At 38.8% G+C, this 143,508-nt stretch overlaps 8 protein-coding genes across 8 annotated transcripts; 6 read left to right on the top strand and 2 right to left on the bottom strand.

The window, feature by feature from the left end:
• The first annotated feature begins 22,862 nt into the window (after positions 1–22,862).
• On the top strand, positions 22,863–23,882 carry TAAR1 (trace amine associated receptor 1). Its single transcript, XM_062187726.1, has one exon. It carries the CDS (start codon positions 22,863–22,865, stop codon positions 23,880–23,882), a length of 1,020 nt encoding a protein of 339 aa, XP_062043710.1.
• A 34,147-nt stretch (positions 23,883–58,029) lies between these two features.
• Positions 58,030–59,016, top strand: LOC133757116 (trace amine-associated receptor 2). The gene has a single exon (XM_062187725.1). The coding sequence runs from the start codon at positions 58,096–58,098 to the stop codon at positions 59,014–59,016; it is 921 nt and encodes a 306-aa protein (XP_062043709.1). The 5' UTR covers positions 58,030–58,095.
• Positions 59,017–69,171: 10,155 nt separating this feature from the next.
• Positions 69,172–70,206, top strand: LOC133756663 (trace amine-associated receptor 3). The gene has a single exon (XM_062187270.1). The coding sequence runs from the start codon at positions 69,172–69,174 to the stop codon at positions 70,204–70,206; it is 1,035 nt and encodes a 344-aa protein (XP_062043254.1).
• Positions 70,207–79,960: 9,754 nt separating this feature from the next.
• LOC133757114 (trace amine-associated receptor 4) lies at positions 79,961–82,037 on the top strand. The gene is made up of 2 exons (XM_062187724.1): positions 79,961–80,010; positions 80,929–82,037. Exon 2 carries the CDS (start codon positions 80,991–80,993, stop codon positions 82,035–82,037), a length of 1,047 nt encoding a protein of 348 aa, XP_062043708.1. The 5' UTR covers positions 79,961–80,010; positions 80,929–80,990.
• A 5,155-nt stretch (positions 82,038–87,192) lies between these two features.
• On the top strand, positions 87,193–88,643 carry LOC133757113 (eukaryotic translation initiation factor 3 subunit E-like). The gene has a single exon (XM_062187723.1). It carries the CDS (start codon positions 87,197–87,199, stop codon positions 88,532–88,534), a length of 1,338 nt encoding a protein of 445 aa, XP_062043707.1. The 5' UTR covers positions 87,193–87,196; the 3' UTR covers positions 88,535–88,643.
• A 10,690-nt stretch (positions 88,644–99,333) lies between these two features.
• TAAR5 (trace amine associated receptor 5) lies at positions 99,334–100,347 on the top strand. Its single transcript, XM_062187722.1, has one exon. It carries the CDS (start codon positions 99,334–99,336, stop codon positions 100,345–100,347), a length of 1,014 nt encoding a protein of 337 aa, XP_062043706.1.
• Positions 100,348–112,409: 12,062 nt separating this feature from the next.
• On the bottom strand, positions 112,410–113,447 carry LOC133757111 (trace amine-associated receptor 6). The gene has a single exon (XM_062187721.1). The coding sequence runs from the start codon at positions 113,445–113,447 to the stop codon at positions 112,410–112,412; it is 1,038 nt and encodes a 345-aa protein (XP_062043705.1).
• An 18,903-nt stretch (positions 113,448–132,350) lies between these two features.
• LOC133756662 (trace amine-associated receptor 6-like) lies at positions 132,351–133,379 on the bottom strand. Its single transcript, XM_062187268.1, has one exon. The coding sequence runs from the start codon at positions 133,377–133,379 to the stop codon at positions 132,351–132,353; it is 1,029 nt and encodes a 342-aa protein (XP_062043252.1).
• Positions 133,380–143,508: the final 10,129 nt, after the last annotated feature.

Here is a 143,508-nt window from a genome sequence, read left to right as displayed (position 1 = left end):
TTCTCTCTGTTTCTCTCTCCTGTGGATGTTCTGGGCATGTTCCAGTGAATCACTTTAATTTTTGTTTTTGGAAAGACAGGAAATTCTTAGTCAAGAATTCTACAACTAGTTAGAGATCATTCTATAGATTTAAGTACAGAAAGTGCAAAGCCCAAATCCATGTTCAAATAATATTCTTACCTATCTGGGATTGGTATAATAAAATGAAATCTAGTAGATAAAAATACTAAATAAATATGGGACCTTGTAAATATAAATAATATGTGAAATATGGACATAATTATCACCAAAAGTAAAATTGGGATTAGGTTAAATTAATAGTGTTTCAGTGAGGTGTTGTTATTGTGTGTAACATATTTGTCACAGTAATTTATAGGTTAGATATAAACAAAAAATTGTACTCTTGAAAACTGAGAGCTACTATTTTACTTAGTGAATCCAAGGAAATGGGCATGGAAAAGTAAATAAGGTCTAACATGACTCAGGGCCCAAAGGGAAACAGTGAAGAGACTGGAGGTAGGAAAATCCGTGAGAATTCTCCATAATCCAATAGAAACATGGCACTTAAAAAAATAAAACTGAAAGGCAAAGTTTCTTAAAATGGCAATACAGAAGAACACAGCCGATTCAGACACAATTAAATAAAACTTAAAAGAAAGGTTTGTTTAAAAGTGGTGCTTTCAGACAGGAAACAAATCATGGATCCCTTCAAAATCCAGCCCTCCAAAATACCATTCTACAAGGAGATACACCTGGCTTATGGGCAGAGGGCTGAATTCTGCTATGTGAATAAAGCCCAGATGGCAACTTCCTTTTCCTCCAGCCTTCTGGCATCTTGTTCTTTTTACTAATAGCTCAGTATCTTTCAAATTGCAGTGGACTTTGGGAGCTTTCCTAATCTCTGATTGTGATTTCAGTACCACCTTAGAGATCATGGATTTGTTAGGGTCAAACACTTCCTGAGCATGGATGTCAGCAAGAACAAAATATCTGATTCCTGTCTCACAGGGACCTGAATGGTGTTGGGGTAAATGGACCCCATGTCTGGTGGTTTGCTGACAATAGCTGACCTAGTCTGCTAGGGCTCTACTTGCACTTCTGATAGGAAGCTGGGGTGAGTAGAAACTGAATGCGAGGACCAGGATGGAGGGAACAGCTGAGCCTCAGCCTTCAGCTTAGGAATGTGGAGACTGGGCTCATAATGACACAGTTCACACATTTACTGCCATAGGGAACAATGACTGAAGGATCATGGGACTCTGATGCTCTTCATCCATATTTTTGTCCTTTTCTTTATAATTTACTAAGTGCATCTTTGTGATGATGGAAGAACATCAAGAGTTTTCCAATAGAGACATAAGAAGCCAGTGGAGTTGAGAAGATGGATAAATGTGGGTTTCAGATAGGGACATTTCCTTCATCTCAATTCAGTCCATTTTTTCCTTAGCAAATCCCCAAGTTCACCAAATGTTGCTTTGGTCTTTTCCTCCTTTGTTTGCTGAAAGTATTCATTTTCAAGTTGGTGGAGAAAATATGGGAGGGGAAAAGTTTCTCATATTTCTGTAGATACATCCATATAAGAATTTTTTGAAAAATAAAAACTACAGAAATTCCAAGTGTTTTTTTTTTTTTTTGGACAGGTAGAGTTAGAGAGAGAGAGAGAGAGAGAGAGAGAGAAAGGTCTTCCTTTCATTGGTTCACTCCCCAAATGGCCGCTACGGCCGGTGCTGTGCCGATCCGAAGCCAGGAGCTAGGTGCTTCTTTCTGGTCTCCCATGTGGGTGCAGGGGCCCAAGCACTTGGGCCATCCTCCACTACCTTCCCTGGCAACAGCAGAGAGCTGGACTGGAAGAGGAGCAATCGGGACTAGAACCCAGCTTCCATATAGGATGCTGGCACAGCAGGCAGAGGATTACCCAAGTGAGCCACGGCACCGGCCCCATTTCAGGTTCTTGAGGAGAAATCCAAATGCCTACATCTGTTGGCTGTATCATAGGATGCTACTTCCCTCAAACCAATGGTCTTGCAAAACATTGCAAAAAATAAAGGAAAATATGCATTTATAAAATACAAAAATGCTTCTGCAGGTTTCCAAGGGTCTTCACCCTAATATCTGGGCTCCAGGACAATTCCAGCTCTCAAGGCCCCAAAGGATGGTTGCTATTTTCCTGTGCTTTGTAACCCCTGGGCACCTTGCTCAGTGTGTTCTGCCAAACACACACAGTGTCCTCTATAAGAGTAATTGTGTGCATTTTTAAGATATCTGAAGCACATTTTGATATTGGTAGAGTATAATAATAATAGCACTTTAAGTATATGCTAAAATCAATCACTTTTTTTTTTACATAAAGCAAGTTCAATTAAGTAAACACATTCAATTCATTTTAAAAGAGTAACATTGAGGATTAGAGAGGCTAAGTCATATCTATGACAGGTCAACCAATAGCAAGTGGTTGAACTGCGATGAAATTCCCAACTCCTTTCTCCTCAAGTGACTTACATACTGTTTCTCTGTGTCACACTTTCTCTTTTAACTATTAGCATGGGGTAGATTATGATGCAGTCACAAATAATAAAAATCTTACAGCTCAAAACAATAAAAGTTTCTTGTTTATGCAGAGTACATCCCAGGGCAGCTAGTTTTCATAGCCCTGGACCATGGGCCAGCTTCATCTCCTTACCAACCTGTGCTTCCATAATTTCTGGATAATTAGAAGAGTATGGAGGAATTGTACACAGTCCCTCAGAGGCATGCATCTTGCATTCTTCAACTTTAGCATACATAATATACATATATATATATATATATATATATACACATAGTATATTTTTGCACTGGAGAGAAAAGTGTCATTTTCAAATCTTCTAACTTACGTGAATCAAATCCTCAATCCAGAATCTTTTAACTTCATGTCCAACACTTTCCCTACTATCCTAGGTTGCTAGTATTTTCTTACATAGCCATGCTAGAGTGTGACTCTCTGAGTGATTCAATATTAACCGTATGTGATTAAAGTGTTTGACATTGATTCATTATTCAGCAATGCTTAAAGCCAGATTTTGTATCCTTACCTTCATAAGAGAGATAAGTCATATTTATCATAGTTTTCTACCTTTAGTAGCTGAAAGCTATGAAAGAATGAACAGTGAAGGCACAGATGAAGGTACACAATTGCTATTAAAATACGTATATATCCTGGAGCAAACAATGAAGTTAGTTGATCATATCTGTTGACATGCATGGGAAATAAAATTTTTTCTTGAAACAGTGGGAGAAAACTGTAAACATAAAAATTTTACTTTTTCAGACTTGGGAGGTAAGCTTAGAAGGATCAATGAAAATACATAAAATACATTAAAAGCAGAATGAACCCTTATAATCTTTCTATTTTGATATCTGTTCCCTATGGCAGTCCAGCCATAGAAATACAGTACAAGATCTTATCAGCATCAACAACTTTTTAAGCATTGATACTTTCCAGAAACCTTGAACTCCTGCTAAATAGAGTCCATCTGTCAGCTACAGTATGGTGGAAGATTATCTGATAAATTGTTTATATTCAGGCAACATGTATATATTTACAGTATAAACTTTGAACTGAGTTATGAAAACACTACTATCACAAAATGCTGTTTCACTTATTATGATCTCGATTTAATGAAATTGGTTGTGAGCCAGATAGCTTTTTTCCTTCCTATCTATGGCAAAATTTCATCTTATTCCATCAAGTGGAATTAACCAAGGGCTTATTTGTTGTACAATATGAGCAAAAATTAATTGAAAGGTTGCCATCATGTGTTTCTAATACTAGGCAACTAGTTGTTATAGAGCTCAATTATAAAACTGTTACAGCAAGAAAATAAAATGTGATAGCCTGAAATAGCTCCCTAAGTATACATATATAACTTAATAAATATGTGAAGATTATCCTCAGATACTTCATATGGAAATATAATATTTTCAGTGGTTAACACAATAACAAATACTATATTGGAAATGTTTTGAAATTACTATTAGTATCTATCTCATCTGACTAGCATATAATTAATAGGATTCCTCTGTCCATTCATCAACAGGTAGATGTTAGGCAAAATTCTCCTTAATGTAGTAATGTCAGTGTGTTAGTCCATTTTCCATTGATTGCTACAGCAAACTACTTCAGGTTGGGTAACTTTATAGAGGAGAGGTGTATTCGGTTCATGATTCTGGAGGTCATAGGCATGGCACTGGCATAAATTCAGTTCTGGTAAGGACCTTATTGTGGAAGGCATCACAACAGTAGGAGGATGAATCAGAGGGAGAAATCACATGGGGTCAGGCTCAGGATTTTATAACAATCCTTTCATGAAAACTGACTCGAGGTCCCAAGAATATTACCTTAATATCTTCCAAAGTCAATGCCTCCAGTGACTCAACCAACTCCCACGTGGGCCCTACCTCTTGAAGGTCTTATGTTAATACACAGGGACCAAGCTCCTAATATAGGAGCTATTAGGGGACAAACTGCACCCAAACCCAGAACTGAGTTTCCCCACCTAACTACTTGCAGAGTATCTTGGAGAAATCAACTACAGAGAAAGGTAAACTCTTCATTCATTTTGTGTTTTTCAAATTCTTGGTAGTAGTTAGGAGCTATAACTGGAGTTAGACAAATCTGAAATCATATTTCACTTCTGACCCTCAGGAGTGATTTAGCTAATTTTCACTTTCTTCCTTTGCAAAGCAAAGAGTAAAAGTTGTATGTATTATTTTGAGTTGTTCTGAGAATAAACTTAGGATATTTTATCATGCCTTGGTCCATTGACTGGTATGGGGGTCAATGAGAGTTCTTCATTCTCCCTTGCCCCCTTTTCTTTCTCCTTTACCTTCTTTTTCTCCTCTTATTTTTCCTCTCCTTTATCCCTTCCTCTTTTTGCTTGCTATTTCTCTTTATTATCATTGAGAGTAGCTAAGCTCAAGCTATACTCTCATAGGCAATGTATTCAGTTTCTGCTTTCAAAAGTTCTCACAATGTTAAAAGAAAGGGCTGAATGACATACTGTGGAAGCCACTGTTACAAAATGTTGCCCCATTTTTCCCAACCCCACAGGTTTTGGTGGGTGGGTGGGGAGAGGTGAGAGGTCTAACTTCATTCCTACTGGGTCACTCCATTATGGGGTCTGGCAAAAGAGAAAAACCAGTGTAAAATACCAGTATAAAAATCAACGTCCCACATAGATTGGTAGAAAGCTGCCCTCTACAGGTCTGTAAATATAATATCTAGGTCGGTCGGCGCTGCAGCTCACTAGGCTAATCCTCCCGCCTGCGGCACCGGTACTCCAGGTTCTAGTCCTGGTTGGGGCGCTGCTCCTCTTCCAGTCCAGCTCTCTGCTGTGGCCCGGGAAGGCAGTTTAGGATGGCCCAAGTGCTTGGGCCCTGCACCCGCATGGGAGACCAGGAGAAGCACCTGGCTCCTGGCTTCGGATTGGTGCAGTGCGCCGGCCGTGGCAGCCATTTGGGGGGTGAACCAACGAAAGGAGGACCTTTCTCTCTGTCTCTCTCTCTAACTCTGCCTGTCAAAAAATATATAATATCTAGGTCAGAGATTGAAGTTCAATGAGATTATTATTAAAGCTATAGTTCCCTGGGCTTTCTTCAGAAGAAGGATATACGCCACCTGAAATGTGTAATCTGAGTGGCACATTAACATGCCATTCTTCTATTTGTGGTAGCCACAGAATAGGTATACAGACAGTCCTCAAAAGCTCCACCTTGCAATGTTCATGGAGAAAGCTGACATCAGGATGACCTTATTTAAATAAGTCAACCTGTTTTCTAAAAGTAGTTTTAGGAGATTCATGAGACCTGTTGGCATTTGCTCTATTCTCAGAGTTCCCAGCTAAATAGAATTTTAAAAAATACCAATTTGCTTTTTAGTCTCCATATTATTTTTAGTTTTTTAAACTATTTACTGAGTTTTTACCAAGTCCCAGAGACTAGACTAGTCCACCCTTAACATATAAATCTTATAATTATACTAAGATATTTAGATACAAATACTCTTGTTATAATGCTTTGTTCTAACTTAGGGATTTATATGAAATTTTCTATGTAGTGAACTGACTCAGTAGCTGTGGATTCCAGGCCTGTGGATGGTTAACCATAGGGCTAATTACCATAGGGTAACCATGATGGTTATTTGTTGTGAACTGTATTATAGCTTAATGTTTTAGGAAATAGATAGTTTACTATTCTTTGTAGTCAAGAAGTTGATTGATTTTTTTTTATTTAGTAAATATAAATTTCCAAAGTACAGTTTATGGATTACAATGGCTTCCCCCCCATAATTTCCCTCCCACTTGTGTCCCTCCCATCTCCTGTTCCCTCTCCCATTCCATTCACATCAAGATTCATTTTCAATTATTTTTATATACAGAAGATCAATTTAGTATATATTAAGTAAAGATTGCATCAGTTTGCACCCACACAGAAACACAAAGTGTAAAATACTGTTTCAGTACTAATTATAGCATTACTTCACATTGGACAACACATTAAGGACAGAGATCCCACATGAGAAATAAGTACACAGTGACTCCTGTTGTTGACTTAACAATTTGACACTCTTGTTTATGGCGTCAGTAATCTCCCTAGGCTCTAGTCATGAGTTGCCAAGGCTATGGAAGCCTTTTGAGTTTGCCAACTTCGATCTTATTCCAACAGGGTCATGGTAAAAGTGGAAGTTCTCTCCTCCCTTCAGAGAAAGGTACCTCCTTCTTTGATGGCCCCATTCTTTTACTGGGATCTCACTCACAGAGATCTTTCATTTAGGTCCTCTTTATTTTTTTTCCAGAGTGTCTTGGCTTTCCATTCCTAAAATACTCTCATGGGTGCTTCAGCCATATCCAAATGCCTTAAGGGCTGATTCTGAGGCCAGAGTGCTGTTTAGGACATCTGCCATTCTATGAGTCTGCTGTGTATCCTGCTTCCCATGATGGATCGTTCTCTCCCTTTTTGATTCTATCAGTTAGTATTAGCAGACACTAGTGTTGTTTTTGTGTGATCCCTTTGACTCTTAGACCTATCAGTGTGATCAATTGTGAACTGAAAGTGATCACTTGGACTAGTGAGATGGCATTGGTACATGCCACCTTGATGGGATTGTATTGGAATCCCCTGGCACGTTTCTAACTCCACCATTTGGGGCAAGTCCGATTGAGCATGTCCCAAATTGTACCTCTCCTCCCTCTCTTATTCCCACTCTTATATTTCACAGGGATCACTTTTCAGTTAAAATTTAAACACCTAAGAATAATTGATTGGGCAGAGCGGCAAGTTGGCAGAATAGGAAGGGAGCACACTGATAGTTTGGCAAGACACAGGTTAATAAAAGTGGAGATACTGCAGGGTCAAGGAAGAGTTGGGGAAGAAACAGCAGAGGAAACTCTTCCAGAACTAGTGATTCACAGTGAACCTGCGTGGAGAGCATGGGAGCCCAAGTTCGGGACACCAGCAGCAGACTCAACGCACCAGCGCTGGAATGCGAGGTGAGCCGAACCTCAATAGCCCGAGACACCAGCGGGCAAGCGGAAAGAGGAGATTAGAGGGAACGAGGCTTGAAACTCTGTGGGGAAAAGTTCACCAGGCTAACTAGAAGAGAGAGAGGAAAAAAAAAGTGACTGATACGGACACGAGTTTCTCTCTCTCCGCTCACCCCTCAAAGGCTAGCAAGACAAAGAGCAGGTGCCATTTTGGACATACATCATAAGCAGGGCGACCTCAGGTCTGCACCGGCCCTGAGCCTAGCAGAAAAACCTGACTCTGGGGGGAGGGGTGAAATAACAGGAGATTAGGATCTAACTTGGCAACCCAGTGGGAGACTGCAGGAGAATTGGAGCCCACACTGAGGGCAGCACAGATTCCCTGTGTGGTCCTTGGGAAAGAGCTTCTGATCTCTGGCTCCTGTGAGTATATCATTCACCTGCTAACTACCTCCAATTACGTTCAGCTGTGCGGAATTACTTCCCTTTTGAATCAAAAGAAAAAGAAAGAAAGAAAGAAAGAGAGATTTACCACGCCTAACCTGGGAGTGTCATCTTTGACACACCCTCAACCCTGAGGAACCAAACACAGTTCTCAGGCCACACTCATCTCAAGCCTCTAAGGCTCCACCGAAAGCAGACAGTCCACTTAATATAGAGCCATAGTGTAACAAGAAAAAACACCACAGTGATTTTAAAAAGTAACTTTACATAGGGCATCTAGTCTCTTTCTGGTTGTTCATATTCCAAGTTCAGAAACCCATTTCTCTCAGTTCCATCAGACGTGATAAGACTCTTGAAATTGAGCTACTTTTATATTAAAAATACTTATTTATTTATTTGAAAGGTAGAGTTAACAGAGAGAGAGAGAGAGATTCACTCCCCTAATGGTTGCAATGATCAGAAGTGAGATGATCCAAAGCCAAGATCCAGGAGATTCTTCAGGGTTTACTACTTGGGTGCAGGGGCCCAAACACCTGGGCCATCCTGCTCTGTTTTCCCAGGCCATAGCAGAGAGCTGGATTGGAAATGGAGCAGCCAGGACTCGAACCAGTACCCATATTGATGCTGGAATTGCAGGCAGCAGCTTTACCTGCTATGCCACAGCACTGGCCTCCGAGCATTTTAAATATACTTACATTGGTACCTTAATCCTCTTACTGGAGTCAGCCTCATTATTGATAACATATTAAACTCAAAATTCATCCTGAACTCTTATGCTCATCTTAATACTCTTTTACCTAGAAGCTTTGTTCCCCTGAACTAATTTTTGCTTGAAACGTCTGGTAATGTTAGTATTATCCTCAAAGAATTTCTGCTTTGTGCATTAGTTTACATTGAAAGAACTGTGGGAAATGAAAAATATATAGTTCCAATCAATTATTAAAATAAAGTTCAACGAGGGGTACAATATGTGTAAGAAAGACTAAAACAAAAACAAAAAACGTCCTAGGTTGAGTGCTTACACAGTGGATTAAATCCCATTTGGGATGCCCATATCTCATATTTGAACGCCAGACTCTGTTATGGACTACTTGACTTCCAATCTGTCTTCTAATTAATATGCATTCCGAGAGGCAGCAAGTGATATATTTTTTATTATTTACATATTTGTTTATTTGAGGGTAGAGTTACAGAGAGATGGAGAGACAGGGAGAAAGATCTTCCATCCACCAGTTCACTCCCTGGATGGCTGCAATGGCCAGAGCTGAGCAGATCCAAAGCCAGGAGCCAGGAGCTTCTTCCAGTTCTCCCACGTGGGTGCAGGGACCCAAGCACTCAGGCCATAAGCAGAGAGCTGGATCAGAAGAGGAGCAGCAAAGACATAAACCAGCACCCATATGGGATGCCCGTGCCTGAGGTGGAGATAGCCTATGCCTACTACACCACAGCACAGCCTCACAAGTGATGTCTTTTTTTAAAAATTTCTTTTATTTGACAGATGAGTTAGAAAGTGAGGGAGAGACAGAGAGAAAGATCTTCTTTCCATTGGTTCACTCCCCAGATGGCCACTACGGCTGGCACTGTGCTGATCCGAAGCCAGGGGCCAGGTGCTTCCTCCAGGTCTTCCATGCTGGTGCAGGGCCCAAGGACTTGGGCCATCCTCCACTGCCTTCCCGGACCACAGCAGAGAGCTGGACTGGAAGAGGCACAACCAGGACTAGAATCCGGTGCCCATATGGGTTGCTGGCGCGCAGGCAGAGGATTAACCAAGTGAGCCATGGCGCCGGCCCCCACAAGTGATGTCTTAACTACTTTGATCCCTACCAGGGAAACGCTGGTTGCTCCTTTTCCAGTCCAGCTCTTTGCTGTGGTCTGGGAAGCAGTGGAGGATGGCCCAGGTGCTTGGGCCCCTGCACCCGCATGGGAGACCCGGAGGAAACTCCTGGCTCCTGGCTTCGGATCGGCGCAGCTCTGGCCATTGCAGCCACTTGGGGAGTGCACCAATGGATGGAAGACCTTTCTCTCTGTCTCTCTTTCTCACTGTCTGTAACTCTACCTGTAAAATAAATAAATAGAATCTTAAAAAAAAAGAAAAAACAAACTAACTTAAATCTGATGGCAGTTCATGGTTATAATGTAAACCCTTTGACCCAGACAAGTGATACTTGGTTATGCTCACCTGTGCTGGTGTCCTTGTGAGAAGAGGAAATTCAGATATACAGAGTCACAACGGATGTGAAGGATATGCAAGCCGTGGAGAGAGGATCAGGAAAACCCAAGCTTTCTAGCACCATCTTGGACTTCTAGTCTCTACAAGTGTAAAAAATAAATTTCTGTTATTTAACTCATTCAGTCTGGTTTTTTTGTTATGTCAGCCCTAGAAAGTCATACAGTTGGGAAGAGGATAAAGAACAAAAAGGGTATTTATCCCCCTCCCCCTTTTAAAACTTATTTACTTGAAAGGAAGAGAGAGAGAGAGAGACAGAGAGAGAGAGAGAATGAATCTTCCATCTGCTGGTCCACTCGCTAAATAGCTACAACAGCCAAGTCTGTGCCAGGCCAAAACCAGGAGCCAGGAATGCCATCCTGATCTCCCACATGGGTCAGAGGAACCCAAGTACTTGAGCCATCAGCTACTCTCATCTCAAAATTATTATAGGAAATTGGATAAGAAGTGGAGTAGCCTGTTATCCAAAAGGCAGCCTGAAGCGATATGCTGGCAATGTAAGCAGCTTAAGACATTGTGCCACAATACTAGCCACATGCTGTCTGTCTTCAAGTCTGTATCCTGTCCTATGTATCTTTCATCCTCCTTGGACAAATGGGTGGCAGAGGCATGTTCTCTTCATAATAATGGCATAGAAAGCACTCACTACCACGTGAGTTCTCTTAAGGGTTAGATTTGGAGTTGGCACAGTCTTTTGTCTAGTCAGAATTCTTTCGTCCACAATTTCCCTGATGAACATAGACACAAAATATCCAACAAAATTCCAGCCAATTGAATCTAACAATACATCAGAAAGATCATTCACCCAGACCAAGTGGGATTTATCCTTGGTATGAAAGGATAGTTCAACATTTGCAAATCAATCAATGTGATACATTACATTAACAAACTTAAGAACAAAAATCATATGATATCTCAATTGATGCAGATAAAACATTTGTTAAAGTACAATATCCTTTCATGATGAAATTCTAAACAAATAGGGTAGAAGGAACATCTCTCAACATAATCAAGGCAGTCTATTAGAAACTCACAGCCAACATCTTACTGAATGGGGAAAAGTTGAAAGATTTGCCACTAAGATCTGGAACTAGACAAGGATGCCCACTCTCACCATTGCTATTCAATATAGTCCTGGAAATTTTAGCCAGAGCTATCAGGCCAGAAAAAGAAAGGGATACAAATAGGGAGGGAAGAAGTCAAACTATCCCTCTTTGCAGATGACATGATTCTATATATAGAGGATCTGAAAGATTCCACTAAGAGTCTATTAGAATTCAAAGAAGAGTTTGGTAAAGTAGCAGGATATAACATCAACACACAAAAGACAATAGTCTTTGTATACACAAGCAGTGCCAAGGCTGAGAATGAACTTTTAAGATCAATCCCATTCACAATAGCTACAAAAAATCAAATACCTTGAAATAATTTAACCAAAGATGTCAAAGATGTCTACAATGAGAATTACAAAACATTAAAGAAAGAAATAGAAGATGCAAAAAAATGAAAAAATCTTCCATGATCATGGATTGGAACAATCAACATCATCAATATGTCCATTCTTCCAAAAGCAATTTGCAGATTCAATGCGATACCAATAAAAATACCAATGACACTCTTCTCAGATATAGAAAAAATGATGCTGAAGTTCATATAAAAACACAGGAGACCTTGAATAGCTAAAACAATCTTATACAACAAAAACAAAGCTGGAGGAATCACAATACCAGGTTTCAAGACATACCACAAGGCAGTTATAATCAAAACAGTCTGGTACCAGTACAAAAATAGATGGATAGACCAATGGAGCAGAATAGAAATGCCAGAAATCAATCCAAACATCTACACCCAACTTAAATTCGACCAAGGAGGTAAAACCAATCCCTGGAGCAAGGACAGTCTATTCAACAAATGGTGCTGGGAAAACTGGATTTCCACATACAGAAGTATGAAGCAAGACTCCTACCTTACACCTTACACAAAAGTCCACTCAACATAGATTAAAAATCTAAATCTGTGATCCAACACAATCACCATCAAATTATTGGTGAACATTGGGGAAACCCTGCAAGACACTGGCACAGAAATAGAGTTTTTGGAAAAGACCCCAAAAGCACTGGCAATCAAAGCCAAAATTAACAAATGGAATTACATCAAATTGAGAAATTTCTGTGCTTCAAAAGAAACACTCAGGAAAGTGAAGAGGTAGCTGACAGATTGGGAGAAATTATTTGCAGACTATGCAACTGATAAAGGATTAATAACTAGAATATACAAAGAGATCAAGAAACTCCACAACAATAAAACAAACAATGCAGTTAAGAAATACGCAAAGGACTTAAACAGACATTTTTCAAAAGAGGAAATCCAAATGGCCAACAAATACATGAAAAAATGTTTAGGATCACTAGCCTTCAGGGAAACGCAAATCAAAACCACAATGAGATTTCACCTCACCCCAGTTAGAATGGCTCACATACAGAAATCAATAAACAACAAAGGCTTGAGAGGATGTGGGGAAAAAGTCACCCTAATTTACTGTTGGTGGGACCGTAAACTGGTGAATCCACTATGGAAGACAGTGTGGAGATAATTCAGAATTCTGAGACCTACCGTATGACCCAGCCATCCCACTCTTGGGAATTTACCCAAGAGAAATGAAATCAGCAAATAAAAAGCTATCTGCACCTCCATGTTTATTGCAGTTCAATTCACAAGAGCTAAGACATGGAATCGACTTAAATGCCTGTCAACCGAAGACTGAATAAAGAAATTAGGGGACATATTCACTATGGAATACTACACAGTGGTAAAAAATAAATGAAATCCGGTCATTTGCAACAAAATGGATGAATCTGGAGAACATCCTACTTAGTGAAATAAGCCAGTTGCAAAGAGACAAATACTATATATTTTTCATGATGACTTGACTGTCATGAAACAATTCTTTTTGCTTTTTTTCCTTTTCTCTTCATATTTATTTAACTCTTTACTTAACATAGAGTTAATCATGTGTATAAAGTCAATTGAAGATGAATCTCATTAAAAAAGAAGAATGGGAATAAGAGGAGGAAGAAGTTTGTAACTGTAAAGCTGTATAGTTTTGAACACATTACTACAGACTTACTTCTAAGTATACAGTTTAAAAGCTTGCCATAGACTCTACATCCCATTAAGCTGGGTGGTAAAAATGCCATCTTAAGTGTTAAAGTGATCATTTTAAGTGTTAAAGTGAACATATAGATAAGATTAAGTGTTAAAGTGATCATATAAACAGGATCAAGTGTCTGGTGATAATAATAGAATTAAAAAGGAGAAAATGTTCCAACATGGGAAGCCGTCCAAACTGCAAACTCATACAATGACCATTGCTTTAAGTAGCACTTTGACCTCAGAATCAGCTGTTAAAACATTCTGATCTGGCTGCAAAACCCATGAGAGCATTTCAGGCATGGAAAGCCAAGACACTGTGGCAAAAAAAAAAATGTTCCATGTGAAAGATCTCTGTGAGTGAGACCCCAGTGGAAAGAAGTGGCCATCGAAGAAGGATGTACTTTTCTCTGAAGGGAGGAGAGAACTTCCACTTTGCTTATGGTCTTGTCTAAGTATTGATTCAAAAGGCTTCTATAGCCTAGGCAGCTCATGTCAAGAGCCTTGGGTGATCTCTAACGTCATACATAAGAGTGTTAATTGTTAAATTAACAACAGGAGTCACTGTGCACTAACTTCCCATGCAGGACCTCTGTCCTCCAAGAGTTGCATTATGAGAGTTAACTGTAAAACTTGTTCTCAGGCAGTATTGTGTGTGTGTGTGTGTGTGCAAGTTGTTGAAATCTTTACTTAGCATAGAGTTGGTCTTCTGTGTACAAAGTTAATCAAAAATGAATCTTAGTGGAGAATGGGACTGGGAATGGGAGAGGGAGGAGGAGGTGGTATGGGAGTGTGGGTGGATGGGTGGGTATGGAGGGAAGAATAACTATATTGCTAAAGTTGTACTTATGAAATTTTTATTCATTGATTAAAAGGTTTCTTTTGGAAAATAAATAAAAATATAAGCCGGGTCAAAAAAATGAATTCTTGTCTCCAAAACAAGTCAGATGGCAAATCTCAAGTTCAAAGAACAAGAACGTGTCTTCTAACTTCAATGAAACAAAGACAAGGGTATATATTGGGACTGATAATCTAGCATGAAGATCTTCTTATTTCCTCTTGCAGAAAGACAGAAGAAATAGATGAGAAATGACTTGCTTAGTTATTTATTATTCAATATTGAAGACTCTGGCTCCATGCGGAAGAAGATCATTTTACAAATTTTACGTATAAGAACTAAAAAATTAACATGATAAAAATGTTTGACTGTAAAACTTCAAATGAAATGCTTTTCTAATTACAATTAATAATACTACTGGATCATTCTCTCCCTTTTTGATTCTATCAGTTAGTATTAGCAGACACTTGTCTTGTTTGTGTGATCCCTTTGACTCTTAGACCTATCAGTGTGATCAATTGTGAACTGAAAGTGATCACCTGAACTAGTGAGATGGCATTGGTACATGCCACCTTGATGGGATTGTATTGGAATCCCCTGGCACGTTTCTAACTCCACCATTTGGGGCAAGTCCGATTGAGCATGTCCCAAATTGTACCTCTCCTCCCTCTCTTATCCCCACTCTTATATTTAACAGGGATCACTTTTCAGTTAAAATTTAAACACCTAAGAATAATTGTGTGTTAATTACAGAGTTCAACCACTAGTACTAGAACAACAACAACAACAAATACTAAAAAGGATAAAGTATTACATTGTACATCTAGAGTCAGGACAAGAGCTGATCAGGTCATTGTTTCTTACAGTGTCCATTTCACTTCAACAGGTTTCCCCTTTGCTGCTCAGTCAGTTGTCACCGATCAGGGAAAACAAATGATATTTGTCTTTTGGGACTGGCTTAATTCACAGGCTTCCATAGCCTTGGCAACTCATGACTAGAGCCTAGGGAGATTACTGATGCCATAAACAAGAGTGTCAAATTGTTAAGTCCACAACAGGAGTCACTGTGTACTTACATCTCATGTGGGATCTGTCCTTAATGTGTTGTCTAATGTGAAGTGATACTATAACTAGTACTGAAACAGTATTTTTACACTTTGTGTTTCTGTGTGGGTGCAAATCTTTACTTAGTATATACTGAATCGATCTTCTGTATATAAAGATAATTGGAAATAAAAAAAAGAAAAACCTGGTGTTAAATTGGAAATTGCATAGAAAATTAGTTTTTAAAAAATATCATATAGGATCTCTGTCTTTAATGCACTGTACACTGTTATTTAATGCTATAACTAGTACTCCAACAGTATTTTTTCACTTTGTGTTGTTATGTGGGGGCAAACTGTTGAAATCTTTACTTAATATATACTAAACTGATCTTCTGTATATAAAGAGAATTGAAAATGAATCTTGATGTGAATGGAAGGGGAGAGGGAGCGGGAAAGGGGAGGGTTGCGGGTGGGAGGGAAGTTATGGGGGTGGGGGGAGCCATTGTAACCCATAAGCTGTACTTTGGAAATTTATATTCATTAAATAAAAGTTAAAAAATAAAAAAATACTACTGGTTTGTAAATATCATTCATTTAAAAATAGAGTAAAATAGAAAATGGAATGAATTTTAAAAAGTAAGGATATTTAGGATATTTTCAATGAAAAATTCGCTTTTCTTATGAATATACCTGTATGTGTATTGAGTCAGGATATTAAGAGTATTTTGGAGTCCACTTTGTGGTGTAGTGGATTAAGCAGTTGCTTGATGTTTGCATCCCATATCAGAGTATCAGTTGGACTCCTGCCTGCTCTGTGTCTGATCCAGCTTCCTGCTAATGAGCCTGGGAAAGCGCAGAAGATGGCCCAAGTAGTTGGGTTCCTGCCACACATGTGTGAGACCAGGATGGAGTTCTAGGCTCCTGGTCTCAGCCTGGACCAGCTCTGGTCATTGAGGTCATCTGGGGAGTGAACCCGCAGATGGAAGGCTGTCTCTCTCTCTCCCTTCCTACCCTCCCTAAATAAATAAATCTTTGAAAACTATATTGTCTCCTATAGGTTGTAATATTTAAAAAGTTTGCAAACTAATGTGATTCAGTATTTTCTGTTTTTTTCAAAATTAAATTCAACTGACACAATAATTGTACATGTATGTGATAAAGTATTTTTCAACTATAGTATCTTATTAAGTTTAAATAATTCTAACTTTTAAAAATATTAATTTGGTGGATGAGTAATCCATTTTGAAAGTGAATTTTTAAAAATGTTTTTTATTTCCCTTTGTACAGAGGTCTAATGGAGGAATACTTTACTTTCAATCCATCAACACTTAAGGCAGTTTTAATGAACATGTGGTTTCATTTGTACACTGCTAACACTCATGATTATGGTTACAGGTGGCCTATTCTGGGAATTATTTTTACAGTCATCATAATATTTACCTTCTCTATTTAGCTGGCTCACTGCTAGCTTCCTGATGATGATTTAGAGTGAAAGCAATATTTCTCAATAACATGCTAGTGACTTGTTTCAGAAAGATTTATTATCAGCTTATCTTTCTCAGATTTTAATATTTGCGTCATTCTGTCTATGTTAACTGTGACTTGTAATAGCATAGCAACAAACTCCAGCTGGCTGCAGGTATACAGGAGAAAGGTGCAGAGTGTTCGATCCCAAATGTGTTTCTGCTGCTGGCTCATTTACTGGCTATGGTCACTGCTTACTCTTACCTAACAAGGTAGGTTTGAATACACTGAACAACCACATGAAATCCTACAGATTTACCTGGAGGCCTGGCATAGTATTCAAGGAGAATACTGATGGTAATGAGACTTATTAATGGTTTGATACTTATTCATATATTAACCCTTAGGATTACTTAGTGTGAATGTTAAGGTTCCTATAATTTGGTTACTTACCACTTTAGTAGGGGATGCTTAAAAAAAGTTAAATAGCTTTATGGCTGCTTTTTAAAAATATTTCTTATTAAGAATTCATCTATAGAATACTAGAAAATTTAGAATGCTGAAATTTTCCTTAATCTCTTCCTTTGTAAATTAAGGAGACTTCATGTCATATATACTGGCTGGTTGTAATGTAAAATAAAAGGGCTTCATAGAGGTTTTAAATAAAAATGTATCTTATTGTTACTATATACTAAAGGACTAAAATGGTATTTGCACAAGTATTATTTAGTGAAAAAAAAATGCTGGCACATTCCTAAAATGAGTTCACACTTCTGATCAGGTCACAGGGCTGCCAGATCATGGTATTGATACTGGGAATATTTTTTCTGCCACTGACCTTTTATATATGAGAAGTCTTCAAAAAATTCATGGAAAATCCTTATTATGAATGTAATATGCAAGAATTACAATTTTCTTCCTGTACCAAAATAAATTTTATCTTTTAAAAACTGTATGAGGGGCCGGTACTGTGGCATAGTAGGCTTAGCCTCCGCCTGCTGCACAAGCATCCCATATGGGCACTGATTCATGTCACAGCTGCTCCTCTTCCGAGCCACCTCTCTGCTAATGGCCTGAGAAAGCAGTGGAAGATGCTCAAATGCTTGCAAGGGGTTGGAAGTGAGGAAGGAGGGAGGAACAATGATCTGCAATGGCAAAGGGTTCAAGAGGACACTTACCCTTCCTCCAGGTAATACAGTATGAAAGAGTGTATGGGAAGTATAGAAGACAGCAGCCACCAGAGCTGAAACTGCAGGGGAAGAGGTATCTTAGGGGAGAGAGTTTCAGTGAGAACCAAGAGGGGAAAGCATTTAAAGATAAGAATTCTAGGAGGCAGAATGATGCCCATGGGTTCCAGGGTGCACACTTGGAAGAATTTTGTAATAGTAGAGTGGGAAATAAGTTCAATTAAGAGCAGGATGGGTTTGAAAGTCTAATCAGTTAGAGATGGGTCATGAAACCAGTGGCAAAAGGGATGATGGGTTTAGTGTTGATGACCTTCTGTTGGGAAGTTGGATCACTTTACCAATGAGCTCCTGTCCTACTACACAGATTTATCTCAAATAACTTATACCAACATACTTTTAATTCCTATGCAATTTTAAACATTAGATGATTAGATTGTTTTCACAGACCTGTTGGCTTTGCTAGGTAATGAAGCAGAAATTTGTTAACTTTCTATATTACTATTTCTCTTCAACTCAGTGATTTGTATATAAGGCTAATAATTATGTCTATTTAGTTCAAATCCTTAAAATGAGGAGGAAAAAACCCAAAAACACCACAGACTATTTTGCCAGGCCCTTAAATAAGAATTCAACTCTTAATAGCATCATAAAGCGCTTATTTAAACAACTAAAACTATTTAAAAACAAATGATAGCACTAAAATGCATATGCACACAGTAATGTTCAATATTCCTTAATCTGAGCAAATTATTCTAGCAAAATAGCATTAATATAGTCAATATTTTTACTTTTCTTAAAAAGATTTAATTATATATTTGAAAATCAGAGTTTCGGAGATAGTTTCGGAGAGAGAGAGAGAGAGAGAGAGAGAGAGAGAGATCTTCTATCCACTGGTTCACTACCTATATGGCAGCAATGGCTAAGGCTGGGCCAAGTTGAAGCCAAGGAGCCTGGAGCTTCATCCAGATCTCCCACATGGCTTCAAGGGCCCAAGCACTTTGCTCATCTTTTCCTGTTTTCTCAGGCTATTTACAGAGAACTGGACCAGAAGTCAAGCAGCCAGGACACAAACTGGCACCCATGTGGGATGCTGGTGTTGTACTCAGAGCTTTACCCACTATGCTGCATTGCTGGCCTCTCAGCATATTTTTGATAAGTGACTTATTTGAGAAAATAAGAGAGAGAGAGAGAGAAAAAGACAGAAAGAGCCCCCACCCACTGACTCACTCCCCAAATGCTCATAATAGTTGGCCTGGGCCAGAATTGAAGCAAGGAGCCAGGAATTCAATCCAGACCCTCCATCCCTGTCCTTCACGCATACCCAAGGGTGGCAGAGATACAATTACTTGACCTGTCACATGGTCAGTCACTGCTGCTGCCTGCGGTCTGCACTGGCAGGAAGCTGGAGTCAGGCACCAGAGTGGAGAATCACAAGAATGTGCTCTGATGTGGTATGCAGGCTTCTTAACTGCTAGGCTAAATGCCCACTCCCATATCAACAATTTTAATACACTGTGATTAAGGCTCCATTTCTCTGAAACCAATATGCGTAAATATGAGTTTATAGAAGGCTTTGAGTCATTTTGGTTCTTATTTTGAAATTGATTGAACATTTTACATCCACAAAAGAATAAGGCATATGAAGTTGTGAAATGACTTTCATCTGTGAATTTCTTCTCCTAACATTAGGTGATTTATTTTGTTTTATTTCCAGCCATTACTTTTTTTTGGATCCTAGTTTTTACTCAGAGTACTAATATTACATGAAGTAGGAATATTTGACAGTCAGTGATTAGCAAACACTTCTAAACAGTGATTTTGTATGTTGCTTGAGTCCTTTCAGATGTTGACAGTGTGAGTTAAAAGAAAGAAAAAGGGGAAATAATAAGGAAAAAAGTCTAAGTAGATTTATAAACTAAATGAAGCAGATTAGTTCAATGCAGACTAAAATCTTATAGTAAAATACCCATAACTGTAAAAAAAAAAAGTGAAATTTTAACTATAGTTCAAATATTGCTTTGTTCTACTAACCTAATATAACATTAGCTTATTGTTTGATCTGTTATGGAATAGGCCTATATGTATATTGAAATAAATCATGAACATTTAATGGTATGAATGTTTCTTCTCAGGGATAGAAGATGGAAGGGTATTGGGGTGAGGTGGCTCAAGTCTATTAAAATATACATTTTATTACTTAAAGATTTTATTCTTTCCATTCTAGTTGGAGTAAATTTAGATTTCTGAATGTTTCAAATCTATACCATATGCACAGAAGGGAGGCAAAGAGAAATAAATGAAGATTGACTCTTGGAATTCTAAGAATTGTCAATTTCTAGCATTTTTTTTTTTTTGACAGGCAGAGTGGACAGTGAGAGAGAGAGAGACATAAAGAAAGATCTTCCTTTTGCCGTTGGTTCACCCTCCAATGGCTGCCGCTGCTGGTGCACCACGCTGATCCGAAGGCAGCAGCCAGGCGCTTATCCTGGTCTCCCATGGGGTGCAGGGCCCAAGCACTTGGGCCATCCTCCACTGTACTCCCGGGCCACAGTAGAGAGCTGGCCTGGAAGAGGGGCAACCGGGATAGAATTCGGTGCCCCGACCGGGACTAGAACCCGGTGTGCCGGCACCGCAAGGTGGAGGATTAGCCTATTGAGCCACGGCGCCGGCCTAATTTCTAGCATTTTTATAACATAGAGATAGGCTGTGGAGCTTCATTGAATGCCAGAAATTTACTTTCTTCCTTCAAACATTCTCTATTTAAGTATATACATATATACATAAGTATATACATATATGTGTATATATTCATATATATATGAATATATACATATATGAGAATAATAGAGCAATGGAGCAGGATAATACACTACACATAACTACAAATTATAAAATTTAGCTCAGAATTCTGTAATTGTATTAGAAAAAACAAGTCACTTTCAAACTGAGTCCAGTGAGGTGTGAGAAGAGCAGTGTTGCAGAAGGGGCCATCTCTTTTTAACAAGATTTTCTTTTTACCTATTATATGAATTAAGATTTCATGAAAATAAATTTTTTATGTTTTGTTTTGGTTTGGTTTTTTGACAGGCAGAGTTAGACAGTGAGAGAGAGAGAGAGAGACAGAGAGAAAGTTCTTCCTTTCTGTTGGTTCACCCCCCCAAAATGGCCGCTGCAGCACGCCCTGCGCTGATCCGAAGCCAGGAGCCAAGTGCTTCCTTTTGGTCTCCCATGTGGGTGCAGGGCTCAAGCACTTGGGCCATCCTCCACTGCCTTCCTGGGTCACAGCAGAGAGCTGGACTGGAAGAGGAGCAACCAGGACAGAACCGGCGCCCCAACCGGGACTAGAACCCGGTGTGCCGGCACCGTAGGCAGAGGATTAGCCAAATGAGCCGTGGCGCCGGCCCATAAAAATAAATTTTAATGGGTTTCAGAACTTAAAAAGAGAAGTATCTTATCATGGCTACAGCCCATGCCCAAGCTTAGCTCCCTGTGTTCACATCTCAATCTTCTTTCCTTCGTCCCACATCACTTTTGTCCACATATAAAAAATTCTTAGTAACTGGGACCACAGTATTGTTTCACTACTAGCTTTCTTTATTTAAACCTTCATAAATTATTATATGACCATACAAAGATTAGTATTCCTTAATTGATCTTGGGTTGGTTCTTTTTGAGCAAAAAAAAAAAAAAAACAAAAACAAAAAACAAAACTGGACTTGCAAAACAAAAGGCAAAAAACAAAATCTCTCTTCCCCCCCGAAAAAAGGAAATAGTTGAGACCTCACATCACATTCCAGTTTTAAAAACCAATGGTTTTTATTTAAAGATTTATTTATTTATTTGAAAGCCAGAGTTACATATAGAGAGAAGGGCAGAGGCAGAGAGAGAGAAGAAGAAGAAGAGAGAGAGAGAGAGGTCTTCCATCTGCTGGTTCACTCCTCTATGGGCTGCAACAGCCAGAGCTGCGCCGTTCCAAAGCCAGGAGCCAGGAGCTTCTTCTAGGTCTCCCTCATGGGTGCAGGGGCCCAAGGACTTGGGCCATCATCTACTGCTTTCCCAGGCCATAGCAGAGAGCTGGTTCAGAAGTAGAGCAGCTAGTCTTGAACCAACGCCCATATGGGATGCTGGCACTGAAAGCAGTGGCTTAACCCACTATGCCACAGCACTGGCCCCTAAACCAATGGTTTTTATAAGCCTCAATTTCTTGCCAGTGGGCTGGGACTAATAATACATATACTGTTTTCTTTACAAGGATTGATGTTCATATTGTAGATGTCAAATAAAATGTTAGATAAAGTGAGGCATGAAATAGATGTAGAAGTGCTTTGCAAACTGGAAATAAAATTATGTAAGCTTCTTTTCATTATAATCAATTATAAAATAACAAATACCTTATGTAAAGCATGACCCTGAAAAAAAAAATCACTAGTGGGTATTAATTCTGTGCAAGGAGCACATTTAAAACATCAGTCTTTTTTTTTTTTTCCAATTAACCTGTTTTAATTCTGAATTTGCTGGTAATTTCAGACTACTCTTTAGAATGTAAGCCTCCTCACTAGACTCAGGCTTCCTAGGGATCAAGCTGTTTCCGTAGATTAAGCATGTGTTAATAAAAGTCGTTATTTGACCTTGACCTACGAAACTAGCCGTTTCATATAATTGAACCTAACAATTCAGTTTTGTACTTATAGCACAATGCCCAGCTCCAAATAGAAGTTTAAAAAATTGTTGAATTGAATTATTGAGCTGAACTTGGAAACAAAGCTCCTTCTAGGCTCGCTATTCTTCAACAACAAGTATTAGGCAAATGTGTTTCAAGTAACAGAATCAAATTGCCAATGATTTACTTTTTTTTTTTCAACCCAGGTTTCTAGGATAGGAATGTGTAAATCAAAGGAGAAGGAATCCTGACCAGAATATTATGAATTTGGGTGAAAGTTCACTCAACACACAAAGGGAAAAATAAGCTTGTGGACACCCTCAGAAATGATGCCCTTTTGTCACAGTATCATTAATATCTCCTGTGTGAAGAGCAGCTGGTCGAATGACACGCGTGCATCCCTGTACAGCTTAATGGTGCTGATAATTCTGACCACACTAGTTGGTAATCTGATAGTTATCATTTCCGTGTCACACTTCAAGCAACTTCACACCCCAACCAACTGGCTTATTCATTCCATGGCCACTGTGGACTTTCTGCTGGGATGCCTGGTCATGCCTTATAGCATGGTGAGATCTGTTGAACGCTGCTGGTACTTTGGAGACGTCTTCTGTAAAATTCACACCAGCACTGACATTATGCTGAGCTCAGCATCCATCTTCCACCTGTCTTTCATTTCCATTGACCGTTACTGTGCTGTGTGTGATCCATTAAGATACAAGATCAGGATCAATGTCTTGGTTATTTTTGTAATGATTTTCATCAGTTGGAGTGTCCCTGCTATTTTTGCATTTGCAATGATCTTTCTGGAGCTGAATTTCAAAGGGGTTGAGGAAACGTATTACAAACATGTTCACTGTATAGGCGGCTGCTCAGTCTTCTTCAGCAAAATAGCTGGGATCTTGGCCTTTATGACTTCTTTTTATATACCTGGGTCTATCATGTTGTGTGTCTATTACAGGATATATTTTATAGCTAAGGGGCAGGCAAGATCAATTATCAATTCAAACCAGGAGCTTCAAATTGGATTGGAAGGCAAAAATGGAATTTCACAAAGCAAAGAAAAGAAAGCGGCAAAAACACTAGGGGTTGTGATGGGAGTTTTCCTAATGTGTTGGTGCCCTTTCTTTGTCTGTACAGTCTTGGATCCTTTTCTGGACTACACTATTCCACCCACTTTGAATGATGTATTGATTTGGTTTGGCTATTTGAACTCTACTTTTAACCCAATGGTTTATGCATTTTTCTATCCCTGGTTCAGAACTGCATTGAAGATGATTCTATTTGGTAAAATTTTCCAAAAGGACTCATCTAGGTGTAAATTATTTTTAGAATCAAATACATAGAATTTTATAATCCATAGAATTATTCATGGATTTTGAAATCTATGCAAATGAGTTGTATTTAAAGTATTCATGCAATATGTACATTATGAAAAAACTGCACAATTTCAGAATTTTTTGCCCCCAAGTAAATTTATCTTTTAATCTCATCCCACAAACATTTCTTTCTATTTTTTAAAGATTTATTTATTTATTTATTTGAAAGGCACAGTTACAAAGAGAAAATGAGAGAGAGTCCATTCATTGATTCACTCCCCAAAATGCCTACAACAGCTAGAAGACCAAAACCAGAATCCAAAACTCAACCCATCTTTCCCACCTGGGTGGCAGGATCCTAACCAGCCCTCTGTGATCTGCGTTAGCAGGAAGCTGCAGTCATGAGCCAGAGCTAAGAGTGGATCCCAGGCACAGGGGGACACAAGTGACTTAACCACTAGGCCAAATACTCACCGTTCTCACAAATATTTTGAAGTACCCTCATACACATTGAAGCTTTACAAAACTGGCATTTAAGGACCCACATTCTAAAGAACTTTTCCTGTTCTTAGATGAATGCCATGAATTGAACAGTGGTTCTTTGCTCAGCTGTTCAGTGGTAGAAACCATAGACTGCATTTGGGGATGCAAATTTGAGTGATTTTTGTCATATGTGTATAGATGTCTTTGTCATATAGGAACAGTCAGACCTCTGTGTCTGCAGGACCATAACTGCAGATTCAGACAAACACAGACTGAAAGTACTTGGGAAAACATGGTGTATCTGTATTGAACAAGTACAGATTTGTTTTTCTTGTCATTATTCCTAGCAATATAGGATAACAACTTTTTATATAACATCTACGATGTATTAGGTATTATATCTAATCTAACGCTGATTTAAAATATATGGGAGGATGTGCACAGGCTATATGCGAATACTTGCATTATGCTACTTTTTGTAACAGATTTGAGCATCTATGTAATTTGGTATTGGGTGTATGTGTGGGAGTGTTCATGGAATCAATCCCCCAAAGATACCAATGGTCAACTGTATGTGTGCTTTCTTTGTAAAATCAACTCAAATTTCACATTAAATATTATTATTAAATACTGTTTACACATAATTTTCTATTTATATCCTTATTAAAATATGTATATATTCTAATATTAAAGTATATTGATCTTCAGCTTTTTAAAATAGATTTTTCCAATTCTCATACTGGTAAAAAATTTAAATACTGTATAAAAATAAAACTAAATTTAAAAATATTACTTATAGCTCACTTCCTAAAATTATGCCATTTAAAATTCTTAGAAAATGATACTTAGAATGGTACTTAGAAAAGTACCATTTTCTAGTGGCTATACACTATTATTTTGCATGGATGTACAAATAGTTTTTAGAACATTTACGTGTTGTCTATCATTTTAGGTGTTTCTAATTTCATTTTTTAAGTAATAGAAATTAAATTAAGTTTTCAGCTGTTGACTGTTGCTGAGGCCACAAAAATGTCTGGACTGACTTCACTACATTTTAAGGTTATACTCTGAGTGGCAGTGTAATCATAGGTGCTTTAGAATAAACAAGTTTACACTGCTGGACTCCGTGGTACACAGAAAGGGAAAGAGAGGTAGTCATCCATCAGAAGTAAACTTAAGGGATATAATCAGAATAAATACACCATGCCTGTTAAAATGATATCTACAGAAAGTGAAACAAACAATGGTTTCAAATAGCACACCATAATAGGAAGTGGGTAAACATTCTAAATTATAAGACTTGGTCTGCTGTTGAACTGTTTTCAGATCTATAATCTCAGTCAGGTAAGTCTCTCTCTCTGAGCTCCCCAAATACCTCATGACTCCATGTTAGAACCTCTGCCCTCATTGGACTGTGAGTTGCAGAATTTAGGGATTGTGCTTTATTTATCTTTGTATTCTTTTGGTTATTACTACAACTGACAAGAAAGAAGTCACTCAATGCAGGCTTGTTAGCTGACTAAGTAAATAAGGAATAATAGGATATCTGAGTGAATACAGCTAAAAAAATGTTTGCTAGCTTAAAAATGTTTCATTGGGGCCAGTGTTGTGGTGCAGTGTGGATTAAGCTTTCACTTACTATACCAGCATCCTAAATTAGTATTCTTTCCAGTCCCAGCTGCTCCACTTCTGATCCACCTCCCTGCCAATGTAGCTGGGAAGGCAGTGGGTGATGGCTCCAGGGATTGATTTTAGCATCTTTGTCAAAGATAAGTTGGTTGTAGATGCATGGATTGATTTCTGGAGTTTCTATTCTGTTCCACTGGACCACAAGTCTGCTTTTTTTTTTTTTTTTTTGCCAGTACCAGGATGTTTTGATTACAATTGCCCTGTAATATGTCTTGAAATCAGGTACTGTGATGCTTCCAGCTTTGTTATTCTTGTATAAGGTTGCTTTAGATATTTGGGGTCTCTTGTGTTTCCATTTGCATCTTACCATTATGTTTTTCTAGAGCTGCAAAGAATTTCATTGGTATTTTGATTGGTATTGCATTGAATCTGTAAATTGAATTTGGTAGTATGGACATTTTAATGATGTTGATTCTTCCAATCAATGAACATGGTAGATGTTTCCATTTTTTTAATGTCTTCTTCTATTTCTTTTTTCATTCATCATAGAGATCTTTGACGTCTTTAAATTTATTTCAAGGTATTTGATTATTTTTGGAGCCATTGTGAATGGGATTGATCTTAAAAGTTCTTTCTCAGCCATGGCATTATTTGTGTATACAAAGGCTGTTGATTTTTGTGTATTGATTTTATATCCTGCCACTTAACCAAAATCTTTTATGAGTTTTGTTAGTCTCTCAGTGGAATCTTTTGGATCCTATATATATATTATCCTATTATATATATATATATATATATATATATATATATATAATCATGTCATCTAAAAATAGGGATGGTTTGATTTCTTCCTTTACAATGTATATTTCTTTGATTTCATTTTCTTGCCTAATGTTCTGGCTAAAATTTCTAGGACTATATTAAATAGCAATGATGAGAGTGGGCATCCTTGTCTGATTCCAAATCTTAGGGAGAGGCTTCCAGCTTTTCCCCATTCAGTAGGATGCTGGCAGTGATTTGTCAAAATTGTCTTGATTATGTTGAGGAACATTCCTTCAATATACAATTTGCTTAAGGTTTTCAACAAGAAAGGATATTATATTTTATCAAATGTTTTCTCTGCATCTATTGAGATAACCATATGGTTTTTGTTTTGCAGTTTATTACTGTGATGTATCATATTGATTGATTTGCAAATATTGAATCATCTCTGCATACCAGGGATAAATTCCACTTGGTCCAGGTGAATGATCTTTCTGATGTGTTGTTGGATTCAATTAGTTAATATATTTTTTGCATCTATGTTCATCAGGGATATTGGTTCTCTTTCTTTGTTTTATCTTTTTCTGGCTTAAGAATTAAGATGACATAAGCTTCATAAAAAGAATTTGGGAGGATTCCCTCTCTTTAAATTGCTTTAAGTAGCTTGAGAAGAATTGGAATTAGTTCCTCTTTAAATGTCTGGCAGAATTCTGCAATGAAGCTTTCCAGTCCTGGGCTTCTCTTTGTTGGGAGGGCCTTTATTATTGATTCAATCTCCATCTTGATTATTGGTCTGTTTAGGTTTTCTATGTCCACAAGGCTCCATTTTGGTAGATTGTATGTGTCTAGCAATCTATTCATTTATTCTAGGTTCTTCAGTTTGTTGGTGTACAGCTCTTTATAGTAATTCCTGATGATTCTTTTTATTTTTGTGGTATCTGTTGTTATATTTCCTTTTTCATATCTGATTTTATTGATTTGGGTTTTCTCCCTCTTTTTTTTCAGCTAGTTGGGCTAATGGTGTATCAATTTTGTTTATTTTTTTCAAAATACCAGGTCTTCATTTAACTGTCCTTTAATATTTTTGTTTCAGTTTTGTTTATTTCTTCTCCAATTATTTCTTTCCTTCTACTAATTTTGGGTTTCGATTGTTGTTTTTTCTAGCCCCTTGAGATGCACTGATAGCTCATTTGTTTGTAACTTTCCAATTTTTCCATGTAGGTGCTGATTGCTATAAACTTCCTTCTTAACACTACTTTTGCTGTATCCTATAATTTCTGATATGATGTATTATCATCTTCATTTGTTTCCAGAAAATTTTAAATTTCTCCCTTGATTTCTTTTCTTTAGATCCCATTTTTTTAAAAAAAACTTTTATTTAGTAAATACAAATTTCCAATGTACAGTTTATGGATTACAATGGCTTTTTCCCTCTCATAACTTCCCTCCCACCTGCAACTCGCCCATCTCCCACTCCCTCTCACATTCCATTTACATGAAAATTCATTTTCAATTATCTTTATATATAGAAGATTGATTTAGTATATTAAGTAAAGATTTTATCAGTTTGCACCCACACAGAAACACAAAGTGTAAAATACTGTTTCAGTACTAGTTATAGCATTAATTCACATTGGACAACACATTAAGGACAGATCCTACATGAGGAGTAAGTACACAGTGACTCCTGTTGTTGACTTAACAATTTGACACTCTTGTTTATGGCATCAGTAATCTCCCTAGGCTCTTGCCATGAGTTGCCAAGGCTATGGAAGCCTTTTGAGTTCTCCGACTTCCATCTTATTTAGACAAGGTCATAGTCAAAGTGGAAGTTCTCTCCTTCCTTCAGAGAAAGGTACCTCCCTCTTTGATGGCCCGTTCTTTCTACTGGGATCTCACTCGCAGAGATCTTTCATTTAGGTGTTTTTTTTTTTTTTTCCCAGAGTGTCTTGGCTTTCCATGCCTAAAATACTCTCATGGGCTCGTCAGCCAGATCCGAATACCTTAAGGGCTGATTCTGAGGCCAGAGTGCTGTTTTGGACATCTGCCATTCTATGAGTTTGCTGTGTATCCCACTTCCCATGTTGGATCGTTCTCTCCCTTTTTTATTCTATCAGTTAGTGTTAGCAGACACTAGTCTTGTTTTTGTGTGATCCCTTTGACTCTTAGACCTATCAGTATGATCAATTGTGAACTTGATTTCTTCTATGATGCACTGTTCATTCAGGAACATGCTATTCATTCTCCACGTTTTTGCCTATGATATAGAGATTTTTGAGTTGTTGATTTCTAGCTTCATTCCATTGTGGTCAGGGAATATGCATGGTATGATTTCAATTTATTTGAATTTGCTGAGAATTGTTTTATGGCCCAGCATGTGGTCTATCGTAGAGAAAGTTCCATTCACTGCTGAGAAGAATGAGTATTTTGCTACTGTGGGTTGAAAAGTTCTGTAGATATCAGTTAGGTCCATTTGGTCCATAGTGTTGATTAGCTCCGCTATTCACAGGGCAAAGAGATGGTTTTCCAGGCCAGGGAAGCAGTGCCGTCCCATATGAATGATGGGTTTCTGAGTCTGGACTCACCCACCTATGTGCTGCACAGGGACAGGATAGAATGGAGTGATATTGATCCATTCCACAGTTCACCCTAGCTAATTGCCTTTCTTGTGGACATCTATGAAGACGTGCTAGAAAACTAATGTGACTACAAGGATTACATTCTAATAAAGCACTAGAGTTATGTGAAACCCTAAAAAAAGACACTATAAGAAAAGCATATTGGAGATATAGTGGAAGATCTCTTCAGAGCAAACACAGCATGGAAAGTGATATCTCAAATACTGTGCAGCAATAACATCATCCTGAATATTGTGATGGAGTACTTTTATTTTTTAAGGGACTCTAATGCAGGATCATTCCCTTTCCTGTGGTATGAAATATGCACTGCACAGGTATTGCTTTTTAGCAAGAACTAAACATGATGTTCCCTCGGTTCTACTGCTATCTGATTAGCTCTGAGTAATACAGTTTTTTTTTAACTTTTATTTAATGAATATAAATTTCCAATGTACAGCTTATGGATTACAATGGCTTCCCCCTCCCATAACTTCCCTCCCACCCGCAATCCTCCCCTTTCCCACTCCCTCTCCCCTTCCATTCACACCAAGATTCATTTTCAATTCTCTTTATATACAGAAGATCAGTTTAGTATAAATTAAGTAAAGATTTCAACAGTTTGCACCCACATAGAAACACAAAGTGAAACATACTGTTATTTTAAAACTAAGTCATTGGAGGGGAGGGGAAAGGAAAAGGTTCCATTAAGAGACTTTTGTAGTTTTATCAGAATTTAGCCTAATTGCTTAGCATTAGCTCCTTCCCAGTTGTTATGTACTTCAGGATTCTTAGCAGTCGTGACTGCAGGTAACTTGTATGTAATGGATGTGAAAGAACAGATCGTGATTCTGTAAGCAGGGAATACGATTGTTACATCAGAGCTGCTATGCCTCACTCACAGTTATCTTGCTCTCACTGTAACCGCCTAATGCCAAAACAATGATTTCGTAATAAAATTGTAGATGTATCTAAAAACACTACCATAGAATTTTAATTTTTAATAACATTTAACTGCATAAAAGGGACATTGTCTTGGCATAGGAATGCTATAGAGGAAGAAAATAATACCATCAAATTAGAAACCAGAAGCATGGTGTTAAATGTTAAAGGAATGTTAAATTTTAAAATGTGAGTTGGTCAGCTCTTGACAGCAAGCATTGAAAGCCACTTAAGATAGTTTAAACTCAATAAGTTTATTCATATATAGAGATAGCTCTAGCCTAACCTTCCAGAAGTTCACCCCAAAACCGTACTACAGAGCCAGCCATCTGTCAGGAAACTGTCTTGAGGAACGGGGAAGTCACTGCCTGGCTGCCAGCTCCAGGGCTGTGCCACCTCGTTCACAGTCCATGCAGGCACATCTGCTCCCCTTCCCATGGGCACAGTAAAATTCATAACTGCAAAGGAATCAGAGACATATAATTGATAACTTTCCAGACTCCACAAATTGAAGAGGCAGCTTAGAGAGGAGCAGGGGGGTAGAGCAAGCAAGAGTGTTTTTCCACTCCATCAAACCTCACTCTATTACCATAAAGTTGAATAGTCATCTTTTCTCAAAATAAACATAGAAAATAATAATGTAATGCTTTCTAGAGAAAATGAAGTTGCTTCTTTTGAACATTTTAGTTGTTAGTTTTTGTTGGCTTTTGATTTCACAGATCTCTAGTGTGATATTTGAAACTGCCATAGTCTTCCTTATGTAGACAATTCCAGTGGTGCCATAGGAACAAAAACTATTCAGAGAAGTAGTCATAAGATAGATCTCAGAAACTATCAGCCCTAATCCAAAATTGATTGGATTCAGGGCTGCTGCCTCTACAAGGCTTGCAGAGCCTGTTGAATAAAAAACACAACAGCAGTTCATTAATTTGCAGTGAGAAGTATAGCTATGAAGCAGTCTAAGTGGTTGCAAAACCTTAGGCTCTTAGCATTTTGTCTCTGATGTTTAACTGTGTGGCAGTTAATTAATCCAAAGGTTGTTCATTGACCCATTGAAATAGGGAAGGAAACTTCACAATTTACATGTATAATGACTCTAGACTGTCATAGTCCCAATGAGGGACATCTCATCCAGGCAAGTCCAGCACACTGCTCTAGTCAGACTTACAGTACTCAAAAATGTGGTCTGCAAAGGGTTTGCTCATCTAAAACTAAGAGTATCTTTGCCTCATAACACTATCACTGTGCTGCTGCTTGCACTGCTATTGCAAAATCAGTAGTGGATAAAACTGCTACCACAGCACAGATCAAGGCAAGTAGCATTTAGTAGTCATTTTTTTATATAATATTAACTTAGTAATTACATAGTTTGTTCACAATGTCCAACCTGCCTTTCAGTACTTTAATATTTCTAAATGGCAGGATGTATAAGCACTTCTTTGTGGTTGTCTTGAATAAGCTGTGGGCCCAATGGCTATTTTTCTAATGGAACACCATTTCTTACTTGAGCAAAGAGCTGGTACTTGTGTTATCCACACTTGAATGGGTGATATCTATTTTCTGGGAAAGGAAGTCTTTGTCACTTCAAGGAAAACAACTGAATGTTTGTTGCCAATGATAAAATTTGAGCTTTGAAGTGAAAATCTTAAACTACGATGGTGAGCATGAAAGCTTCTTAATACCTAAATAGATTTTTCTAATGAAACCAGTGGTGATATTAACAAATCCCATTTTTGATACTATATAATAAATGTGTTAAAGATTGGGAGGTCTGTGAAGCTGAATCCGTGATGTTAAGATATTGAGGATAGATAAGTGATACCATTCAAAATGTAAGATGTAACAGAGTAGAGAAAATGAATTGATAATATCGTAGAGTCCATATTGCAACTAACCTCTGAAAAATACTACTTGTCAAATCCACACTTTTCTGGATGGCTGTAAAGACATTCCCTCTCCAGCTGTTTGAGTATCTGTATGAGCTCAGCTTTTCTTCATATACTTTCATCAAAACACCAAATTAAATGTAGAGGTGGATATGAGAATCTAGAAATGAAGTATTAAGTCAGTCCAAAGATATTTGCAAAAATGAATAGCAATACCATTTTCTATTTACAGATGCATTTTCATAAAAGATTATTTCTGGGTGCTGGCCCTGTGGTGTAGCAGGTAATTCTGCAGGTGCCAGTACCCCATATGGGAGCCAGTACAAGTGCTGGCTGCTCCTTTTCCCATGCAGCTCTCTGTTCTGGCCTGGGAAAGCAATAGAAGATGGCCCAAGTGCTTGGACCCCTGCACCTGCATGGGATACCTAGAAGGAGCTCCTGGCTCTTGGTTTCGGATTTGCCCAGCTCCAGCCACTGAGGCCATTTTGGGGACTGAATCAGTGGATGGAAGACCTTTCACTCTGTTTCTCCCTCTCTCTGTCTGTAACTCTATTTCTTAAATAAATAAATAAATCTTCAAAAAAAGATTATTTTTGTTAATATGTAATGGGCTTATTGCTTTATTAATCAAAATTTTAAAAATTTAAATTTCAAAAATAAAAAATAAAACAATTTAAATTTCAAAAAATAAAGGTATTTCTGAAAAGTTGGATATATTAATGTCAGATTCTCAAATTAATGGTACTTAGGCAGTTTAATTTAGGGATTCCCACACCCTCCCAGTGAGAGGATTAGTGATGGCTATGTTGAATTTTACAGGACATTCTAGACAAAATTTTAAAAAAGTAGTGATTTTTTTATACTAGAAAACTTGTTCTATTTAATTGACTTTTTTTTTGGGGGGGGGGGACAGGCGGAGTAGGCGGAGTTAGACAGTGAGAGAGAGAGAGACAGAGAGAAAGGTCTGCCTTCCATTGGTTCACTCCCCAAATGGCCGCTACGGCCAGCGCGCTGCGCCAATCTGAAACCAGGAGCCAGGTGCTTCCTCCTGGTCTCCCATGCGGGTGTAGGGCCCAAGGACTTGGGCCATCCTCCACTGCCTCTTAGGCAACAGCAGAGAGCTGGACTGGAAGATGAGCAACTGGGACAGAATCCGACTGCCCGACCGGGACTAGAAACCCGGGGTGCCAGCGCCGCAGGAGGAGGATTAGCCTAGTGAGCCATGGCACTGGCCAAATTGATTGTCTTTTGTTCAAGATTATGCCCTGGCTAAATTTCCAGGCATAAGAGATTCTTTTCTTTTGAAACCTGGCAGAGAAAGACAAATATTACATGTTTTCAACCAATTGTGGAAGCTACCAAAGTTGATTTCATAGAAAGAGAGTAGAATAGAAGTCACTGCAGGAAGGAGGGATAGAGTGGGGATGGAGAGAAGTTGGATAAAGGATGAAAAAACAGCTGGAGGGGAGGATTAGTTCTAGTGTTCTACAGCACAGTAGAGTAACTGCAGTCAACAATTCACTGCACATTTGGAAATAACTAGAGCAGAAGAGTTTGAAGTACTCCAGCCGATAACTGATACTATGTGAAGAGAGAGAAATGCCATTTATGATGTGGTTATTATAGATGGTACACATGTATTGAACTATAGTACTGTACCCCATGAATAAGTACAAATAATATATGAGAATGTTGGTTTCAAAATGTAAAAGATATTTTTTAAATGAAACTATTTTTAAAAGAAACTATTTTTAAAATTACTTTGTTTGATAAACCTGTACTTGGCTGCTTATTTGGGAAGTCTCAAAATATACTAAACTAGATTATTAGCAATCTTAGTGGTGGAAAAAGTGTTTTTGGCAACAAGGTCTTTGGGTAGACTTGAAACATACCACCTAGATCTTGAAGGAAGTAGAGCCATAAAGACTTCTAATAATGCAGAGTCACCGTCCAATGGAAATAGGTGGCAAAGACAGCAGCCAAACACAAGCAAAGTAATTCTTGCTACTAAGAAAAAAGGCCTTGTTCTGTATTATTCCCTTTTCAACAGAGGACTGAAACTTCTGAAATGTTCCATCTGCTCATGGCAGCCCTGTAAACATATCTACTATAAAGAAGAAGATAGACTAAGGCATAAGCAATGTTCTGCTTTTCTTGCATCAGTTAAAGTTTTCTTTTTCAGATTTTACATGTGGCCTTTGCTTAATAGTCTGAGAATTCCCCAAGCATCTGGATCTTCAGAAAAAGTTCTGTGATAAATGTTTTCCTTTCTCCACTAAACACAGCGGCTTCCCCAGTGACTCAGAGTGTGAAACTATTTCCCATTATGATTAAGGTCCAACAACAGATGTGTTAATGATGCCTTCTGGTCTCTATTTTCTCGGAAGTTTGGCAAATGAGAACAAGGTGAGGGAAATGCACCTGCACTAGGGACAAGTTAAACAAATTAAAGCTTTAAAATGTCAAACCGTAAAAAAAATTCAGTGGGCATCAGTAAGTAGCCAATCAACACATTTAATTACTGCTATTAGCAATTCACTCAAGACTTTGCTTTTAACAAACAGAAATGTTTGCAAGCAGTGATATAATGTGATTGAAATATGCCAATGACTATTTTTTATGAATTAAAGTCTTTATCTTGTCTGTGTGTTCTAAGCATGGAAAATGATATGAAGGTAAGAAAGAAATTATTTGAAAGATACGGATCTCATTAAAAATAAGAATGGGAATAACAGAGGGAGGAAGAAGTTTGTGACTGGAAAGCTGTACAGTTCTGCATACAATCCTACAGACTTACTTTTAGGGGTACAGTTTAAAAACTTGCCATGGACTCCAAATCCCATTAGGCTGGGTGGTAAAAGTACTATCTTAAGTGTTAAAGTGATCATATTAAGTGTTAAAGTGAACAAATAGATAGGATTAAGTGTTAAAGTGACCATATAAATAGGATCAGTGTTAGGTATTAAAAATAGATAGAATTAAAAAGGAGAAAATGTTCCAACATTGGAAGCAGTCCACACAGCAGACTCATAGAATGACAATCATTATAAGTAGCACTCTGACTGCAGAATAAGCCCTTAAGAATCCTGGTGTGGCTGCAAAGCCCATGAGAGCATTTCAGGCATGGATAGCCAAGACACTGTGGCAAAAAAATGTCCTACATGAAGGACCTCTGTGAAAGAGACCCCAGTGGAAAGAAGTGGCCATCGAAGAAGGATGTACTTTTCTCTGAAGGGAGGAGAGAACTTGAATTTTGCTTATGGCCTTGTCTAAATATTGACGGAGTTTGTGGACTCAAAAGGCTTCCATAGCCTATGCAGTGCATGTCAAGAGCCTCAGGTGACGGACATCATACATAAGAGTGTTAATTGTTAAATTAACAGGGGCCGGTGCCATGGCTCACTTGGCTAATCCTCCACCTGCAGTGCCGGAATCCCATCTGGGTGCCAGGTTCTAGTCATGGTTGCTCCTCTTCCAGTCCAGCTCTCTGCTGTGGCCCAGAAAGGCAGTGGAGGATGGTCCAAGTGCTTGGGTGCCTGCATCCACATGGGAGACCAGGAAGAAGCACCTGGCTCCTGGCTTCGGATCGGTGTAGCTCTGGCCATAGCAGCCATCTGAGGAGTGAACCAACTGAAGGAAGACCTTTCTCTCTGTCACTCCCTCTCACTGTCAGTAACTCTACCTGTCAAATAAATAAATAAATAAACTTAAAAAATTGTTAAATTAACAACAGGAGTCACTGTGCATTAACTCTCCATGAAGGACCTCTGTCCTCAATGAGTCGTATTATGAGAGTTAACTCTAAAACTAGTTCTCAAACAGTATTTGTGTGTGTGTGTGTGCAAATTGTTGAAATCTTTACTTAGTATAGAGTTGGTCTTTTGTGTACAAAGTTAATTGAAAATGAATCTTAATGGAGAATGGGACTGGAAGGGAGAGGGAAGAGGAGGAGGGGTGGGAGTGTAGGTGGGAGGGTGAGTATGGTGGGAAGAATCACTATATTCCTAAAGTTGTACTTATGAAATTTGTATTCATTAAATAAAAGATTTCTTTGGGAAAAATTAAAAATAAATACATTAGACTTTGAAAAGAAAGAATAAGAAAAAAGCATACAGATCAACAATTGATTTTCTTCTACATTGTTTAAGTTACCAGGACTAATGAAATACTAGAAAACAAAATGCAGACCATAATACCAATTTGTTTTATTGTATGCTATATTGGACTATGTGCAGTTAGATTGCAGGCTAGTTCTACATAAAATAAGTGAAGTGAAAAGTGGTAGCCATTACCCAGGTAATGTATTCTTCTAGATTCTATTCATCAATTCCATTACCACCAGCAAATATGACAGCAAATACAGCAAACCAGTGTCATTTTTTGTAATATACCCCAGAAACATATTTTCCCAAGTTTGTGTTCAAATACTAGTGATTATTAGCTGTTTAGCAATGTCCAATTGCAGAAAGCAACTTACTTCTTAATTTTAGTTTTCTCATTCATGAAATGCGTAATACACAACTTTCAGGGTTCTTGTGAAGGTACTCATTCATATAATTTTTTAAAAGATTTATTTTACTTATTTGAAAGGCAGAGTCACAGAGAGAGAGAGAAAGGGAGACAGAGAGATCTTCCTTCTGCCAGTTCACTCCCTAAATGACCACAATGGCCAGGGCTGGTCTAGGCAAAGCCAGGAGCCAGAAGCTTTGTCTGGGTCTCCCACCTGGGTCCAGGGGCCCAGTCACTTGGGCCATGCTCTGTTGCTTTCCCAGGCACATTAGCAGGGAGCTGTATTAGAATCAAAGTTCTGCATTGCAGGTGGTGGCTTAACCCACTGTGTCACAACACTGGCCCCAGACATAAAAAGTTTTTATTGGACATTTTTTTATGCCAGTCACTGTGTTATCTATATGTAAGGATACAAAAGTAAGTAAGAGCAAGATATTTTCCAACTCTCTGGCATTTTTCTAGGTATTAAATAGGATTTTTCTGAAAATGCAATAATATATTTATCAAGTGTTTGAATAATTTACTGTATATAGTTTATAGTACATGGTCAAGAAATTAGATTTATTATTATTATTAAATATCTGTTTTGCTTTTGTCAACCTAATTCATAGTTGCAAAGACAGAATTTAAAAACTCAAGGGTATGTTCTTCCCTAGCAGTTAAGATACTTATGTACCGTATTGGAAGGCCCACATTTGGTACATGGCTCCAGCTTCTGACTCCAGCTTTCCGCTAATGCAGACCCTACGAGGCAGTGGTGATGGCTCACATGGGTTTCCATTACTGATGTGGGAGACCTGGATTAAATTTTGGGGCTTTTAGCTTCAACCCTAGGAACTTCCATTGTTGGCATTTGGGGTTTGAACCAGAGGATGGAAGTTCTCTGTTTGTCTCTTTCTTTGTTACTCTCTCTTGGTCATCCTGGTTCAGCCCTGGCTGTCACAGACATTTGAGCCCAACAGATAGAATATATCTGCCTATCTGTCTACCTGAATTTCAAATAAAAAGTGAAAATAAATAAATTGAAATAAAAAGTAATAATACATTCTTGTGTTACTTAATGAGAAGGTTCTGAGAGATATGCCATTAGGTGACTTGTCACACATCAAAGATTGTACTTATGCAAAGATGACTACAGCATCACTAAGCAATATATTTTGTGAGATCACAGTCATAGATGCAGTCTTCTATTGACCAAAATGTCATTACATGGTGTATGACTGTATATAACTCACCGTCAGTTTTGAGCTCGAATCACAGTATACATGTCACCCTTTCTGTCTAATGGACACAGCCAACTTGAAGGTCATTGTTGTGCTCATGCTTCCAACGCCTCCTCCCAGTTTATCTTTTTGTCTGTTCAACTCATATAAAACGTACTCTTGTTTATGCTTGCTTGTTGGCTTCTCCTTTTCAGCAAGCAAACACAAGTTCTTCATATAAAAATCACCCCATAACAGCCTTCACAATTATGCCTGTTGGAAGTCTGGGATTCATTCCTGACTCCTTCTTCTCTTATTCCCCATACCCACTCCAGTGTGAGCAACACATCTCAATTCCAGTCTTAGCATTCTCTCACATGGCCTCTGGATAAATCTCTAAATCTCATAATCGGATCGCTTAACTTCAGTTAATAAAAATATATTACTTCGGGGCCAGTGCTGTGGCACAGCAGATTAAAACCCTGGCCTGAAGCGCCGGCATCCCATATGCATGCCGGTTCTAGTCCCGGCTACTCCTCTTCCGATCCAGCTCTCTGCTATGGCCTGGATGAACCAGTTGATGGAAGACCTCTCTCTCTATCTCTACCTCCCTCTGTAACTCTGTCTTTCAAATGAATAAAATAAATCTTTAAAAAATATATATTACTTCATGTAGCTATCATTTTTGTAGTGAAAAAAACACATTCCTTTTGTTTTTCAAGAGAACAAAACAATATTAATAGCTATAGTCACCAGGTTGTACTAAAGATCTCTGAAACATATTATTCCTAACTGTAATTATGCATTCTTTGGCCAACATCCCCTGGACCCTGCTCCTCTATAATTATCCCACCATTTTACTATATTCTCTAATATCAACTGTTTTAGATTCTATATATGAGTAAGGTCATGTGTTTTTTGCAAATAAGATTTCCTTTCTTTTGTATCCAAACAGTATTCTGTTGTGTATATTACCACATTCTCTTTATTCATTCATTCATCTATTAAAATATACCTAGGTTGATTACATATCTTGGTTATTGTGAATAGAGCTATAATGAAGATGGGATTACAGATACCTCTGACATGCCGATTTCCTTTCCTTTGGTTCTATACAGACTAGTAAGATTGCTGGATCATATGGCAGTTCTATTTTTAATTTTTGAAAGGCATTTATTCTGTTTGAAAGAGAAAAAGAAACAGAGAGAGGGAGGGAGGGAGATGGAGAAGGAGGGGAGGGGAGAGAGAGAGAGAGAGAATCATCCATTCATTCATTAAATCTCCAATTGTTCTTAACAGCTGTGATTTGGATCCGGCCAAATCCAGGAGCCATGAAATAAATTAAAGTCTCCCACATTGGTGAAAGGAATTCAAGTATTTGTGTCATCATTTACTGCCTCCCTGGATGAGCATTAGCAAAAAGCTGGAATAGGGAATGAAGCTGGCACTTAACTCAGAAGCTCCAATATAAGTTGTGGGCATTCCAAGTGGCATCTTAACCACTGCACAAAATCAGCTTCTCATAAAAGAGGGCTCATAAACAATAGATTGGAAGACCAACCAAAGGCAAACTGTGATGGGTAGAGTATAAAAATAGATCCTCACAGGATCCTTAGAAGAATTTTCAGGAGGAGATTCATGTTTAATAAGAACAGTGCCTCTGTAGTTTTTGCAGAGTTGAAAAGTGTCTCTGGAATCTGGGTAAAAACCCACGAGACAACAGCGAATATTTTAATAGGAGAATAATGAATGAGAAATGAAGTTTTGTCAGAATAGGGAGGGTGAAGAGAAAGAGCTAATTTAGTTCATTCAGAGTGAAACTTACGTGTAGTAGAATTAGGGAGAGAGATAGTAAAGCAGTTGCCCCCGATTTCAGCACCCAATTCTACAAGGTCAACTAGATTTAGACCCACTGTTAATACCTCAGAGGTAGAATTACTATGAGCATTTGATGTGAGCATTACATAAGAACGAGTCAAATGGTACATTTGTCACCCCATGATTCTTGGGGAGACTTCCTGAAGTTTAGTAGGGATTTAGTGATTTGTTACAAAAAGAAAAGATTACTGCTGGTTGACAGATTTATCCACAAATAGAAGAAGAGGGAGTGAAAGGATATTTAACAGATAGAGTGTGGTAAATAGAAACAGGATTAATCAAATTTTCACATTAGGTGGGGGCCATCGCTGTGGTGTAGCAGGTAAAGCCACCACCTGCAATGCTGGTATTCCATATGGGCACCAGTGATGGAATTCCATATGGTAGCCAGTTCGAGTCCTGGATGCTCCACTTCTGATTCAGCTCTCTGCTATGGCCTGGGAAAGCAGCAGAAGATGGCCCAAGTCCCTGGGCCCCTGCCTCCATGTGGGAGACCCTGAAGAAGCTCCTGCCTCCTGGCTTCAGATCGGCACAGCTCTGGCCATTGCGGCCATCTGGGGAGTGAACCAGCTGATTGAAGACCTCTCTCTCTGCATCTCCTTCTCTCTCTGTGTAACTCTGACTTTCAAATAAATAAATATTTTTAAAATTTTTCAAGTTAGGAAGAATATGTTTTATTAAAATAAGAAATTAGGCAGCACAGTCTGATAGCAGAAATACCAGAAGCTGCAAGTGAAGCTATAAATCTAACCTGATAGGATAAAAGATTACATAATAGCTATGGTTTTACAATTATAACAAGAGGTCCAGTTGTCTTTTTTTTTTTTTAAACAATTAGCTTTTATTTATTTGAAATGCAGAGAGAGAGAGAGAGAGAGAGAGGTCTTCCATCCCCTGGTTCACTCCCCAGACGATCACAACAGCTGGGGCTGGACTGATCCAAAGCCAGGAACTTCTTTCAAGTCTCTCACATGGGTGCAGGTTCCCAAGGACTTGGGCCATCTTCCGCTGCTTTCCCTGGTGCATTAGCAAGGAGCTGAATCAGAAGTGGAACATCTGGATCTGGAACCAGTGACCATATGGGATGCCAGCATCACAGGCAAAGGCTTAATCTACCCCCAGTGCCAGTCCAGGTTCAGTTGTCTTGATGTAACATAAATTAAAAAATAATTATTCTTAATAATTTCATAATAATTACCACAATTATGGGTGCATAGTTGCAAGGTAAGAGTATCCAGCATATAAGCTTTAATTGGCTGATTTTCTCTTTCCTGAAAGAGCCTTATGGAATATGCAGGACCACCTTGATAAAAACTTTTACTGCAAACTGTGATTTTGTTGTCATTATAAACAGAGGAACAAGGTACTACTTAAGCAGTAGGAAGAGTATTAGAGGAGCATACACACTAGGGATCTATCAGTATCATGCCATGACAGAAGATTTTTATCTAGGTTCAGAGGAGCCTAAAGCATCCTAATGATAATCTTTCGAGAGAGTTAAATGAGCATGAATAATTAATAAAGACAAAAATCCCATTCTGTCTACCGAGTTATGACAGAGAAAATTATATAGGCGTATCAACCTTGGGAAATTCTTTTCCCATATGAGAATGCTTTCAGAATAGGTGGGTGCTAAATATTTATGATGGGCATATAGCAATAGTAGTGTCATGAATGTTCATTTTACCAAAATAAAACATGTTAGGGAATCCTGTAACCTGAAGAGTTCATTTAGTTGGAGAAAGCTGCCTCACATTTTACTAAGACAGGATCCTCAAAAGTAGATTTCCCTTTTTTGTTTGCACCCTGACTAAGCCAACAACTTTCCCTGGGACAATTAGGCCAAAATTCTAATGAGCCAAACAGGAAACTATTAGGAGATATTATTATTAGCATTAATATCACAGAAATTTCTAGCAAAAGGGATTACAGATATTCTGGGAATAGCAGGTACAATGCCAACTGGAATTTTCGTTGGAACTGTGGTTTCAGAAGGGCCCTTTTTAGAATTCCCCACTAGAAGAGAATTTTCTTCTTCCTCTAGGGAGATATCTGGAAAAAAGTTATATGAACTTGCACTGTTTTACAGGTGCTCTTAAATGGCTAAGTAATCAATCCAGAGAGAAAGTGATAGGAGATCCAATAGGGGCGCTATGTCACTCCAGTTTTTTTTTTTTTAACTTTTATTTAATGAATATAAATTTCCAGTGTACAGCTTATGGATTACAATGGCTCCCCCCCCCATAACTTCCCTCCCACCCGCAACCCTCCCCTCTCCCGCTCCCTCTCCCCTTCCATTTGCATCAAGATTCATTTTCAATTCTCTTTATATACAGAAGATCAATTTAGTATAAAGATTTCAACAATTTGCACCCACATAGAAACACAAAGTGAAACATACTGTTTGAGTACTAGTTATAGCATTAAATCACAATGGACAGCACATTAAGGACAGAGATCCCACATGAGGAGCAAGTGCACAGTGGCTCCTGTTGTTGACCCAACAAATTGACACTCTAGTTTATGGCGCCAGTAACCATCCTAGGCTGTCGTCATGAGTTGCCAAGGCTATGGAAGCCTTCCAAGTTTGCCGACTCTGATCATATTTAGACAAGGTCATAAAAGACAGAGTGAGGATAGTAACCAATGATCCTAAGAGTGGCATTTACCAGGTTTGAACAATTATACAGCATTAAGTGGGGAAGAGGACCATCAGTACACACATGTTGGGAGTAGAGCCATTGGTGGTAGAGTAGAGGTTATGATTACAAAGGAATGAGGCCCAAGTGCACTAGACAGGGCCTAGAACAAAGGACAGAGTCATTATTAGAGGAGCTAAGAAAGGTGCTGTCTAAGCTGCAATTAAGTTTTCTGATTGAGAGGCAAATAGAACCTGATAGAAGGGGCTTGATAATAATCTGGTGGGCTTTAGGCCTTGTAAGTTAAGAGGCCCAGACCTATCTATCTCTTCACATGGGGTATATCCTAAGGGAGGTGTGAACCTCCTAGGGGAAGGCACTCTGTTGACTTTCATTACTTGGCTGGCCTGGGAGGAGAGCTGGCCAGGTAAAGGCAGGTGGCATCTCTAACAAGAAATTGACAGTTCTGCCTGCAATGTTGCTGACCCTACTTGACCATCCCCTCAGCTGCAGTGGTCACTTTGGAAGTTGGGCTGAGTGAAGGGCTTTTCAGCTTAGAGCCAATAAGATCTGTGGCTCTGACCTGGGCATCCTTCGACTCCAGGGCAGGTCCATTTCCAGTGATCCAACTCTTGGCAGAGCTGCCAGGGCTCTTCACAAGCTGACTTCTGCTGAAGCCCAGGCTTACCACATTGAAAGCCACTGCAGTAGACTGGCCTGTTATGTCTCCTTGAGGGCAGATCACTGTACAGATCAGCCATTAATAGGCCTGCCACCCATTGCTTCTGAGGCCGAGCTTTCTTTTCCTCCTGGTTTGTGTTAAAGCAGACCAGAGGATGCAAGTCAAGGGGTCACTCCAGTTTTATAGGCAGTACCTTGGAATGTTGACAGTGATGGAAATGGTGACTCCAGCACTTGTGATGGAGGTGGTGGAAGAGGAGTAGCAGATGATACGCTAAAGATTTAGGCATTAGGTTGTAGGCTGTTGAAGCTTTGGTGCCAACAGAGAGAGTCACTGAGGAAGATAGAGGTTCCATTGCTACATGTGCCAAAAATATAAAGCAAGCAGGTATTATATCAATTGTGCATGATATGAGCAAAAAGAAAAGCAAACAACAATATTTATATATACTCCTTTGGTTTTCTTCTACCAATGAGTTTGCTGAAAATAAAAAAGACAGAGTTCATGACATTGGGCAACATTGCAAAAGTATGTAATTATGGGAGGTGGCAAAGTCATAAACTGTCAAGAGCGAACAGGAAGCACAATCTAAGTTTAGTTAGAACCAGGGCAAACAGAAGTGAATCTGTAGCTGATGGTAAGAGCACACAGATAGAAATTAGAATAGTAGTAGTAATTAAGTGGGACACACATAAAGCAGGCAGGCTTTGTCTTACAGGAAAAAGCATCAGAGATCTAGCCATTTCCATTGTTCCTTTACCCATAGTAGCCCAAACAGTATTCCCTGAAGCTTAGGTTAAAGTATCTCCCTGTTGTAGGAACATGTAAACAGTATCCTGACTTGTGTAAGGATTTTAGTATAAAGTATTTGTCTAGGTGATTTGGAACTATAAAAAAGCATTGAGTCACCTAGTATATGTGAATTAATAATAAATGTCTTTAGAGGAATGTCTCTATTATGTCTGTTTCTAGAGTTCAGGAAGTAAGTAGCTTGCATAAGTCCTTTTACCATATTTTAATGTTAATATATCTTATCATCCTCAACTGTTGTTTAAGTAGCCAATTAAAATACTCAATAGATTCTAGGGCAGTTTGAATATAACATAAATGGAAGTTAAAAAGTCTATCCTGTGATTGGGTACACTGTTCAATTTCTTTCTTTAGCTGTAGAGTATGTTCCCTGGTTAGATTCTAAAATGGTAACTATGCCAAAAACAGCTATCCATGATTCCACAGATTTTTCAGTATTGACTCTCTATGCTTGTATGGAAATGGGCTACCTAATCCTGAATAGGAATCAATAATAGTGCAACTAAACCCTTAAAATTATTATTATTATTAGGCAAAAGACTATATAACCTATTTGAATAATCTGATTAGGTCTCTTGGAGCATTCTTTATCTGATACCCCTAACTGTTTATTTAAGCATTGACCTTCCGGCAAATTTGACTTATTGTCTGTTTAATTTCCTGTGGAGTGATAGTTAGGTTCCTTTGTGTAAACCAATTTTACACATGATGTATGTCTTTGTGTCTCGCCTGGTTATGAATTTTTTGAATAAAAGATTCCTTCCAAAGGTTATTTATAACTGTCAATTATTATTATGTCTTTGCATGTCTATCTTAGGAACTTAAGATGCTTTAGTAAGGGTATATACTGCATTATGAAAAATAGACATATCACTACTGCCCTTTTGGTGTGCTGAGACATGAGAAACAAAATTTATGTGCATGTGGAATCCTTAAATAATTCTTCCCACAAGTTTCTGTACATAATCATTTTTCATTAATCTGATCATTATGTTGTCATTTATTTGACCATGGGACAGTGCCAATGGCAGCTGCCCAAGAATGAGCAAGACTGTGAATCTGCTTTTTCTTTTCTTTTTTTTTTTTTTTAAAAGATTTATTTATTTTTTTTACTTGAGAGAGTTACACAGAGAAAGTAGAGGCAGAGAGAGAGACAGAGAGAGAGAGGTCTTCCATTCACTTCCCAGATGGCTACAATGGCCGGAACTGTGCCGATCCGAAGCCAGGAGCCAGGAGCCAGGAGCTTCTCCAGGTCCCCCATGTGGGTGCCCAAGCTCTTGGCCCATCTTTTGCTGCCTTCCCTTGTGCATTAGAAAGGAGCTGGATCAGAAGTGGAACATTTGGGATGCTACCTGGTGCTCTGATATAGGATGCCAGAGTCACAAGCAGCAGCTTAATCCACAACATCAGCCTCCAAAATGCAAATTTAAATTTGACCTTCCTGCAAAGAATTTTTCATGACCAACAAAGCAGCATATAACTCAGACTTCTGGACATGCCTTATTCTCTAGGGTACAGTCCTCCAGGGGCTAAAGAGTGGCAGCTTTTCAAGACAATATACCAGCGATCATAAAGACTAATCTGCCTGTACAATTTGGGACATGCTCAATAGGACTTGCCCCAAATGGTGGAGTTAGAAATGTGCCAGGGGATTCCAATACAATCCCATCAAGGTGGCATGTACCAATGCCATCTCACTAGTCCAAGTGATCACTTTCAGTTCACAATTGATCACTCTGATAGGTCTAAGAGTCAAAGGGATCACACAAACAAGACAAGTGTCTGCTAATACTAACTGATAGAATCAAAACGGGAGAGAAGGATCCAACATGGGAAGTGGGATACACAGCAGACTCGTAGAATGGCAGATGCCCTACACTGCACTCTGGCCTCAGAATCAGCCCTTTAGGCATTCGGATCTAGCTGAAGAGCCCATGAGAGTATGTAGGCATGGAAAGCCAAGACACCCTGGAAAAGAAAAGAAAAAGGAAGACCTAAATGAAAGATCTCTGTGAGTGAGATCCCAGTGGGAAGAACGGGGCCATCAAAGATGGAGGTACCTTTCTCTGAAGGGAGGAGAGAACTTCCACTTTGACTATGACCCTATCGGAATAAGATCAAAGCCAGCGAACTCTAAAGGCTTCCATAGCCTTGGCAACTCATGACTAGAGCCTAGGGAGATTACTGATGCCATAAACAAGAGTGTCAAATTGTTAAATCAACAACAGGAGTCACTGTGTACTTACATCTCATGTGGGATCTATCCTTAATGTGTTGTCTAATATGAAGTGATGCTATAATAGTACTAAAACAGTATTTTTACACTTTGTGTTTCTGTGTGGGTACAAACTGATGAAATCTTTACTTAGTATATACTGAATTGATCTTCTGTATATAAAGATAATTGAAAATGGAAAAAAAAACCTGGTGTTAAATTGGAAATGGCATAGAAAATTAATTTTTAAAAAAAATTATGTAGGATCTCTGTCTTTAATGTGCTGTACACTGTTATTTAGTGCTATAACTAGTACTCCCAACAGTATTTTTTCACTTTGTGTTGCTATGTGGGTGCAAACTGTTGAAATCTTTAGTTAATATATTCTAAACTGATCTTCTGTATATAAAGAGAATTGAAAATGAATCTTGATGTGAATGGAAGGGGAGAGGGAGCGGGAAAGGGAAGGGCTATGGGTGGGAGGGAAGTTATGGGGTGGGGGAAGCCATTGTAACCCATAATCTGTACTTTGGAAATTTATATTCATTAAATAAAAGTTTAAAACAAAACAAAACAAACAAACAAACAAAAAGACTAATCTGCCATTGGTTACTTTGCACAACCAGGTGAAGCCAAGTTTGTCAATATTATGGCCATGGATAGATTATTATATGGCAATACAGTGAATGAACTGTAGGCACAGATAGTATAAATTTGTATGGAAAAATAAGAGCCATATAAATTACAAAAGATGACAAAAAGCATGATACCTGTTTTACAAACAGTTCGAAAACCAAACAAAACAATATTTTGATTTGGCTATGCAAATGTACAAATGTAACTACTACATGAATGCAGAAATGATACATACAAAATTAAAAGTTAGTAGCTACCTGGGGTAATAGGGAGAAAAAAAGATTATAGGTGTATGTGAGCTATTGTTAATCTAGTTCACAGTCATGAGTGCTCATTAGATTACAAACAAACAAATAAAGCAAGGGAGACATTCTTGGCAGATTAGTTGTAATTCATTCAAGTTCTTTGCCCCTGACTTCCATTCCAATGTGTATATTAAGGGCCAGTGTTGTGGTATAGAAGATAAAGCTGTTGCCTATGAGGAAGCTGACATCCCATATGGGTGCCTGTTTGAGTCTCAGTTGGCTGCTCCACTTCTGATCCAGCTTCCCCCTAAAGTACCTGGAAAAGCAGCAGAACAAAGTAAAAATGCCTAGTCCCCTGCACTCAAGTGGGAGACCTGGAAGAAGCTCCCACCTCCTGGCTTCTGTCTGGCTCAGCCATGGCCATTGCAGCAATTTGGGGAGTGAACAAGTGGATGGAAGATATCTCTTTCTCTCTCTGTCTCTTTCTTTCTTTTTTTTTTTTTTTTTTGACAGGCAGAGTGGATAGTGAGAGAGAGAGAGACAGAGAGAAAGATTTTCCTTTTTGCCGTTGGTTCACCCTCCAATGGCCGCTGCGGCCGGTGCATCGCGCTGATCTGAAGCCAGGAGCCAGGTGCTTCTCCTGGTCTCCCATGCAGGTGCAGGGCCCAAGGACTTGGGCCATCCTCCACTGCCTTCCCGGGCCATAGCAGAGAGCTGGCCTGGAAGAGGGGCAACCGGGATAGAATCCGGCGCCCCATCTCTGTCTCTTTCTATTGATCTCTCTCTTTCTCTCTCTCTCTAACTCTGCTTTTCAAATAAATAAAACAAATCTTTTTAAAAAACTGAATATTTGTGTTTAGTAGTATATCCCTTTCATCCAGTTTTAAGGTACAAAACAAGATTTTATGTCTTTATAGTATTTAAATTAATTAGCTGGCTTTCACGTTCCTCTTGGGTTATAATCTCTGGGGAGTAAATCCAATGATTCAGTACTCCACAAGATTTCATTGTTAAAAACAGGTGATCACCCAATTTAATGATACCATTCTGGTTGCAATGATGTGGAGACATGGAGCATAATGTGAAGGTGTAGTTTCTGAAGACTCAGAAGAGTGAGTTGGTGCTCATTACATTTGCATTCACCACAGGGCTGTTCTTAAAACTTTTCCTCAAGATTAGAAAGGCTGGTTCAGAGGAGTTTTCTGAGATTCAGCCACGTATTGTTTCAGACTCAGCCATATGCAGGGCCTTCAAAAAGTTCACAGAAAATATATATTATGAAAAACACCATGGATAATGTTAAAAAATTTTAGCACCAAAATAAATACATTTTAATTCCATTTTCCTTGAAGTTTTTATAGTACTCTCATATAGAGTTGCTAGGCTTTGGTATTGATGCTTCAGTATTGGTGCAAAAAATTTTTGCCAGCTGGCTTAAGATGGTGCATTGCAGTTTCTTGTATATATTTCAACAGCAGTGAAATTCAAAAGGAAAAGGCAAAATTTGTTCCTTTTGCTCTATGCAGGTTCCTTAGCTTTGTAAAATTAAACAGCAATCATGTTTTTCTCCCATGCTCATTCTCCTCTCCCTCTCTCTCTCTCTCTCTCTCCTCTCTCTCATACGCTTGTTATCTTTGAATTAAAAAGAGACTCCTTAGCTTGGTGGCTTTATCATGAATAACGTGTGTGACCTTGCAATTTTTACATGGTTCAGCAAACAAGTATTAGCCTCACTAATTAAAAATTAGGGAAGGAAAATGCAATTTTAAAAAATAGTCCATCTTTCAATGACCAAAACAAATATGTCTTTGGTGCTGTTCTTGTTATTATATTTCTAAAATCAGAATTATGTGAACGATCATTTTTGACAGTGTGAAATACTCACAAGTACCCTTCCTATAGTTATATTAGTAGTAAAATCAAGACTATTTATTTGGAACATATTCAACAATGGTTTTCCACTATATATCATTTCAATAAGTAGAGAAGCTTTCTCTATGTTTTAAAAATATCAATATTTCATATTGGATTCCAAAAGACCTTGATATGGTGGAACTATTAAACCTGGAAATTGAATTTTAATCTCTTGGCTGTGAGCCTGAGTTGCCCACCTCCTCTGCACTCATTACTTTTTAGATGAAACAGCACATTTTTTGTTACTTAAGCATTAAATGTTTCTTGAGCATATATGTTGAGGTCATTTAGGCTCATAGCTCATTTGGTAACCAGTTTCATGTTGTGTGATTTACACTCAGCAGTAATTTATATTGACGTGGTGAAAATGTAGAGAAAAAAAATGTATCCATGTGTGTCTGGGAAACATATCCACTTGTACATTTTTTATTTACAGAAAAACACAATGATAGAGCAATGAAGAAACAAAGAAGTTGACTATAGACGTTTGGTGTCATCTAACCTTTACTTGTCCATAGACCTACATGGCCAAACTAACTTACAAGAGAAATAATGTTTCAAAAGCTAAATTTTTTCTTTATGAACTACCAATATCATGCATAGAAAGAGAGAACTATAAAGCAGAAAGAGCATGACATTCATTTGTGCTGGTGTGAACCTGGAGAAGTAGTGTGGAGACAGGAACAACCAGCCAAATCACAAGGACTTGGAGGCATCCATGCTTGCAGTTTGTAACGTCCATATGCAATGATCTTGCCAAAAGATCAACTATTTCATCATTTCTTGTAAATAATACTTACCTCAAGTTTATAAAATTTCTCTAATTACTGAGTTGCATCAAACAAAAAACCCCAAATATTTAAGTTCTAACCTTTCCCTACTGCTTGTCTCCCACATACATGCATAATAGAAATGCTTAAGTGATTCTTTGTAATACCAAAAATATTTGTCCAAATTGACTTTCCATCTATCTCTCCCAGAAGAAACAGAGTTGCTGGCGACTTCTGAGTATTGTCTTTTGCTAACTATGAAAAATAAGTTTGATTCTACATTCTTGGAAAACAAGAGTATATAGTTAAAATATTTATAGTTAAAAATATTCCCTTTCTTTTTTTAAAGAAAAGACTTATTTATTTGAAATATAGCAACAGAGAGAGAGAGAGAGAGAGAGCAAGATTCCATCCACTGATCCACTCCCCAGATAGCCACAGCCGGCAGGGCTGATCCAGGCCAAAACTAGGAGCCCAGAATTCCATCCAGCGTCTCTCACATGGGTGATAGAAGCACAAATACCTGGGCCATCAGCTACTGCCTCCCAGGTGCATTAGCAGGAAGCAAGATCAGAAGCGGTGGCAGGCTTTGATCCCAGGCACTCTGATATGGGATTTAAGCATCACAAATAGCAGTGTAACTCACTGTACTACAGTGCCTATTCCTGTGAAGCTTTCTTTAAAAATTCTTTCATATACATTTTCTCATTATGCCATAATATAAATATGAATATGCTCTGTAATGAAAAGAGATTTTTGGGCTGGCGCCATGGCTCAATAGGCTAATCCTCCGCCTGCGGCACCGGCACACCGGGTTCTAGTCCCGGTCAGGGCACCGGATTCTGTCCCAGTTGCCCATCTTCCAGGCCAGTTCTCTGCTGTGGCCCAGGAGTGCAGTGGAGGATGGCCCAAGTTCTTGGGCCCTGCACCCTCATGGGAGACCAAGAGAGGCACCTGGCTCCTGGCTTCAGATCAGCACAGTGCGCCAGCCACAGCGGCCATTGGCAGGTGAACCAACGGCAAAGGAAGACCTTTCTCTCTGTCTCTCTCTCTCACTGTTCACTCTGCCTGTCAAAAAAATAAAAATAAAAAAAGAGATTTTTGTCCTTTTTCTTCTTTAATAAAAGCTTCTGAGAGAGAAAAAAGAGCCAGGACCCAACTACAAACCACTCAGAATGGAATTAAAAGCCAAGTTTATTTTGGTGCCCCCAAAATGGGAATTCATATGTAGTTTTTTCATAATATGCATTTCCATGAAATTTTTCAAAACCTCTTATATTTTGGGGGGGGCCCATTGAAAAATGAAAATGCATAGTACCTTGTTAGAAAATTATCAAGAATTTAAAGAGGGGAGCTGCAGGGCATGAAATCAGGCGTGAGTCACTCAAAGATCCCCTTTGTGACTGCGCACATTGCTTGCCTATGCATTTGCTTTATGGGAGGATCATCAACAAAGGAGACTTAGAAACTTTCTGGTAATAGAGTATAGTACTCTGCTTAGTCCTAGATCCTGCTGAATGAGAACATATGGAGCACTATAGCTAACATTTTAATGCAAGCAGGACCCTGATATCTTCCAATGACCAGTGTTAAATTTCATCTACATCTACGGTCTCTTGTCTCCCAAAGCAGTCTCCTCAGGGCAAACTGAACTTCACATCACAAAAGAACCCACACAAATGTAGAAACTTAAACAGATGAGCAGATTTAAACCAGTAACATCTGAGATTGTGGTATGAACACATGAGCTATTTAAAGAGCTAATAACTATGTCCAATTTATCTAGGCTTGAAAGAGTTGATGATATGTATTTTTAATCACATTTATACAAAGGGGAAAAAGAAGAGAAATCAATGGGCAATAAAATGTCTTCTCAGGAACTGAAATGCGAGATAAAACATGGACTTTGACATTTCCTGGTCTTCTGATGTAATGAGGGACACATCAATTTTGCTCCTTGATCAACTGATTCAATCCAAGTGTGGCTTGGGTCAAGGTCTGTAGGGCTGTCCATAACTCAGTGGTTCAGATTTCTTCTTCTAGCCTTTATGTAGCAGTGAGCTTTGGGTCCTCAGTGCTGCAGGTGTTGACTAAGTAGGCAGGCAGACTCTTGATGGGATGCAAGAGTGGTTTGGGCTCATTCAAGCTGTTAATCTTGGCAAAGTGGTTTGTGTGTGTGTGTGTGTGTGTGTTGTGTTGTTTCATTCACTGATCTAATCCCCTTGAGACTAATTAAGTTTCAGAACAACACAATTGACATAGTTCAGGTTTTCTAGTTCTATATAAACACTCAGGGTAGATAGAAAAGAAAGGAATTCCTTCCATAAGGAGTTAACAATGGCATCTTCTGTAGTGCAACAGGTATGTAGAAAGGGATTATGGAGGGAAGATCTGTGTTTTGTCACCTTTAAGGTTTTATGAGAAATGTATTGTCACAGAATCAGGCAGTATCACGGCTTGTGCATTGACCGATTCTTCCTTTTTGCATTTTGATCAAGTGTAGAGAGTATATGTAGGAATGTGGAAAATTGTAGAAGGTGCAAGACAATAAGAATTTATAACAAAAGTCAGATCCACTTTTTAAAAATAAAATGTATTTGTTTTTGTTCAAAGGTTTTATTTGTTTATTAGAGAGCAATAGTTACAGACAGTGAGAGATAAAAAGGTCTTCGATCTGCTGGTTCACTTCCTAAATTGCCTCAAAGGCCAGGCTAAGCCCGTCAGAAGCCGGGAGCCAGGAACTTCCTCTGAGTCTCCCACATGCATACAAGAGTCCAAGTGCTTTGGCCATCTTCTACTGCTTTCCCAGGCCATAAGAGAGAGCTGGATTGGAAGAGGTGTAGACTAGAACTGGCATCCATTTGGGATGCAGTCGCTGCAGGCAGAGGATTAATCCACTGTGCCACAGCGCCAGTCCCCAGATCCATTTTTAAATGTACAAAAGATAAAGTGCTGCCTTTTGGTGGTGCAACATAGTTCCTAGGAAGAACATCTAGAATCCTGGAAAGGTTTATCTCTTCATAAGCAGTGAGTGGAGTAAATCATTTATCACAGATGTTGAGAGTTAAGGCAATTATCTGGCTTTTTACATAAAATATTATTCATTTACTTTCATAGGGCAAATAATTTCTGGCTAAATATATTCTTGAATGTAACATTTATTTTCAAAAAGAAAGGAGGGATAAAAGGAAGGAAGGAGAGAGGGGAGAAAGGGAGAGAGGGAGGGGAGAGAAGGAATAAGGACAGACAAAGGAAAACAGTGTCTGATAATGCTTGCTATTTATCAGGCATTGTGCTAAGGCTGTTCTTATGCATTATTTAATGTGTCAAGATTCATTAACATTAAATAACTGATATAAATTAAATAAATGAAAGAAAGGAAGAACTTGGATAAAGACAAAATAATTAAAGAAAAGCAGAAAGGTTGATTAGTAGGAAGGACATAATGAAATTCTTTAAAAGTCTTAAGAGGTGTTTGCCATGGTAGATAATTTAATGAAGGGAGCAAATCAAATTTGATGATAAGTTAACAAGAAATGAGATCACATTAGAAAAAAATCAGAAAAGTATCTATTATTGTAGTTATCATCCTGTATTTGAGCAATTTCTTTAACACTTTTATTTTAACAACTTAGTAAAATAAAGTTTAAATGTGATATTTATTTATAAGCTGAATGGGCAAGGAATTCATTATATTCCAAATCCTAGATTTTTGTGTTTAAGCTACTAACGGAAACATAACTGTAGTGGAGAAAAGGTCAGGCTTTCCATCCAATACTGTTAGAATCCATGCTTATACTAACAGTATTTTAAAAAATGGGAAAAGTGACCCCTGAAGAATAAAACCTTGAAAATATTATTTTTGCATTTAGCTTTCCATAGATGATCTATCTGAAAGATGCAAAATTATGATTACTGAAAGTTTTAACTGATTAGAGATGTGACATACAACAACTATGCAAAATGTACCATAAAGAATGGTGATGCTTAAATGAAACTTAAGTGTTGTTTCATGAGCTCATCAAATAGTCATCTGACATGCCCCTCCCTGCTCTATAGCAGGTAAGTTAACTTAGGCATCATGTTACATGTTTCCTGAACTTTATTCTAATATTTAGACCTGACTGCTAATTAAAATCTCTGAACACTAAAAGGGAAAGGGGTCAAAATACCCTATCATTGGAGCCTTAGAAGACTTGACCATGAGTTTTACAACAGTGGGATTGGAGAATGATGAATAGTATTGGAGCTGCTAAATCAGGAGCTCTAAGAAATTTGGGATTGGTCTTTAAACATCCTGCTCTAATGCAGTTGCCTCATTGCCTTCAGCACAAAAGTTTTCTGTGTGCCTATGTGTGTATCTATGCATTAAAACTGCAATCTATTTAATGCAATCTATTACATTAAAATGCAATAATTCATTTCTCTACTTTCTAATAGGTAAAGTGATTTAAAAATAAAACAACAAAACTTCCTATGAGTTTCTTGTGCTTTTCAATGAGTGTATGGAAGATAACTAGAATCTTACTTTCTTTTTGAAGTGTGAGCACTGCATTTTCTGCCAGGGTTTAAAAGTTTAAATGGTCATCAGGTGGCCAACAGAGTGGTTAGTAGCCCAAAATCATGCACCAAGAGGGAGGAACCCTTACCTTTGCTGTCTCAAAGTTTTCCTATAATAATATTAGCAGGAACAGGAGTGAAAGGCTATGCACATATTTGAAACTCCTGTTATAGCTACCAAAAATGAATAGAATTCAAGAATTGGTTGCATATATTTTTAGAAATTTTTGGATAAAATTTTTTTGATAAAACTATCCTTCAGGAATAATTCTGTTATTCTGTAAATAGTAGTTCATGTGTTCAGGGACAGAAATCTCCATGGGCACTTGGTAGCGTGCCTATTTTGTGGCATGAAACCACCCAAATGCACAATGCAATGCACAATGCACAATGCCACAAATGCAAAGATGGCTCCTGCCTGTGTTTAGTTCCATTGCTAAAATGTATCCTGTCACCCAGACCATTAGTGCTCAGAAGGTTGGAATGGGCCCCCAGAGTTGGATGTATAAGAAGGATAGAATTGCCTTGGAGTCACCACTTTGAATAAATTGGAGAAAGCTTTTTAAAATTATTATTTATTGACATTTGATTTGCAAGACAATGACAGAAAGAGAGTTAGAGAGAGATCTTCCATCTGGTATTCCACTCCCCACGTGCTTGCAAGAGCCAGCACTGGACAAGGCTGAAGCCAGGAGCCTGGAACTCAATCATGTGGGTAGAAGGGACAAGTATAGTTGAGTTAGCCACTGCTGCCTTGCAGGGTGCCCATTAGCAGGAAGCTGAATTGGAAGCAAAGGAACTGAGACTTGAATCAAGCACTCTTCTGATATGGGATGTAGCTTCTCAACCCGCCCCATGGAGAAAGCTTTTAATTTCAAATCTGTATTAACTCTCCTGGAAATAACCAAATTGCTTTTGTTTTTTAAATATTCACTACCTAAATTTAAGAACAAAGTGGGTAATTTCCTTTTACTACTGTTTAGAAACATTGGCTTGTGTAACAGCTATGCTGCTAGAAGCCCTTTCTCCCCACACCCTATGTCCCCTCAGCCCGGTATTTTTTTCTGTTGTGTCTCACAGATTTCTGAGAACTACTATTAGAAGGTTTTAGAATATTTACAACCCTGCGTCCCTTGTACATTCTCCCTGTGGTTTTTTTTTTTCCCCTCTTCGGTTCAAATCCTATTCACCCTCTGAAACCACATCCTTGTTGGAACATTCCTGTCCAGAGTAGCCTGAAATTATCTTGTCCATTTTTTGATCTTTGGCTGTTCCTTTTGCTAAGACCTTTCTTGGGTCAATTAATCACTACTGAGCTGCAGAACCACTGAGGTTTTAAGTGGTGATGTTTTATAGAATTTGTACCCAAAGATTGTGTTCATGCTTTCTTGTTCATTTAAATGTGCTTTGTATATTTTCAGAATTCAATAAATATTTCTTGCACAATTTGTCATAAAGATCTTAAATCACAGAAGTTGAAAAATTTTGGTTCATCTCTCAGTAACTGGTCAGATCTGATATGAGATCATTGAAGGCCAAAGACTTTTGTACAATATTAGTAGTTATACTTTGCATTTGAGTACTACTTTTTTAATTAAAAAAACTATTTATTTACTTGAATGACATTGTGATAGAGAAAAGGGGGGAGACACACAGGTCTTCCATCTGCTAGTTCATTCCCCAAATGCCTACAGCAGCCAGGGATAGGCCAGGCTGAACCAGGAGCCCAGAACCCCATTCAGGTCTCCCACATAGGGGGAAGGGGCCCAACTACTTGGACCATCACCTGCTGCTTTCTTTAGCACATTAGCTAGAAATTCTGGAATCAGAGTATCTAGGACTCCCACCAGTACTCAGATAGGGGATGCTGGTGTCACAAGTGGTAGCTTAACCTATTGTGGCACACAAGTTCCAGATAGTATTTTTTTTTTAATTATTTGTTTTAAACTTTTATTTAGTAAATATAATTTTCCAATGTACAGTTTATGGATTACAATGGCTTTTTCCACACCATAACTTCCTTCCCACCCGCACCCCTCCCATCTCCCACTCCCTTTCCCATTCCATTCACATCAAGATTCATTTTCAATTATCTTTTTATACAGAAGATCAATTTAGTATATATTAAGTAAAGATTTTATCAGTTTGCACCCACACAGAAACACAAAGTGTAAAATACTGTTTCAGTACTAATTATAGCATTACTTCACATTGGACAACACATTAAGGACAGAGATCCCACATGAGAAATAAGTACACAGTGACTCCTGTTGTTGACTTAACAATTTGACACTCTTGTTTATGGCATAAGTAATCTCCCTAGGCTCTAGTCATGAGTTGCCAAGGCTATGGAAGCCTCTTGAGTTCGTTGACTTCAATCTTATTTAGACAAGGTCATAGTCAAAGTGGAAGTTCTCTCCTCCCTTCAGAGAAAGGTACCTCCTTCTTTGATGACCCCGTTCTTTCTACTGGGATCTCACTCACAGAGATCTTTCATTTAGGTCCTCTTTTTATTTTTTTGCCAGAGTGTCTTGGCTTTCCATGCCTAACATACTCTCATGGACTCTTCAGCTAGATCCGAATGCCTAAAGGGCTGATTCTGAGGTCAGAGTGCTGTTTAGGACATCTGCCATTCTATGAGTCTGCTGTGTATCCCACTTACCATGTTGGATCATTCTCGAGTGAGCCAGCTGATGGAAGATGTTTCTTTCTGTGTGTGTCTCCAACTTTTTCTCTATAACTCTTTCAAATAAGTAAATCTTTAAAAAATACATAGAGTAAAATTGTTCTAACTCACGAACATGTTACATTCACAATTATACATGTAAATGATAATATGTGGATTCCTATATGCAAAATGATCCTACTGAGCTAACACAAGGTGGGTATGCAATTGTTGCTTTTCCTGCAATGGAGAGGTCTTGCCTTTCTGAAGACCTCTAACCGTTTGCTCACAGCTCTGTGTGTTACACACCTGGACTTGACCAGGCTCTGCTTGTGCTCTGTTGTTCTGCACAGGCTCTGGGTGACACACTGGGAAGGCATCCTTGCTCCTTACGAAGAAGTGAGGGTAGTCTAGCTTAGGACTTGGGTCTCCTATGGTTTGGCTTCTCTGGCTGCTGCAACTCTTGTCAAGGCTGAAGAGGATGACTGCAAGACAACCAGGGGGTCCTTAAATGATTCTTCTCTATTAAAATGAACTTAGGATGAAAATAATAGAAAACACAAATGAAACTTTTCAAATTATAACCTCCTGGTCCAAAGTCAAGACTGTAATGAAATACCATCTGATTATGCATTCTAAGCTCGTTTGAGGAGGAAGGCTATGTATTGTCTAATAGATACCTATTCTTCCTATGCAGATAAAGAGGATCGATTACAGACACTTCAATAAGCTGCTTTTCTTCTCCACCTCTTCTCCTATTCTCTTCTTTCTCCTCCCCCTATGCTCTCATTTGCTGAATTTTAGACCCTGGAATAATAAATTAAGATTGTATTAAATGTTGCTGGTATAATTCAAATAAAATATTAAGTATGGCCATTTACACTCACTAGTAGAATTCTGTGAAATTAAAAAGTTAACATAAATAAATGGGAGAGATGATAAGCAATATTTCAGCATAATTATCTTCTATGAGTCTTCTTTCTTTCTTGAGATTTCATATGAAAGCATAGAAAAACAAGAGGATGGATTCTACCAGGTAATGAGGAATCCTTAAATGATTTTACAAAGCACGATATTTTGTCTACTTCCTGACAGCATTCCATGTGTTCTTGCTTCTCTGAAGGGAACGTTCAATTGCTCTCATTATGGAAATGGATCTTGCCCAGAAAATGAGAGAGCGCTGGCTGTTCGAGCTGCCATGTACGCATTTATGGCAGGGGCCATAGTCATCACAGTATTTGGTAATCTGGCCATGATTGTTTCCATTTTCTACTTCAAGCAACTTCACACTCCAACCAACTTCCTCATCCTCTCCATGGCAGTCACCGACTTCCTCCTGGGACTCATCATCATGCCATACAGTATGGTCAGATCGGTGGAGAACTGTTGGTATTTTGGCCTTGCATTCTGCAAGATTCATTATAGTTTTGACTTGATGCTTAGCATAACATCCATTTTCCATCTTTGCTCAGTGGCCATTGATAGATTTTATGCTATCTGTGACCCTTTAAGATATTCCACCAAAATGACCACCCCAGTGATTAAACGGTTGGTTTTTCTCTGCTGGTCAGTCCCTGGTGCCTTTGCGTTTGGCGTGGTTTTCTCGGAAGCCTATGCAGATGGAATAGAAGGCTATGATACTTTGGTTGCTTGTTCCAACTCCTGCCCAGTGACGTTCAACAAGCTCTGGGGGACCACCTTGTTTATGGCAGGTTTCTTCACTCCTGGGTCTGTGATGGTGGGGATTTATGGCAAAATTTTTGCTGTATCCAGAAAACATGCTCTTGCAATTAACAACACATCAGAAAACCAAAATACTCAAATGAAGAATGACACAAAAGCAGCCAAAACTTTAGGAATAGTGATGGGTGTTTTTTTATTATGTTGGTTTCCCTGTTTCTTCACGATTTTGTTGGATCCCTTTTTGAACTTCTCTACCCCTGCAGTTTTATTTGATGCCTTGACATGGTTTGGCTATTTTAACTCCACATGTAATCCCTTAATATATGGTTTCTTTTATCCCTGGTTTCGCAGAGCACTTAAATACATTTTGTTAGGTAAAATTTTCAGCTCACATTTCCAGAATACTAATTTGTTTACTCAAAAAGAAACTGAATAGACTTTTTTCTGTATGAATTGCAGAAAAATGACTCAATGTAGAAGAATCAACTTGTTAATGTGTGTGTGTGTGTGTGTGTGTGAAAGGGAGAGAGAGAGAGAGAGAGAGAGAGAGAGAGAGCAAGCATTCATGTGAGTGTGCATGTGTGTATGTTATTTTGGCTAATACGGAAGTCTTTTGGATCCTAAGACTTGAGTAAAAAAAAAATCTTTCTTTTTGGACCAAAGCTCCCTTCAATTCTTTTCAGAATATCCTTTGTATGTTCATAACTTCCAAGTAAAGAAAATAGAAAGAGACATTAGATAAGTAAAGGGAAGATGGGGAAAAGGCAGGAATGGAAGAAGGCAAGTGCACAGGAACTTAAAACAATGCATAAGTGATCAGAGCACAACACAAGCTGAACTTGAGGATTGCTTGCTTGTTCCTATTACTCCTGCTAGGTACTGTGTATCGTATTTCTGCTTAATGTTTGTGCTTCACATCTGATCAGGTATATTTTGAAGCATCAACAACTAAAAACTATTGGTAATTAAATAGGGAAATAACAATTTGGAAAAACCCTATTGTTCTGTCATGAAGAAAATTAGTTTATTAGCTAAGAGTTAACACTTTATTGAGTTTTACTGTTGCAAAATTAAAAGTTTTTTAAGTAAAAGACCAAATGGAAAACTGTATAACATCAAATAAGGAGGTACCTTTCTCTGAAGGGAGGAGAGAACTTCCACTTTGACTATGACCTTGTCTAAATAAGATCGAAGTCAACGAACTCAAGAGGCTTCCATAGCCTTGGCAACTCATGACTAGAGCCTAGGGAGATTACTGATGCCATAAACAAGAGTGTCAAATTGTTAAGTCAACAACAGGAGTCACTGTGTACTTATTTCTCATGTGGGATCTCTGTCCCTAATGTGTTGTCCAATGTGAAGTAATGCTATAATTAGTACTGAAATAGCATTTTATACTTTGTGTTCTGTGTGGGTACAAACGGATGCAATCTTTACTTAGTATATACTAAATTGATCTTCTGTATAAAAAGATAATTGAAAATGAATCTTGATGTGAATGGAATGGGAAAGGGAGTGGGAGATGGGAGGGGTGCGGGTGGGAGGGAAGTTATGGTGTGGAAAAAGCCATTATAATCCATAAACTGTACTTTGGAAAATTATATTTACTAAATTAAAAAAAAGTTTAAAAAAATTTAAAGAAAACATTGTCTTGATTCCAAGCAAATTTCCACTAATGAATCATCTCAAACACAGCAGCTGGTAATTTTCTATTTTACCAGCAGCAGAATTCTGTTCAGTGCCTTCCTTCAGCTCATCCCTGGACTGTTTTGCTATTCAGCGTGCTGATGTTTAATAAATGTAATGTATTTACCAAAAATAGCTGTGTTTTGAACCCATCATTCCTTATTGCTTGATACCTATACATATGTTTTTAATATTAAAGTATTTCAAAGGGAGAACCAAGAAGAGAATTAATATTTATGTGGGGTGGTATCCCTGGGTACTAGAAATTTTATATTTGTTATTTAGTATATTTTTAACTGTAACATGAGATTCACAAATAGATGACAAGTTAGAACCAGTGATGTATTGTTAAATAGATAACATTTTCTATGGGGAAAATACTCTTAAAACCCTGACTTATAAATCTGATTATTTATGTGGTTTAAAAATCTCTCTTTACAACTGATTTTAAGCTACAAATGTAAGGTCAACTACCTTACAAAAATTCTGAAAAATGAATTGCAATTTAACATGAGTAGTTTCAATATACCCACAACATTTATGAGAAACAAGTTAAGATAGTAGAAAATAAATAATGTCGAAATACACCACTTGAATTGTATTTCCTTATGAAGTTTTAATTTCAGATATAGATATCTATGTTCGTTTATGCATGTGTTTTCATTTATTTATTTACTTAGCAGTAAGCATGCTAACAAATTGTAATTAAGAGAAAAAAGGAAGAGAGGACACTTGACAGAGCAGGTGGACATCTCACTGAAGAACTGACTGTCCCATCTTCATTAAGAATGGAGATTTTATAGATGTTGGGTGGGAGTCTCTTTCTCTTCTCCCTACATTCTTTTGGAATATTGTTGGTGGAGGGCTTTCTGGGTGTGGAATGTCTCCCAGAACTTCATAATAGCCCCCTTGATGAAGGGCAGATGAGATTCCCCTAAGCTGCCCCAAGGGAGAAGGCTGGGACCCACTCAACCAGGTTATTGAACAATGGAAAGGCTTTTGATACACAAATGCTGGCTTGCTTCTTAGGCTTGTTTCCTTCTTCCATCACACAGAAATCCTCATTTTTCTCCTCCCCTCACAAACACACAGGCTGATATCTACCTAGCTACCTTAACATTTCCTCCAGCAAAAGAAGTAACCCATAAGCTTATGCGTGTAACATGGCTCAGGGTCCATCTTCTGTGTTTTCTTCAAAGCTGACATATGGGCATAGAACTGCTGATGGGTGTTCTTTGCTATGTGTCCTCTGGTGCAGTACAGAGCACTAGCCATACCATCAGGAGAGATAGGCTGGAAGCCCTGCCTCATGTCCATCTGGGGTTGGACAGTTTGTATTCAGTCAGGGACAAAATAGATGAGAGCATTTAAGACACATGGTCCAAAGAGATGTAGAAAGAATAAGAAGCTATGAGGCTGAGTAGGGGCAGCGACCAAGATTTCCATGACCAGATGTTTAACCAAAAATCCCAGCCATGTTCCTAGTCCTGGAGTTGTCTGGCCTTACCCAAGAAATGCTGAACACGATTTTGTACCTGTGCGGTTTGATTGAATCCCCCACAAAAAATATTTTTAGAGCATGACACAGATGCCCCTTGGGCAACAGTTAGAATCTCTAATTTCTGCCTGTTTTAAAGGACTGGGTTTAATAACTCCAGCATGGAGGCCCCGGTCATGGCAACCTTTCACTGCATGAAGGCTCTATTTTGTTTTCTCAAAAAGGAGTGGGCCCTGCTCTGACTTGTTCTTGAGAGCCTGATACAGAGTTTGCTATAGAAACTTTGTTATTGATCTATACCTAGGGATCCATAGCCTCCTTGTTGGAGCTGTATTAAGGTTGTAGAAACAGGAATCCACTGAGTGTACATTGTATTCTGTCTGGCGGCCAGTTTCTGTTTCCCACAGGTGAGGATGAACCCCACATATTTTACTTCCTGATAGACCAGTAGTGCTTTTTCTTGGATACGCAGTAGCCATGATCTGCTAGGAAGTTAAGAGTACTAGTCAAATGCCCAAAATTGGAGTGACAGGTAGGAAACAGACTAGCAAGCCATCCATGTTTTAAATTGTCTCTTCATCTCCCCTCGAGGGATTGGTCCCTGAGATGCTCCATAAAAGGCTTGTCCAAATAGGTGGGAGCTGTTTGTAAATCTTGTCCAGGTTAGCTGGTTAGCAACCTGTTTGCTAACCCATTTAAAGGCAAATAAGAACAGTCAGAAAGGGTCTTTCATCTCAGTAGCAATCAGGTGAGCATTAAGGCCTGGCCAGTTATGTGTGAGGCCTAGACCTATCTATTTCTTCATATGAACTACTAGGAAAAACATACCAGGGAAGTGTGAACCCACTTATGCAAAGTATCTCACTGGTGCCCATTACCTGGCTGGACTGGGAGGAGGGCTGGCCTGTAAAGGAGGTTAGTGCAGACTGGGCAGGGTTTTTCTTTTTCTTTTCTTTTTTTTTTTAATAAATGAACTGTTTTTTTCTTGAAATATTTTTAAGTTCTTCACTTATATAATGAAAAAATTAATGTTTACATAATTGTCTACACATTTGCTTTTCTTAGCTCACTACACAGATTCAAATTAAACAGTAACCACTCAGCAGTCAACTTAAGTATTAATGTTGCCCGAATATAGCTGCCTGAAGATGGACCTGCACATGCTGTCAGACTTCTGTGCCTCTCATCCTCACTGGTCTGCTGACAAGTTGGTCTCTCCCCACTGGCTGCAAGGGTAGAATGGAATCATGGACTTTCTTTGAACTAGCGAAAGAGACTGCAAGAAGAAAATAAGAAAGAGAACAATCCATTTACAAGAAGAGTAACTAAAGCTAGGTGTAGTTATAAGAGCTCATCTGGTAGATTGAGTCTATTCGGTAATTTTTTTTTTCCTAACAATATGATGATGTTTATGCCACCTTGGTATTTACATATATGCACACACACACACATAGTTTTTCTGCTTCAGTCTTTATTTTAAAAGATTCACTTGGTTAATCCTCTGCCTGTGGCACCGGCATCCCATATGGGTGCTGGTTCTAGTCCCAGTTAGTCCTCTTCCAGTCCAGCTCTCTGCTGTGGCCCAGGAGGGCAGTGGAAGATGGCCCAAGTGCTTGGGCCCCTGCACCTGCATGGGAGACCAAGAAGAAGCACCTGGCTCCTGGCTTCAGATCAGCGCAGCCATAGTGGCCATTTGGGGGGTGAACCAATGGAAGGAAGACCTTTCTGTCTCTCTCTCTCTCTCACTGTCTATAACTCTGTCAAATAAATTAAAATAAAATAGAAATAAAATAAAATAAAATAAAAAGACTCACCACTAAAAATTGGATAAAGGAGATTTTAGTGTTAGCTTTATTGTAAGGTAGAATTATTTTTAATTAGTATCTATTGAATTCACTATCCATCTCATTAATATGTGATGTTAGAAAACCGAACCAGAGGCCGGTACTGTGGCAGAGTAGGTTATTCCTCCACCCGAGGTGCCAGCATCCCATATCGGCGCTAGTTCTAGTCCCGGCTCCCCATCTTCCAATCACACTTTCTGCTATGGCCTGGGAAAGCAGCAGAAGATGGCCCAAGTGCTTGGGCCCCTGCACTCACATGGGAGACCAGAAAGAAGCACCTAGCTCCTGGCTTCGGATCAACACATCTCCTGCCATTGTGGCCATCTGATGAGTGAATCAATGGAAGGAAGACCTTTCTCTCTCCCTCTGTCTGTAACTCTACCTCCCAAATAAATAAATAAAATCTTTTTTTTTTTAAAAAAAAAGAAAACCAAACCAAACATCTTCGTGGAAGGTTGCCCATTGCTCTTTATTGGAAAGGTCTTTGTGACTTTTTTCACAGAATGATAACGTTTGTGATGGTGCTTTGCATTTATGCTGATACTTACAAATGAAATAAAAACGTGGGGTCTCCCTGAGGGCCATAGGATTCTTATGATGCTGCTTCTGTCTGTGAAGCATCATTTAAATAAGTTTTCAATAATGTTCTGCTCAGTTTATCCCCTTTCACTGAAACAAATGCTTTACTCCAGATGTTCTTCCTGAACTTTTCCTTTGGAAAACGTGGTCTGTGCTCTGTACTGGTGAAGGAAATAGAGTGGCCCAGCCTCCTGTATACTTACTGCCTTTTGCCACTTATACTGCTTTCATCTCCCTGGTTAGTACTCTTCCTCCACACCCAGAAGGCTAAGGGAAGTTACAGGTGAGAAAACTGAGCTGGGAGAATGAGTGACTTAACCTGGATTTCACAACTAATTTTAGAAACAGCACTAGAACCCTGCTCTCTTGACTTCTTATTCACTGTTGCTTAGTCAACTTGTTTTTTCAAGATTTGTGACACTTTAATTGACTATTTTCCTTTCTTTTTCTTGTTCTCTATTCCATCAAAGGTTTTTGTCAAACAGGCACAGGTCATTGAAGCAAAAATAAATACTTCCCTCTAGCTCCATGTTTTCTCATTCAAAGTGCAAACAGAAACCTTCTATGATTCAGATAACCATTTATGTCCTGGATATTAGCCAACATTTAATTCAACTTACTTATGTCTATGTGTTTTTAATACACAGAAGTTTTGGTACTTTGTCTTTCTATAATGAAGCTCCAAGTGCCATAAAGTCAAACATAAAATTATTGCCCTTCATTAATAAAAAAAAAATAAGGAAACTGAAAACTCTCTGGAGGCATTTAAAAAAGTGACTATTTTAATATCCTCTGGGAAAGCTAAAAGAGCAATTCCACTGGGTCACTGGAGTGAGTGTGTCTCTTTGGAGTTCCCTGATCTGTATTCTCTGCCCCAGGTCTTTTGAGAACAGAGACAACTTTATATGACTCAGATGTTTTAATCCTCTACACTCAACTTCCCAGAATTACCTCCCAACCCAGCAGTGGCGACTCAAAGATTCATGGCTAACTTGCCAGGAGAAAAAAGGTACTGGGTCAATAAAAAGAACTGGAAACACACTATCCCTTTATACAATGTATTTTCTTAATAAAATACAATTTATTTTCTTTTTTAAAGACAATTAAACAGTGATAATTAAATTTTATAGAACATGAGAATTTGTTATAAATAGATTGTAATAGAGAAGATAGGGTTTATTTTTTCTAACTAAAAAAAATTATGATGATATTCCATTGAAAGGAAGGTCTTAAATTTCCCATTAGAATTTGTTTGGTAAGGTTTGTAAGTTGCTAGAGAATGGCATATTAAAGGTGGTTTTACAAAGTACAAGAACTATGCAAGAGATGATGCAGTAAATGTAAAGAACTTACATATTTCAATAATGCTAAAATGTGATTTTTATTTTGGTATTACATTTTAATAACAAAAATTCTTGTTACAGTCTCCAGAAATCACTACCATATACTGCATATTTTATTTTTATTATTTTCCATTGGCAAGCAGCATTTACTTAGGATAGTCTGCTACTTTTTCTTCCTCAAAATGGTTCTCTCATTTCATATACAGTGTGCTCAAACTAAATATACAGTTACTGTATTGTCTAGAACAATTCTTCTCAAAGCAACGGATTTGTACAGATAACATAAGCATCTTACTAAGTGCATATTTTGGAATAGGTCTGAGATTTTTCATTTCTAAAACTGCTTCTTGTACTTGGCATTGTGACTGGTCCAGAGTCAATATTTTGATGGGCAAGGACTAGAAGGGAGAACTTCTATGCCACTAAAGCCGTAGATTTCTTGCTAACCAAATAAATCAGAAATGAATTATTGCACATTATTAGACATGGCAGGGGGATGTAAGATAAAAGGGGATGAGAAACTGTTCTGCAGAATAAAATTTTTTGTTAACATTTTATTTGAGGTTCTTTTCTAGTTCTGAAAGATGAATCTCCTCTTGTGTAAATAAGTGTATGTAATGAAAGATTTGTTCTCATGTTGAAACACCTCAGAGATCTCCCCATCCTTAATAAAATGGAATACATGCTTGTACACAGTAACTGTGAGTTTGTTTCAGTGTCTTGGCTGTGATCATTAAGATCAGATGGGCAACTGAGGCATGAGAGTCTCCAGGGTAAGCGTATACTTTACCTGTATAGGTACTGATGGACTTACGGATATAAGTATATGAGTTTAATTGTAAGGCACTGTTCTTTGATACAACATTTCCTTTTAGTGTTGAGAATGTGTAAGTTTCAATTGAAAGGCCATCTTCAATTCCCTTGAGTGGTAGGTGAGACTGAAAAAAAGCCACTATAATCCCATCCCAACACCACCACAGGGTTGACCTCCCATGTGCGCTGAGCTGAACCATTCAGCAGCTCGGTTTCCTTCTGCTAAGACCCTCACATCCCTGTCCAGTCTCAGCACCTTTTGTTCCTTTCTCACCTAGAAGAGCATAAAAAGTATCTACATCAAATCTCTCAACTCTGCCTATTTAATTGTTACTCTAGGAGGAATAATTTTATAGCAATATCAGAAAAAATTTCATCTCAGAGGATATTTTCATGAAGTATGTTTCTGGAACTAGTCCATTGATCTATATGAAGTCTCATATTGGAACAATGCAGACTTTTTTATTTTTTTAAAGATTTTTATTTATTTATTTGAGAGGTAGAGTTATAGACAGTGAGAGGATGAGAGAGAGAGAGAGGTCTTCTGTTGGTTCACTCCCCAGATGGCCGCAACGGCTGGAGCTGCTCTGATACGAAGTCAGGAGCCAGGTGCTTCTTCCTGGTCTCCCGCATGGGTACAGGGGCCCACGGACTTAGGCCATCTTCTACCACTTTCCCAGGCCATAGCAGAGAACTGGATTAGAAGAGGAGCGGTGGGACTAGAACCAGCACCCATAATGTGATGCCAGCGCCGCAGGCAGAGGATTAACCTACCACGTCACGGCGCCAGCCCCCAATGCAAACTTTTTAGGAGCACCATAACTTACCATTATTTACATATTTATTCATTCAAAAATCTACTGCTTACCACAACAACTTGAGTCCTGAGAATCCATGAGGGAACAAAATAGACAAGTTTCCTGTCTCCTGATAGTGCATGGCAGGAGTGTTAAGATGTAGCTGTTTTTATGAAGTTTATTTTGGGGGATAATAGCAAGAAAAGACAAGATGTGAGTCAGCGTATCTTACACAGGTACTACACTGAAGAGGTTTTTATGGAGTGCTGTTAGTTTTATGTTAAAATGCCATCCCAGCTTGATGCAGAACCTTTCCTCTGTGAAAACCAAAATGCACAGTGAGGCAGAAAGGAGTGCAGAGGTCTTCATTTTGGAGAGAAGCGCCCTACCATTGATCAGCTGTGCCCCAGGACCAAAAGGACCATTCCATGAGCTTCTGTGCTGCGTCAAACTTTACTCCATCTCTTTGTCATCATGTTTCTGTGCTCTTCTGTCTCCTCTCTGTTCGCAAGAACATGATTTAGAATGCATAGGCTTTTGGCTACCGATGATTCACAGGTTTTAGACCTGGAAGTGCACATGAGGCTCATCCAGCCAGCACCCCTCATATTACTGAGAGCTCACAACTAGCTTTTGGCAGCATTTGGATTAAGAGAACTCCTAATTGAGGACCTTGGGAGTGAGTGAAGTAAATCCTTAACCCAGAGCAAACTGGCAGTTCTGCGGAACAGGCAACTCAGAACGGCCTTCCTGAGACTTCTACAGAGAAACCTCCTCTGACTGTTCTAGCAGACACCACACAGGCTCTTTGGTCATAGCAAGGTTCCCCTCCCATCCTCCATCAGGAAGAATGGCAGGCTCAAGAGAAATCATGGGGCTTGTTACATCCTGAGACCAAGAAGGGGCTTTTTCTTGCTGTTTAATAGGATTCTCAAGGGAAAAATGCATTGACTGTCTAAATAGATGAACTTTCTAAATGTCCACTACATTTGCATGTCTGTAGCTTGGGAGAATCCAACACAGGCCAGAGGGTCTCCCATATCATTCACTCAAGACTGGGCTTGCCTCTCTGTAGTCCAGTAAGTAGATTTGATGCTTTTAAAAAGGCACCATGTCAAGCTTCTCTAAGAGCTAACCAGTGGGTGGTTTCTAGGAACATCTATGTGGAAAACTGAGTAGTAAATCAAGTGCAAGAAAACTATTGACCTTGGATTTATGTAATTTGTTCACCTTTCTTAGTCCTCTGTGATAAACAGGAGTCATGTGAGATTTGAGTGAGTGGTCTATGAGCATGAAATTTCAACTCCTTTTATATCACTCGCAGATGGAACACATGCCAGGATCCACTAGCCAGAATCTCAGATAAACTATAATACTTAAGAAAAACAGAGGAGAGGAGAAGAAGGGGCAGAATACAGAGATGCTGGAGATGCTGTGAGGCATTGATACGCGTACAGGTTTCACCCATATGTAGAGTGCGTTCAACAGCTATGTTAAAAGGCCAAGTGTTATCATACTGTGTATTTCAACAGTGATATGCCATTTATAACTCTTAAAACATTCCCAATCTTTACCAATGAAGAATTCAAATTATTGAAAGAAAAGCTTTCTGATTTCACTTAACATTTGTATGTTTTAAGTATTTTTATGGTGAAAGAAAGAATATTTTATTGTAGCACAAATAGGCTTCTAGAAAAGTGAAACTTGAAAATCTTGCAATGCATTACCAGGGACAGAGCAGTCAGTTGATAAATATGTTGAATGAATGAAGGATAGAATGAAATGAAATTACATAACAAAGAGAAGAATAAGCTGCTGAAAACTTCCCTTCTTCTATGTAGCAAAAAACTAAGGAGCAAGCGCAGTTGATATAGTTTGACACATTTAAATGCAAGTAATTATAATTGAAGTGAATTAATAATGGATGACTTTGATCTTTTTTGTACTATTAGGAGCTGAAATTTACCAGAATCCCTTAGAGAAGAAATATTGACTCATTCTCCTGGAAAGAATTTGAAGTGAGAAAACACCATGGATCTAACTTATATTCCTGGAGACTTATCCAGTTGTTCAAAATTTGGAAATAAATCCTGTCCTCCCACTAACCGCCATTTTCATGTCCGAGTGATGATGTACTTGTTTATGACTGGAGCCATGGTTATCACTATCTTTGGAAACTTGGTTATAATAATTTCCATATCACATTTCAAACAGCTTCACTCTCCCACAAACTTTCTGATCCTCTCCATGGCTACCACAGATTTTCTGCTAGGGTTTGTCATTATGCCATACAGCATGGTGCGATCCGTGGAGAGCTGCTGGTATTTTGGGGATGGCTTTTGTAAATTCCATGCAAGCTTTGACATGATGCTAAGCCTGACCTCTATTTTCCACCTCTGTTCCATCGCTGTTGATCGCTTTTATGCTGTGTGTTACCCCCTGCACTATGCGACCACAATGACACCCTCCATGGTCAAGCGACTGCTGGCCTTTTGCTGGTCAGCCCCAGCTCTCTTTTCTTTCAGCTTAGTTTTATCTGAGGCCAATGTTTCTGGTATGCAGAGCTATGAGATTCTTGTGGCTTGCTTTAATTTCTGTGCCCTTACATTCAACAAATTTTGGGGGACAATATTGTTTACTACATGTTTCTTTACTCCTGGTTCACTCATGGTTGGTATTTATGGCAAGATCTTTATTGTTTCCAAAAGACATGCTCGAGTCATCAGCAATATGCCTGAAAATACAAAGGGGGAAGTGAAGAAAAATTTATCAAAGAAAAAGGACAGGAAAGCAGCAAAGACTCTGGGCATAGTAATGGGAGTGTTTCTAGCTTGCTGGTTGCCTTGTTTTCTTGCTGTTCTGGTTGACCCGTATTTAGACTACTCCACTCCCATAGTAGTACTTGACCTTTTAGTGTGGCTTGGGTACTTCAACTCTACTTGCAATCCTCTCATCCATGGCTTTTTTTATCCATGGTTTCGGAAAGCGCTCATCTACATAGTAACAGGAAAAATATTTAGTTCCCATTCAGAAAATGTGAATCTGTTTCCTGAAGTACATTCATGAAATGTATTACAAAAGTGAATAAAAGGACACAGGTGTTTGGCACAACAGTTGAGATGTAGTTGGGTTGCATGAATTCCACGTGGAAGCCCTGGTTCAGGTCCACTGCTGAGTTTGGCATCCTGGTAATGTGATCCTAGGATGTAGCAGGTGATGGCCCAGTACTTGGCTCCCTGTCACCCACATGGGAGACCTGATTTGAATTTTGAGCTCCTGGATTTTAGCTGTCCTGTTTTGGTTGTTGTGAGCATCTGGAGTGTGAACCAGTGGATGGAAGATATCTCTCTTTCTCTTCCCCTTTCAAATGAGTAAAAATAAATATTTTTTGAAGTAGATAAAAGGAGACTGTTGTTATTCTGATCTATAGCCCATACCTTACATTCCCAGGTAATATTATTATTCCATTATTAAATGCCAGAAATCCTTAGGTGTTCTGTAACTCACACAAGCTATTCTTTTTAAGGTTTTAAAATGACATTTAAAAAGAGTCAATAAGTACATTATAGGAAATTGAAAAACACAGGAAGCAAAGAACATATTCATCCACAATTGTAAGTTGTTTAGTTCAACAAGGCCTTCTAGGTCCTGCATGTGCATACCCAACATCCAATGTTACATGACAAAGTTGATACAGAATGTATCACGTTTTTTCACACATTGTGAATATTTACCAGTTCAAGATCCCAAAGCTGTATGAGTATTTTGATAACCAAGGATATACTACACCCACTCAACCTATTAAGAAAAAAAATGTAATTTGAAATGCTTAGGAACAAAAATTTCATAAAAGACAAAAATGCAACAGGCCTCTAGACAAAAGTTCTGGCAATTAAAATACTGTATCCCCTTAATGCTAGATTAAAATGGGGCATAAAGCAACAGTGCATTTGAAGTAAAATGTTTCTAAGGGAATTCATCATAATATGTGCACTCTCAAAATATCAGCAAGAAGATTTGTTTCCATCAAACTACTTAAGGTACTAGTATAGTGCAGCCAAAAGAAATATACAATATATCAATAGCTATCATCCAAGTGTAAACACAGGGGCTGGCATTGTGGTATAGAGAATAAAGCATCCCATATAGGCAACCGTTCAAGTCCTAATTTCTCTGCTTGTGATCCAGCTCCCTGTTAATGGCCTGGTAAAACAGTGGAAGATGGCCCAAATGATAGGGCCCCTGCCATCATGTGGGAGACCTGAGAGAATATCTTGGCTTCTGGCTCTTCTTGGCCCAGCCCTGGAGATTGCAGCCATTTGAGGAGTGAACCTGTAGATGGAATATCTGTATTTCTCTGTCTTTGCCTCTCTCTGTAACTGTGACTTTCAAATAAATCAATAGATCTTTTAAAAAATGTAAATATGAATACATCTGCATTCACATCTCCTTTTAAACTCACTCCTTCTCTGCTGTCAACCCAATCAATAAGTTCTTTTAGACACTGCTCAGAAGTGGTTAAACAATTCTTTGACCAATCAACACATCCATTATTTATTACTTGTTACTCTATATCCACTGCACACTTAACTGTTGGGAGGGGCAGGGAAACATCAAACATAGTTTGAGATTGGTTGTCCTAGACTTAGACACTTGAGACCATTAAAGACCAATATAAGAATAAAGAAAATAAAGTGCTCAGGGTTCTTGTTCCTATCTGATTCTACTCTAAGAATTCAGGAAAAGAGAAGATCCTTAACACCATTTTGAGCTTTCCCTAATAAAGTTCTATCTGAATTTCACAATTCCTCTTAAATACCTTAAATGGCTTCAATGTTAGAACTTTTTTGTTTTTCTTCCAATTTTCGGGTAACCTTCTCCACCCACTCTTGTACAGAAGGCTGAACTGTACCAACCAGATTAAAGAGCTCTTTTGTCAGAGGTTCCTAGTGGCGTTTTACTAGTGGGAAGCACCTCCAGGTGATCAGCAGATGGAAGAAGGGTGAAACCAGGGTGTTTATCCCAAGAAGCCTTTCTGCCTAATTTCTCAGGGCTGGCTGTCCTCCTCCAGAACAGATCATCTGGAATCCCCCTCCATACAGCCATCCCCGTGGGGTTCCTGGCTGCTCCCTTCCCTGCACCTCTGCCTTGGCAAGAGTGGTGGTTCCCTGTTACCGCTGCGCCAGGAAACCATGCTGTTTCTTGCAGGCTTTCTTTCTTTTTTTTTTTATTAAACTTTTATTTAATGAATATAAATTTCCAAAGTACAGCTTATGGGTTACAATGGCTTCCCCCTCCCAAAACTTCCCTCCCACCCACAACCCTCCCCTTTCCCGCTCCCTCTCCCCTTCCAATCACATCATGATTCATTTTCAATTCTCTTTATATACAAAAGATCAGTTTAGTATATATTAGGTAACAATTTCAACAGTTTGCCCCCATATAGCAACACAAAGTGAAAAAAAAAAAATACTGTTGGAATACTAGTTATAGCATTAAATAAGAGTGTACAGCACATTAAAGGCAGAGATCCTACATAATATTTTTTTTTTAACTTTTATTTAATGAATATAAATTTCCAGTGTACAGCTTATGGATTACAATGGCTTCCCCCCCCCAATAACTTCCCTCCCACCCACAACCCTCCCCCCTCCCGCTCCCTCTCCCCTTCCATTTGCATCAAGATTCATTTTCAATTCTCTTTATGTACAGAAGATCAATTTAGTATAAAGATTTCAACAGTTTGCACCCACACAGAAACACAAAGTGAAACATACTGTTTGAGTACTAGTTATAGCATTAAATCACAATGTACAGCACATTAAGGACAGAGATCCCACATGAGGAGCAAGTGCACAGTGGCTCCTGTTGTTGACCCAACAAATTGACACTCTAGTTTATGGCGCCAGTAACCATCCTAGGCTGTCGTCATGAGTTGCCAAGGCTATGGAAGCCTTCCAAGTTTGCCGACTCTGATCATATTTAGAAAAGGTCATAAAAGACAGAGTGAGGATAGTAACCAATGATCCTAAGAGTGGCATTTACCAGGTTTGAACAATTATACAGCATTAAGTGGGGAAGAGGACCATCAGTACACACAGGTTGGGAGTAGAGCCATTGGTGGTAGAGTAGAGGTTATGATTACAAAGGAATGAGGCCCAAGTGCACTAGACAGGGCCTAGAACAAAGGACAGAGCCTACATAATATTTTTAAAAAATTAATTAATTTTCTATGCTGTTTCCAATTTAACACCAGGTTTTTTTTTTTTTCATTTCCAATTATCTTTATATACAGAAGATCGATTCAGTATATAATTAGTAAAGATCTCATCAGTTTGTACCCACGCAGAAACACAAAGTGTAAAAATACTGTTTCAGTACTAGTTATAGCATCACTGCACATTAGACAACACATTAAGGACAGATCCCACATGGGATGTAAGTACACAGTGACTCCTGTTGCTGACTTAACAATTTGACACTCCTGTTCATGGCGTCAGTAATCTCCCTAGGCTCTAGTCATGAGTTGCCAGGGCTATGGAAGCCTTTAGGGTTCGCTGACTTTGATCTTATTCCGATAGGGTCACAGTCAAAGTGGAAGTTCTCTCCTCCCTTCAGAGAAAGGTACCTCCTTCTTTGATGGCCCCGTTCTTTCCACTGGGATCTCACTCACAGAGATCTTTCATTTAGGTCTTCTTCTTTTTTTCTTTTCCATGGTATCTTGGCTTTCCATGCCTACAATACTCTCATGGGCTCTTCAGCCAGGTCTGAATGCCTTAAGGGCTGATTCTGAGGCCAGAGTGTTGTTTAGGACATCTGCCATTCTATGAGTCTGCTGTGTATCCCACTTCCCATGCTGGATCTTTCTCTCCCTTTTTGATTCTATCAGTTAGTACTAGCAGACACTTGTCTTGTTTGTGTGATCCCTTTGATTCTTAGACCTATCCAGGCCATCGAATGTGAACTGAAATTGATCACTTGGACTAGTGAGATGGCATTGGTACATGCCACCTTGATGGGATTGTATTGGAATCCCCTGGCACATTTCTAACTCCATCATTTGGGGCAAGACTGCTTGTGCATGTCCCAAATTGTGCATCTCCTCCCTCTCTTTTTCCACTCTGAAATTTAACAGGGATCACTTTTCAGTTAAAATTTAAACACCTAAGAATAATTGTGTGTTAATTACAGAGTTCAACTGCTAGTACTAGAACAACAACAACAACAACAAATACTAAAAAGGATAAAGTATTACATTGTACATCTAGAGTCAGGACAAAAGCTGATCAGGTCATTGTTTCTTATAGTGTCCATTTCACTTCAACAGGTTTCCCCTTTGGTGTTCAGTTGTCGCCGATCGGGGAAAACAAATGATATTTGTCTCTTTGGGACTGGCTTAATTCACTCAGCATGATGTTTTCCAGATCCTTCCATCTTGTTGCAAATGACTGGGTTTCATTGTTCCTTACTCTTGCAGGCTTTCTTAAACCTGCTTCCCACACACTGTCTTGTAAATATTCCCCTTATTAAACTTCTCCCATTCACCCTGGTTGGTTGTTCCAAGAGTTTCCTTGTTGGACACCTGTTGAATGTAGCTTTCCAAGTTTGGAAATTCCTCCCAAAGGCATCAGATTCTGTATTAGTCTGACTTGGCCTCTTGGCTACATTGCTCTGAAGGAATCACTGAGCCCTGGATTAGTAGTTCATTGTGTTTGCTCTATTCTTAGTGGCTGCTCCTCTCCCTCCTTCACTTGGGAAACTTTGCATTTTTAGAATCAGTCTGTTTGCTTGAGATTCTGGTGTTCTTGAGCATAGAAGAGATACTTTGAGGTAACACTGGTTTTTAGAATTAATCTAAAAAACAGTATTGAAAAATCTAGCTCTTCTTTAAAATATGATTTTTGACTTTATACCTTATAGACTTTATTTTATAACTTGTAAATAAAATATTCTATTTATGCATTAGCAACTTTTCAGGAACATTGCAGATTAATTAATTCCCTTAATATTTTATTTGTACTCATCAAATTAAAGGGTTTGAGTTTCCATTTTGCTAACTTGATTGTTGAACTATACATAAAACCTTCCCCAGTACCTAAAATAACTCATAAATTTAATAGCATGTAAATAAGGTGAATTTTAAGATTTCTTAAAACTATAATATTATTAACTTAGCAAATTTCTTTAATTCCTTTCAAATTAAAAATCCTGGTGAAATCAATTATTTGCTTAACTTTGTAAGTAGGAATGATAATATTATAAATAGTTTAGCATGTAAAATTTCCTTAAATATCACAAACTCTAAAAATGACAATGATGCAAATAATCTCTACACTGAACACAAAGTATATTAATAATATAGGTTTTATTTACTTTGCCCTTTTTATTTTAAATAAACGCAGGACATTTTAGTGATCATATGTACACAATCTTTTCCTTGACACACAGATATCCTTGGATTTTTACTTGAAGAAAACTTGTTTTGACTGACTACAATCTGTGGGTTAGAGTACTAATTTTCCATCATCAGATTTGTCCCTGAAGGTTGCTTTTCTGTGTTCACCTCACAATTTTTCTGTCTACTCTTGTTGCTGACTGGACCAGGGTCCTGTTTCTCACTGAAATGATACCAGAAACATCTCAATGATGTGGCCAGCTTAAAGCTTTAAAACTTTCATTTACCTACTCTCTGCTCCTCAATCTAGCCTTTATGATAGTAAAGCACAACTTTTTTTTAAACTTTTATTTAATAAATATAAATCTCCAAAGTACAACTTTTGGATTATAGAGGCTTTTTTCCCCCATAACTTCCCTCCCACCATCCCATCTCCCATTCTCTCTCCCATCCCATTCACATCAAGATTCATTTTCAATTATCTTTATATACAGAAGATCAATTCAGTATATATTAAGTAAAGATTTCAACAGTCTGCACCCACACAGAAACACAAAGTATAAAGTACTGTTTGAGTACTAGTTATACTGTTAATTCACATGGTACAACACCTTAAGGACAGAGATCCTACATGGGGAGTAAGTGTACAGTGACTCCTGTTGTTAATTTAACAATTGACATTTTTATTTATGACGTCAGTAATCACCCGAGGCTCTTGTCATGAGCTGCCATTCCTTTCTGATCAGGATTTACCTTCCTGGTGTCATCTTTCCTCTGTCTTATTTTTTCCTTCAAATGCTACAGTTCTTAGAATGCCAGAATATTCTCTATTTTTCTTGTACTCCGTTATTTCTCTGCCTAAGTCAGAGCCTTCACAGGAGACTCCTGAATGGAGTTCCAGATTCCTGGCTGCAGCCTGGTCCAGCCGTGGCTCTTGCAGTCATTTAGGAAGTGAATCATTCAAATAAATAAGGCAAATGTTTTTTTTTTAAACAATGTAGCAATGTAGCAGGCCACATTAATTTTATGAAGAAACTCTCAGAGAATGTAATACAGCTAGTTTTTATAATTGATTTATATATGAATCACTTGATTTTATTTTAATAAATACTTAAGCTTATATGTTCTCTAAATAATTATTTTAAGGCAGCAATTTTGCTATGTTGATGGATGGCAAAATTATCAGTGCAAACTACTGACACAACGAAGCTGAACGTATGGGACGATGGCATACTCAGAGAAGGGATACACCTTCTCTGGTGCTCAGGAAACACAGAGTGAGGGACGTTTTTCATCTGCTTGTGTTGACACCAGTTTCCTTATGCTTTTGGTTTGGGCTATGAGTTTATGTGGAAAGCTATGGACTTAAAGAAGGAAGGAATATCATGGACTTGTGAGTAGCCTCAGAAGGCAGAGATATCAATTGGCACTTTGCCCCAACAATTAAAGGATTCAGTCTTTGGAAACATTATCTAGGATTTGGAAATAATGCTAGATAACTTCTGAGCATTCGTTGAATTTGAACTAAATGTTCTCCTTCAAGTCTCCCTCCCCTCCTTCCTCTCTTCTTTTCTTCCTTCTTTGTTTGCTTTGTTCTTTCCCACCTTTGACTTTGCTCCAGGTTAATGCAGGTTCTCTCTCTGAGGTCATAGCAACCATGGCACAAAACTGAATCACCAACTTGGAGCCAATTCTCTGGTGAGCTTCTGTAATCTCTTTGCTGGCAGCACTCTGGGAGTTTGAAAGGACACAACACTCAAAAGCAGGACACAGGATAATGCAGCCTCAAGAGGTATATTTTGTGCATAAATACTGATGGCAGCACAACCGTCCAGCAGCTGCCCTACAAGAGAATGGGCTTGTGGGCCAATGGGCAAACTGAGCATGAGGAGCACAAGGGAGCATGATGCTCTTTCTCCTGGTAAGAACTTTGGTACAGCAGGTAGTTGACCTTTCAGTGATCTTAATTCCATTCCACCTGCTTAGCCCAACAAATTCTAGCAAACCAAAGGAGAATACATTCAGCAAGGGGGGAAAAATATCAGATTACTGTTTTTCCTTGGTTTGATGGCTTTATTTGTAAGTTGTGAGGAACCATATCTGAAATACTGATCACAAAAGTAAAACTGGAGCATTAAAAAAAATCACTAGGATCTTAAAGATAGAAAGTCTCACAGCAGAATTTTATTAAATCTAATTCACGATTATCTCCCTTACCGAAGGAACTATTATATAGATGAAGAGCATCAAAATAAGATAAAGGTTGTTATTTTTGCAGTGATAGTCCCAGGAATGGAGTGTTTGAGCTGTGTTAACTAGTGATAGCAGAAAAGGCATGCCTGACAAAGGAGATGTTGTATGTCCTATCCCACTTTTTCTCTGTTTATTTATAATACCATATTGAGCTGTTCATTATTTTTCTCTTCTTAATTGGTGGGAACAAATAGATACTAACACTTTCTCAAAATATTTATTTATTCATTTGAAAGTCAGAGTTACAGAAAGGGAGACACACCTACACACACACACAGAGAGAGAGAGAGAGAGAGAGAGAGAGAGAGAGAATAGGAAAGAAAGAGAAATCTTGCATCCACTGGCTTACTCCTTAGATGGCCTGGGGCTGGGCCAGACCAAAGCCAGGAACTCAATCCAAGACTCTTACAAGGCTGGCAAGAGCTGAACATTTGAGATATCACTGCTGCCTTCCAGGGTCTGCCCTAGCATGAGTTGGAGTCGGGAGCCAGGGCTCAGTATATAATATAGGCATTCTGGTATGGAAGGTGAGTCTACCCAGGAACTTAATCATTAAGCCAAACACCTGTCTTAAGATAGTCTTGTCTTTGATATTGCCTTAAAAATTTACTCATACGTTCATTTTTAAAATAAATGTGTGTTGCTTTTTCTATCTTCCTGTTTTAATACTTAGATGTTTAACTATTCCCTTAATATATATAATGCCAAGAACATGAAAGAATACTGTTAATCTCTAGAAGTTAGTTGCTTTATGTTATGTTTTTAAAAGTATCTCATTTTACAAATCTACAAAGTTCAAATATATCAATTCTTTCAGGGATTAAGCTTCAAAAATGAAAATTTGAAATTCAAAAACCATGCGATGAAGTATTGAAGAGTGTGCTATTTTATATGAGGAATGATATTTTTATGGATGTACAGTGGAACATGTTAAGTACTTTTATGGTAATTGTTATGCAGCTTTAAAGGTAATTTTTTTAGAAATTAAAAATAATTACAAACGTTTTTAAGAATGACAAAAGTAAAGAAGTTGAAGTAGATTAATATTAATTTACTAAATGAGGTAATTAAGTGTTTAAGATTTTTGTTATTTTCAGCCTGTTGGAGCTTTAGAACCAAAGTGAGTAGTAAACAGTTTGTGCTGTATGTTCTGTTTAACAGTCAGCACTTTATATAGGAACTGAGTAAGTCTTGGTCCTTCCTACATTTTACTTTCAAATGGTTTATTTCTCATTTTCAACTTAATTTCATCATATTTTATTGGTGCAATGAACAAATATAAAAGAGAAATGATAATGTGAGAAATTAAATCATTGTATCTGGAGCAAATGAAATGTGCAATAATGTTAATATTTTAAATAAGACAGAGATATTGTAAAAAATTACTGAGCTATATGAACAGGAGTGTCAAATTGTTAAGTCAGCAACAGGAGTCACTGTGTACTTACATCCCATGGGGGATCTGTCCTTAATGTGTTGTCTAATGTGCAGTGATGCTATAACTAGTACTGAAACAGTATTTTTACACTTTGTGTTTCTGTGTGGGTACAAACTGATGAGGTCTTTACTAATTATATACTGAATCGATCTTCTGTATATAAAGATAATTGGAAATGAAAAAAAAAAAAACAACCTGGTGTTAAAATGGAAATGGCATAGAAAATTAATTAATTTGAAAAAAAAATTATGTAGGATCTCTGTCTTTAATGTGCTGTACATTGCTATTTAATGCTATAATTAGTAATCCAATGGAAGTTTATTCACTTTACGCTGCTAGGTGGGCAAAATGTTGAAATCTTTACCTAATATATACTAAACTGATCTTCTGTATATAAAGAGAATTGAAAATGAATCTTTACATGAATGGAAGGGGAGAGGGAGCGGGAAAGGGGAGGGTTGCGGGCGGGAGGGAAGTTATGGGAGGGGGGAAGCCATTGTAACCCACAAGCTATACTTTGGAAATTTATATTCATTAAATAAAAGTTTAATAAAAAAATTTTATATAAATGGAAAAAAAAGTGTTTATATTCTCATTAACATTTGTTTCAAGTAAGATGAGAATGTGTTCCTGGGTTAGTTTTCCCAATGACTAGTGAGTTGTGGTTTATTTTCAGGCCAAAGTCCACTTCAGAGATCTGGTCTTGGATCTCACAAATGTTTGCTGATGGTCATCAGAAACGCACATTGAGCCTGGGCCCCGGAAATACAAATCAAACCCATGGGTGAGTCAGCTGGATTATTTTCGCATTATGACAATATAAATGATATAGATGACAGATTAAACACTGAGCACTCTGTCATGTAAAATTTGTTAACAAAGTAAGATTTGAAATCTGGCCAAGAAGACTCAGCCTGAATTTGAATTTGTGAGTACAGCTTCCACACCAAAGTACAATAACCATGAGATTTACAAAATCTAGGAATTGAGTGTTTTTCCTTGTTTTTGAGCTTATTCTTATGAAACATTGTAATCTTTATCATAATTTTAGTTTGCCATTAATATTACTCTAAATTCTAAAATCTATGTACTTCACGTTGTTGTGAAAGTGTTTCCTTAGCTTAAACAGTATGGAATAAATGACATGATCGAAAGTTTTGCAAGTGTCCCAAGAATTTATTTTTTTAAAAAAAGCAGCATAATCTTCAGATCATAATTATTCTTTAAATTAAATATTAAAAGAGAGCCCACAGTTCTTGAAATTCTTAAAGGGTTTTCATTCAGAAAAGTGGTTAATATAAATAGGACAGGAAAAATTCTTGGTCTGCCTATGGATTTGGAATCTTGCATAAAGGCAAGGTAAATGTTACAACATGCACCCACATGTGTTGCCTGGATGCTGAGTGACTGAAAATCAATTCTGTTTGATTTAGCTCCTTCCTGTTCGAGGGACAGTCTTTGAGCGAACAGTGTTGACATCTCTTGAGAGCTGGTGAGAAAGGCAAACTCTCAGCCACCCCAACATTCAAATCTGGGTTTTGTAAAGATACCCAGGTGGTTGATACGCACATAAAGGTTTGGGAAGCCCTGATCCTGGTCAGTAGGAGGCTAAAGCTTGGCTTGAAATTTCAGAGCAGTGTGGCCTCTGTAAAACCTATGCCTGCCAACAATTCTTATTGTTTATTTTTTCATTCTTTTACAGAAAGAAGAAGAACATAGGCTTTTGAAAAAAAAAAAACTCATAATATTCACAGGGCAAAGAAAATGAATTCACCAAACCTTTGGAACCAACCACCGGAAGTCCAATTTTGTTTTTCTTTGGTTAACAATTCGTGCCCTAAAAATGTGAGGCCCATGCTGACTGCCTGCACCATGTATGTGGTCATGATTGGTGCTATAGTAATGACCATGCTGGGAAATATGGTTGTGATCATTTCCATTGCTCATTTCAAGCAGCTCCATTCCCCAACCAACTTCCTGATTCTCTCTATGGCCATCACTGATTTTTTGCTGAGCTGTGTGGTCATGCCCTTCAGTATGATCAGGTCCATTGAGTCCTGCTGGTACTTTGGAGATCTCTTTTGCAAAATCCACAGTTGCTGTGACATCATGCTCTGCACCACCTCCATTTTCCACCTCTGCTTCATCTCAGTGGACCGTTACTATGCTGTTTGTGATCCTCTGCATTATGTCACCAAAATTACCATCCCCGTCATTGAGTTATTTCTGCTCATCAGCTGGTCCATTCCCATCTTGTTTGCCTTTGGCCTGGTATTCTCAGAATTAAACTTAATTGGTGCAGAAGATTTTGTTTCAGCCATTAACTGTACAGGTTTGTGTGTGTTGATCTTCAATAAGCTCTGGGGGGTACTGGCCTCCTTTATAGCTTTCTTTCTCCCTGGGACAGTCATGGTTGGGATTTACATACACATTTTCACAGTAGCCAGGAAACATGCTAAGCAGATTGGCACGGGTCCTAGGACAAAACAGGCTGGGTCAAAAATCAAAGTGAAGGCATCATCCAAAAATGAAAGCAAAGCCACCAAGACGTTAAGCATAGTCATGGGAGTGTTTGTTTTGTGCTGGCTGCCCTTTTTTGTCTTGACGATCACAGATCCTTTCATTAATTTTACAACCCCTGAAGGTTTGTACAATGTCTTCCTGTGGCTGGGTTATTTCAATTCCACTTTCAATCCCATTATATATGGCATGTTTTATCCTTGGTTTCGCAAGGCACTGAAGATGATTGTCACAGGAATGATCTTCCGCCCTGACTCTTCCACCCTAAGCCTGTTTCCTGTACACGCTTAGGGAGTGCTTCCCATTCACCAACATTCTTCCCTAGCAGGAGAAATTGAATGTTTTTCTCCTCAAACACTGGGTCGTGCCTTGATCAATTGGAGTAATGGAGTCTGAAGTAGGAACAATACATCTAGCTCTTCAGCTATACAAAAACTATCCAAGTGGTTCATTTATCAACTTTTGGGAAAGACACTTGCAATAAAAAACAAGTCTTCTTAGAGGTTGTTAATTCTAAATTTACAAAATTGAAGATTTAGAATTTTACTCCTTTGGCTTAAATCAAATAAGGATTTTCTCACTAAAATTTCTAAATTGTGTAGCTCGTTTTCACAGTTACATGTAACTGAGGTTATCTAAATCTTTCCTGAGGTTACTATTGCTTATTATGGGAGGGGGAGAAAGTTCGAGTGTATTGGAAATCCAAGTTATGAAGTGTGTGATAGAGAAGGATAGAACAGAGCAGACAGTTGTAGTAACTTCCAGTAGTATAGATTCTGACTTAAACCTCCTTTCAGATAGAACTGATGTGAGTGTTGCAATAATTTGGTCAAATTAGACTGTCTCCACACTTGATCTTAGCCAAAAGGCCGAGAAGCGATTAAATTAGACTGTCTCATTAAGTAATAAGAACAAATAAAAAGTCCAGGAAAATATTCTTCCTATATGCTTTATATATATAGATATAGATATAGATATACATATATATATGCCCAGACCACATGCATATATGCATATACATACATACATACATATATATATATATATATATATATATGCATGTGGTCTGGGCATGTGTTCTGGTGTCTACATGCCAACATGTTTGAATATAGTAATTATTCACCAAGATTGATCTTCATTCACAAAATTTAAGTTCTTCCTCTTCCTTGCCTCCACCAATCTTTCTTTTTTTTTTAATTTTATTTTTTTATTATTTTTTTTTTAACCTGGGACCCAAACCTTTATTTCGAAGTTAATGCTCACAGCTCCTGTCCGTCTAGATTTGAGCTTGGCCTGCTCAGTCAAGCCTTTTTCAATCTAGCTCTTTAAGACAATATATCCGGCCAGTGCCGCGACTCAATAGGCACACCGGATTCTGTCCCGGCTGCCCCTCCTCCAGGCCAGCTCTCCGCTGTGGCCAGGGAGCGCAGCGGAGGATGGCCCAAGTCCCCGGGCCCTGCACCCCATGAGAGACCAGGAGAAGCACCTGGCTCCTGCCCTCGGATCAGCGCGGTCCTCCACCAATCTTTCGAATATCTATTGCCTCAACGAAAATATTTTCTCTGAGTCTATTTTGTCTTTCTCTGTCCTATACCTTAAGCTTATTTCACCAAATTTTGTTCTTTATGAACTTTTTAAAAAATCTTTCATACCATCTCTCTGGCACTTCTTAAGCAAGAGCTGCTTTGTCCTTTGAGGACATTTGAGAATGTCTTAGCAAATCTTTGATGTTCACCACTGGGGATAGGAATCTGTTTTCATATAGTAGTAGAGGCCAGGAATGCTTTTAAGCATCCTATAATGCATGGGATAATCCCATGCAATGAAAAATTATTTGACTCAAAATTTCAGTACTGTCATGATTGAGAAATTCTCTTGTGATCTTGTCTTACAACTTCAATTACCACCTCCATACAGATTTCTCTTCTATAATTTATATTCAGTCTTATTTCCTCCAGATTCAAGTCCTCGTTGTGGTCATCCATGAGGTATCTTTTTGGATGTTCCACCAACATCTTAAACTCAGCATATCCAAGTTCTTCCTTTTATGCCAACATCACCACTCCCAGACCTATATATACTGATGCCTGATTTGCATGACTTAGCTGTATACAGATGTGCTGGCTTTTCAATCTAGATCAGAAGCTTCTTGTGTGAGAGACTGTGTTGTAATATTCATTTTTATATCCACAGTGGCCTGATACTTTCTCATAAAAATCCCTAAATACATCCACTGAATACTTGAAACATAAAATTTTAAGGAAAATAGAAGAAAATGTTTCAAATTTAAAGAAATAAATAACAATTAGAAAACAAAGCAAGGTAGAAAACTGGGGGCTGTTTCTATTGGAAGGGAAGATGGAGAAGATATCTTATTTGTAAAGAAGAAATTAAAATGGATTGAATTCCTATTCTCATAGGCTCTTGGTCACATGTGCACAATTGTACTAGGGAACTTGGGGACAATGCCAGTAGAAGCACATATTAGAAAATGATTCAGGCCGGCGCCGTGGCTCAACAGGCTAATCCTCTGCCTTGCGGCGCCGGCACACCGGGTTCTAGTCCCAGTCGGGGCACCGATCCTGTCCCGGTTGCCCCTCTTCCAGGCCAGCTCTCTGCTGTGGCCAGGGAGTGCAGTGGAGGATGGCCCAAGTGTTTGGGCTCTGCACCCCATGGGAGACCAGGATAAGCACCTGGCTCCTGCCATCGGAACAGCGCGGTGCGCCAGCTGCGGCGCGCTACCGCGGCGGCCGTTGGAGGGTGAACCAACGGCAAAGGAAGACCTTTCTCTCTGTCTCTCTCTCTCTCTCACTGTCCACTCTGCCTGTCAAAAATAAAAAAAAAAAAAAGAAAATGATTCATAGGGGCAGAGTTGTGGCTCAGTGGGTTAACGCCCTGGCCTGAAGCACTGGCATCCCATAAGGGTGCCAGTTCGAGACCCGGCTGCTCCTCTTCCAATCCAGCTCTCTGCTATGGCCTGGGAAAGCAGTGATGGATGACCTTAGTCTTTGGGCTCATGCATCCTTGTGGGAGACCTGGAGAAGGCTCCTGGCTCCTGGCTTCAGATCAGCACAGCTTCAGTTGTTGCGGCCAGTGGAGAGTGAACCATCGGATGGAAGACCTCTCTCTGTCTCTCTGCCTCTCCTCTCTCTGTGTAACTCTGACTTTCAAATAAATAAATAAACCTTAAAAAAAAGAAAATGATTCATTAACTCGGAAGCATTTTCAGCACTCAACATGTGCCGCGGACCGGCTCTCGCGGAGTCACCAGACCCGAGGGAGAACAAGGGGCGAAGGCACAGGAGAAACAGGAATCGGCGGGGAAATGACAGACAGACACACACACTTCTTTGAGTATGCTGCTGCTGCAGTTGTCTGCCTGCAGTTTATTGGCGGGAAAACCAGAGTTTATATAGGGAAGCTTACATTGCTGAAGACAAAAGAAATTCCAAGATTACAAAAACTTGTTAAGGCTAATGGGGTTACATGATTAACTTTACAAGGGACACAGGGAGACATTGTGGTGATGATTCGCAGTCCTACTTTTAAGAAAAGGTAAAGGTTAGGTTACTAGTTAACCTCTCATTAGGAGAACCTGCGACAGGGGAGTTATCAGATGGTGGTGCTTGTTAGCCCAAGTCCCATATATCACCTATGTAAGATTGAATGTAGCTTTCTCATCCCCATGCTGCCTAAACCTTCTGATAACCCGGAGCCTAAATCACACCTCAGCTCTCTAAAGCTCACACCTCAGCTCCCTTTGTTTTATCTTGTCTAGGGTGTGCTGTTTCTTGTCAGTGTTTAATGCCTCCTCGTAAATTGCCCTAATGACTGGTGGGCCAAAGTCTAAAGTGTTTTTTGTTGATTTTTGTGAAATGCTTATTGGCACTACTTGACTCCCTTGTTTCTAATCATGGTGCACTTGTCCTAATGCACTACGTGGCATAACTACTAAATACAAAATCACTATTAATGTTGAGACACATTGCTTTATTAACCAGCAGTAATTAGGTCTTCCACTTCTTGTTACGTAGCCGAAAGCCTTTACGACCGTTGGCTACACAGAAGCCGCTCGAGGCCACACCCCACAGGGTTCTCGCCTCGTCCCTGCAGCTGTGAACCCCCGACGCAACAAAAGTTAGCTACGCAGGTGTTACAACAGCTGTGGGTCCAGCAAACATGAAGCATTCGCAACATTCAATACACATCATGTTTATGTGGATGTAGAATGACTATAGAAATAATGTGGGTTTTTTTTGCTTTTCTAATGTCTCAATAATTTGGGTGCTTTATAGCAAAGTTTGATCATGTCAAAATATTACTGATCATTGTATAAATTTAAAGATTCTTTGAGAAATTTCTTAAAAAGAGATATTAGCTAGAAGTTCATTTGCAGCCCAATAGAACATACTCACAACCTTAGAATCTGTTTATATGTGTCGGGAGCAATTTGTTCATCAACTTTTGCTCATTATTGCAGGCGTAAAGTAGCTTTTCATAATAATAACTTTAACATGCTGATGAATTACAATTCTTGCAGTAATATCAGGATACTTGCTTAACAAAACTCTCCTTCCATCCTCTAACCTGGCCAAAAGACATCACACTCCACATATAATACCTTCATCATAAAATTTCTAATATTTATGTTCATAAATCCTAAATGTTTTATGGACGTTTTTGCTCTTTTCACTACCCTTTCTCCTTCTTGTGTGTGTGTGTGTTTGTGTGTTTGTATGGAAATTACTGCTTATCCCAAAACACTTTTAACATCTCTGTTGAGATGAAAGTTCCTAGTACTTTCTTGATGTATGTGTTCTGTTGAATATGTGTAGATTCCCAAGGCCAGTATTTTTGATAATTTGAATATAATATTTTATGTCCTGAGATATTTCATTAAATTATTATTATCACAGAACAGTAAATTACTATTATTGCATAATAATATTTGAAGTCAAAAATTATATTTTGAAATATTTAGCAGAGCACTGTGTCTTCTCTTCTGGTGGCAGTAATTTAATCACTTAGGATAGTTCCTCTATGCCTAAGTATGAAGGCAACATTTGGAGCCTAAGTCCCCCTTCTTTTTGAAGAGACAAAGGGATAGGAGGAGTTCCTCAGGCTTCAAGCTTAGTAATCTCTTTTCCAAGACTTGATGAGGCAATAGCCAGCCTTATGGAGGCAGCAGCATTTTACAGTTTTCTTTCCATGATAAGTCTCCCTGCTTTTTTGGCAATTCACCAAGGATGTTTGTACTGCTTAATCCAAGGGACTGAATAGGAGGGGCATCCATTTAGTCAATACACACAGATTTAGCTTTTAATTCTATCTATTCTTAGTACTAGACATTTGATCTTATTTATATGATCCCTTTAACACTTTATCCTATTTATATGATCACTTTAACAATTAAGATTGCATGTTTACAGACAGCCTTTTTCTTTGGCAAGATGGCAGAGTACGACTTGACTACTCGGATCGTGCACTTTTTGGACCGGCATCTGGTCTTTCCGCTGCTTGAGTTCCTCTCCGTAAAGGAGATATATAATGAAAAAGAATTACTACAAGGGAAGTTGGATCTTCTTAGTGATACCAACATGGTAGACTTTGCTATGGATGTATACAAAAACCTTTATTCAGATGATATTCCTCATGCTTTGAGGGAAAAAAGAACCACAGTTGTTGCCCAACTGAAGCAGCTTCAGGCAGAAACAGAACCAATTGTGAAGATGTTTGAAGATCCAGAAACTACAAGGCAAATGCAGTCAACCAGGGATGGTCGAATGCTGTTTGATTACCTGGCAGACAAACATGGTTTTAGGCAAGAATATTTAGATACACTCTATAGGTATGCAAAATTCCAGTATGAATGTGGGAATTACTCTGGAGCAGCAGAATATCTTTACTTTTTTAGAGTATTGGTTCCAGCAACAGATAGAAATGCTTTAAGTTCACTCTGGGGAAAACTGGCTTCTGAAATTTTAATGCAGAATTGGGATGCAGCCATGGAAGATCTTACACGATTAAAAGAAACCATAGATAACAATTCTGTGAGTTCTCCACTCCAGTCTCTTCAGCAGCGAACTTGGCTCATTCATTGGTCTCTGTTTGTTTTCTTCAACCACCCGAAAGGTCGAGATAACATTATCGATCTCTTCCTTTACCAGCCACAGTATCTTAATGCAATTCAGACAATGTGTCCACATATTCTGCGCTATTTGACTACAGCAGTCATAACAAACAAAGATGTTCGAAAACGCCGGCAGGTGCTGAAAGATCTTGTCAAAGTTATTCAACAGGAATCTTACACCTATAAAGACCCAATTGTAGAATTTGTTGAATGCTTATATGTTAACTTTGACTTTGATGGGGCTCAGAAAAAGCTGAGGGAATGTGAATCAGTGCTTGTGAATGATTTCTTTTTGGTGGCTTGTCTGGAAGATTTCATTGAAAATGCCCATCTTTTCATATTTGAGACTTTTTGTCGCATCCACCAGTGTATCAGCATTAATATGTTGGCAGATAAACTGAACATGACTCCAGAAGAAGCTGAAAGGTGGATTGTGAATTTGATTAGGAATGCAAGACTGGATGCCAAGATTGATTCCAAATTAGGCTACGTGGTTATGGGAAACAATGCAGTCTCACCCTATCAGCAAGTGATTGAAAAGACCAAAAGCCTTTCTTTTAGAAGCCAGATGTTGGCCATGAATATTGAGAAGAAACTTAATCAGAATAGTAGGTCAGAGGCTCCTAACTGGGCAACTCAAGACTCTGGCTTCTACTGAAGAGATGTAATGAAAAGATGAAAAAAACTACAAAATAAAGATGAAATAATGAAACCATTGTATAAAAAGTGAAATACATTTTAGAAATGACATATTGAATATAAATTTTGGAGAATTTGAATAAAATTGGCCATGGTTTATATTATTTTGATGTGAAAAAAAAAAGATTGCATGTTTACAAACCAGCTTAATGGAAGTTGGAGTCCATGACGAGTTTTTAAACTGCACCCTTAGAAGTAGTCTGTAGGATGCATGCAGAACTATACAGCTTTATGGTTACAAAATTCCTTCTCCATGTCTTATTCCCAGTTTTATTTTTTTACTGAAATCTATTTTCTTTTTTTTTTAACTTTTATTTAATGAATATAAATTTCCAAAGTACAGCTTATGGATTACAATGGCTTCTCCCCCACCCCAATAACTTCCCTCTCATCCGCACCCCTCCCATCTCCTTCTCCCTCTCCCCTTCCATTCACATCAAGATTCATTTTCAATTCTCTTTATATACAGATCAATTTAGTATATATTAAGTAAAGATTTCAACAGTTTGCACCCACACAGAAACACAAAGTGTGAAGTACTGTTTGAGTACTAGTTATAGCATTATATCACAATGTACAGCACATGAAGGACAGAGATCCTACATGAGGAGTAAGTGCACAGTGACTCCTGTTGTTGACTTAACAAATTGACACTCTTGTTTATGGCATCAGTAATCACCCTAGGCTCTTGTCATGAGTTGCCAAGGTTATGGAAGCCTTTTGAGTTTGGCGACTCTGATCATATTTAGACAAGGTCATAGTCAAAGTGGAAGTTCTCTCCTCCCTTCAGAGAAAAGTACCTCCTTATTTGATGACCTGATCTTTCCACTGGGATCTCACTCACAGAGATTTTTCATTTAGGTCTTTTTTTTTTTTTTTGACAAAGTATCTTGGCTTTCCATGCCTGAAATGCTCTCATGAGCTTTCCAGCTGGATCTGAATGCCTTAAGGGCTGATTCTGAGGCCAGAGTGCTGTCTAGGACATCTGCCATTCTATGAGTCTGCTGTGTATCCTGCTTCCTATGTTGGATCGTTCTCTCCCTTTTTTATTCTATTGGTTAGTATTTTCAGACACTAGTCTTGTTTATGTGATCCCTTTGACTCTTAGTCCTATCATTATGATCAATTATGAACAGAAATTGATCACTTGGACTAGTGAGATGGCATTGGTACATGTCACCTTGATGGGATTGTATTGTAATCCCCTGGCATGATTCTAATTCCACCATTTGGGTAAGTCTGATTGAGCATGTCCCAAATTGTACATCTCTTCCCTCTCTTATTCCCACTCTTATATTTAACAGGGATCACTTTTCAGTTAAAATTTAAACACCTAAGAATAACTGTTTGTTAATTACAGAATTCAACCAATAGAATTAAGTAGAACAAACAAACAAACAAAATACTAAGAGGGATACCATATTAAGTTGTTCATCAACAGTCAGGGCAAGGGCTGATCAAGTCACCATTTCTCATAGTGTCCATTTTGGAGAAACCCTGCAAGATATTGGCACTGGCAAAGACTTCCTGGAAAAGACCTTGGAGGCGCAGGCAGTCAAAACCAAAATTAACTATTGGGATTGCATCAAATTGAGAAGTTTCTGTACTGCAAAAGAAACAGTCAGGAAAGTGAAGAGGCAACCGACAGAATGGGAAAAAATATTTGCAAACTATGCTACAGGTAAAATATTAATAACCAGAATCTACAAAGAGATCTAGAAACTTCACAACAACCAAACAACCCACTTAAGAGATGGGCCAAGGACCTAAATAGACATTTTTCAAAAGAGGAAATCCAAATGGCCAACAGGCACATGAAAAAAATGTTCAAGATCACTAGCAATCAGGGAAATGCAAATCAAAACCACGGCGCGGCGGGAGCGGCAGCCGGGCGGCGGAAGCGGAGCCGCGCGGCGGGAGCGGCAGCCGGGCGGCGGAAGCGGAGCGGAGCCGTGCCACAGAATCTCGCCAGCGCGGGAACCAACGGAGGAGGGTAAGACCTCAGAAACCCAAGACATTGAGGGGGGAGGGAAACAGAGGCCTCACCCTTCACTCAACAAGCAAAACAAAGAGCACTGCGATTTTACATATCTAAAGCGCAGCCAAACTCAATAACTTTAGCAAAACTGGAGAACACATTGAGGGCTGAATAAACTCTTGGTGTGGTCCCAGAGGTAGATCAAATGAATACTCACAGAGGCCAGATTTCAACTACCCTCAACTCCACTCCCAACTGAGTCAAAAAAAAAAAAAAAACCATAAATTATCTCCAACATGCCAAACAATAAACATAGAAGCCGAGGTAACAAAAGCAAGGAAGACACTATGACGCCCCCAAATGAGAAAGACACGCCAAAGCAAGATTATGAAGATGAAGAGACAGAGGAAATGCAAGAAGCAGATCTCAAAAAAGTGATAGGAACATTAAGAAATTCTCAAAAACAAATTCTTGAACTACAGAAAACCTTAATGGACAAGATAGAAAATCTCTCCCGTGAAAATGAAATAATAAGGAGAAATCAAAATGAAATGCAAAAACTAGTAGAACATAAAACTGAGATAGTGACAAAAAACCTCAACGAAATGAAGAACTCAATAGATCAAATGGCAAACACACTAGAGAGCCTTAAAAACAGAATGGGTGAAGCAGAAGAGAGAATATCGGAATTAGAAGACAGAGAACAGGAAAGGAAACAGTCAAATCAAAGAAAAGAAGAAGAAATCAGAAATCTAAAAAACACTGTCAGGAATCTACAGGATACTATTAAAAAACCCAACATTCGGGTTCTAGGAGTACCTGAAGGCATGGAAAGGGAGAAAGGATTAGAAGGCCTTTTTAGTGAGATACTAGCAGAAAATTTCCCAGGTTTGGAGAAAGACAGAGGCATCCTAGTACAGGAAGCTCATAGAACCCCTAATAAACATGATCAAAAGAGAACCTCACCACGTCACGTCATAATCAAATTCACCACAGTGAAACACAAAGAAAAGATCCTAAAATGTGCAAGAGAGAAACGCCAGATTACTCTCAGAGGATCTCCAATTAGACTTACAGCTGAATTCTCACCAGAAACCCTACAAGCCAGGAGAGAATGGCAAGATATAGCCCAGGTACTAAGAGAGAAAAACTGCCAGCCCAGAATATTATATCCTGCAAAGCTCTCATTTGTGAATGAAGGTGAAATAAAGACCTTTCACAGCAAACAGAAATTGAAAAAATTTGTCGCCACTCGTCCAGCCCTGCAAAAGATGCTTAAAGATGTATTACATACAGAAACACAGAAACACGGTAGCCAATATGAAGGAAGGTAAAGGAAGGAAACACCACAACAAAAGAACACAGGAATCTCAAACCAGATATTAGAAAATATCTTTGGCAAATGGCAGGGCAAAGTTACTCCTTCTCAATAGTCACATTGAATGTTAATGGCTTGAACTGTCCAGTTAAAAGACACCGATTGGCTGATTGGGTTAAGGAACAAAACCCATCTTTTTGCTGCTTACAAGAAACTCATCTTTCCAACAATGATCCATACAGGCTGAAAGTGAAAGGCTGGAAAAAGATATACCATGCCAACAGAAATGAAAAAAGAGCGGGCGTAGCCATCTTAATATCAGACAACATAAACTTTACCACAAAAACTGTCAGGAGAGACAAAGAGGGACACTATTTAATGATTAAGGGATCCATTCAACAGGAAGATATAACAATTATCAATGTATATGCTCCGAATCACAGGGCACCAGCTTATTTAAAAGACTTGTTAAGGGACTTAAAGGGAGACCTAGACCCCAATACAATTGTACTGGGGGACTTCAATACTCCACTCTCAGAGATAGACAGATCATCAGGACAGAAGATCAACAAGGAAACAGCAGATTTAAATGACACTATAGCTCAAATGGATCTAACAGATATCTACAGAACATTTCATCCTACATCTAAGGACTTTACATTCTTCTCAGCAGTATATGGAACCTTCTCTAGGATTGACCACATACTAGGCCATAAAGCAAGTCTCAGCAAATTCAAAAGAATTAGAATCATACCATGCAGCTTCTCAGACCACAAAGGAATGAAATTGGAAATTAGCAACTCGGGAATCCCCAGAGCACGTGCAAACACATGGAGATTGAACAACATGATCCTGAATGAACAATGGGTCATAGAAGAAATTAAAAGAGAAATCAAAAAATTTCTGGAAGTAAATGAGGATAACAACACAACATACCAAAACCTATGGGATACAACAAAAGCAGTGTTAAGAGGAAAGTTTATATCAATAGGTGCCTACATCAAGAAATTGGAGAGACACCAAATAGATGAGCTTTCAAGTCATCTCAAGGATCTAGAAAATCTGCAGCAAACCAAACCCAAACCCAGCAGAAGAAGGGAAATAATTAAAATCAAAGAAGAAATCAACAGGATTGAATCCAAAAAAACATTACAAAAAATCAGCCAAACGAGGAGCTGGTTTTTTGAAAAAATAAACAAAATTGACACCCCATTGGCCCAACTCACTAAAAAAAGAAGAGAAAAGACCCAAATCAATAGGATCAGAGATGAAAAAGGAAACATAACAACAGACACCACAGAAATAAAAAGAATCATCAGAAATTACTACAAGGACTTGTATGCCAGCAAACAGGGAAATCTATCAGAAATGGACAGATTCTTGGACACATACAACCTACCTAAATTGAGCCAGGAAGACATAGGAAACCTAAACAGACCCATAACTGACACAGAAATTGAAACAGTAATAAAGGCCCTCCCAACAAAGAAAAGCCCAGGACCAGATGGATTCACCGCTGAGTTCTACCAGACATTTAGAGAAGAACTAACTCCAATGCTTCTCAAACTATTCAGAGCAATCGAAAAAGAAGGAATCCTCCCAAATTCTTTCTATGAAGCCAGCATCACCTTAATTCCTAAGCCGGAAAAAGATGCAGCATTGAAAGAGAATTACAGACCAATATCCCTGATGAACATTGATGCAAAAATACTCAATAAAATTCTGGCCAATAGAATGCAACAACACATCAGAAAGATCATCCACCCAGACCAAGTGGGATTTATCCCTGGTATGCAAGGATGGTTCAACATCCGCAAAACAATCAACGTAATACACCACATTAACAGGCTGCAGAAGAAAAACCATATGATTCTCTCAATAGACGCAGAAAAAGCATTTGATAAAATACAACACCCTTTCATGATGAAAACTCTAAGCAAACTGGGTATGGAAGGAACATTCCTCAATACAATCAAAGCAATATATGAAAAACCCACGGCCAACATCCTATTGAATGGGGAAAAGTTGGAAGCATTTCCACTGAGATCTGGTACCAGACAGGGATGCCCACTCTCACCACTGCTATTCAATATAGTTCTGGAAGTTTTAGCTAGAGCTATTAGGCAAGAAAAAGAAATTAAAGGGATACAAATCGGGAAGGAAGAAGTCAAACTATCCCTCTTTGCAGATGATATGATTCTTTATTTAGGGGACCCAAAGAACTCTACTAAGAGACTATTGGAACTCATCGAAGAGTTTGGCAAAGTAGCAGGATATAAAATCAATCCACAAAAATCGACAGCCTTTGTATACACAGGCAATGCCACGGCTGAGGAAGAACTTCTAAAATCAATCCCATTCACGATAGCCACAAAAACAATCAAATACCTTGGAATAAACTTAACCAAGGACGTTAAAGAACTCTATGATGAAAACTACAAAACCTTAAAGAAAGAAATAGAAGAGGATACCAAAAAATGGAGAAATCTTCCATGCTCATGGATTGGAAGAATCAATATCATCAAAATGTCTATTCTCCCAAAAGCAATTTATACATTCAATGCAATACCAATCAAGATACCGAAGACATTCTTCTCAGATCTGGAAAAAATGATACTGAAATTCATATGGAGACACAAAAGACCTCGAATAGCCAAAGCTATCTTGTACAACAAAAACAAAGCCGGAGGCATCACAATCCCAGATTTCAGGGCATACTACAGGGCAGTTATTATCAAAACAGCATGGTACTGGTACAGAAACAGATGGATAGACCAATGGAACAGAATAGAAACACCAAAAATCAATCCAAACATCTACAGCCAACTTATATTTGATCAAAGATCCAAAACTAATCCCTGGAATAAGGACAGTCTATTCAATAAATGGTGCTGGGAAAACTGGATTTCCATGTGCAGAAGCTTGAAGCAAGACCCATACCTTTCACCTTACACAAAAATTCACTCAACGTGGATTAAAGACTTAAATCTACGGCCTGAAACCATCAAATTATTAGAGAGCATTGGAGAAACCCTGCAAGATATAGGTACAGGCAAAGACTTTTTGGAAAAGACCCCAGGAGCGCAGGCAGTCAAAACCAAAATTAACATTTGGGATTGCATCAAATTGAGAAGTTTCTGTACTTCGAAAGAAACAGTCAGGAAAGTCAAGAGGCAACCAACAGAATGGGAAAAAATATTTGCAAACTATACTACAGATAAAGGGTTGATAACCAGAATCTACAAAGAAATCAAGAAAATCCACAACAGCAGAAGAAACAACCCACTGAAGAGATGGGCCAAGGACCTCAATAGACACTTTTCAAAAGAAGAAATCCAAATGGCCAACAGACACATGAAAAAATGTTCAAGATCACTAGCAATCAGAGAAATGCAAATCAAAACCACAATGAGGTTTCACCTCACCCCGGTGAGAATGGCTCACATCCAGAAATCTACCAACAATAGATGCTGGAGAGGATGTGGGGAAAAAGGGACACTAACCCACTGTTGGTGGGAATGCAAACTGGTTAAGCCACTATGGAAGTCAGTCTGGAGATTCCTCAGAAACCTGAACATAACCCTACCATACAACCCAGCCATCCCACTCCTTGGAATTTACCCAAAGGAAATTAATTTGGCTAATAAAAAAGCCATCTGCACATTAATGTTTATTGCAGCTCAATTCACAATAGCTAAGACCTGGAACCAACCCAAATGCCCATCAACAGTAGACTGGATAAAGAAATTATGGGACATGTACTCCATAGAATACTATACAGCAGTAAGGAACAATGAAACCCAGTCATTTGAAACAAGATGGAGGGATCTGGAAAACATCATGCTGAGTGAATTAAGCCAGTCCCAAAGAGACAAATATCATTTGTTTTCCCTGATCGGCGACAACTAACTGAGCACCAAAGGGGAAACCTGCTGAAATGAAATGGACACTATAAGAAACATTGACCTGATCAGCTTAGGTCCTGACTCTAGATATACAATATAATACTTTATCCTTGTACTTTGCGTTTCTGTGTGGGCACAAACTGATGAGCTCTTTACTAATGATATACTGAAGTGATCTTCTGTATATAAAGAGAATTGGAAATGAAAAAAAAAAATAATAACCTGGTGTTGAAGGGGAAATGGCATAGAAAGTTAATTAATCTGAGAAAAAATCATGTGGGTTCTCTGTCTTTAATGTGCTGTACATTGCTATTTGACGCTATAATTAGTAATCCAATAGTAGTTTTTTCACTTTGTATTGCTATATGGGCAAAATGTTGAAAACTTTACCTAATATATACTAAGCTGATCTTCTGTATACAAAGAGAATTGAAAATGAATCCTTACATGAAAGGAAGGGGAGAGGGAGCGGGAGAGGGGAGGGTTGCGGGCGGGAGGGAAGTTACGGGAGGGGGGGAGCCATTGTAACCCATAAGCTGTACCTTGGAAATTTATATTCATTAAATAAAAGTTAAAAAAAAAATCAAAACCACAATGAGGTTTCACCTCACCCCAGTGAGAATGGCTAACATTCAGAAATCTACCAACAACAGATGCTGGAGAGGATGTGGGGAAAAAGGGACACTAACCCACTGTTGGTGGGAATGCAAACTGGTTAAGCCACTATGGAAGTCTGTCTGGAGATTCCTCAGAAACATGAATATAACCCTACCATACATCCCAGCCATCCCACTCCTTGGAATTTACCCAAAGGAAATTAAATTGGCAGACAAAAAAGCAGTCTGCACCTTAATGTTTATTGCAGCTCAATTCACAATAGCTAAGACTTGGAATCAACCTAAATGCCCATCAACAGTAGATTTTATAAAGAAATATGGGATATGCACTCTATAGAATACTATGAAGCAGTAAAAAACAATGAAATCCGGTCATTTGCAACAAAATGGAGGAATCTGGAAAGCATTATGCTGAGTGAAATAAGCCAGTCCCAAATGGGCCAAATATCATATGTTCTCCCTGATCGGTGACAACTAGCCAAGCACCAAAATGAAATCTATTTTCAATTTACTTGACATACATATGATTAACTCTATGTTAGATAAAGTGTTCAAATTAATAGTATGAAGGAAAAAAAGACAAAAATCAAAGAAAAAATTGTTCCTCAACAGCTGGACTAGATGTGTTAATTCAAGCTCTATTTGCCTACTTCACTTACTCCATGTCAGGGACTGTTTATAGAATTTTATAAATTTTAGTTCTTTAATTTTTACAACAAACTTGTGATAAATTGTGTGATATTCAATTAATGGCAAAGATAACTGGACACAGAGGGAATAGGTAATCTCTGATAAACAGATTAGACAACTAGAAACATTCTATAAAATTCTACATTTCCAAACACAATTGTGATACATAGTGTACTTAATTAAATTTTATATAATCTATCCCAGAACAAAATATCTGCTGAGAGTTTCCTTCTTCAGGCTTCTTTCAAGTTTTAAGACATTTTTATGTGGTATTCACAAGATTCTTAGTCAATTCAACATGGAGTCATGGGATTCCCTAGCTGATTATATGAGATTTATGCCTTTTAAGCTAAGGAGTCATGGCACAGGTTAGTGCAGAATGCTTCCTCAGTGTGATTAAGTTCTGGCGATGGAAATATGTTTCCACAAACATGGAGTTGACAAAATGCCACTTGTACAGAAGTTATCAGACTATGGGGAGCTTTGGAAAGCACTAGGCTTAGTCAGAGCTCTGTGGTGAAGAACCAAGTGCATGCCAACCTCCCTCATTCTTCTGACTCTGTCCCAACTACTTGGACATCACCTCTGATTAATGTAATCTGTTGCCACCTTTAGAATTCTGTCATTTGCACAACAGCTTTGATTTATATTGTGGAAGGATTTCTCCAGCCCATAAAGAGACACCCAGCTCCTAGGAGACCAAGAAACAGAGAAAGCAGAGTATGATTCAACAAGCCGTTTTCCCCAGTAGTGTCCCTATGAAGTAGAGACATATGGATAAAATTGCATGGATCAATGGGGAAACAAAAGGGAGATGACCTGATGGCACAGGAAATGATAAAACAGGATTTTATTCTGCCTCCAGATGAACTATTTCATCAAATGCAATTTCTTTAACTCTCACAAAACATAGAAGTTAAAAAGAACATAATGACAAATACCATGTGAGGGTCACAATGCTCCCCCTTACAAATCAAAGGGCTCATGATAAATGATTCTCAACTATTTCTCATGTTGAGAGAAATGGACAGAAACTGTACTAAAGCAACAGGATATGTAGAACTCCCTATCAATGAAATTAAGTAAAAAATATATATGTGTATATATGTATATACTTTTACTTAATAATATATATATATATTCTTTTACTTAATTTAATGGTTCTTAATTAAGATTATCTTCAGGAGTAGCTTAGAACTCAGGAATGAAAGAAAGGGAATATCTGAATCTAGTTCTTTTCATTTCATCTCTAATTAGTTGTCATGGTAAATGATCCTGTATTGAGAAGGAAACCTAAACAACTGAGACTTGTGATTAGCGTAAACTAGGTCTCCTGGTACCCCTTCACTGCTCATTTGTATCATGCCACATGGATGAAAGTTTTTTATTGGGAGTATAAAATCATTAACTGATTGCACACCTGTCATCTTTGCAGATAGGCGAGGACTCTACATTCCTCACATCCACTGGCCGCAACAAAGGCTTTCTCCTATGAAGCAATTCTGATTCTTATCTGTGTAAGTAGCTTAGAAACCCAGAACTCAATTTACTATAACTCGTTTAATAATTCACAGCCTAGCATTATAATAAATAAAATTATTTTTCAGTCAGATAATTATCTCAAGGTATATAATCACTGGATGCTAACTTTAGAAAATGCTTAGCACATAAAACGATAAAAGGGCAGCTTTTTATCCTTTTAATTATGTGTGTGCTGCTGCAAAGTGTGGATGTATAGTTAAAAACCATAGTCTACTTATTTTATTGTCAATTTATTTAATTCTTGAAGGAAGGAGTAGAGGTTACTCCTTCCATAAGAAACGATTCATTAGCAAGAATTAATTGATTACTTCATTCAGACTCAATAATTTTAAATCACATTTAACATTTGACAAATGCCTTATTAACATGAAACAGGCACCATTTTCATATTTTGTCTGCAGCTACAACATTGTCAGTCTTTTTTTTTTTCTTTTTTGAGGAAACATTTGGCTTACATTCTCTTTTTCCTTCCTTAATGAGAGTGTCTAGATTGTGAAGTGCCTAACCAGACAAACCACAGATAACATTCTATACTTTATTTGGTTTTTCAGGGCACATTTAATTCAGTAGCCAGGGAAATTGTACCAGGTTCTAAGTTGCCCTTCAGTTTCCTTTTCTTTCTCTCATTTTCTCACTGTTTAGCAAAAACATTTCTGTTCCCTGGAGATCGTGGCCACTTCTCAGAGAGAGGAAGAGCAACAGCCTTAAATGAGAGCTGTCCTCATCCAAGGTGCTGAGGAGCACCCTGCTGCATTTTGCTACCAGGTAAATGGGTCTTGCCCCAGGACAGTCCATCCCCTGGGTATCCAATTGGCTATCTACCTGGCCTGTGCAATAGGCATGCTGATTATAGTTCTAGGGAATTTGTTTGTGATATTTTCTGTGTCCTACTTTAAAGCCCTTCACACTCCCACCAACTTCTTGCTGCTTTCCCTGGCACTGGCTGACATGTTGCTAGGCCTACTTGTATTGCCGCTCAGCACCATCCGCTCCGTGGAGAGCTGCTGGTTCTTCGGGGACTTCCTCTGCCATCTGCACACTTACCTGGACACCGTCTTCTGCCTCACCTCCATCTTCCATCTCTGTTTCATCTCCATTGACCGCCACTGTGCCATCTGTGACCCTCTGCTCTATCCCTCCAAGTTCACCATCAGAGCAACACTCAGGTACATCCTAGCAGGGTGGGGGGTGCCAGCAGCTTACACTGCCCTCTTCCTCTACACAGATGTAATAGAGATGGGATTCAGTCAGTGGCTCAAAGAGATGCCATGTGTGGGCAGTTGCCAGCTGCTATTCAATAAGTTTTGGGGCTGGTTGAACTTCCCTGTATTCTTCTTCCCCTGTCTGATCATGATCAGCTTGTATGTGAAGATCTTTGTGGTTGCCACCAGGCAGGCTCAGCAGCTCAGAACCTTAAGCAAGAGCCTTTCTGGGGTTGCCAAGAATGAGAGAAAGGCTGCCAAGACCCTGGGCATTGCTGTGGGCATATACCTCTTGTGCTGGCTCCCCTTTACTGTGGATACGATGGTCGACAGCCTCCTTAACTTTATTACACCACCACTGGTCTTTGACATATTTATCTGGTTTGCTTACTTCAATTCAGCCTGCAACCCCATCATCTATGTCTTTTCTTACCGATGGTTCAGGAAGGCACTGAAACTCATCCTGAGTCGGGAAATCTTCTCACCACGGACATCCACTATTGATCTATACCAAGAATGACTCTTCCTTCTACTTAATGTAGGCAAGGGATGGATGTTCCTGTGGACACAGGTTTGTGGTGTCATAAGATTGTGGAAAGACTCAGGGCAGTGCTTTTAAGCAGAGGAGAAAGACAAGTTCTTAAGTTGGAAAGAGATAAAGCACTCCCCTTATTCAATGCTTGTATAGTAGATATAGGAACAGTGTGAAGTCATCTTTTAAATGTTAATTGGGTATCAAAACACTTTACAAACATTTGGCTCCTTGTTCATTGCTTATTTTACAACTAATCATATCTGGATTTCTAATTTCTTGTCCTGACTCTGCCACACAAGGTGACAGACACTTTGCACATTTTTTTTTGACAAGTAGAGTTATAGACAATGAGAGAGAGAGACAGAGAGAAAGGTTTTCCTTCCATTGGTTCATTCCCCCAAATGGCCGCTATGGCTGGCGCTGCACCTATCCGAAGCCAGGAGCAAGGTGCTTCTTCCTGGTCTTCCATGCGGGTGCAGGGGCCCAAACACTTGGGCCATTCTCCACTCCCCGGAGGGCCACAGCAGAGAGCTGGACTGGAAGAGGGGCAGCCAGGACCAGAACCCAGCACCCCTATGAGAAGCTGGCGCTGCAGGCAGAGGACTAACTAAGTGAGCCATGGTGCCGGCCCAACTTTTCACCATTTTAATACCTCCTCTCAGAGTTTTTTTTTTTTTTTTTAACATACTTTTTTTTTTTATTTGACAGAGTTATAGACAGAGAGAAAGGTCTTCCTTCAGTTGGTTCACTCCCTAAATAGTCGCTATGGCGGGTGTTGCACCGATCCGAAGCCAGGAGCCAGGTGCTTCTTCCTGGTCTCCCATGTGGGTGCAGGGGCCCAAGCACTTGGGCCATCTTCCACTGCCCTCCCGGATCACAGCGGAGAGCTAGACTGGAAGAGGACCAACTGGGACTAGAATCCGGTGCCCATATGGGATGCTGGAGCCACAGGCGGAGGATTAACCAAGTGAGCCATGGTGCCGGCCCCTCCTCTCAAAGTTTTAGTACACAAACAAAACCTACTATAGTTCCAGGTATAACAGCATGTGATTTTCTTTGGAAAAACAAGTACCTGTGCTACATACTTGCTCAGAATTGAAACAAGTGTTTCTTGTTTCAGCTATGACTAGTAAAGTTGCTAAAACCTTTTATGTACATCCTGCTTCTGTCTTCTCCATGAATATTTTCCTAAAGATCTCTAATCACCCTACTTTCTTGTATGATTTTTTAAATATTTAAAGATTAACTTAAAAGGTAGAGAGAGAGAGTGAGTGCGGGAGTGTGCGAGGGAGAATCAGAGATCTTCCCTCCACTGGTTCACTTTCCAAATGGTCACACAGCCAGGGCTGGTATAGGCCCAAGCCAGGAGCCTGAATCTCCATCTCAGTCTCCCACATAGATTGCAGGGTCCCAAATAATTCCCCCTTCTATTACTCTACCAGTCAAATTAGTAAGGAACTGATCAAAAGCAAAGCAGAATGGACTTTAACAGGCACTCTGATACAGGATGGCAGCATTGCAAGCAGTGACTTAACCCACTGAACCACAATGCAGCCCCCAACTTACAGAATTTTTAAGAATTACTAATTACTTATTTGGAAAATTTTTTTCATATATTAGTTTGAAATCTCTGGAATTCAGATACATACATAGATGCAGATACAGATATATCAATATCAATAAGTAAAAGCCAATGAATGAGTGTGTATGTTCTAAAAATAGTTCATATGTCAACATTCATTATAAGCCATTAAACAAATAAGCCATTAAACAAATTACTTAAAACAATTATTCTCATGTCAGTAAGAATGTTTAAAAAGTGTAAGTTTATTCCACTGCTTATAGTAGTAAATATAAATACAGACAGATGGAGAGATAACCTCTACTTACCTCAAACTGTCTTATTTTTTAAAGTATTTTGTAAAATTTTTCTATGTGTTTTTAATCATTTTTCTTTGAAAGAAATTGCTCTTTCTTTTTCAATATGTATTAAGAATTATTATTATTTGCAGATAAATTATAAATTAGAATGTATGTTAGCATATGTAATTTTGAGACATTAGGAAGCTAGAAACACTCTTAGACATAATAACCACAATTTACAATGCATATTTAGGCATTACTTTAACATTCACATTTAAATAAAATCTTTTACTTTCTAATTCACTGGGCATGGCAGTCCCCATCTTGGAAGTAAGCATCCCCCATTGCCTCTCAAAGTGGCAATTTGTATTAATTACTTTCACAGAAGCAGAAAGTGGCTGTACATCTTGTACCTCTCTTGTTTTCTGTTGGATGGAGAGGGATGCCTTAGACAGAAGGGGGCTCAATCTGGAAGGAATCAAAGGGGAGGAGCTAACATTTGTTGAGACCTATAATGTTCTGGATCTCTCTTAATGCCGGTAAGCCCTGTGAAATGGATGTTACCAACTTTGTGCTAGAGACTCAGTAATTTACCTTGTATCCTTACCTAAAAGCTCTTAACATATTCATTATGTCTCTGAGATATTAGAGGAAAAATGACTTATTATTATCACTAATAAACCTGTGAATAAAACTAGCATGAAAAACGAGACAGGAACACTGGTACTGTGATACAATGGGTTAAGATACTGCTTGCAATGCTGGCATCTCCCATCACAGCACAGGTTTGAGCCCTGGTGCTCCGCTTCCAGTCCAGCTCCCTGCTAATGCACCTGGGAAGGTGGCAGAACATGGCCCTTGCCACCCACATGGGAGACCATGATGGAGTCACCAGATCCTTTTATTTTCACCCGGCCCAGCCCTGGCTGTAGCAACTTTTTAGGGAGGGAACCAGCAGATGGAAGCTCGCTTGCTCTCTCGCTCGCTCTCTCTCCCTCTCATCCTTGCTCTATCTTTTAAAAACAATCATTGAAAAACAAAACCAAATTAAATAAACATCAAGATTTATAATATATTCCTATGTCTGTTTCTTTCTGAAATCAACAAACTCGATCTGTTGGGAGGTGTAATGAGGCTATAGTAAATCTAAAGTGGTGATAAGCATAAAAGAAATTACAAAATTTCTGCAACAACTACACTGTGATATGAAAACATTGCAGTAGGATCTAATGACTTTCCAAATCAAACTTATGTTTGAATCTCTGCTCCACCGTTTGCTGTCTGTATAATCTGGAACAAATTAGGACCTTTCTTCAATTTGGATTAATTTTTATGGGTGAAATGGTGGCAGAGAAAAGATAACCTCGGTTCTTGTCTCACATGGAAGAATTTTCAAGTGGACAAGACAGAGAGAAAAGCATTTCAAAGTATTTAAGAGCAAGATTTATTAGAGTCAGAGACCTCCAGCCTGAGTGGCCTATAGTGGGGCTCCAAGAGAGGCAAAACCTGAAGGGGCTGGTGGTAGTGGTGGTTTTTAAGCACCATTTTGGAGGAAACAAACTTGACAATCAGATTGACAACATTCGGGAACAGCAGTCAAGACAGAGTTCCAGCAGGTGGCCTCTCAAGGGGGACACAATGCCAGCTTGCAGAAACTGCTTCCATCTGAGGTTTCACGTGCATGACCATCTAGAATTCCACTGTTTCAGTTGGGGAAAACAAATCCAACAAGCAGATTCAACTCACAGGGTCTAAAACAAAGGACAGAGTCATTACTAGAGGACCTAAGAAAGGTACTGTCTAAACCATGAGGAAATTTTCTCATTGAGAGACAAATAGAAACTGACAGGAGGGGCTTGATATAATCAGGTGGGCTTTAAGGCCTGGGCAGACCTACCTGTCTCTTCACATGGAGTGCTGGAAGAGGCAAACAAGGGAGGTGTGAACCTCCTTAGGGATAGCACCTTGTTGACTCCCGTCACCTAGCTGGCCTGGGAGGTGAGCTGGCCTCAATAGAAGGCAGGTGGCATCTCTTGAAGGAAATTTACAATTCTACCTGCAATGTTACTGATCCTACCTGGCCACTTGTGTGTTATGTTATATGTGTGTACATTTTGCATGTCTACATTGGAAAATTTATAAAGCTCTGTTTTATTTGGTTTATAGCTAAGATTGTTAAATCAGCCAAAGATACTTTTTTTTTAGTTCACATGACCTAAGTAAATCTCTGCATCAGATGCTTTAAATTTGTTGGTGGAGAGAAACTAAAAATGTTTAAGTCATTGACATGTTTGTGCTTGGGTTTGATGGCCAAGCAAGTTACACTGTGTTAGATATTTAAGAGATCTTTCCAAATGCATGTACTCTTGAAATTTATAGAAGGCATTGGACCTTTTAATAAATGGTTTTGTAAGTTGTTATTTAAGTTAAAATCGCTTGCTAAGTTTTTATTTGCTATTAAGTTATTGACAGCAAGTGATCTGAGAAACTTTACTTGTTCTCTCATTTCTCTAGTCTCTTCAAGATGAGAATCTAACTCTATTCTGGAGGACTTTCCAGGATGTAGAGTTTGGTCATTAGACCTTATAAAATGGATGGCTAAAAAATAAATGTTTGAGTCTTACAAATAAATGAATGTCAATAAATAAGTATTTTTAAAAGAGGAGTCATTTGAATTGATGTTCAAATGCAGTTACTTCCCAATATGTAGAAAAGTAGAGAAATACATTTTAAACTGAAGTAGTGCATAAAAATAACAACTATTAAAGAAAGAAGTTATCTCTACTGAACTTAAATCTCTGCAAAGAGGTATCATTCAGATAAATTAAAAATGCTCTCATCATTCACACAGTCATCAAAAAGAAACCTGAGGTTTAAAGCACTTGTTAAAAATATGAATATATTTTTATTCGGATGCTCACAAGGATGAATGACACATTAGCCCTCTTATCGTCTTATGTGATAAAGAATCCATGTGACCCACTGTGGCAGGAGACAGAATACAAGCCCTCAGATGTGGTGCCAAGTGTCCACTGAAGATTGCCCTCTTTACCGGAGAGAGAATGCTTCCCTGGTTTCTACCAGCTGCACTGTGGCTTCCAGCCAGGTCTCCATGATTTTCCTAGAATCTGTTATTCCAGCATCTTTGCCCTTGCCACCCTCAAATCCTTCATGACTTTGGTCAACTGCCTTGTCTCATTCACCCAGTTGCCTGTGGAATCCCATTCAAACCCCAAGAGTCATGGAGGTTGAGTTGAGAACTCAGTGGCACATCAAAGCAAACAGCAGGGATACATTAGTACATAGTGCTTGGACACAAGTCTAACTACCTCAGAGAATGTGTGCTTCCTCCTTAATCAGTACACAGTTCCCAGGAGAGCAAAGGAAACCCCTTGCTCATTTTCACATGTATGCAATGATTATGTAGGCCAGGCAAAAGGGCCAGTGTTCACTCCCATGATACCCCGCACAAAGTAGAAAGTCAAAGGATAAAAGTTGGAACCAGGTCTCTGTCTTGGCTCAGTCAAGTTTCTCCTGCTCTTCCTGCCTGTGAATGCTGCCTCTACCTGTTTGGGGCGTTACTTTATTATTCACAGGGAGGATAAAGAAATGGCAAAAAGAAAGGGTGGGACCTGAGAGGGGGAGAAAAACAAAATCAAAATACAAAAATCCAGAGATCAGATTCAATACTACAAAATTCTATAACAGAAAGCAGTTGAAAATACTACACTCTAACACAGACTTCATGATATACAACCTCAGACCTCATCAGGAGCAGTCAGTGTGGAGGGCGTGGCAGAGGTCACAGGTTTACACTTAGAGTTTTTCAATGGATGGCGAAAGGCCTGGATCTGCTGCTTCAGTTGTGAACTCTCTTTGATGGTGACAAAATGGGCAATGACAGGCCCAGAGACCACATAGGTCCTCCCTAGGGCCTGCTTGGTGTACACAAACACACAGGGCACATTCTTGTCTTCACACAGCAGTAAAAGCTGCAAGATGATGTCCAGGGGATTAGCATCTGCAGCCATCACAATGACCTCAGAAGTGTCCCTTTCCAAAACTGCTTGTAGTTACATGACTGCTGAACAAGGACCAGGAGCTTCTTGGTAAAGTGGGCATCAGCAAGGAGATGGGTGTGTGTATTTACATCAGGCTGTTATGGCTGAGGTTCCATGGGCACACCACTTAAGAAACAACACTTTTGTCATTATATAGCACTGTCTGCCTTCCAAGAAACCGCTTGCCTCTTTTCCATGAGTAGAATTTGAAGAACTCACCTCAGCTGTGTTTGGTTGGACACAGTCAACCTTTGCAGAATTGAATGATGTAATATACTGGGACAATGCAGATGATGTGCTTTTGCTCACATTGTTATGTTTATTTCTTGAGAGAGTTGGACATTAGTTGAAGCATTGAACATGGATTTTATTCAGTAACTATTGAATTAGGGACAGCAGCTGATCTCCATTCTGATGTGCACCAAGATGACTGGGGTTTGTGTATTTTTTTTTATTTTTGTTTCAATTGAAAGAGAGAGAGGGAAGAAGAGATTGAGCACAAGAATATCTTCTGCTCCACCTCCCAAATACCTTCCTGGCCAGATCAAACCCAGGAACCAGGAACTCGATCCAGATCTCCTCTACAGGAGTCAGGAATGCAACCACTGAGTCATTACCTGCTGCCTCTCAGGACTGCATTAGCAGAAGCCGACTCAAGATACAGAGGCAGGGCTCAAACCCAGGTGTTCCAATATGGGATGCAGACACCCCAGCCAGAGTCCTAACCTCTAGGTCAAACACCTGCCACCTCACATGTTTTGTGTGTGTGTTGTGGTATCTAAAATTAACCACAATACTCCCTGCCCCTCCTTCCCTGGCTCTTCATGGTAACTTGGATCTGACCATCTGATGGAGGATGACACTACTGTGAGAATTTAATTACTCTTGATTAGGCTTTTGTTAGGTTTTAGTCAATGAATTTTTGCTGACTATCTAGAAATTACAGCTAGTCTTTGAATGACCGGGCCATTACAAGTGTACAAGACTCTGTCCCTGGTGCTGACTCCATGTGCACTGTGGCGAGAAGTCCCAAGATGAGACTGCCTGACTGTGCTTTTCATCACAAATATTCACGTACACCTGGAACCTCTGTTGAAGTGGTTGGGTCTCATTCCTTCCCTTCTCTTGCACTGTTAAAATATGTGCCACATAGCACATATCTAATAAGTGGTCATTGGCTGGAAAAAGGTGAATAATATGAAGGGAAAAGTTTGAGGAAAAGATGGCGGAGAGGTCATTGAGAAGACCTTGATTATTTTCTCTGTGTTTTTTCCCTCAGGTCACTGTCTTATGGTTTGTACAGTAAACCCTGTGGGAGGATTTGGCAATAAGTTTTATTTTTACTTGTTAGATTGCATTTTGCAGATTACTTCAAGGGGCAGGAACCCAATAACAATGTCCTCCTTCCTCCATAGTACACGGCCTTCCCTCCATTAACAACACTGAAGTCCTCTCTTCCTGGATCTTCCTTCTCCCTGATACAGAAGTCTGTGTAATTCGGATGGAATTCAGAAACCATTTGGAATCATTGAAGAAATATCAAATATCGGGCAAATCATAACACCCTTGACTCTAACAAACTTGAGTCATCAAACCAAAGCCTGCAACTACCTCTTTGGAATCTAGAATTTCTTATGTAATTCCAATGTGTTTAAACACTTTTCTACCAAATTCAGACGCTGAGAGATAACACAGTGGAACACCTCACTTGCTAAAGCTGAATGTGGAAGGGCAACAGCAGACAAAGGACTTTCTCTTCACTGACAACATGTTACAAATCATATAATTTATATATTAAAATTAAAAACAAACAAGTCATGAATGCCTATTCAATATTATATCATGGATTGGAAAGCCATTTCTGCTATTTTTAATGATTTATTTGAAAGGCAGAGTGACAGAAAAGGGGGTCAGAGAAAGAAAGAGAGAAAGAGAGCTTTTCCATCTACTGTGCCATTCCCCAAATGTCCACACTGGATGGGACAGGACCAGGTTGAAGGCAGGTGCCCAGAACTCCATCTTGGTCTTCCACGTGGATGTCACACACCACTTCTTGGGGCATCTTTCCACTGCTTTCTTTTTTTTTTTTTTTTTTTTTTTTTTGACAGGCAGAGTTAGAGAGAGAGAGAGAGAGAGAGAGAGAGAGAGAGAGAGAGAAAGGTCTTCCTTCCGTTGGTTCACCTCCAAATGGCCACTACAGCTGGTGTGCAGCCCCGATCCAAAGCCAGGAGCCAGGTGTTTCCTCCTGTTCTCCCATGTGGGTGTAGGGCCCAAGGACTTGGGCCATCCTCCACTGCCTTCCCGGGCACAGCAGAGAGCTGGACTGGAAGAGGGGCAACCGGGATAGAATCCGGCGCCCCAACCAGGACTAGAACCTGAGGTGCCGGTGCCGCAGGTGGAGGATTAACCTACTGAGCCATGGTGCTGGCCTTCCACTGCTTTCTCACATGCATTATCAGGGGGTCACATCAGAAGTGGGGTAGCTAGAACTCAAATTGGCACTGTACTATGAGATGCCAGTTTCACCTGCTGTGCCACAATACTGGCCTCCTACTTCTACTCTTTAGAAATATAAATTCAACTGAGTAAATTAAAAATGAAAAACCAAAAAGATCAATACAAAATGAAGAATTAATATGATAAGTATTAAGTTGTTGATGTTAACCAGTATTTCCTAAATGGTTCCTTGGAATGATATTTGACCAAATATTCCAAAGAGGTCTTCACGGTTAAATAAAGTTTTAAGATGAATACTTAAAGTTGGACAAGTTATTGTTAAAACAGGATTTCTCTGAGTCTTTACTATGACAATGGGCAATGCTATTCTCTAAGAGCAGGTTATAGAATCACCCATTCTGAATTATCATTGGTGCAGAAATTTTTTTCCTAGTTCATTGTATATGATGATTATTTTATAAAATCTCATTGAGGAAATGTTGGCTTAGAAGACAAAACAATTATGGAATCAAATCCTAAGCAGAGAGATGAAAATAACACTGTCCCCAAATATGGAGATGATGCTCTGGAAGAGACAGGAAAAGGCAGCAGTGAAAATGTTTGGATGATAACCTTACGAAGGTTTGAAGGGGTAACTACTCCTGTGGCGGTTGTTTCATTGTTTTCTCTCCATATTCCCTGAACAATCCATGCACATTCTGATTATTTGCTTATCATATTTTCTCAGCATGAAAAATCCATTACAATTTTTCACTCCTACAAAAACTCCTTTTGCAACTTAAGGTCCAAACAAAGGATAAAGATTTCATCAAGCAGAAATTGTGTACCTTATCTGTTTACACAATCTTTTTATTTTAGAACAGTTTTAGATTTGCAGAAAAGTTGTAAAGATAATACAGAGTTCTATGTAACTCATAACCAATTTCTCCTATTATTAATATCTTAAATTAGTAATGGTATATTTATTACAATTAATTATCCAATATTAAAACATTATGGATTATTAATGAATCATTTAAAAATCCATCAGTTCTTCAGATTTCCTCATTTTCTCTACTGAATTTTTTCTTTCCCAACACCCCATTTAGGACACCATATTACCTTTGCTTATCATCTCTTCTCATGGTCTTCTGGACATGATGGTTTCTCATATTGCCCTTATTTATGATGACCTGGACATATTTTTCTTTAGTGTTATCAGTAGTTATTATCACTTATTTGAAAGGCAGACAGACAGAAACATATGAGAGAGAGAGAGAGAGAGAGAGAGATTACGACCGTTTATTCACTCCCCCAATATCTACAACAGCTATGGCTTGGCCAAGCCAAAGTCAAGAGCCTGGTATTCTATCCATGTCTCCCACATGAATGGCAGAGACCTGAATACTTGAGTCATTATTTGTTCCCTCCCAGGGTGCACATTAATAGTGGGCTGGATCAGAAGCAAAGTCTAGACTCAAACCCAGGCCTCCACTATGTGGTGCGGGTGTCCCAAGTGGCATCTCTGAACCAAAAGCTTTCACCAACCTTGGTATTTTTGAAGAGCACTAGTCAGACATGTTGTAGCATATTCCACAATGAGAATTTATCTGATGTTTTTCTCATGATTATACTGGGGTTATGGATTTGGGAAAGGATGACTATAGACGTAAAAACTCATTACCATCATATAACATTAAGGACATATGCCATCAAAATAACCTGTCATTATTGATGATAATCTCCTGGTTGACCTAATGTTTATTGTTTTAAACATTTTTCACATTAAGGAATATTGCTTCTTGGCAGAGTCACAACCTATTACAAGCAAAGATATGATGTTGTTTCCTGTGTGCACTTCATTCAGCACTAATTTCAACCCAGTTTAGGCATGAAGTTTGCAATTGGTAAATGAAAACAAATAGATAAATACCTGAATGCTTGTTATTGATGTATATTCTACATGACTCATAAACCTTGAACATTCTCTGTTGTAATTAAGTTTTATTATAGAAAAAGAAAACTAGAGACTGCACTTGAAAGATATTCTCCCTGGAGTTGGCACTGTGGCATAGTAGGCTAAGCCTCCACCTGCAGTGCCAGTATTGTGTATGGGTGCCAGTTCATGTCCCAGTAGCTCCTCTTCTGATTCAGCTCTCTGCTAATGGCTTGGGAAAGCAGTGGAAGACGGCCCAAGCGCTTGGGCCGATGCAAGAGCTCCTGGGTCCTGGCTTCAGATCGCCCCAGTTATGGCTATTTCAGCCATTTGGGGAGTGAACCAGAGGATAAAAGACCTTTCTCTGTTTCTCCCTCTTCCTCGTAAATAAATAAATAAATAAATAAATATTTTTTTAAAAAAGAAAAACAAAATTTCATGTAGGATCTCTGTCCTTAATGTGCTGTACATTGTTATTTAATGCTATAACTAGTACTCCAACAGTATTTTTCACTTTGTGTTGCTATGTGGGGGCAAACTGATGAAATCTTTACTCAATATATACTAAACTGATCTTCTGTATATAAAGAGAATTGAAAATGAATCTTGATGTGAATGGAAGGGGAGAGGGAGCAGGAAAGGGGAGGGTTGCGGGTGGGAGGGAAGTTATGGGGGGGGGGAGCCATTGTAATCCATAAGCTGTACTTTGGAAATTTATATTCATTAATAAAAGTTAAAAAAAAAAGAAAAAAGAAAACAAAAAAAAGAAAAACATTCTCCCTAAATGGAACAAGTAGCAATCAATGTGTGTGGACAGAATAGTATAGCATCGGGTGCTATCTGGACCAACTCTTAATGCAGTTTTCTGTAATAGCAAGAACAGCCACATCATCCACTTAACATCATTCTAGGAGGTAAAGTGGCTCCTGCTTCGACTTGGGAGATGAAATATTGACTAGGGGGACACTAACATGTTTGGCAAATCCAACAGTCTGGTCAAGATAAAATCTACTTTGGCAAATTGCTCCCACACACTCTGAGATCTCTCCCAAGACTGAATAGATTAAACTGTTCTCAAGAGGCTCCCTTTGTAAAAGAAGCAAAACAAAAGAAAGTAACAATCTGGGAGAAAATAAAAAGCTTTTATAAGGAAAGGAGAAAAGGAAATGAAAGAATAGTTATTTTTGGAGTACATAACAGAACAAAGAGAAGGATGAGAAAATGAAAAATGGGGGGTGTTTGCTGGAGTGGAGTGTGCTGAGCTTTGGCGCAGTGAATATAATTTATGTTGATTAGTCAGGCCGAATATTTGGGGAGAAGTGACAGCGAGGTGCATATCCTTTTTTTAAAATCTTATTTATTTATTTGAGAGGTGGAGTTATAGACAGTGAAAGGGAGAGACAGAGAAAAAGGTCTTCCATCCACTGGTTCATTCCCCAAATGGCCACAATGGTCAGACCTGAGCCAACCTGAAGCCAGGAGCCAGGAGCTTCTGGGTCTCCTACATGGGTACAGGGACCTGGGCCAACTTCCACTGCCTATCTGAGATGCCAGTGCTGCAGTGGAGGATTAAGCTACTGCACCAAAGCGGTGGCCCCAAGGTGCATATCTTAACAAGACTGGAAAGCAGTGATTTGTTCTACCTAATTTGAAGATGGTTATATTACTCTGATATCAGTTTTACTTGAGTTTTTAAAATGCATTTCATTTGGAAATTTTACACATATCTTCAACTTCCTCATTCCAATTGTTTACACTTGTTCAGAAAACAAATTCATGGTTGCCGAACTGTTCTTTAAAACCTGACCACTGACAATAACTTTTATAGCTTTCTTAAACCATGGGTAAAATAAAGCATAAATCAAAGGGTTCATGGCTGAGTTATAATAAGCACACCAAACACAAATCTCATAAATATAGGCTGGGGTTATGAAGCCCATGTAGGCATCAATTAATGAATCAATGCTATATGGTAACCATGAAATCATAAATGCTATCACCGTGATGCCCAGGATTTTAGCTGCTTTTCTCTCTCGTTTGGCCACTCTGGCTTTGTAACTTTCTGAAGATGATTGTGCTTTGCTACCAATGTTTTCAATCTTTTGAGCCTGCTGTCTAGCCACCAGAAAAATATTACCATAGAGAATTATCATCACTAAGGTAGGTACAAAGAAGGACAGAAAATCTATCAACACCCAGTTTTGATTTACAACTGTCTGACAACCTCCTATACAGTTAACGGCACTGGATAATTCCTCCAGTCCATCGTCATAGGCACCTGTGTAGAACACAGCCCCGCTGTACACCAGGGGCAGGATCCAGGAGATGCCAATGCAAATTCCGGACACAGACACGGTGAACTTGGTGGGATAGACCAAAGGGTCAGTGACAGCAATGTACCTGTCGATGGAGATGAAGCACAAGTGGAAAAGAGAAGAGTAGCAAAAAGCCACATCACAGCACGTGTGCAAAGTGCAGAAACTTCTCCCAAAATACCAGCAGCTCTCCACAGACCTGACCATGCTGAAGGGCATCACGGTCGCACCCACCAGGAAGTCGGCACCGGCCAGGGAGGCGATGAGGAAATTGGTGGGAGAGTGCAGCTGCCGGAAGTGGAGGATTGAGATCATCACCAGGAGGTTCCCAAAGATGGCCAGCACAACCCCAAAGCCAAACACTGCGTAGAGGAGCACCCGGGGAGCCGGCGAGTAGGGCATCTTCACGCAGGACCCGTTCACGTTGTCGTAGCAGAGCTGCCCAGCAGCTGGTGGGGACCAGTTGCTGCTCATGCTGCTACTGTTTATGTTTGAAGTTTTGTCCTTTTTGATTCTCAGTGTATGGTTCTAATTTTCAATACTCCTGGGGGGAAGGTTCCCATAAATCCACCAGGATACCCCAAGAAATTATCAGACTCTATCTGTAGCACAAATCGAAATGTTTTCTGTAACAAAATAAAATCCAGCAAATTTTATATTATACAATTGCACTTGGGATATATTTCAACTCACCAATGACTTATCTCCTTAATTTGATAAATTTTCCTTTTAGTCATCAATATCTTTTTAATCCTGTTAGTTTTATGTATATGCTGTCCATCCTGCATTACTACCACCCAAAGGATGTTGTGAGTCCAACTAAATAAATGTCATCAATGGGAAAAATAATCCCATCATGGAATCCCTATAGTGCAAAGTGTGAACTACTAAGATTATTTCAACAGTGATTATTAAGCAAACTATTCTACCAGACATGTCTCCACTCTAGATTGCATTCTATTGCCATCATTTATTTTAGGCCAAAAGTTTCTCTTTTCTTAGTAAATAAATTGATACATTTCTGTGTTCTCAATCGTGATTTACCTGCCTCAGTGGTTTTCTTTATTACAAAGATATGAGGGCACTTAAAAATTCATGGGAATTTTTTTTAACTTTCATTTAATGAATATAAATTTCCAAAGTACAGCTTATGGGTTACAATGGCTTCCCCCCTCCCATAACTTCCCTCCCACCTGCAACCCTCCCCTTTCCCGCACCCTTTCCCCTTCCATTCACATAAAGATTAATTTTCAATTCTCTTTATATACAGAAGATCAGTTTAGTATATATTAGGTAACGATTTCAACAGTTTGCCCCCATATAGCAACATAAAGTGAAAAAACTACCATTGGAGTACTAATTATAGCATTAAACAACAATGTACAGCACATTAAAGACAGAGATCCTACATAATAGTTTTTAAAAAAAATTAATTAATTTTCTATGCCATTTCCAATTTAACACCAGGTTGTTTTTTTTCATTTCCAATTCTCTTTTTATACAGAAGATGGATTCAGTATATAATTAGTGAAGACCTCATCAGTTTGTACCCACACAGAAACACAAAGTATAAAAATACTGTTTCAGTACTAGTTATAGCATCACTTCACATTAGACAACACATTAAGGACAGATCCCACATGGGGTGTAAGTACACAGTGACTCCTGTTGCTGACTTAACAATTTGACACTCCTGTTCATGGCGTCAGTAATCTCCCTAGGCTCTAGTCATGAGTTGCCAGGGCTATGGAAGCCTTTAGAGTTCGCTGACTTTGATCTTATTCCGATAGGGTCATAGTCAAAGTGGAAGTTCTCTCCTCCCTTCAGAGAAAGGTACCTCCTTCTTTGATGGCCCCGTTCTTTCCACTGGGATCTCACTCACAGAGATCTTTCATTTAGGTCTTTTTTTTTTTCCATGATATCTTGGCTTTCCATGCCTACTATACTCTCATGGGCTCTTCAGCCAGATCTGAATGCCTTGAGGGCTGATTCTGAGGCCAGAGTGTTGTTTAGGACATCTGCCATTCTATGAGTCTGCTGTGTATCCTGCTTCCCATGTTGGATCTTTCTCTCCCTTTTTGATTCTATCAGTTAGTCTTAGCAGACACTTATCTTGTTTGTGTGATCCCTTTGACTCTTAGACCTATCAGAGCCATCAATTGTGAGCTGAAATTGATCACTTGGACTAGTGCGATGGCATTGGTAGATGCCACCTTGATGGGATTGTGTTGGAATCCCCTGGCACATTGCTAACTCCACCATTTGTGGCAAGTCTGATTGAGCATGTTCCAAATTGTTCATCTCCTCCCTCTCTTTTTCCACTCTGAAATTTAACAGGGATCACTTTTCAGTTAAAATTTAAACACCTAAGAATAATTGTATGTGAATTACAGAGTTCAATCACTAGTACTAGAACAACAACAACAACAACAACAAATACTAAAAAGGATAAAGTATTACATTGTACATCTAAAGTCAGGAAAAGAGCTGATCAGTTCATTGTTTCTTATAGTGTCCATTTTACTTAACAGGTTTCCCCTTTGGTGCTCAGCTGTCACCGATCAGGGAAAACAAATGATATTTTTCTCTTTGGGACTGGCTTAATTCACTCAGCATGATGTTTTCCAGATTGCTCCATTAACAGACTGCAGAAGAAAAACCATATGATTCTCTCAATAGACGCAGAGAAAGCATTTGATAAAATACAACACCCTTTCATGATGAAAACTCTAAGCAAACTGGGTATGGAAGGAACATTCCTCAATACAATCAAAGCAATTTATGAAAAGCCCACGGCCAACATCCTATTGAATGGGGAAAAGTTGGAAGCATTTCCACTGAAATCTGGTACCAGACAGGGATGCCCACTCTCACCACTGCTATTCAATATAGTTCTGGAAGTTTTGGCCAGAGCTAATAGGCAAGAAAAAGAAATTAAAGGGATACAAATCGGGAAGGAAGAACTCAAACTATCCCTCTTTGCAGATGATATGATTCTTTATTTAGGGGACCCAAAGAACTCTACTAAGAGACTGCTGGAACTCATCGAAGAGTTTGGCAAAGTAGCAGGATATAAAATCAATGCACAAAAATCAACAGCCTTTGTATACACAGGCAATGCCACGGCTGAGGAAGAACTTCTAAAATCAATCCCATTCACAATAGCTACAAAAACAATCAAATACCTTGGAATAAACTTAACCAAAGACGTTAAAGATCTCTACGATGAAAACTACAAAACCTTACAGAAAGAAATAGAAGAGGATATCAAAAAATGGAGAAATCTTCCATGCTCATGGATTGGAAGAATCAACATCATCAAAATGTCTATTCTCCCAAAAGCAATTTATACATTCAATGCAATACCAATCAAAATACCAAAGACCTTCTTCTCAGATCTGGAAAAAATGATGCTGAAATTCATATGGAGACACAGAAGACCTCGAATAGCCAAAGCAATCCTGTACAATAAAAACAAAGCCGGAGGCATCACAATACCTGATTTCAGGACATACTACAGGGCAGTTGTTATCAAAACAGCATGGTACTGGTACAGAAACAGATGGATAGACCAATGGAACAGAATAGAAACACCAGAAATCAATCCAAACATCTACAGCCAACTTATATTTGACCAAAGATCCAAATCTAATCCCTGGGATAAGGACAGCCTATTCAATAAATGGTGCTGGGAAAATTAGATTTCCACGTGCAGAAGCTTGAAGCAAGACCCATACCTATCACCTTACACAAAAATTCACTCAACATGGATTAAAGACTTAAATCTACGACCTGAAACCATCAAATTATTAGAGAGCATTGGAGAAACCCTGCAAGATATAGGCACAGGCAAAGACTTCCTGGAAAATACTCCAGCAGCACAGGCAGTCAAAACCAAAATTAACATTTGGGATTGCATCAAATTGAGAAGTTTCTGTACTTCAAAAGAAACAGTCAGGAAAGTGAAGAGGCAACCAACAGAATGGGAAAAAATATTCGCAAACTATACTACAGATAAAGGATTGATAACCAGAATCTACAAAGAAATCAAGAAAATCCACAACAACAAAACAAACAACCCACTTAAGAGATGGGCCAAGGACCTCATAGACATTTTTCAAAAGAGGAAATCCAAATGGCCAACAGACACATGAAAAAATGTTCAAGATCACTAGCAATCAGAGAAATGCAAATCAAAACCACAATGAGGTTTCACCTCACCCCTGTCAAAATGGCTCACATTCAGAAATCTACCAACAACAGATGCTGGAGAGGATGTGGGGAAAAAGGGACACTAACCCACTGTTGGTGGGAATGCAAACTGGTTAAGCCACTATGGAAGTCTGTCTGGAGATTCCTCAGAAACATGAATATAACCCTACCATACAACCCAGCCATCCCACTCCTTGGAATTTACCCAAAGGAAATTAATTTGGCAAATAAAAAAGCCATCTGCACATTAATGTTTAATGCAGCTCAATTCACAATAGCTAAGACCTGGAACCAACCCAAATGCCCATCAACAGTAGACTGGATAAAGAAATTATGGGACATGTACTCCATAGAATACTATACAGCAGTAAGAAACAACGAAACCCAGTCATTTGCAACAAATTCATGGGAATTTTTTAAAAAATATGTTTGGGCAGGTGTTTTGCACAGTGTTTAAAAGGCCACATGGAATACCTGCATCTCATATCAGAGTGCCTGGGTTCAAGTCCTGACTCTGCTCCTGTTTCCACCTTTCTGATATTAAACACTCTGGGAAGTAACAGGTGATGGTTCAAGTATTTGGGTCCCTGCCACCTACGTGGGAGACCCAGATTGAGGTCCTGCTTCAATATGTTCCAGCGAGGGCTGCTGAGGGCATTTGGTTAGTAAGCGAGTAGATGAGTGATTTCTTCTTTTTTTAAAGGGTTTATTTATTTATTTATTTGAAAGAGTTACACAGAGAGAGGAGAGGCAGAGAGAGAGGTCTACCATCCAGTGGTTCACTCCCCAATTGGCCAGAATGGCCAGAGTTGTGCTGATCTGAAGCCAGGAGCCAGGAGCTTCTTCCGGGTCTCCCACACAATGGCAGGTGCCCAAGGACTTGGGCCATCTTCCACTGCTTTCCCAGGCCATAGCAGAGAGCTGGATAGAAAGTGAAACAGCCGGGTCTCGAACCGGCACCCATATGGGATGCCGGCGCTTCAGGCCAGGGCGTTAACCTGCTGCACCACTGTGCCGGCCCCATCACTCTCTTTCTTTTTTATGTATATGCATGTGTGTGTGCATACAAATAAATAAATACATAAAGTTAATTAGTTGAAACAAAGATAAATTTATTTTGGTGTCAAAAACTTCTTGTTAAGATTTATTCTGTTTATTTGAAAGGCAGAGTTACACAGAGAGAGAGAGAGCTAGAGGCAAAGAGAGATCTTCCATTCTCTGGTACACTCCCCTAATGGCCTCAATGGTTGGGGCTAAGCCAAATCAAAACCAGTGGCCAAGAGCTTCATCCACATCTCCCACATAGGTGCAGGGGCCCAAGCACTTGGATCATCTTCTGATGCTTGATGCTTTCCTAGGCACAATAACAGGGGACTGGATCAAAAGTGGAGCAGCTGGGATGCTGCAGGTGAGGGCTTAACCTGCTGTGCCACAGTGGGGCCTCCCACCAAAAACTTTTAAAATTCACACAGTTTTTTTCATAATACACATGTTCATGAACTTTTTGTAGACCTTTCATATGTATGGATTTAAAAATGTCATATGTCTGGATTTAAAAATTTTTCACCAAAATAAATTTCTTTTACTTCCATTTTTTTCATGATCTTTAAAAATGTATTTCTTTGTTTATCTGAGAATCTGAGCAAACACAGAGAGAGCTCCTGTTGATTGCTTTGCCTTTTTTTAAAGATTTATTTTATTTATTTGAAAGACTGAGTTAGAGAGAGAGGTAGAACCAAAGAGAGAGAGAGAGAGAGAGAGAGAGAGAGAGATCTTCCAACCTCTGGTTCACTCCCCCAAATGACTGCAGCGGCCAGAACTGAGCCGATCTGAAGCCAGGAACCAAGAGCCTCTTTGGGTCTCCCACATAGGTGTAGGGGTCCACGCACTTGGGCCACTTGTTACTGCCTTCCCAGGCCACAGAAGAGAGCTAGATTGAAAGTGGAACAGCTGAATCAGTGCCCATATAGGATGCTGGTGCTGCAAGCCAGGGCTTTAACCAACTGTGCCACAGCACTGGCCCCTGGTTTACTCTTAAAATGCCTGCAACAAGCAGGACTGGCCCAGGCTGAAGCCAAGATCTAGGAACTCAGTACAGGTCTCCCACATCAGTGGTAGGAACCCAACTACTGAGCCATTACCTGCTGCTTCCCAAGGTGTGCATTAGTAGGAACCTGGAATCAAGAGTGGATCTGGGACTTGACTCAGGCATTCCCATATGGGATGAGGGTGTCCTCAGTAACATCTTAATTTCTGTTCCAAATGCAGCTGTTTCCATTAACATTTTGTCATCTGGTCCAATAGGTTACAAACTCTGAGAGTCAACTCCACTCTTTCTGTCTTATAATAGATCGTTTTTGCATCAGCACTGGCTACCAAATAGCAGAAAATATTAACATAGTGGTGGCAACTTGATATTGATGAAAATGTTACAAAAAGCATTAAAGAATATTCATCTGCTCATTATTTCTAAGTAGCTGGTGGAAAGACATTATTCCTCCTCTCAAGACATTGTCACTGGAACACACACACTTCGACTCTCCATCCATGTGGCAAATGGACAGTGAGTCCTCTGGCTACACATTTGTTTGTGTGTGGCTCCTCATGATTGCCTTTTCTATGTCCAATGTCTAAGAAAGGTCAGAAAATGAAGTGACAGCAGAAAGCTGGAATATGGGAACAGATTCCCTGGTGACTTGCCCACACTTGGCGGTGCTAGAACAACGCGGAACAAGAGAACGTTATTTAGTTTTCGAAGGAAAGAGCAGAATACTCTTCCTAGTGCAAAATTGGCTTTGCAATATCTGTGAACTTACCCTTCAAGTTATAAAGAATGATGAGCATTATTATTAATCCACCTGGTTATCCAATTCCTTGTCAATGAAAGTAATGCTCTTAACCAAATATTCTTTCAGATCTCTTCTAACTTTTCTCAGTGTCCGATTTTGTGAAATGATGTCAACTACTTGAGTAGACAAAATCCTGAGCCAAGTTTTTTCAACTTAAGCGCTACTGACATTTGAGTTCTGGTTACTCTCTGATATGGGAAGGCATCTGTTCATTGTATGGTATCTGGGTGCATTCCTGCTGTTAGATGCCAATAAAATCAGTTATGACAACCAAACACATCTCCAGACATGGCCAGATGTCCTCTGGGGACAAACCTCAATCCTCCTTTACCTGCTTTGAGTTCTTCTAGGTAACAAAAATTATTATGTGATAATTTTTATCCATTTTGAGTAGAGAAACAACTTTACATCACCCTCCTTCATTTTGAGGTTTAGTCATTGATTATTTCACTTATTTAAAACATACTTATTGAATGACAGTAACTGGGTATAAAGTTATGAACAAAACAGCTATGATCTCTATCCTTATGGAGCTTATAATTTTTTTTTTGACAGGCAGAGTGGATAGTGAGAGAGAGAGAGACAGAGAGAAAGGTCTTCCTTTTTGCCGTTGGTTCACCCTCCAGTGGCCGCTGCGGCCAGCGCATCACGTTGATCCTAAGCCAGGAGCCAGGTGCTTCTCCTGGTCTCCCATACGGGTGCAGGGCCCAAGGACTTGGGCCATCCTCCACTGCCTTCCTGGACCATAGTAGAGAGCTGGCCTGGAAGAGGGGCAACCGGGATAGAATCCGGCGCCCCAACCGGGACTAGAACCCGGTGTGCCGGCGCCGCAAGGCAGAGGATTAGCCTGTTGAGCCACAGCGCCGACCGAGCTTGTAATCTTAAGAGAGAAATGATTCTTTTTTAAACAAAATTTTTGCAGGGCCAGCATTGTAGTGCAGCAGGTTAAACCACTGCATGAGACACCAGCATCCCATGTCAGAATGTGGGTTCGAATCCCATCTGCTATGTTTCTGATCCAGCTCCTTGCTAATGCACCAAGGAAGGTAGTGGATGATTGTCCAAGTGCTTCTGGTTTCAGGTTGGCCTAGCCCTGGCTGTTGCAGACATTTGGAGAGTGAACCAGCAGAAGATCCATCCTTCTCTCTCTCTCCCTCTCTGTATGTGTGTATGTATATGTGTGTGTGTGTATACATATGTGTACATATGCCTTAAGTCATCACCACCCTCTCCCAGTGTCCACAGTAGAACAAAATTGCAAAGTGGAGTTGAATCCAGGTGCTCTGATGTGGTGTGTATGTGTTCTAACTGATTTCTTAATCACTAGGCCAAATGCCCACCTCCAGGAAACAATTTTTAAACAATCAAATAGAGAGATTGATAACATTCACACTAGTGCTAATAAGTACTCCAAAGGTGAGAGACAAAGCTTGTGAGAATACAATTTCAGGCAGATTCCGACAAAAAAGTCCCTAATAGTAGAGTTAGATGAACATGTTGTATCAATATTTGTGGCATTTTGATTATTCTACCTTTTAAGCTATACCATCTACATTTATTAGGGGATCTAGGTTAATTTATACTTTCATATTTGTGCTTTGTCATAAATAAAGTCCAAGGTTAGATGGAATGTTAATTAAAAGTGCTTTCCAATGCTTTTAAAACCTTTGCACATAAGTGACTGTTCTGCTCTTCTTCGTATGGCCATCTCCAGTAAATGGATTTGTGTCAGTTATGATCAAAATTTGGCATAAGTTGTGTTTCCAGGGGTTTATGACTTTCATTTGCAGGACAGAGTTTGGAGACAAAGTTTTGGTTATCTTGCATCAGCCAAAGTTTTCAGTCTCATGTCTACACTTCACGCTAATTTGTAAGTTGTGGACTCTTAAAGGTCATTCCTAAATTAAATCCACTAAGTAAATCACCTCCCCAGTGACTGAGAGTGTGAAACATTTCTTGTTATGGCCAAGGAAAAAACAGATGTGATAATGATGCCCCATGACCATTGCAGTACCCATGCTCAGAAGTTTGTTAATGAGAGGAAAGGGACAGAACTGTTTTGTATCCTTGTCTCTTTGGATTAGAAGGTAGAGCAACCAAGCACACAGCAGAGTCAAAGTGTTAAACTGTAAATCAAGAGCTGTGGGCATTGATTATTTGCAATCAATTTATCTAGGTAATGGTCTGAGCAATTCTTAAAGTTAGTTTACAATGGAGTGGGTGTTCAACTTGTCTCTTTATATAACCCATTTGTGTTTGACAAGATTATCTTAATCATACACATTAACTGCTTATAGAATATTTGAGTAGAGTGAGAAACAATAAGAAATTATTTTTGATGCAATGACAGCTTTCAAGTGTGGTCTAGCACATCTTCCTTCTTTCATCCCTTAGTTGCATCTAAACAGGACTCATACTTGCCTACTCAAAGTGTTAAAAATTTCAGTTTTAGGAAACTCCACTTTAAAAGTTTTCTCCATAAATACTGGAGTGCTCCTGAGCTCCCTGCCTGGAGTAAAGAGCTATAACCTCAAAATGTTTCCTTTTTAAGGAAGGATAATATTTATTTTAATTCCACATCCACTATCCATTTCTGCTTCTATTTCATAAAGAGAAAGAGAGAGTAGAAAGAAGGGAACAAAATAATGATTTCTTTGTAAGTTCTACTTGGTGATCATGACTTATGTATATTGAGCCTCAGAATTACGGCTGTCTCATGCAATGCAAGCCTGAATTCTGCAGCTATCTCTCCAGGAGACAGCCCCATTCCCCCAGTTTACCAGAGGCTCATGCTTTCTCTGATTTGGACACTTTCTCCTCAACTTCTGTGTCACAGACAGTTCATGCATCCTTGAATGGGGGCACCTTCAGGAAAAGCCAAGCCCGACTACCTTCCACATGTTCTCCAAGCCACATGAACCTCATGTACCTTTACCATTTGAATAAGTGACATGTTGTCTTCATGTGCCACCAGCCAGTTTCTCCTCCCACCAATCTCTCCTATTCTACATTTTCTCTGCTCAAAATGGATAGAGGGCAAGGTCAGCAAAACTATTAAATAAGGAAACATGAACAAGGGTCAAGGTAGTGGCATAGTGGGTGTGCTAGTCCGTGTCCTCGCTGTTCCACTTCTGACCCAGCTCCCTGCTAGTGGACTGGGAAAAGCAGCAGAAGGTGACCCAAGTATTTAGGTTACTGCCACCCATGTGGAGACCTGAATGAATCTCTTGGCTCCTGGCTTCAGCCTGGTCCAGTACTGCCATTGTGGCCATTTGGGGAGTGAACTAGTGATAGAAGACTTTCTCTCTCTCACTCCCTCTCTTCTCTCTGTAACTCTGACTTGCAAATAAATCAAATACATCTTTAGAAAAAATTTGAAATCCATACATAGAAGGGTTTTCAAAATGTTCATAGAAAGCACATATTACAAAAACAGCTATGCCAGGATTCCAAATTTTTGGTACCTACAATGAACTGATCTTTTAATTTCCAAATTTTCACTAACTTTTTGGAGCATCCTCATACATTTGTGTAGTTGTCACATTGAAAGCATTGCCCTTCAATCTACAACACAATTAACATGATAAAACATGACACAAACTTTTGTCCCATGACCAACATTCTCCTTATTCTATATCTTCACTACCGTGTAGACTGAGTGGAACTAAATAAGAAAAGGAGGGCAGAAGGAAGAGTGAACACTCATACTATGTCCCTCTCTACTTTAGGGCTCTAAGTCCTGGGCCTGGGTTACATTGTGGTACAAAAGCAGAGGCTGATTTTTAATCTAAACTAGGATGAACTTTTGAATGGGAATTTAAATCCAGAAATGGCTATGACATCTGCCCAGATTGTTACAGAAATGGAGAAGGGAGTGTCAGTGGAGCAAGTTTATATGCAACAGTAGATGAACTGGTAGAACTGGTAAATAAGCAAGTTTGTGATGCACCACATTCAGCGTATTCCATAACTAATGATATTCTCATGCTCAATGACTGATACTTCCTAATTTGGCAGAGGGAATAAGGACTAGAGTCCCCTTCCTTATGCTTTTCCTGAATATCGGGAAAAATATGCAGCCACTGTACTATCCACATTCAGGTATCAGTCATTCCTTAGAATAATAATTAATAATCAATTATATAATAGCATAGTAGTTCTGAATTAACTTTTTAAAGATTGGTTTATTTATTTGTAATGTAGGGTTACAGAGAGGCAAAGACAGAGAGACAGAGAAAAAGATCTTCCATCTGCTGGTTCACTCCCCAAATGGTCACAACAGCTGGAGCTGTGCCAGTCCGAAGCCAGGAGCTTCTTCCAGGGTTCCTACATGATTCAGGGGCCCAGGGACTTGGGCCATCTTCTACTGCTTTCCCAGGCCATAGCAGAGAGCTGGATGGGAAGTGGAGCAGCTGGATCTCAAAGTGGTGCCCAAATGGGTTGTCACCACTGCAGGCAGTGACTTTACCACAATACCACAGTGCCAGCCCCCTGAATTAATTTTAAATTTTCTCTTTCTATGCGTAAGTGATCAGAAATAAATTTGCTGTTGATTAAGTCTTTTTCAAAGTGTGACCAAGTGATTTTTAATTCAGTATTCAGATTTCAAATTCAAACACTAAATGACTGTATGGCAAGACAGATGCAATGGTGAGTCACAAAGGATGATATTCTAAGAGGCAGAATAAGTACCTGGGATGCTTTCCTTTACTGTGCATTGGTCTTTCAGTTTGGGGATGTCAAAGAGGTTTGGAGATATGCAGGGAGGAGGCAGGGGAAAGTATCAGGGCCTGCAGGAGCACTAAGGGCCATAGATATTTACCATACTCTAAATATCAATTTAAGGACATCAACATTATAACCATTGAAATGGTTGAATTGGCATATACCATGTGAAGACCTGCCCTGTGAAGATAACTGAGCACACAGTTTTATTTTCCTTACTCCTGAAATCCCACTGAAATGCCCCCAAAAGTATATCTGAAAGATTGTAAGGATGGGATCAAATGGATTAAAATGCCAGGTTAGGGCCAGCACCGCAGCTCACTAGGCTAATCTTCCGCCTGCAGTGCCAGCACCGCAGGGTTCTAGTCCCGGTTGGGGCGCCGGATTCTGTCCCAGTTGCTCCTCTTCCAGTCCAGCTCTCTGCTGTGGCCCAGGAGTGCAGAGGATGGCCCAGGTCCTTGGGCCCTGCACTGGCATGGGAGACCAGGTAGAAGCACCTGGCTCCTGGCTTTGGATTGGCACAGCACGCCAGCGGCAACACACTGGCTGCAGTGGCCACTTGGGGGGTGAACTAACAGAAAAAGGAAAACCTTTCTCTCTGACTCTCTCTCACTGTCTAACTCTGCTTGTCAAAAAAAAAAAAAAATAATGCCAGGGTAGACTGGGCAGGCATTTGGCACAGGAGGTGAGATGTTATTTGGGACATCCACATTACATATTAGAGACCCTGGGTTCGAGTCTTAACTAGCTTCTGATTCCAGTTGCCTGCTAATGCAGAACCTGGAAAGAAGCAGTGATGGCTCAACTAGATGAGTTCCTATCATCCATGTGGGAGAGTTGTATTAAATCCCTAGCTCCTGGCTCTGTCCTCACCGAGTCCAACTGTTACAGGCATTTGAGGAGTGGACCAATAAATGGGGCTCTATATGTCTGTCTGTCTCCTTGTCTTCCTCTCTGTCTTTGACTCTCTCTTTGTCTCTCAAAAATTTGTAAAAAATGAACACAATATTATTGGCTTCAAATTTCTTTCTCATCATTATGCTAGATCCTAGAAGGCAATGGAGAACTGATTCTAAAATTAAGGTAAATTTCTTTTTCAATCAGAATACTAATTCCAGTTAAAATTATAATTACAATTAAAATTCTATAATTCTATAAAAGCATTCAAAGATAATTGAGAACTAAGTATAGTTGTTACACAGTAGGCAACACATTGCAAGGAGTCTATAAAACTAGCCAAGCCAGATCCAAGAAAGGTTGAGTCAAATCAAAGCTTAGAAAGCAGAGTGCACCATCCAGAAGTTGGAATAGATAGGTTGACTCTGCAGACTCTCACTGCAAGACCCAATCCTGGCCCTGCAGTCAGACACCTCGAGAGCATGGCCAGCTCCCTACATGTACTCACAAGATTTGCTCAGTTACTTAAGCCATGTCTTGTACTTTAAAAATTATGCTTTGGATTATAACATTCTACAAGTCTATTTAGTTTGAATGCTTTCTGAATCTACCATCACAGTTTAAAGTCTGGTAGGGGAGGCAAATATATAACATTGGGAAAATATAACATTCTTGCTTTAAAAATTTTTCCATCCCTGGAGTTCAAAAACCAATGTCACATAATTAGAGAGAGAGAGGGTCTTTCTAGAGGACAATTTGAAGAGAACTCATTTCTGTGAATGCTCACATTCATATGCCACAATATGGATATGTCCAGGTTCACAAAAAAAAAAAAAACCATCTTTTAATTCCATTTTACATGAATTTTTGAAATGTTCTCATAAAAGTTCAGTTTTGGTAAATATCTTGTTACATAAAGAATGATCCATACCAAACTATATTTACTTAACATGACTGTGTACATTCTTAAAGGCACTCATTAAAGAAATTCTATTTAAAGAAAATGCACAATTATTCATTCAGAAAACATTTATGTACTATGTACATTTTGTTCCATGTACAGTAGAAGTTTCATATTGAAGACATAAAGATGAACAAGAGGGGACATTCTCCTGAGAAATGCATTTTTGGAAAGTGCAGCTGCTTAAAATGAAGAATTGAAATCATCACCAGATTTACCAATACTGCCAGCACAATCCCTAAGCTTAACATTGTGTACAGAAGCAGGTGGTGGTTGGAGAGTAAGTGGTTTTTATTGTTTTATTTTTTTTATTTATTTTTATTTATTTTTTATTTTTGACAGGCAGAGTGGACAGTAGAGAGAGAGACAGAGAGAAAGGTCTTTCTTTTGCCGTTGGTTCACCCTCCACCGCGCTGATTCGATGGCAGGAGCCAGGTGCTTCTCCTGGTCTCCCATGGGGTGCAGGTCCCAAGGACTTGGGCTATCCTCCACTGCACTCCTTGGCCACAGCAGAGAGCTGGCCTGGAAGAGGGGCAACCGGGACAGGATCGGTGCCCCGACCGGGACTAGAACCTGGTGTGCCGGCGCTGCTAGGCGGAGGATTAGCCTATTGAGCCACGGCGCCGGCCGAGTAAGTGGTTTTGACACAGGGGCCATTCAACTTCTCATAGCACAGTTGTACAGTCCTGGAAGGGATCAGATCACCACCCAGGATCCTCCATTTGGATTCCTGATAAGATTGCCATTCTCTATGGGCAAACATGTCATTCCAGTTTTTAATAGTCCCTTAAAACAGCATATAAATATGTCAATAATTACCAGTGCATTCAGCTCCCTTCTCTTTTTATGTGCACAACATTATTTGTGTGTTTAGGAAATGATTCATCTCATCTCATAACATTATTTCTTTGCTCAGACAAAAGCAATCAGTTTTCATCATAACATAAAATACTTTTGATTTCAATAGAAAACAGTTGTCTGATTGCCTAGTTCCTCATATCAGAGAAGTGTTTGTGTTCCAAGAGCAATGGTCTGTTAAGTGATTCAGATTTGAAGGCCATCTTTTATTAGCGTTGTTCCCCTGACTTAACAAAGATAAGATAATGCCTAAAATACTGTTTCCCCTCAGAAAGGTAGCTCAGTAACTCCAAAAAACACAAAACCTTTAAGACTGAATCTCCATAGTGCATGAAGGTGAGACAGGGAAAAAACTTTTAAATAGTTATTATGTTTATGTCAAAAACAAGCTATGTCCTTCTAGTTAGCTGGTGACATTTTATCTTTTATGAAATATAGATGATACCTGTCCATCTACACTTCTTTTTAGAATTTGAAAGCCATCATGTTTGTCCTTATCAATTGTTGGAGATTATCTTTTCATTTTTGTGAAAACTGTTTATTAATGGCTTCTGTGTAGCTGTCATTAAAACTCTTTCAAATAAGTATATCACTGAACATTGATTTGTGTTAAAAAATGTAAAGCACAGAATCATATATCAATACCTAGATTGTTGCAGGTTTAGTTTTAATGATTTTAATTTGTAAAAGTGAGGGAGAAAAGCACAAGGTGTTTTGCTCATGGAAATTCATAAGGAAAGAGCAAATGCAAACAAAAAGTAGTTCCTTCTAAGGTCTGTTTGTTTGTTTTTAATGAGAACTACTGAAAAGATACCAAAGAAATGAAATGTTAGAATCTTCAGAATGAGAGCTTCTAACAAATGGTATTTTACCTCTGACCAATTTCCTTTTCCTCTTAGAACTCTAGAATACAAATTATTTTAGACTTCGAAAAATTTTTTCTGATAAATGACTTCTAAATGTTTTTTAAAACGGATTTTATATTGAAGTATAGCTTATATTTGAATTTTTTCCCTTTTTGAAACATATATAAGAATATTTAAAATAGCTTTAAATTTAATGATGCAAGTGAACATCCTTATTCTCTGTAGTATAGACAACACAACATACTATTATTTTTTAATGATTTTCAACTTTACAGAACAAAAAAAATCTTTTAAGTAATCTTTATTGGACTACAAAGGGAATGAACATATTTTCAGACTCATAGCTGCAGTGTGGTAAGTTTTGCCTTTAGTTGTGAATTGTTCATTTTACTATTGGAGAGATTTTCTTTTAGATTTTCAAGAGTTTTTATTTATTGGGTTTTTTATTGTTTAAGTTTAGGAGGGAAAACATGATGTTTTAATATACATGTCCATAGTTAAATGATAACTGTACGTCAGTAATTTAACATCTATTATCTTCCTTACTTATCTTTTTTTGGGTGTGTTCAGAACACCTAAAATATTTTTATATTTTAATAATATGAATACTATGATACTTCAAATATTCACTTACATATTAGTATTTTAAATTCTGTGATACTTTACATACATTAAAATCCAACATAGATCTCTAAAGCTGGATTGTAAACAGTGCTAATGTTGAGTATCTGTTGGATAAAGGAAAATTCTAGGTATCATGTTTCTTTGAATTAATCCTTTCAATTAATTAAAGAAATCCAAATCAGGAGCCAGGAAGAAGCCAAATGTAAGTTAGTCTCATTTATTTACAGTGTTTAAATTCTTCAAATGATTGTCAGTAATCCCAGTAATAGGTTTAATACGTAGTCAATTTTCTAAATCTCCTAATCCTAATACATTGTTTCTTCATAGATACAAGTACTGAGCCCATTCCCACTCCCAAATCTCTGATTAGATGGAGTCACATGTTTTCCTGCCTTGGACCTGGCATCATTGACTGTTTCCTTTCCCTAATTACAAGGCTCAGTTTGGCTTCTGGCTCATTTGCTTCTCTTCCAAGCTCTGTTCCTCGTCATCCTGGTAATCTTCTACATCCAGTACCTATGCTCAGTGGCCAAAGCCTCTGCACCACATCTGTCCCTTCTTTTCCACGGAGAAAAAAGTCAAACAGGAAAGATTTCCCTTTTCAATTTCCCAAATAATGCTGCCTGCAAGCACTGTAACTGGGAAACACATGAAAAATGAGAAGGTTCTTTGTTGAGAACAGAAGTAGACAAAGGGCAAGGTTGATTTCACAAGCCTAGTGCATTGAAAGCCTAGTGAAGACTGATGAAACTTGCAAGTCCCGCATTTCCGATATCATGCGTCCTGAAGACCACTGATAACTTCTGCCTTTCTGACTAGTGATGTTCCATGCTGTGAGCTCACCATTACCCTTCTGTTCACAGTCTTTTTTGAACCTTGTCAATACAGTTTTTACTAGGTTATTCATTCAGCTTACTCCTTGTAACAGGAGTTGTCAGTGTCTCACACTCACTCTCTCACTCTTACTGCACCAGCGCACACTGGCTTCATTTCTAACTGTCAGCATCTCAATTTTTTCTGCTTGAGGTCTTTCTCTTTCCTCTAGAGCTGATTTTACAATCCACAATGTAGGTGGTTAGATCTGCAGAGTTGATAGTTCTTGGCAGCTGCCCTTAAAGAATGAATGAAAGGAGTTGTGTAAATCCTCTAGCTCCATTACCAAGTAGGTGGGGTGACTGTAAGGTGAGCACTTTGCTGGTTGCCGGTTGCCTGTTTCCCCTGTAGGATTAACTTCTGTCACCCCACAGTGGTAGAACTTATCTCTGGCTGCTTCTACATCCGTGTCTCAATTTCCCACACCCGTGCTATTATTTCCTACACTTCCTAAATAAATTTCATTCACTGGGATTTTTATCTTGGTGTCAGCTTTTGGGAAACCTACACTAAGTCATTCTATTTCCTTCCCTCCTAGTTGATTGACTTTGTCTTAACAAAATTCTTTAATAAACAAAATCTCATCCATAATATATTTTAATTTCCTGAACAATGTCTTTCACAGAGTATATATTTCTTTTCAATTTAATTTATTTCATTAAACTAATTATTTAAATTATTAAATTAAATTTATTTATCTATTTGTTATTTATTTATTTAAATAAGAAGTAGAGAGAGAGAGAGAAGGAGTAGTACCATCCAGTGGTTCATTTCCCCAAATGCCCACAACAACCTGGGACTACGGCCAAAGCTGGGAACCAGGAATTCAACCCAGGTCTCCCACTTAGTTATAAGGGACCCAACCACTTGTACCAATACTGCTACCTCCCAGGGTCTGCATCAGTAGGAAGCATGAATCAAGACCAGAGCTCAGTCTCACACCCAGGAATTCTGCTAACAGGATACGGGCATCCCAAGTGACATCCTAACTGCCAAAACAAATGCTTGTTCATATTCATTATTCTATTTTATTTCTCTAACTTTGGTATGTGAGTCCAAAATGTGAACAAGTCAGAACAAGAATATGTTGATTGCTAAGAGAGATACATACACAAATAGATACTGCAATGATAAAAATGACATAACATAGTAATTAATGTTATCAAAGTATGCATGGGAAAAACTTGGCAACAAGGTAACATTAGATTGGGTCTAGTCAGTTCAGGAGACAAATTGAAGGTAAAAACAGAGAATAGATACCCAGAAAGTGAAGAAAGTGTGTGCCAAGTTCTTGGAGATGACAAGATGTAGAGCATCATCCAGATGGACAAGGAGTATTGAATTCCTGCAGGACAAGCACCGCGTAGAGAGCAGGGTGAGGGAGGAGCAGTATACACAGGGTTAAGACTGATCATACCCACTTTAATCATGGCAAACAGTTTGGATTTCTGCAGAGGGAAGTGTGTGGGAGTGAAGAGGACAAATATACATTTGGTGACAAGTATAAATCTCAGCTACCAAGCCCCATAATTACTATAACCATAATTTCTCTTTTTGAAATCACTTAAATTTGCTTTTGGGCTTGCATCCACTGGGTCAAGTAATAAATCTCAGTAAGCCTAGCATTTGCACTTTTTTTTCTCATGGTGGCAATCCAGCTTCAGGGTGCTTGGGCTTCGTATCAGTAGCTGTGAGTGCTCTTTGTGGGGTCTCTGGAGAAATACATTCCCTCAGCCAGAAGAAGCAGATTCAGCACCATTCCCCTCCCAGGAAGGAAGTACTCCTTCCAACCTTGGTGTGAATTGAAGTCCGGGACCAATGTATGTGCTCCGGGCACAGGTCTCTGCTGCTATAGCTGGTACTGATGTGCTGAACTCACCTTTCTCTCTATTGCTTGGAATGATCAAGTTTTTAAAGAGATGTCAAGTCAAAGAACAGAGATGTTAAAAATATCTTTCCATGCTCCTTCTCTTACCAAGTGCTTTTCTTCCAGCGACACTAAATGACTCACTTTGATCTTGTTTGCTTCTTTAACTTCACTTGCTAGTCACCCAGTATTTGCACATGTACTAAAACCCGCGCATAGAACCCTTCCAAACACATACCTTCACAGTCTTGCTATTTCTGAAATCATCTATGGCTTTCAGATCTCAGCCAGCACTCCCACAGGATCCCTGTCATACTCCTATTTTTGGATTTTCAGTCTGTAATTCAGATATTCACAATATGAAGCATCTGAGAAGACATCAGATAACTCCCACTTCATGTTAGGATGGCTTAGGATACAAACCAGGTGTCTTCACTAATAAGACTTGAGGTGTCTAAACTTCACTTTCTATAAAAGCCTTCCTATCTAGTATCTCTTGGTGAGCTTGCAAATTCTTGTTTCTGGAACTCTTCAGGACTTCGTTTTATCACATTTACGAACACTTGAATTAATTTTGCATCTTATGTATTTATTACCCTTTTTAATTTTTTCTTTGTAAAATTCCCTACTTCTCTAGTGGAATGATTAAGAAGATGACTTTATAGTTAATGAACTATCTTTTAATAGCTGGCCAGTTATCATAAGCTTTATTGCTCTCCTAAACCAAGGATAAAATAAAGCATAAATCAAAGGATTTAGAGCAGAACTATAATAACCAAACCAGCAAAATATCTCATAGACATAGGAAGGTGTTATAAAACCCCAAAAGGAATCAACTAATAAATCAATTATATATGGTAGCCATGACACCAAGAATGCTACCACTGTGATACCAAGGGTTTTAGCTGCTTTTCTCTCTCTCTTAGCCACCCTGGCTTTGTAAGCCCCTGATATTAACTGTGCTTGGCCACTACTATTTTCAATTTTTTTAGCCTGCTGTCTGGCTACCAGAAAAATATTACTGTACAGAATTATCATTGTAGAAGTAGGTGTGAAAAATAATAGAAAATATATCAAACTCCAAAATTGATTTATGACAGGCTGACAGCCTCCTACACAGTTGACAGCACTGGATAAGTCCTCCAGTCCATCGTCATGGGCACCTGTGTAGAACACAGCCCCGCTGTACACCAGGGGCAGGATCCAGGAGATGCCAATGCAAATTCCGGACACAGACACGGTGAACTTGGTGGGATAGACCAAAGGGTCAGTGACAGCAATGTACCTGTCGATGGAGATGAAGCACAAGTGGAAAAGAGAAGAGTAGCAAAAAGCCACATCACAGCAACTGTGCAAAGTGCAGAAACTTCTCCCAAAATACCAGCAGCTCTCCACGGACCTGACCATGCTGAAGGGCATCACGGTCGCACCCACCAGGAAGTCGGCACCGGCCAGGGAGGCGATGAGGAAATTGGTGGGAGAGTGCAGCTGCCGGAAGTGGAGGATTGAGATCATCACCAGGAGGTTCCCAAAGATGGCCAGCATAGCCCCAAAGCCAAACACTGCGTAGAGGAGCACCCGGGGAGCCGGCGAGTAGGGCATCTTCACGCAGGACCCGTTCACGTTGTCGAAGCAGAGCTGCCCAGCACTTGGCAGGGAGGAGTTGCTGCTCATGCTAATGCTGTACACAGCATATAGGCACATGCACAGAGAACTTCTGCCCTTCTGCCGTTCACATGAAGCACTTTTATGCTTCCTGAAAGGCAAGCAAAGAGTCTTTAAACTCAATACCCGTGATGTGGTTACCAAATATTACCTCCATGCCCTGCCACATACCCATATCCATTTTCACCTTTGAATCTACAAAATAATCATGCATTCAGCTTAAATCCCCATAAATATTAAGTATTACTAATTACCATTATTATTATATTTCAGAATATGGTTTGGAAATAATTTTAAATCCAATAAGAATTCAACTTCAGGCAAATCTGTTGCAAACTTCTTACTAATCACAAAGGGTTTCTTAACTTGCAGTTTATCATCTTTCATTTCCTGGCCTGGATGTCTGGGATAGTCCTCTTTTTCAGTTACTGATACGTGATGTGATTTGTTATTTATATGTCACCTTATGTAACTCCCCGTCCCCAAGGCTGTCTGAGGAGTTGATGACAAAACCCCAGCCAAATCCTATATCTCAAAAACACCTAAGATGGAGTCCCTGTAGTGCAAGGTGTGACTAGTACGAAGGAACTTCTAGCTAATAATTGCCACTTGAAATTTAACGCTGCTGATATATCACTGGACTCCATGTCAAGAATGGAAGCTTGCTTTAGCATTAGGAAGCCAGTTAATGTAATTTGCCATTTTAACAAATTAAGATTGAAATTTTATGATCATCTGATGAAATGCAGAAAAAGTATTTGATTAAATTCAAAATTATTCATTACTAGAAAGAAAAATTCTTTGCCAACTGAATCTCTAGGTCTCTACAAAAGGGCATACCATATATAAAATAATCAAAACAGTGAAGGTTGACAACATTCCTTTTTTGTAATGTTTATTTATTTATTTGAAAGGCAGAATGACACACAGAGAGAAATAGAGAGAGAGATCATGCATCTGCTAGTTCACTCCTCAAATGCTCACAACAGCTGGGGCTATATCAGGACAAAGCCAGGAGTCAGGAACTCCATGTGGGGGACAGAGACCTAAATAGTTGAAATACCACCTGCTGTCTCCCAGGGCACACATTAGTAAAAAGCTGGACCAGAAATTGGGGCAGAACTCAAATTCAGGCACTCTGATGTAGATTGTGGGCATCCCAAGCAGTGACTTAAACCACTGTACACGAAGGCCTGTCCCTGACAACTTTCTTTTTAAGATCAGCAACAAGGCTGCTGGCGCCGTGGCTCACTAGGCTAATCCTCTGCCTTGCGGCGCCGGCACACCGGGTTCTAGTCCCGGTCGGGGCACCGATCCTGTCCCGGTTGCCCCTCTTCCAGGCCAGCTCTCTGCTGTGGCCAGGGAGTGCAGTGGAGGATGGCCCAAGTTCTTGGGCCCTGCACCCCATGGGAGACCAGGAGAAGCACCTGGCTCCTACCATCGGATCAGCGCGGTGCCGCGGCCGCAGCGCGCCTACCGTGGTGGCCACTGGAGGGTGAACCAATGGCAAAAAGGAAGACCTTTCTCTCTGTCTCTCTCTCACTGTCCACTCTGCCTGTCAAAAAAAAAAAAAAAAAAAAGATCAGCAACAAGGCAAAAAATACTTCAGAAATCCTAAGGCTCATTGAATATAAGTCCATATATGTAATTGTAATGAAGAAAATTAATCCATGTACTTATTATTCACATTTTTCATTAGGCATATATTTCTGTCACATTCTTGAAAAGCAATAGGAAGAAATAACTCCTCCTTTAGGGTATTGTCCATGTACAGTAGGAGACAGATCTAAAGCAATAATAACAATGTGTTGTGTTTCCAAATGAATAAGCACATGTAAAATATGTGAAGCAAGAAATGGCACAGATTAACTCATGTGTCTGAAGGTGCCTGAAAAGAATTCTCTTTGGGGGTCGACATCGTGCTTTGGAGGGTTAAGCCACTTCTTAGGGTGACCCTATCCCATATCAAAGCGTCTGTTTGAAGTCTGCTGCCCAGCTTCCTGCTAATGCAACCTGAGAAGCAGCAAATGATTGTTCAAGTGCTGCCATTCATGTCAGAAACCCAGATGGGGTTGCTGGCTCCTGGCTTTGGTCTGGCCCATCCCTAGATGCTGTGGGCATTTGGGAAATGAACCAGTGGGTAGAAGGTCTCCACCACTACCACCACCCCCTCCTCTCACTTGTTCTATATTTCAAGTAAATGAAAAAAAATATTAAAAAGAATTCCTTGAGGAATGAATTTAAACCAACTTTAGAAGGAATGAAGTAAGAGGTATTAAATTCCAACATGATGTACAAATTTTTACATTCTATTAATCATTTTTTATTTTATCCCGTGATTAGCAGATGGGGGTACAGAAAGATCCTGAATATCAAGTAAAAATCTCAACTACCACATACTTAGGTCAGCTCTTGTGTAATTTGCTCTGTATTAATCTTATGAACCCTGTCTTATAAGACACAATAATTTAAGCTCAGTGAATTCGAGCATCCCACTCTTTCCTCTTAGGATTGTAGCTAAGCTCCAGGATTCTTTGTAGTGTGTCTCACTTCCATTTGAGCAGATTTGGGTTGTCTTTGTAGGTTTTGTCTAGGGTAAAATAGCCATCTTCCTCAAAAGAGAAAAAAGGAGACTCCATGTCCCTAAACTAAAACAAGATGTTTCACAACATCCCCTCCAGGCCTTGGAAGTGTTGTAGATGCGGCAATGTCATTTGCTTGTGCTCCAGATAACCTGAAAGTAGTCTATTAAGTGACTTATTGGCATGGTTATTTTGTATTTCAAAGTCAGTGTATCATAATCTACCTTTCCTCTATCTCTAGGAAAGTGTTCCACTGTTTAAAAATCCAAGAGGCTAATAATCATAATCTTGTTTCCAATTCCCATCATTTTCAGTGTCTTCAGCTGGGTCTCAAAGGTTTTACTCTATCAAAGTTTTCTCTCTAATTTAATCTCCCACTGCATCTCCCTCTTTTGCCCTCCAGCCTTCTGCTGCTTATTCTGTGCTTGCTCAGGAGATGTCCAAGATGGTTAAAGATATTTGTATTCCTGTAACAATGCATGAGAGTTCACTTTTCTCTGCATCTTCATTAGAATTTGTAGGAGTTTTTTCTGTCTTTTTTTAGTAGCCATTCTAACTAGAGTAAGATGATATCTCACTGTGGTTTTGAGCTACATTTCCACAATATTGAGCATTTCTTCAAAAATGTGTATATTTTTTAATTTCCTTCTCTTGCTTAATTGCTCTGGATAAAAGTTCCAGTAACATAGAGAATAAGAGCAGTTAGATTGGACCTTCTTGGCAGATTCTCAGTCTTAGAAAAAATGCTTTCAGGTTTAGCCTCTTTAATATGATGTTGACTGTAGGTTTGTCATACAAAATCTTTATTATGTTGAAGTATGTTACTTCTATTCCTAATTCATTCAAAGTTCTTATCATAAGTGAATGTTGAACTTTATTGAATGTTTTATTTGCTTCTGTTGAGATGATCAAGTGATTTTTAATCATTCTGTCAATATGAGGTGTTATGCTTATTGATTTGCATGTATTGAACCATCCCTGCATCCCAATGGTTATAGTGAATGACTTTTTGATGTGTTATTGGACTTAATGCCAGTATTTTGTTGAGAATCTTTGCTAGTATGTTCATTAGGGATACTGATCTATAGTTTTCTATTTTGGTGGATCTTTGACTAGTTTTGAAGGATGAGTTTGGAAGGATTCCCTACCTTGAAATTTTTGGAATTATTTGAAAGAATTGGTGTTAGTCCTTTCTTATAATTTTGATGAAATTCAGTATTGTAGCCATCTAGACCTGGGCTTTTCTTTGTTGTGAGACTTTCATTACTGATTCAATTTCATTATTCCTATTATTATGGGTCTGTTTTGGTTTTTTGTGTCTTCATGATTTAATTTTTTTAAGGGAAAGGGTTTATTGGGGAACACCCAACAGACCATAGTGAAGGGGCGGCGAAGGAAAAAGAGAGAAAGAGAGTATAAGAGAGAGAGAGAGACAGAGGAGAGATGATAGAGAGACGAGCCAAGAGAGAGGAGAGAGCGCAGGAGAGAAGAACCAAGAGCCAAGAGAGCATGTGTTCAGGAACAGGCCCTTTTAAAACTTTGCCTGAGGGCAGGCAGGGAAGCAGAAGCATCGAATCCCATTAGGATGGGGGTGGAGCCTGGCTCAGGTAGCCATGCGGCCACCTGGCTAAGACTGTGCCAGTTTCCTAACATTCCCCCCTTTTGTTTTTTATAAAGCAGGATTTGTATGGGATTATATTAGTCCCAAAAGTCCGGGAGGGGTAGAGGGACGATGATCTGTCTTTAGAGCTACTTCCTGCTGATACGGGGCGACGAGCTACTCTTCACTGGCATGGGGTGATGTCTCAAGTTGCTGTCTCCTGGGTGGGGAGCCGAGTAAATCCTTGTAGCAGCATTTGGTTGACCGCCTGGTTGTTGAAGGCCTTTGTTTGTTCCATTATCACCTGCTGTAAACACTTAAACAGACACTGTAGAATAAGAGACAGGGTGAAAATAGTAACCAATGATCCTAAGAGTAGCATTAACCAAGTAATGAGAGGATTTTATAGAGGAGGGGAAATGGGGGGAGGTCTCTGGACCCTTGGGGGACAGTTTGATGGATGTGGTTTAAAGCTGATTCCAGCCAAGACTGGGAGAAAAGCCACTTACCTTTTGCAGGTTTTGGGGTTTGTCTGTAGAGAAATTCTGAACAATCATACAACATTAAGTGGGGGAGAGGACCATCAGTACACACAGGTTGGGAGTAGAGCCATTGGTGGTAGAGTAGAGGCTATGGTTACAAAGGGAAGAGGCCCAAGTGGGCTAGAAGGGTCTAGAACAAAGGACAGAGTCATTATTAGAGGAGCTAAGAAAGGTGCTGTCTAAGCTACAGATAAGTTCTTTGATCGAGAGGCAGATAGAACCTGACTGAAGGGGCTTGATAATAGTCAGGTAGGCTTTAAAGCCTTGTAAATTATGAGGCTCAGACTCATCTATCTCTTCATATAGCCTACATCCTAAGGGAGGTGAGAATCTCCTTGGGGAAGGCACTCTTCATGATTTAATTTTACAAAGTTATATGTGTCTAGAAACTTTTTCTAGATTTTCTAGTGTAACGATATGTTGTTGTTCATAAGAGTCTTTAATGATACATTAGATTTCTGTAGTATCAGTTGTAATATCTCCTTTTTCATCTCTAATTTTATTTACTTGGGTCTTCTCTCTTTTTTTTCTTGACTACTATACCTAATAGTTTACCAATTTTATTTATCTTTCAAAAAATGATCTCTTCAATGATATTTTGTGGGGTTTTTTGGTCTTATTTTTTCATTTATTTCTGCTCTGATCTTTGTTATTTCTTTCCTTCTACTAACTGAGTTTGACCTGTGTTTGCTTTTCCAGGTCCTCAAAATACATGATTAACTTGGTTTTATTTACCAAGAAATCTTTTATTTAAATTATATATACTCGTGCATTTCATAAGTATAACTTGGGAACATAGTGATTCTTTCTACCCTACCCACCCTCTCACCCACACTCCCACAATTCTTACTCTTCCCTTTCCTATTTCCAGTCTTAGTTTTTACCAATTTATCTTTCCAACTAACTTTATACATAAGATTAATTCTATGCTAAGTAAAGAGTTCAACAAACAGTGTGAAAAAAAAAAAACTGTTCCTCAACAGGCAAACAAGGGGTGTTCAAAGTCATCATATCTCAAATTGTCAATTTCACTTCTATAGACTACCTTTTAGATGCTCTGTTAGTTAACACAGATCAGGGAGAACATATTGTATTTGTCCTTTTGGGACCAGTTTATTTCACCAAGTATAATGTTTTCTAATTGCATCCATTTTGTTGCAAATGACAGGATTTAATTTTTTTTTAGTGCTATGTAGTACTTTGTGGTGTACATATGCTATAATTTCTTTATCTACTCTCCAGTTGATGGGCATTTTGGTTGATTCCATATCATAGCTAATGTGAATTGAGCTGCAATAAACATGGGGGTACAGGTAATTCTTTCATATGCTGATTTTATTTACCTTGGGCAAATTCCCAGGAGTGGGATGGCAGAGTCATATTGTAGGTCTATATTCAGATTTCTGAGGTATCTCTATCCTGTCTTCCATAGAGAGTGCACCAGTTTACATTCCCACCACCAGTATACCTTTATCTCACATACTTGCCAGCATTTGTTGTTTCTTGATTTCTGTATGAAAGCCAATCTAATGCAGGGTAGAATAGGATGGGGTGAGGTGAAACCTCATTGTGATTTAGATTAGCCTTCCCCTGATGGCTAGTGATACTGAGCATTTTTTTCATGTGTCTGTTGGCCATTTGGATTTCCTCTTTTGAAAAATGCCCGTTTAATTCCTTTGGCAATTTCTTAACCGCATTGTTTGTTTTACTGTTATTGAGTTTCTTGAACTTCTTTTAGATTCTGGATATTAATCCTTTATCAGTTGCACAGTTTGAAAAATAATTTCTCCCATTCTGTTGGTTCTCTCTTCAGTTTCTTATTTCTTTTGCAGTACAAACTTCTCAATTACGTATAATCCCATTTGTCAATTTTGGCTTTTATTGGTGGTGCCTCTGGGGACTTTCCCAAAAAGTCTTTGCCTATGCCAATGGCTTGCAGGGTTTCTCCAACATTTTAGAATAATTTGATGGTATTAGGTCATTGATTTAGGTCTTAGATCCATTTTCAGTGGATGTTTGTTTAAGATAGGAGGAATGGGTCTTGTTTCATACCTCTGCAGGTGCAGATCCAGTTTTCCCAGCACCATTTGTAGAAGAGACTGTCTTTGCTCCAGGGATTGATTTTAGCTCCATTTTCAAAGAGAAGTTGATTAAGTTGATAAGTTGATTTCCAAATTTTTTCAACCAATTCCCAGGCTGTTTTGATTATAACTGCCCTGTAGGATGGCTTAAAAATCTGTTATTGTGATGATTCAGTCTTGGTTTTGTTGTATGAGATTTCTTAAGCTATTTGGGGTTTTCTTTGTTTCCATATGAATTTCAGCATCATTTTTTCTATATCTGACAATAATATCCTTGGTATTTTGATTGGTATTGCGTTGAATCTGTAAATTGCTTTTGGTAGTATAAACATCTTAATGATATTGATTCCTCCAATCCATGACAATGGAAGATTTTTCCATTGTTTGTGTCTTCTTCTATTTTTTAATGTTTTTAAATTCTCATCATAGTGATCTTTGATGATCTTAGTTAAATTTATTCCAAGGTATTTAATTTTTTTGCAGTTATTGTGAATAGGATTGAGCTTAGAAGTTCTTTCTCAGCTGTGGCATTGTCTGTGTATACAAAGGCTGTTGATTTTTGTGTATTAACTTTATATCCTTCTACTTACCAAACTCTTCTATGAGTTCCAACAGTCTCTTAGTGGAATATTTTGGCTCCCCTATAAATAAAATCACATCATCAGCAAATGAGATTAATTTGACTTCCTCCTTCCCAATTTGTATCCTTTTCATTTCTTTTTTCTTTCTTAAAGGCTCTGGCTAAATCTTTCAGGACTATATTGAACAGCATTGGTGAGAATGGGCATCCTTGTCTGGTTCCAGATCTTAGTGGGAATGTTTTCAACTTTTCCCCATTTGATAGGATATTGACCATGGATTAGTCATAAATTGCTTTGATTGTGTCGTGGAATGTTCCTTCAATACCCATTTGCTTAATGTTTTCATCATGAAAGAATGTTGTATTTTATCAAATGCTCTCTCTTTTTCTATTGAGATAATAATATGTTTTTGTTCTTCAGTTTGTTAATGTGGTCTATCACATTGATTTGAGAATTCTGAGCCCTCCCTGCATACCTGAGATAAATCCCAGTTCATCTGGATGAATTATCTTTCTGATGTGTTGTTGGAAGTGACTGGCTAGTATTTTTTTTGAGATTTTTGCTGTGTCCATGAGGGAAATTGGTCTGTAGTTCTCTTTGTTATGTCTTCTTCAGGTTTAGGAATTAAGTTGATACTGGCTTCATAGAAGGAGTTTGGGAGGATTACCTCTCTTTCAATTGTTTTGAATAGCTTGAGAATAATTGGAGTTAGTTCTACAAATGTCTCATAGAATTCAGCATTGAACTGTCCAGTCCTGGGCTTTTCTTTGTTGGGAGGATTTTTATCAGTGATTCACTTTCTGTCTGAGTTATTGGTCTGTTTAGGTTTTCCATGTCTTCATGGCTCAATTTAGGTAGGGTATATGCATCCGGAATTTATCCATTTCTTCTTGGTTTCCTGATTTGTTGGCATACATCTCTTAGTAGTAATTCCTGCATTTTTTAATTTCTGTGGTATCTGTTGTTACAGTTCCTTTTTTATCTCTAATTTTATTGATTTGTATCTTCTCTCTCTTTAATTGGTTAGTTGGGCCATTGTGTGTCCATTTTGTTTATTATTTTCAAAAAACCAGTTCTTTGTTTTGCTTACTTACTTTATTTATTTATTGGGTTTCAATTTTGTTTATTTATTCTCTAATTTTAATTATTTCTTTTCTCCTATTAATTATGGGTTTTATTTGCTGCTGCTTTTCTAGGTCTTTGAGCAGCATTGATAGTTCATTTATTTGGTGCCTTTCCAATTTCTTGCTGTAAGCACCAAATGCTATAAACTTTCCTCTTAACACTTTTTACTGTATCCCATAAGATTTGAAATGATTTATTGTCATCTTCATTTATTCTAAGAAATTTTTTAATTAATTTTTTGATTTCTTCTATGACCACTGCTCATCCAGTAGCATGTTGTTCATTCTCTGTGTTTGAATACGATCTAGAGATTCTTAAGTTGTTGATTTCCAGCTCCATTCCATTGTGGTCAGAGAAGATGCATGGTACGATTTTGATTTTTTTGAATTTGCTGAGACTTGGTTTATTGCCTAGCATGTGGTCTATCATAGAGAAAGTTCCATGCATTAGTGAGAAGAATATATATTCTGCAACTGTAGCATAAAAACAATTAACTCTGTTGTTTCCTTGCTAATTTTCTGTCTGGTTGATCTATTCATTGTTGAAAGTTGGGGTATTGAAGTCCCCCATTACTATTGTATGGGAGTCTATATCTCCCTTTAGATGTTTATATTAGTCATATCTTCCTGTTGAAATCCTTCCTTAATCATTACACAGTGCTTTGTCTCTTTTAACACTCTTTGTGTTAAAGTCTGTTTTGTCTGATATTGAGATGGCTGCACCATTTTTTTTTTTTGTTTCTGTTAGCATAGAATATCTTTATCCATCTTTTCACTTTCAGACCGCATGTATCATTGTTGGAAAGATGTGTTTCTGCTAGGTAGTAAATAGATGAGTCTTGTTTTGTGATCCATTCTTCCAGTCAGAATCACTTAACTGAAGAAATGAGGTCATTTACATTCAAGGTAACTAATGATAAGTAATGATTTGGTTCTGCCTGTTTTCCATAAATATTTCTAATCTTTACTTTGGATTTCCTTTGTACTTTTACTGGGAGATTTTTGCTTTCACTTTCTTTCATAGTGATTGTCATGTTTGTGTTTCTGTGTGTAGCACATCCTTAAGCATCTTTCTTATGGCTGGATGAGTAGTAACAAATTCTTTCAATTTATGTTTGTTGTGGAAAGTCTTTATTTCACCTTTACTCATAAATGAGAGCTTTGCAGGGTACAGTAGTCTAGATGACAATTTTTTTCTCTCAAGACTTGGACTATATCTTGCCAATTCCTTCTAGTCTGTAGGGTTTCTGAAGAGAAGTCAGCTGTAAGCCTAATTGGAGACTCTCTGAACATAATCTTGTGTTTCTCTCTTATATATTTTAGAATCTTTTCTTTATGATTTACTGTGGAAAGTTTGACTACAATGTGTCATGGTGAAGATCTTTTCTTGTCCTGTCTATGAGGAGTTCTATGTATGTTTCCTGTACTTGGATTTCTCTCTCCTTCTCCAAATCAGTGAAGCTTTTTATAATTATATCACTTCAAAAGACTTTTTTAAAAATTTTATTTATTTATTTGAAAGTCAGAGCTACACACAGAGAGAAGCAGAGGCAGGAGGAGGGTCTTCCATCTGATGGTTCACTCCCCAAATGGCTGCAATGGCCGGAGCTGTGCTGAACCAAAGCCAG

The sequence above is a fragment of the Lepus europaeus genome, chromosome 3, assembly GCF_033115175.1.
Source record: "Lepus europaeus isolate LE1 chromosome 3, mLepTim1.pri, whole genome shotgun sequence".
NCBI lineage: Eukaryota > Metazoa > Chordata > Mammalia > Lagomorpha > Leporidae > Lepus > Lepus europaeus.
This window is presented reverse-complemented; position numbering and strand designations above follow the sequence as displayed.

What these genes read in the sequence shown, in the direction of transcription:
- LOC133756663 (XM_062187270.1), top strand. Translation starts at nt 69,172, where the DNA reads ATGGATCTAACTTATATTCCTGGAGACTTATCCAGTTGTTCAAAATTT.
- LOC133757114 (XM_062187724.1), top strand. Translation starts at nt 80,991, where the DNA reads ATGAATTCACCAAACCTTTGGAACCAACCACCGGAAGTCCAATTTTGT.
- TAAR1 (XM_062187726.1), top strand. Translation starts at nt 22,863, where the DNA reads ATGATGCCCTTTTGTCACAGTATCATTAATATCTCCTGTGTGAAGAGC.
- LOC133757111 (XM_062187721.1), bottom strand. Translation starts at nt 113,447, where the DNA reads ATGAGCAGCAACTGGTCCCCACCAGCTGCTGGGCAGCTCTGCTACGAC.
- LOC133756662 (XM_062187268.1), bottom strand. Translation starts at nt 133,379, where the DNA reads ATGAGCAGCAACTCCTCCCTGCCAAGTGCTGGGCAGCTCTGCTTCGAC.
- LOC133757116 (XM_062187725.1), top strand. Translation starts at nt 58,096, where the DNA reads ATGTACGCATTTATGGCAGGGGCCATAGTCATCACAGTATTTGGTAAT.
- TAAR5 (XM_062187722.1), top strand. Translation starts at nt 99,334, where the DNA reads ATGAGAGCTGTCCTCATCCAAGGTGCTGAGGAGCACCCTGCTGCATTT.
- LOC133757113 (XM_062187723.1), top strand. Translation starts at nt 87,197, where the DNA reads ATGGCAGAGTACGACTTGACTACTCGGATCGTGCACTTTTTGGACCGG.